This window comes from Diabrotica undecimpunctata, chromosome 8 (assembly GCF_040954645.1).
Source record: "Diabrotica undecimpunctata isolate CICGRU chromosome 8, icDiaUnde3, whole genome shotgun sequence".
In the NCBI taxonomy this organism is placed as follows: domain Eukaryota; kingdom Metazoa; phylum Arthropoda; class Insecta; order Coleoptera; family Chrysomelidae; genus Diabrotica; species Diabrotica undecimpunctata.
The window spans coordinates 1,395,911-1,540,089 of NC_092810.1; the positions used below are offsets into that span (position 1 = coordinate 1,395,911).

General features: G+C 33.5%; 4 protein-coding genes across 7 annotated transcripts in view; all 4 read right to left on the reverse strand.

Annotated features, from left to right (window-relative positions):
- Positions 1 to 4,005: 4,005 nt before the first annotated feature.
- Positions 4,006 to 27,966, reverse strand: LOC140448201 (1-acyl-sn-glycerol-3-phosphate acyltransferase alpha-like). The gene is made up of 6 exons (XM_072541316.1): positions 27,946 to 27,966; positions 10,149 to 10,314; positions 7,893 to 8,026; positions 7,079 to 7,260; positions 5,048 to 5,207; positions 4,006 to 4,495 (listed from the first exon to the last, which is right to left on the reverse strand). Exons 2-6 carry the CDS (start codon positions 10,310 to 10,312, stop codon positions 4,371 to 4,373), a joined length of 765 nt encoding a protein of 254 aa, XP_072397417.1. The 5' UTR covers positions 10,313 to 10,314; positions 27,946 to 27,966; the 3' UTR covers positions 4,006 to 4,370.
- Positions 27,967 to 38,823: 10,857 nt separating this feature from the next.
- On the reverse strand, positions 38,824 to 85,624 carry LOC140448796 (1-acyl-sn-glycerol-3-phosphate acyltransferase alpha-like). 2 transcript variants are annotated; one of them, XM_072541912.1, is made up of 6 exons: positions 85,466 to 85,624; positions 61,605 to 61,782; positions 61,391 to 61,524; positions 61,156 to 61,337; positions 49,464 to 49,623; positions 38,824 to 40,015 (listed from the first exon to the last, which is right to left on the reverse strand). In XM_072541912.1, exons 2-6 carry the CDS (start codon positions 61,778 to 61,780, stop codon positions 39,846 to 39,848), a joined length of 822 nt encoding a protein of 273 aa, XP_072398013.1. In that variant the 5' UTR covers positions 61,781 to 61,782; positions 85,466 to 85,624; the 3' UTR covers positions 38,824 to 39,845. The 2 variants fall into 2 exon arrangements, with proteins under 2 accessions (XP_072398013.1, XP_072398014.1); XM_072541913.1 differs by lacking the exon at positions 85,466 to 85,624 and adding an exon at positions 76,999 to 77,087.
- A 14,437-nt stretch (positions 85,625 to 100,061) lies between these two features.
- Positions 100,062 to 100,862, reverse strand: ND-ASHI (NADH:ubiquinone oxidoreductase subunit ASHI). The gene is made up of 3 exons (XM_072541317.1): positions 100,708 to 100,862; positions 100,429 to 100,649; positions 100,062 to 100,344 (listed from the first exon to the last, which is right to left on the reverse strand). The coding sequence occupies exons 1-3, from the start codon at positions 100,787 to 100,789 to the stop codon at positions 100,126 to 100,128; spliced, it is 522 nt and encodes a 173-aa protein (XP_072397418.1). The 5' UTR covers positions 100,790 to 100,862; the 3' UTR covers positions 100,062 to 100,125.
- Positions 100,863 to 102,727: 1,865 nt separating this feature from the next.
- shi (dynamin-1 shibire) overlaps positions 102,728 to 144,179 on the reverse strand; it is a 45,707-nt gene continuing 4,255 nt past the window's right edge. The window contains exons 6-16 of one of the 3 annotated variants that reach the window (XM_072541916.1): positions 142,678 to 142,887; positions 141,902 to 142,109; positions 141,289 to 141,426; positions 140,945 to 141,102; positions 137,433 to 137,730; positions 135,410 to 135,529; positions 132,978 to 133,205; positions 128,322 to 128,550; positions 128,059 to 128,203; positions 113,362 to 113,484; positions 102,728 to 104,811 (exon numbers count right to left, since the gene is read on the reverse strand). In XM_072541916.1, the coding sequence (XP_072398017.1) occupies positions 104,748 to 104,811; positions 113,362 to 113,484; positions 128,059 to 128,203; positions 128,322 to 128,550; positions 132,978 to 133,205; positions 135,410 to 135,529; positions 137,433 to 137,730; positions 140,945 to 141,102; positions 141,289 to 141,426; positions 141,902 to 142,109; positions 142,678 to 142,887 (1,921 nt within the window). In that variant the 3' untranslated portion in view covers positions 102,728 to 104,747. The other 2 variants (XM_072541917.1, XM_072541918.1) reach the window with 2 other exon arrangements.

Consider the following 144,179-nt stretch of genomic DNA (forward strand, 5'->3'; position numbering starts at 1 on the left):
TGAATCTTTTTTCAGGAAGTTCTGGTTAATAAGGTTTTGCCAGTACTGAAATAATTTCTTCTTTAGTTTGTAGTGCGTATTTTCTGTCATTTGGCATAAAAACTTTCGTAAGGTGTGTCGCAAATGTTTCGGGTTTTTCTAGCGGACTTTTTGTCCGTTTTCCTGTTTATGTTCTTACTGGTGGGATCGTTTAGATCTGACTTCGTAAGGTCCTTGTTGACTCCCATAACGAGGAGTAAGTGGCTTGGGCTATATCTAGTTTTTGTAAGTATTCCTGATCCAATCAATTTGTTTAGTTCTTTTTGTGCTTTATTGAGGTCTGTTTTACTCTGATCTGATCTTGTTAATTGCCATTGTTTTCTGAGCCTTCTTTTCTGAATTATTGTTTCATATATTGTATTAAAACAGTTTTTTTTATATGTGGGTTTGTAGATACTGGTTTTGTTTGTTTTAATTGTGTAATATACAGTTCGTTTCTGTTGTTATATTTTTACTTACGGTTACGATAACCGGTGAATGGTCAGAGGATAAATCAAAACAAGACTTTGTTTTAAAGTATTTTTCGTTTATTTCTTTCACTACAGCAAAATCAAGAAGATTTGGAATTTTCGCAGGATCTGCATGCCAGTATTTATATCTTTTATTTTTAAAACGGTTCAGTAAAATAATAAAAATCTAGAAAATCGCTAAATATGAATTTCCAAACCAGATATATTTGATAAAAGCTAGAATGCCGTATGAAAAAAGCTTCAAAACAATATTATTGCACCGTTACATATTCCACTCTTTAGTCGCATTAACCTTCTGTATTTATAATAATGCCTGACACAATAAACTCTAACAGTGATTCCAATACCCGGCCTAATTTGCTAACGGTCAAAACACAACTCCATAGTCTACGTTTATTTCGCGCCGTTGCGTTGGTTGCCTATCCAATGCCGGGTTCACTCGTTTTTAATTGGGGTCATTTTAATTTTATATTATTATATTATTTAATTGTTTTTATTCCTTGGTGGGTGCGGGTTAAGCAGATGGCTGCGTATGACGTCAGTGATCATTGGTAGCAATATTTTTTCTAATATTGTTTACATGAGAAACCGTTTTGCTAATTCTTCAGGGAGTTAATGATGCAGCGAATGACGAATTTCTGTTTATAGCTATATATGTAATGAACAAGTGTGTATATTAAACTTTGACATAACTGTACTGTATTTTTGGGAATCAAAATAGTAAAATAGATCCTTTATTATATAACAATAAAGCACTGAAAACTTTTATTTTCAACATTTTTACAAAATTTATTATCACTACAGTTGTTTCGGCAGATCACATAGGCAAGTGATCTATTTTTGGTATGCGTTTACACTTTAGAGTCTGTCTTCAACTGAATAAGTTGAGGAAGAGAGAACTGTTTGTTTTAAATTGACCATTCAGACTTATATCTGTATTTTTTAATTTGTTAATTTCCATAGATTCGAATAAAGATAGTTTGAGGCTTTGATGATCTAGAAGGTCAAATGCGTACGTAGAATCTGTTTTTCTATTATTGAAAGCCATTTTGTGTTCTGCTACACGTTTGTTAAAATTTCTACCAGTTTGACCGACGTAAGTTTTTGGGCAGCCGATACAATTAAAGTTTATATACACCACTATGTAAGTGCTTTTTCTTTTGGCTCTTCGTCCATACTTTCGGGTTACATTTATTTTCTCTTTCTTTCTCTTCTTCACCAACTAATGCCTGAAAACAAAATCGATAACAATCTTAAAGGCCTTGGCAAAGACATAATATATTTATTTGCCACTTGCAACAGTTCCTTTCTATCTGTTGCTGACTAACTGTTGTTTTTTTAGGTGGGTATTTTATTGGTGTTGTTTGTAGTTGCTTATACTCAAATCAGACATCTTCTTTTTGGGTTATCTGACGAGTACATTACCAGCATATGATCAGGGAATATTCAGGATGCTGAGCTCTAAAGTTTTGCGCACCAATAAGTCCCTCAAGGATTAGTATATTAGATAGGAGGTGTATTTTCGTAGAATTTTTTTTTAAACTTGGCAACATTTGTGATTAGTCCTGATTGGGTAGAAAGAAAAAATTTTATTTGTACTGAACTCGGTGTTTAGAAATTGGTATGTTTTATATGCGTAGAAAATATCTTACTACGAATACTTCAAGGGTAATTCTCAGATCTGGATCCCAGCATTCTGCTGAACACTGCGCCGAGATTAGGGATTACTACGATCTTCTTATGCATTTGTTCTCCCGTTTAGAGTATCTAAACAGAAGAAATTTGTTACTCTCGATCTCCTGCATTCTTCGACATGGTTCAGTAACCCCTCCAATGTCTCTTAAGTTAAACTGTTTAAGACACTATAAGCCTAACGCATATCGACGCATTTTATTTGATAAATCCCATTACGTGACATCTGACACGTCACGATCGGACCAATAGGAGCGAAATTACGCCTGTGCCCATTGCACATCCTGCCGTATTTGTTTTATTGTAGAGACCAACATACTCCATTTTTACTCTCCTTTTAAATGAGACCTTAAAAATCACAATCCGACAAGCCGTTCACGAGCTGTGAAAATTCCTGATAATTTTGCTATTTTGAACTTTGACTTTCTTATGACGATATATATCGAAAAAAGACGAATTGTGTACCAGATTACCTACCGTAAAGGGGTTGCAGGGCTACGAGCACAAAATCTTCTCTTGCCCATGTAAATCTCCAAAAAAATTTTAAGATTCATTCTGGTTAGTTTTGATTCGTTTCTTGACTCGTCTAATTGAAAGGAGAGGGGGGGGGGGAATTATGTTAAGATACAAGTAGAAAAAACAGACATGGCGACTGTCAAAAGGACATTACACGGTATCTTTGCTATTAATGATAACAGTCATTACGGTTTATGAATTGGACAATCTTTAATTGTTGTTCTAGCTTCTTGAATGAGATTCTCTTTATATAATGATGTAAGATCCTCCCCTCTTCAGACTGATCTGTTTCTTTTTGAGTCTTTCTGCTCTTGAGTTTTTCGGGAGACTGTTTTTGTTTTACGAATATTTAAACTGCTCTTCAAGAGTGAGGCATTTAGTCCAGTTTTTGTTAAACTGCATCATCAGCATACATTAAACACCAAGGAATGTGAAATTAGAAATTTCTTGCGTTAGGTTAGGGTAGACCTAACGTTTTAAAAAGACAAAATGCATGGTTTTAACAGCAAATTTACTAAGATGTAAATTGAAGCTGGAAAGTCAGATAATAGATAAGTGATGGAGTTTAAATATCTAGGCATCACTTTATCTATCTACGGAAAGCTCGAAACTGAGGTGGAGATCAAGTGAATGGAGCAAACAGAGCCGCAGTTTGCAGAATTTACAAAACAGTCATCAGACCAATAATGACATACGCGGCAGGCCAGCAGAACCACGATCTGACACAGAGAGGACAAAAAGGATGTCAGAAACAGCAGAGATGAAAACACTTAGAAAACTTGATGTTAAGACACTATGGAACTAGAAGTACACATATAGGACGTAAATGCAAGGTGGAGAACATGAAGAACTGGGTAAGAAATAGAAGAGTAGAATGGAATGATCATATAAGTCGAATGATAACAAATAGAGTAGTGAAGACGGCAATAGACGATTCCCCAATAGGAAGACGATCAGTAGGAAGACCACGAAAACGATGGAACAACAACTTACTCGAGGCACATTGAAAAACAGTCATGTCTTCATTAAAAGAAGAAGAATGTTAGGTTAGACAGAATGAAGAAATTGATCGTTAAATCGGTTTTATCTTATATTTCTGTCTGTATAAAACGACATAAGGGCCTCGTCAAGAATATGGTGGAAGGATGCTATGGAAGAGGAGGATTGGAGTGGTAAATTGTCGATGTAGAAGACTGTAGTGAATATCAAATCTCCACTCAAACTGTAGTACTACCTCTGATAATTTTTGTTCACTAACATGTTCGTAGGGATAATAAAACGACCTTAATAGTGTTTAACCTTTTATTATTAAAGAGGTAGAACAACTTACCAAAACAATAAATAAAACAAAACATTAATATATGATATACAAAACATTGGTCAATATTATAAAACTTATCTGATGTATTTTATACAAAATATCGTATAAGGGTAGCTCACAACTTAAAAATAAGTCATACGAGAGGGAACCATTTAAATTTTAAGACTTACACTCAAAAGTGAACGTTTATAATTATTAACAAATTGACTTTTTGAATAATGTTTAGATGTTTAAAATGCACAGCACAATTAGCTCCTCACAAGTCTTTCTCACTTACAGACATTCTAAAAAATAATCCACATCCAATTATTTTCCTTATGGTACTATGGTTTTTACTGAGTGATTTCGTCCACAGTTTTTGACATGATCTGGTACGTCTCGTCAATCAATCTTGGAATGTCTTCAGTGGTCAAATTTTTTGTAGAAATCGCAGGAAGAATCCTAATCTTAATTTCTCCTAAAAAAGAAAAAAACAAAAAAGGAATTTGAGAGTGCACAAATATAACACTTTCTACAATAATTTTATTGCTATTTATACAGGGTGTCCCATAATTAATTGGACATTAGGTAAAGGGTGATAGATGCCATTAAAATAAAGCGTTTGAGCTCAAATTGCTTAGGCAAAATGTTGCTAGTTTTCGTTCTACAGGGTAATTCATTAATATTTTTTTATATTATTTTTAAGCATATATTGAAAACTATTCAACCGATTTAAGTGAAATTTGGTATCTTGCTATTATTTAGTATGCTTAATATGAAAATGATATTAGTTTTACCATTAACGCTAGGTGGCGCCTAGCGTTAATGGTATAAATTGTCAACGAGATATGAAGGAATTCTTGAGAACACCAACTTTCGTCCCTTTTAAATGCTACTGAAATCTACCTGTTTCTTTGATTTTAGCAGCTACATAAACCTTTTCTACTATATCAACCAAAATTCCTCTTTATCTACACAAACAATCAGTATCTCATATTTTGCAACGACCAAATACTTTTGTTATATTCACCTGAGGTAAATTTATTCTTTCCTAAGAAGGTAAACCTCGACACAGCCACAGGTTGGATGGGACATTGTGCGGCTATGGCTAAATGGAACGCACCCTTCTTGAAGGGTAGCAGTTTTGGGCCGCCGTTTCTGGTTCCTTCGGGAAATATAAGTACACGTGCCTAAAAACAATAAAAATTTGTATAATAATGAAGGAATATGCTTAAATAATCAACGAGAAACATTTCCATCGATATACAGAAGTCTGATAGCGCCTAATGATCTCTTGAATGGATGGTCCGAATTGTACAAAAACCGGAATAATATGCCTATTCTGCAATATGGATATTTCAAATTTTTTGCTTGCAATGTTGCCAGATTTATCATCAAAATTTTGTAAAATAAATTACAATGTGTATTAATGACTAAAGTTGACAGTTGTTGTTTTATGTATTTTTAAAACCTCTACCATAAAGATGGTTTTTAAGGAAAAAGAGCGAATTGCTGTTTTAATAATGAGGGGGTACGCCAATAGAAAAAGATCTAATAGTGAAATAGCCAACTTAATCAACGATACTTTCCCAAAGCTCCTGACGCAGAGCTGCACAAACTCATGATGTAGCTCATTCTTCAGTCTTGCATATATTAGATAAGATTTCATTTGAACCATAAAAAATCCAGTTGTTGCAAGAATGAAATGAAGATGACTACAACCGTAAATTACAGTTTAGTAAGGTGATCATCAATCAAATTTTAACTGATGAGCACTTCGTTAACAAGCTAAGTTTTTCCGATGAAGCAATATTTACACTGTGTGGGAATGTAAATCGCCAAAATTTAAGGTATTGGGGTGAGGTAAATTCACACTGGACACATGAAAACCATACTCAGAGACCAAAAAAACTAAATGTATGATCGGGTATAGTGGGTACTCAGTTAATTCGGCCGTTTTTTATAGAAGGAAATTTAACAAGCGATAATCACGAAATGTAACTTAGAAATGAAACTGTACCTGCCCTGAAAAACAAGTTTAGAGTCAGTTTTAATTAGATGTGGTTTCAGTAAGATGAAGCTTTGGAAAAAATAATTATTCACTACCTTCAAAAAATTATTAATTGTCTGAGAAAAAGAAGCAAACCCAAAGCTCCTGACGTAGAGCTGCACAAACTCATGATGTAGCTCATTCTTCAGTCTTGCATATATTAGATAAGATTTCATTTAAACCATAAAAAATCCAGTTGTTGCAAGAATGAAATGAAGATGACTATAACCGCAGATTACAGTTTAGTAAGGTAATCATCAATCAAATTTTAACTGATGAACACTTCGTTAACAAGCTACGTTTTTCCGATGAAGCAATATTTACACTATGTGGGAATGTAAATCGCAAAAATTTAAGGTATTGGGGTGAGGTAAATCCACACTGGACACATGAAAACCATACTCAGAGACCAAAAAAACTAAATGTATGATCGGGTATAGTGGGTACTCAGTTAATTCGGCCGTTTTTTATAGAAGGAAATTTAACAAGCGATAATCACGAAATATTACGTAGAAATGAAACTGTACCTGCCTGAAAAACAAGTTTAGAGCCAGTTTTAATTAGATGTGGTTTCAGTAAGATGAAGCTTTGGAAAAAATAATTATTCACTACCGTCAAAAAATTATTAATTGTCTGAGAAAAAGAAGCAAATAAAAGTACTAGGCAGGTATTTGTAGAGGATTATCGCTGTTAACTGCTGTTGAATACAAAAGGAGGATTTATTTATGATAATTCACAGAAAGGGCGAAATATGGCAAATCCGCTTGCATTTATAAAACCACAGTATAGTGAACTCTTAATTAATCTATTTGTATAGTACATTCAACCAATTTAAACCTCTAAACGATTCTGACAACATTATAAACATCAAATTTTCATCCCTGTATAATTTATGTGAGATAATTAGGCGTTTACAGATTGTTGTGGTCCACTCTTTATATACGTTGTAACTATGTATTTGAGAAATTTTGTGATATCTACCATAATTTCATAACAATTTGCACTACCCACCTGTCTTTTGTTTATTTGTCTGGCAGTCTTATTGACAGCTACGTGCGATTCAGACGGTTTTTCTCTATCGATGAAGATGGCGCCACATAACCAAATCGCAAAACCGATTGGTACGACGTAAAGGAGCGACTTTTTGGCTATTGTCGAACATCTTGGAATGGTCGGCCATAGAATGGATAAAACTAAAAAACATAATTAATCAACACGAAGAATATACGTTCTTTTCATGATATGAAATATTTTGTAGCTGTTATTATTTATGTAGTAGCTTGCATTGCATTAGTTTAGAACGTTATTTTACATTGAAATGAAGAAAGGTATTGTTTTCTTCGACTATTTCAGTTTGTGGTATTCTGAACTGATTTTGAGTATATATTCTGATATTAATCTTTCGAAAATTCTATTTGTTACTCTTAACTGAGATTGTGCTATTTTGGAACTGTTATTTTTATGCTATTTTGGAACTTAACACAGGAATAAGTAGGCAACAGAACATACTGGGAATACCAAAAATTACTAAAAAATAGGAAAATAAGTACCAACAACCAAAATCTATAGAAAGTGACAATTAAATCTGAACACGAAGACCAACATGCTTTTCGATTTTATTCGTTCATTTCATCATTTTGTAAGCCAGAATTGGTGAATATATTATGATAGTTTCAAATTTAGGTATTATTCTTGAACCGCATCTAACGTTGTGCTATTTTGGAACAGTTATTTAAGTACATGTTATTATGAAACGGTTATTTTATTAGAGATCGATTTCTATCCCTATATAACTATTTATTATATAAAAAACTTAGTATCTTACCTAAAAGATCTAAAATACTTTGATGATTGATCAGGACCACTCCCCCGCTATCGGGATTTACGTTTTCTTTTCCTTCAACGGTGTATTTCACACCTAAGAGTCTACACACTATTCGAAACCCTCTAGCTGGTAGTCTACAAACAAATAATACGAAACTATAATAGAAGCCACAGTTAGAATGTAGTGCATGTAAGATAGGCAATGTATTTCTTACGCGAGAACGGCCGACAACGTTGCCGGTTTGCCCAGGACGGCGCATCAGGACCGGATTTAAGAATCATATCACTGGAATATACTTCATAAGTTTCAACGTATGCATGATTCAATCATCGATGTACAAATAAGAGAGTTACATTGTCGAACTAAACAATAACATGAGGAAAAATATAAAAAAAAAAGAAATATATATCAAAAACTCATTGTCGATAACTTATCCTTATTATATCTTATCTCTTATTAACTCATAATTATCTCTTATTAACTAATCATTATAGAGTCATTAGAAGAAGCAAATCAGTTTTAATCCCCATTGTCCACGCAAAGCAGACATGTGTCTTTGTCGATTTGGGTACTGGCCATTAGACCAAAAACTTGTTGGCAAAAACTATGAAAGCTCAGTTCTATTTCATTTTCGCAAGCGAATGAAAGTATCTACATCATGGAGCCATTGCCAGTATCTGTAGTACATTTCAACAGGGTATAACCCTTAGTGCGAAAGTAAAACCTGTGGTGGTTTCTTTTCACTTTTTCAAAAAACACATTTTGTAGGCTACTAAATGATAGGGGTTTTGAATATGATGAAAAGAGGATTCGATAATGATGGAAAGAAAGTATATTATATCCTGGAGACACAAGTCATCATCATCATATAACGGGGATTGCCGCTTGCCGCATTTCAGCCTCCATCTTTTCCTATCTCTCCAATCTCCCTCTTCTAAGCCTCTAGATTGCATTGTTTTTGTAATTTCTCTTCTCCAGGAATTTGGTGGTCTTCCCCTTTTCCTTCTTTCTTGCGGAACATACATTAAGGCTTTCTTTGGCCACCGCTCCTCCTCCATTCTCATCACGTGACCATACCATTGTAATTGCCTTCCTTGTATTCTATCTGAAAGAGTATCTCTAATTCCTGTACGGTTTCGTATTTCCTCATTCCTGATTCTTTCCATTCTCGATACTCGACATGACCTTCTAAGATAATCCATTTCCACAACGTCTACTTTATCTCGTTCATTCTTTGTCATCGTCCAAAGGACGTCGGTGCTTCAGTCAAAAAGGAATGGAGGGACACAACGATCAAGAATCTACGAGATGCCTTCATGAAAGGGCTCTCTACTGGACTGAAAGCTCCAACCCAAAGAGGTCCTCGCTTTGTTTTTTTTTCTTCATGCTGGAAGCGAAACTGGTTTTGTGGCATGGGCCGAATTAACTCTCTTGACCAAGAAGGGAACCGCTGATTACCACGACGAATTGGACGGGGATCTATCTGAAGAATGGTTTGAGAAAACGTTAATAACGCGTCATATCACTCCCGAAAATTTGATTTCCCGAAAAAATTGTGGAACAAAAGGCAAATCAAGAATTGGCTAATGGAGAAGAACATCTTCTTCGGGGAAGATTACCTAACAAGTGAATTACTGGATGCTGAGGCCGCATTTAGAGACGAGTATGACAAGCACAAAATTGAAACAATTGAGAAAAATATGGTGTTAAGATTTTGAGACTGCCGCCGGTATCACTACATGCTTTAAAAATTAAATATTTGAGTATATTGTATATTATCAGAGGCTTTTTGGAAATCTACAAAATCTTTTAAGACCTATTTTCTCTGATTTCGACACAACTGAGACCGTATATAAAAATCAAGTAATTTATTTCTTGCGATGAAAAGAATTTTGGGCTTAAACAAGATTATAATAAAGATCTTTTTATTTGTGCGTTAAACAAACTCGATAAGTCTTTCCGTCGCGAACTCTGATAAAATGTCGGATTTCTAGAATTTCGAATTTTCGCTTGGATTCGACCATCGCCTGGTAGCTGTTTCGAGAACATTTAATTCTCATTATATAAGCCAGCCGAAGTGACCTTAAATTAGATTAGTATTGGCGATAAGACGTATCAGTGCTAATTGGGTTTATAAGCGATGATTATTAATGTGATTAGTAATTGTAATATTTGTAATTAAGTACAGAAAACAGCAAACAATGTTCATATATTTTCTGTATCTGAGACTTAAAAAAAAATTTCACTGCTACTTACAATGCATTTGCACTATCTCCAGGCGAAAATATCCACAGTGGAATCAAAAACGGCACTAAATAACAATAAGCTACGTAGAGTCCATATTTGGCCCATTTTTGAAATCTTGACTCGATATTCCACACTAGAAGCACTGCCAATGGTATTAGCAGGTAGTACAACATTCCTGAAACAAAAAGTGCTTTTTAAAAAAGTTTTTGTATAAAACTAATGAATTTAAGAGCGTAGGCGCAAAATTTCGGGCCAATGCTTTTTAAATGCATTCATTTTTTTCGACTCCTGAGAAAACTAATAAGTATTTTAAAAAAATTTAAACGCAGAATGAAAGATTAGATTATTATTGAGGGCCGAAAGTCTCTGAAAATTCTATAATGTTTATTTTAGTAAGTTACAGGGGTAAAAAAGAAGAGACAATTAAGTGTGATTTTTAATTTCAAATATCTCATTCAAAAAAAATCTTTTGTTTATTCTAAGAAACTTTCGGCCCTCGGTAATAATGTAATCTTTCATTCTGCGTTTAAATTTTTCAAATATATTTAATAGTTTTCTAAGGATTCGAAAAAAATGAATGCATTTAAAAAGCATTAGCCCGAAATTTTACGCCTACGCTCTTAAAACAAAAGTTTTGCTTTAATCCATATTCGTGAATGAAGAATAATAATTATGAATAATAAATACAATAAAAATTATACAAATTACAACGCGCTTGTAGCAAATGTTTAAATTTATTTAAATGTATTCTTATTTTAAGAAAATGTCTTGTTTTTCCAAAGTTGGTATTTTGATGTACAACTTTCATTCCACTGTTTGAGAGGTCTGCTAGTCTTCGGTTTCGGTTCCTTTAGTCTTTACAGGTCTATTATCACCGATTATATCAACATATTTAGGCTTGAAACGTGGAATTATAAAAAAATAATTTATAATTGTGGAAAACAAATTATTTGTAATTAATTTCTAAGGATTTATTTGAAAAACTGACCTGAAATATGCACGGCAACAGTCCCAGGAAACGTATTAAAATCACCTTAAAACGTGTCATATCTTATCAGTTTTTTACTCACAATTTCTAATAAAAACCAACACATGCTTCAACTATTTGACCTTTAATTTACAGACAAAAAATGTAATTTACTCAGTTGATATTAGTTATTCAATTTTTAATTAATAGGATTTAAAAAAACCTATTAATGTTGTTAAAAAATTCAAAGTTTGCAGATTACATAGTTGATGCATTGTATAGAATTCTTTTCATTTTACGATGATATACTAAAGGTCATAGTATAATTAGAGGTTTGGAACAAATCTTACTTAAAAATCTTAAATATTTCCTTGTCTATGGTTTCTAAAAAAGTGGAATACACATATTTTTTGAAATCAGAAAAAGAAGGATAAGTACTGTAATCCACTACTGTAATAACTTTGTGAAAATGAAAAAGATTTTATGCAGCAAAGATCTGACATTGGCCCTCAGAATAAGGCTAATTAAATGCTATGTACACAGTGTACTCTACTATGGAGCTGAATCATGGGCATTAAACCGGAATACAATAAATCGACTTAACGCGTTTGAAATGTGGACATTTAGAAGATTGTTAGTGATTCCATGGGTAGATAGAGTCACGAATACAGAACTGTTAAGGAGAATAGGCAGAGAGAGGGAAATGGAAAATACAATAAAAAAAAGGAAATTGCAATATCTCGGGCATGAGATGAGAGGCGAAAGATACAACATCTTGAGACTCATAATTCAAGGAAAAGTAGAGGGTAGAAGAAGCGTAGGAAGAAGACGCGAGAGAGTGGTTTGGCTGCAGCTCAAGGCAATTGTTCAGAGCAGCTGCCTCGAAGGTCAGAATAGCCATGATGATTGCCAACCTTCGTGGAGGAGATGGCACTTAAAGAAGAAGTTTCCTTCTAGTGAAGTTTATAGAAAGATTTATTCCTATTCAGGATTGCTAGCGGGCCTCCGTTTTAGACGTCTGGTCTGCTTGATGAAACCAGCAAGTACCTCAAGCGTGTTCTCTGTGAGGGTTGTTTGGCGATAGTACAACCATTCCTGCTTCGCTGGATAGTCGCCCACAAACTGTTCGGCTGTCTGTCCTCACTCCTCATATCTGAGATACATTACTGATTAACCAAGTCCACAGATGGCAAATTATGCAAAATTACAAAGATTGCGCTGGGCAGGTCACCTTGTAAGAATGGATAATAATAGAACATCTAGTAGAATGCTTAGTGAAACTATAGTGGGACTTCGGCCAGTAGGAACACCAAGGAAGAGGTGGATGGACGAAGTGAGAACCGATGCTAGAGAGATATTGAGTGCGAATAACTGGAGATCAGCCAAGGAAAGGGATGCTGGGGAGGAGAGAGTATACAGATGTTTTGGTGTTTCGTAGGGTTAGCGTGTCCGGTGAGAAGTTGGTTGTCAACTTTTGTACAATTTTAAAAAGATACGGAAATAAGGAAGTAGGGCGATAATTTTGGCAAATTTTGAACAATTACTAATATTATCTAATCCAACTGAATTGGGTTCCTAATAGACTAGGCGGGATCTGTAGAAATTCAGACCATAATGGACATTTTCGATAGGAAGCTATTTTTTTGCTGAAATCCCTTCAGGATGTGCCCAGTATCGATAATTACGATATGCGCCAGTCGCAAACCCTGTGCTAAATTTTTTATTTAACAAAATCTGAAAACAATTGAAAATTTCTCATTTTTTTGCTCCTATTTTCGTTTATAATTTGGAAAATATTGATCCTAGAGAAAAAATTATAAGAAGTTAAAAGTTTCGTTATTAAATTTTACACAATATTTCGTTAGCTAGAAATTGAAAATTTTATGTTTATTGTTGAAAAAATAGCAATAATTGGAAAAAAAAGTACAAAAAATGAAGTTAATCCTTTAAATGTTTTCGACTTTCTAAACTTGACTTACAAGCTTCATATTACGCCTAGAAAAACCTTTTAATATGTTTAAAACGTGTGCTAAATTTTGTTAAGATTGGTCGGATAGGTTTTGCATAATAATTTTGAAATCCAGCCTACTGGAAAAAAATTGTAAATTTTCAAATTTCTAGTAAGCAATAAATAAGGCTCTCAAATAGTTGCAATTTTTTTCACATATAGAGGAAGGCTCAAACTTTCAAACGCTTTTTGTAAAATTCAAATCGGTTCACTAGGAGAGCCTAGAAAATTTTTTAAAATTTTAAACATTTTTTAGGCTTATAAACAAATTGAATAACTTTACGAGCTTTAAACGTATCAATTTCAAAATTTATACACTTAAAGAACATTAAAAAACGCTTCTTTAAAAAAAAACGATACATTTGGCTTACTGGTTGCCGAGATATTGAAGGTCAAGGTCAGACCTGAAGATTCTTGTCCTTCCAAAGAAAGAAAAAGACTTTAAAAAAAATTATTGAAGATTGAGTCAAAATAAAGTTTATTTATGAAAAAAAAATTTTTTTTCGTTCGCCTTTGTTTTAACAATTTAAATTATTTATTAACAATTTATAAATACATATTTGTTTACTAAAAGTAACAATTTACTTCAATGTATAAATTGCAAGCTCAAAAAAAATGCATGAAGAAAAAATGCAATTACTTGTTTAACATACAATTGTTTATTGCAAATTTCCCAATTTTGCAATTAAAAATGGTACTTGAAAATATGATATTTGAAATCCTTGTCGTCTGAGACATCGATTAAAAAAAAAAGAGTAAAATTGGTTAACAAGAAGCCGAAATAATGCAATTTTTAGCGCGCGCTATGATTTTGAACTCACCGATTCACATTTCGAGTGAATGTCCCCCACCACCACCTCTCATGCATTCCGAGTGACATTTTACGCTAAAACGGTTTTTTATTTGTCTTTTTTATGGAAGTTGCCATAAAGCGCATTACGTAAAACTTTTCATATAAAAAGTACTTGACAAGACGAGGGTATTTGTTTAGAAACGAGCCCTCTATCACTTATGGTTACACAGCAAATATATGCCAACTTTGACCTTCAATATCTCGGCAACCAGAAAGCCGAATGTATTTTTTTTTGAAGAAGCCTCTTTTAATGTTCTTTAAGTGTATAAATTTTGAAATTGATATGTTTAAAGCTCGTAAAGTTATTCAATTTGTTTATAAGCTTAATATATATAAAAAATGTTTAAAACTTTAAAAAATTTTCTAGGCTCTCCTAGTGAACCGATTTGAATTTTCCGAAAAACGTTTGAATGTTTGAGCCTTCTTTTATGTGTAAAAAAATTTGCAACTATCTGAGGGCCTCATTTAGGGCTTACTTTAAATTTGAAAATTTGCGATTTTTTTCCAGTAGGCTGGGTTGCAAAATTATTATGCAATACCTATCTGACCGATCTTAACAAAATTTAGCACACGTTTTAAACATATTAAAAAGTTTTTCTAGGCGTAAAATGATGCTTGTAAGTCAAGTTTAGAAAGTCGAAAACATTTAAAGGATTAACTTCATTTTTTGTACTTTTATTTCCAATTATTGCTATTTTTTCAACAATAAACATTAAATTTTTAATTTATAGCAATTGAAATATTGTGTAAAATTGAATAACGAAACTTTTAACTTCTTATAATTTTTTCTCTAGGATCAATATTTTCCGAATTATAAACGAAAATAGGAGCAAAAAAATGAGAAATTTTCAATTGTTTTCAGATTTTGTTATAGTGTATTTTTATGTATGGGAGAGTAATAAAACAATAAATTATGTATGCAAATCCCTAAACTGTTGATACGGGTGACTCAATGAAAAACAGATATTTGTCAACAAGTTTACAGAAGTATATAGGAAAACAATTTTAAATTGAGTATGACCACCAGGTATAAAGGTTGGAGCAGAATAGAATACAATAGTTGTGAGGGTTACTAATCCCTAAATAAGGTTGCCAGTGTCGGAGTGATGGAGGTTAACAGGTACTAATGAATTTGCAAGAAATGTAAGACGTTTATTTTATTGGTTATATATAACCAATAAAAGTTTAATAAGTACCTACCTATTTGCAAAATAAAGTTTAATTCTTTAGATAAAATAAAACGTTTTATTTTATCTGAAATGAGTGCATTCCACGAAGTAAGGGTTTCAACAATCAAACATTTAATTCTTTAATTCCAGGAATCTACGACAGTAATTGACTAGATAATTACCTTCTAAACTTATTCCACAGAAAATGTGATAGTGGGTTTTTCCATTTTGTAGGAAGGTCCAAGTGGCGTATTCAAAATTCTTAACAGTTCACTAAAAGTAGGTACTTCAGTTGCAAGGTGCAGTTTATTGTGTATACTAGTGTTATGGAAAATTTGGAAGTGCCGTGTAAACGCCGAAAAATTGGTCCTCTAACAGTTAATGAAAAAACATTAATATTTAATTGTTTTAAATCATTTACAGACAAACGTTTATGTGAAAGTGTTGATGAGACCGTTAAATTAGTTAGCAGTACACTTGGTGTTGGGAAATCTACGATTTACAGAGTTATTAAAGAAGAGAAATGTGGTAGTTTTCAAATGCCACGTAATGCTCCAGGGAAACCAAAATTTCAAATAGAATATCATTTTAAAGAAGGACTTCGACGGAAAGTGCATGAATTCTTCTTTAGACAAGAATTTCAAACATTGGATAAAGTTCTTGTCTCAGTTCGAGATGATAAGGATTACCCAGAAATGAGTCGAAGTACGTTATGGAAACTTTTAAAAGAAATAGGCTTCCGCTGGAAAAAGAATCCCAGAAAGTCTATTTTATTAGAAAGAAGCGATATTGTCATATGGAGAAGACATTTTCTAAGAACCATAAAGGAAATGAGAAACCAAAAAGAAAAATATTTTATCTTGATGAAACATGGATCAACGAGGGTCATACACCAAATAAATTTTGGCAGGATGAAACTGTTACAAGTCAAAGGCACGCTTTTGTAAATAACTTATCTACTGGTTTAAACCCACCATCAGGAAAGGGACGCAGGCTGATAATAGTACACATTGGCAGTTCAGACGGTTTTGTTGAAGGTGGTTTATTAACTTTTGAATCAACTCGTACCGGTGACTACCATGAAGACATGAACGCTGATGTCTTTCAAGAATGGTTCGAACAAATGATAGATCTTCTTCCTAAGAACTGTGTAATAGTAATGGATAATGCAAGTTATCACTCCAGACTTATAGAAGGACTGCCCACAACCAAGTGGTTAAAAAAAGACTTGCAGAATTGGCTGAGTTCAAAAAATATTACGTACCATCCCGGATCTATAAGAAAGGAACTTTATTCGTTGTGTGCCCTTCATAAAGAAAAATTTAAAAAATACGAAATTGATGAAATTGCCAAAAATCGTGGAATGACAGTACTTAGATCCCCACCATATCATTGTGAATTAAACCCGATTGAACTGGTATGGGCACAGATAAAGAGTGAAGTTTCAAGAAAAAATACCACTTTTAAAATTCATGATGTTAAACAGTTGTTTTTGGAGGCCGTAAATAATGTAAAACCTGAAAACTGGGAAAAGGAAGTAAATCACGCTATTAAAGAAGAGGAAAAAATGTGGAAGCTGGACAATATTACTGATAAAATGATCGAGCCAGTTATTATAAATCTTGGTTCTGAAAGTTCATCTTCTGAATCTGATTTGGATTTGTAACAAGTAGCTGTAAGTTTTATATTAATATTTTTATTCATCTATTTAACATACCTTAGACGGTTTTAAAAACTCTTTTTCTCTTTTGTAATTTTTAAAAATTAAAAAAAATGTGAATTTTTTAAAACCCTTTTTAATGTAGGCCAGTCAGTTCTAATATAGTGTGTGATAAAAGAGGTCACTTTTGTTTACATACACATAACACTTTATAACACTGAAATAATTCATTTATTTTTTACAATTATTCAAAGTAATTTTTCAATTAATCTTGAGCACGCCCATGGAGTGGTCGGAGCTACCAGTTAAAATTATGCTAATTACTCTCTCGTTCATAAAAATAAACTATAAATAAAAAATTTAGCACAGGGTTTGCGACTGGCGCATATCGTGATTATCGATATTGGGCACATCCTGAAGGGATTCCAGCAAGAAAATAGCTTCCTATGGAAAATGTCCAATCCAAAACAGATCCCGCCTAGATTGTAAGGGTTTAGCCAATATGATCAGACGGCAAATTAATACATTGTTAAAATATACAAATAAAAAACCTGAATATTTGTAATTGTTAAAAAACAATCAATTTTACAATTTTTGAAAAAAATTGTCTTGAGATAAATAAATAAATCTTGCACCAAACGCATACATTAAGTGCACCTTGTGCTTCTCAATGAAGTTGTGTTATTTACCTATAAATGCCAAGAGAACACCCTTTATGAATTAATAATACAAGATAAGTTTCTACTTACTATAAAATGAACAGTATTTTTAATAAAAACTCATTAAACCACTACACTAAATGACAAGCACTCCATATACTTTGAATAAAACTTTGTAATATTCCAAATTACAATCACAAACTGTTAACGATTTAGATAATATGTAAATAATTATTATAGGTAAGCGTTGTTTGTGCTTCGCGCAGGTAAAACGATGTCTTGACGATGAATCGAGGTCGAGAAGTTGTTAGAAACCACTAAAATGTAGAGTCATCCAGTTGGTTCAGTTGAATACAATGTGTTAGTTTGGGTTAATTATTCGGTTTTTGGTAACTCGCTGAATGTCGGCATAAATTAGATTTGCATTGAATTTTTCGTATTAAAATTTTAAAGCTAGTTCTAAAACTGTTTTCTTGTGGCTTTCCTAAGTTAATATATATTATGTTTATATGGAATTAAGCCACAATTAAATGTATTGATAACATTTTTAACTAAAAAATTTAGGTTTCAATTTCCACTCCGGAAATCGTTTTCAAAAAGATTATTTACGAATTCTGTGAAAAGAGCTCGACTCTATCTACAGCTCTGTAAAGTTTGTTTAGCAGAAAATGGTTGAATTCAATTATAGTTTATTTTTATGAACGAGAGAGTAATTAGCATAATTTTAACTGGTACCTCCGACCACTCCATGGGCGTGCTCAAGATTAATTGAAAAATTACTTTGAATAATTGTAAAAAATAAATGAATTATTTCAGTGTTATAAAGTATTATGTGTATGTAAACAAAAGTGACCTCTTTTATCACACACTATATTAGAACTGACTGGCCTACATTAAAAAGGGTTTTAAAAAATTCACATTTTTTTTAATTTTTAAAAATTACAAAAGAGAAAAAGAGTTTTTAAAACCGTCTAAGGTATGTTAAATAGATGAATAAAAATATTAATATAAAACTTACAGCTACTTGTTACAAATCCAAATCAGATTCAGAAGATGAACTTTCAGAACCAAGACTTATAATAACTGGCTCGATCATTTTATCAGTAATATTGTCCAGCTTCCACATTTTTTCCTCTTCTTTAATAGTGTGATTTACTGCCTTTTCCCAGTTTTCAGGTTTTACATTATTTACGGCCTCCAAAAACAACTGTTTAACATCATGAATTTTAAAAGTGGTATTTTTTCTTGAAACTTCACTCTTTATCTGTGCCCATACCAGTTCAATCAGGTTTAATTCACAATGATATGGTGGGGATCTAAGTACTGTCATTCCACGATTTTTGGCAATTTCATCAATTTCGTATTTTTTAAATTTTTCTTTTTGAAGGGCACACAACGAATAAAGTTCCTTTCTTATAGATCCGGGATGGTACGTAATATTTTTTGAAATCAGAAAATTCTGCAAGTCTTTTTTTAACCACTTGGTTGTGGGCAGTCCTTCTATAAGTCTGGAGTGATAATTTGCATTATCCATTACTATTACACAGTTCTTTGGAAGAAGATCTATCATTTGTTCGAACCATTCTTGAAAGACATCAGCGTTCATGTCTTCATGGTAGTCACCGGTACGAGTTGATTCAAAAGTTAATAAATCACCTTCAACAAAACCGTCTGAACTGCCAATGTGTACTATTATCAGCCTGCGTCCCTTTCCTGATGGTGGGTTTAAACCAGTAGATAAGTTATTTACAAAAGCGTGCCTTTGACTTGTAACAGTTTCATCCTGCCAAAATTTATTTGGTGTATGACCCTCGTTGATCCATGTTTCATCAAGATAAAATATTTTTCTTTTTTGGTTTCTCATTTCCTTTATGGTTCTTCGAAAATGTCTTCTCCATATGACAATATCGCTTCTTTCTAATAAAATAGACTTTCTGGGATTCTTTTTCCAGCGGAAGCCTATTTCTTTTAAAAGTTTCCATGACGTACTTCGACTCATTTCTGGGTAATCCTTATCATCTCGAACTGAGACAAGAACTTTATCCAATGTTGGAAATTCTTGTCTAAAGAAGAATTCATGCACTTTCCGTCGAAGTCCTTCTTTAAAATGATATTCTATTTGAAATTTTGGTTTCCCTGGAGCATTACGTGGCATTTGAAAACTACCACATTTCTCTTCTTTAATAACTCTGTAAATCGTAGATTTCCCAACACCAAGTGTACTGCTAACTAACTCAACGGTCTCATCAACACTTTCACATAAACGTTTGTCTGTAAATGATTTAAAACAATTAAATATTAATGTTTTTTCATTAACTGTTAGAGGACCAATTTTTCGGCGTTTACACGGCACTTCCAAATTTTCCATAACACTAGTATACACAATAAACTGCACCTTGCAACTGAAGTACATACTTTTAGTGAACTGTTAAGAATTTTGAATACGCCACTTGGACCTTCCTATATACAAAATGGAAAAACCCACTATCACATTTTCTGTGGAATAAGTTTAGAAGGTAATTATCTAGTCAAGTACTGTCGTAGATTCCTGGAATTAAAAAATTAAATGTTTGATTGTTGAAACCCTTACTTCGTGGAATGCACTCATTTCAGATAAAATAAAACGTTTTATTTTATCTAAAGAATTAAACTTTATTTTGCAAATAGGCAAAGAATTAAACTTTATTTTGCAAATAGATAAAATAAAACGTTTTATTTTATCTAAAGAATTAAACTTTATTTTGCAAATAGGTAGGTACTTATTAAACTTTTATTGGTTATATATAACCAATAAAATAAACATCTTACATTTCTTGCAAATTCATTAGTACCTGTTAACCTCCATCACTCCGACACTGGCAACCTTATTTAGGGATTAGTAATCCTCACAACTATTGTATTCTATTCTGCTCCAACTTTATACCTGGTGGTCATACTCAATTTAAAATTGTTTTCCTATATACTTCTGTAAACTTGTTGACAAATATCTGTTTTTCATTGAGTCACCCGTATCAACAGTTTAGGGATTTGCATACATAATTTATTGTTTTATTACTCTCTCATACATAAAAATACACTATAGTGCGGTCTTAAATATTATTAAATTTATCTGTCTTGGCCCATTGTTAAGACCTTGTACCTCAGGTAAACCATTGTTACCTGAAACCGGGCCTTTTATACTATTATCGGTTAACCCAGGATGTTTATAGACGATACAAATTGAAGTCAGCCATTTACTGCTTAACAAACTTTATCAAACATTTATATACCATTTCAATTAAGGATCAAAAACATTTTAAACTCTATTCACGCCACCTCCCTGGTTAATACCTTTGCCTACTTTAAATTTAGAACTATAGTCGGTTCGCGATATTTACGCGGGTTTCGGATTAAAAATTTTATTGTAAGTACCCACTTTTAATTACCTGCTCTTTGGGGAAATATCAACTGGTCAAATGAAATGAAAAATAATCCATAACTTTTTTTAATTAAATAATAATGGAAAATCTTTTATATAATTGACAGTATAATAAGGAGAATTACTTCATTAATGGAGTCTAATGTGGCTAATATAAACCTAATAATAATGTTATATTACACTTCACACAGAAAATATGGTCTATGTATATTTGTTCCATGGAGAGAATTTCTAATGAAAAATAAAAAAATTTAACTTGCCAACAAAAATGAATATCAGTCATTATTATCAAAAATATCATAATCGTCATCATCATCACTGCATCACCATTAATTGTTATTATGATTGGGCTTATTTCGTTTATTTTATTTTCAGTTTATTTTTATTTTTAGTTTCTCGCACTTAAATATACAGTTGCACCACACTTCTGGAGTTACAATTGAAAGTGCCTTTCGCCAAGTTTCCCGAACTGCGTCGTCGCTATAACAGTTGGGCCCAATATGGTTGTCATAATATTGTTTTGCTATTCCCCATATATATTCGATGGGATTAAACTGGCAATGATCCGGTGGCAGACGTAAAACTTGATGACCGTAACTTTCAATAATCTGATCCACAACAAACGTTTTTGGTTTTGCGTGGATATTTGCCAAGCGTAATAATTCTGATTTTAAAATATGTTGTGTAAATGGTATATGTTCCTTTGTCAAACATTCTTTAATTTTATTAACAGTCCAAGAATTCGTTGGACTTTTGTTTAATACTTCAGAATGGTAAGGTGTATTGTCTAAAATAATTACGCTGGGCTCACTTAAACCTGGGAGAAGTTTTTCATGTAACCATTTTACAAACATTCCTGTATTCATATTATCGTGATAGTCACTTGATTTTGATTTAGATGAAAATATTAAATCAGCACCTTCTATAAAACCCGATTTCCCTCCTGCATGTAAAATTATGTGTCGCTTCCCTTCTCCATCAGTATGTTTGATAGACTTTACGTTATCATCTTGCCATATTCTCTTGGTTGCACCCCTAGAAAATATCCATGTTTCGTCTAAATATATAAAATTTGCCCTTTCTTCTTTTAATTTAGAATATTTTCTTAGACATTTAATTCTTTTATGCACAACAGAACTTCTTTCACAAAGGGCTTTTCTGTTTTCCTCCTTTTGAAATTTGAAACTCAAATTATGTATCACTTGCCATAGACTTTTCTGCCAATTTCGTCAAATTTTCTATCTTTTAATTCCGAAGAATTGTATTTAAGGTCACATGTTCCTTGTTGGCTCGCATTCGATAAAAATGGTATCACGAATTTCAAATTTTTTTCCATCTGGAATATCTTTCGTTTTCAATGATAGGCGAGTTTTTCGGTGATCTTCTTTCGGCCGTTCATTATTGCGATTTTGTAATACTCTTAGTTTGGTTTCACTATTCCTAGAGCATCACATACGCGTTGTTGAACAGACATTACCGATTTTAAAGGACCGCCATTTTCTTTTTCATCCGTAAAATACTTATGTACACTACAAATTAGACTATCTACATCTAACACACGTCTAGGCATTTTTAAATATTTACACCAAACATACAATGTCAACACTGGCAAAGAATCAATTCAACTGCAATATTGTAACAAATTTATACCTACCCTAATGTTATTTTAATGTATTTTAACATATGACCATTAATGCAGTTTTTACCGAATTTTCTGGGAAGTCGTTTACTGCAACTGGTTATCAATGAGTTATTAGCATAATTTTGTTAATCCGAAACCCGCGTAAATATAGCGAACCGACTATATCATCATATCATAAATCTGATACTAATTCACAAATAATTATAAGCAATTATAATAGAATACTTTCTTCTTTCCCTGAATATATCCAAGTTTACACAGATGCATCTAAAACAACTTCTGGTGTAGGATCATCATTTGTTATAAGAGACATAATAAAAAGTTTCAAATTGCCCACAGAATCCACTGTGATAACTGGAGAAATGTATGCAATATACAGAGATCTAAATCACATTCAAACAGTCAAGCCAGATAAATTCCTTATTATTACCGACTCAATCAATTCCCTCCATATACTGTCAAAAATGTACACCTGCAACCCGATTGCTAAATTAATTAAAAACAAGATGCAGCAGCTGGAAAACAAAACATTAGTCTTCGTGTGGGTACCATCACATATAGGCATTAAAGGAAACGAACTAGCTGATAACAATGCTCGAGAAATAGCAAATTCCCCAAATATTAGAAGGATAATAAAATCATTAGTAGAAGATTTCAATCCGTACTTTAAACAAAAGCTGATATGTAATTGGACTAAATGTTGGGAAGAAAAATTCTCAAAGTTAAAAGAAATTAAACCAAATTTTGGACGATGGAGTAACAACGTCCCTAGCCGTTTCCTTCAGGTTGTATTAACCAGACTCCGATTAGGACGCAGCAAACTCACACATGAATATCTCATGAAGAAGGAACCTCAACCAAAATGTACGAGTTGTGACGTGCCGTTAACAGTGAAACACAGAGAAAGAGAAAATACAGAGAATTGTATTGCAAAATCGTTGAGTGATTCAAAGAGATTTAGTAAAAGTCCTAGGCATATCATTGGGTAATGTAAGCAATATTTTGACTGAAGTATTGGTTTTCAGAAAGCTGTGTTCATAATGGATGTCATATTCTCTAACAATGGAACAACAACACATTTGAATGCGACTTTCTCAGCAACATTTAGAGCGTTTTCGAAATGATAAAATGGATTTTGTGCGTTGATTCATCATTATGGATCTATCAGCATGATCCTGAATAAAAACAAGAGGCTTAAGAGTGGTGTGAACATGATTCTTCGGCTCCCAAACGAGTTCGTTTCCAGAAATTCCACAGTTTTGTGAGATATGAAGGGAATTTTGTTTGTGGATTACTTGCAAACTGGTAAAACAATAAACTCTGAATATTATTGTAACTTTTTAAACCAGCTGAGGGAAAAAAATTGTGAAAAAAGATTTATATGAGCATTTCGACAATGATTTATGAATTACGAGTTCGAATTGTTGGAGCATCCACCGTATTCACCAGATTTGGCTTCTAGAGACCGACCATCCGTTTCAATACCTGACAAAATTCATACGTGGAAAGCATTTTTCATCAAATGATGACGTCATAATAGCTGTATTTTGCAGCCCTTACAGATTGTTACTTCAGGGAAGGAATTCATAGATTGGAATCTCGTTTAGGGAGACTGTACTAAATAATTAAGTGTATTTCAAAAACTTTTCAAATTGTGTTATCTCTTCGAACCACAAAACTTATTAAACAATCTATTGTGCAGTCATTTAACTCAATTTTAATTCCTTTTCCGCCTCCACTGTTCCAAAATATTTAGCACATGCATAGCAAAATTTCAAAAACATGCCACTGCATTTACAACTGATAAATAATTAATATTTTTACCGTATTTAAATTAATTTTCTTGTAACAATCCATTTAAAAAATACTAATTCACAAATCACAAACACTTTTACCTCAAACTTAGGTTAACTCATCCACAGGCACATTAAGATAGGTGTAGATAACGTGTGCGTTGAAGTGCATTCGAAAGCGAAAGGTCTATTTATATAAATGACTTGAATTGTTTATTTGTCGACTATAAACATGCGTTTAGTCGTAGGCATATAAGCGATAACAAGTTGTTGAAAAAATATAATTGATACGTAGAATTATTGCTGTCTGGTGACGGCATAAATCGTGATAATTTAAATTTAAGAAATAAATGACAGTGTGAGCCCGCTATTCAATTAGGTAAAACAATTTGAAACTGATACCAAAAGTACAAAAATATTGATTTATTAACAGAGTACAAAAAATGTGGAGCTGAAGCAAGAAGCATCATAAAAAAAGCAATGGCAGAAATACATATCTAGCATTAACAGCAACACAAATATATCTTCGGTTTGGAAATAAGTTAAAAAAATAACAGGACAGCATACTTATCAACAAATCGTAAGTTTAGAAAAAGAAGGGACGTTACTATAGTGTATTTTTATGTATGAGAGAGTAATAAAACAATAAATTATGTATGCAAATCCCTAAACTGTTGATACGGGTGACTCAATGAAAAACAGATATTTGTCAACAAGTTTACAGAAGTATATAGGAAAACAATTTTAAATTGAGTATGACCACCAGGTATAAAGGTTGGAGCAGAATAAAATACAATAGTTGTGAGGGTTACTAATCCCTAAATAAGGTTGCCAGTGTCGGAGTGATGGAGGTTAACAGGTACTAATGAATTTGCAAGAAATGTAAGATGTTTATTTTATTGTTTATATATAACCAATAAAAGTTTAATAAGTACCTACCTATTTGCAAAATAAAGTTTAATTCTTTAGATAAAATAAAACGTTTTATTTTATCTATTTGCAAAATAAAGTTTAATTCTTTGCCTATTTGCAAAATAAAGTTTAATTCTTTAGATAAAATAAAACGTTTTATTTTATCTGAAATGAGTGCATTCCACGAAGTAAGGGTTTCAACAATCAAACATTTAATTCTTTAATTCCAGGAATCTACGACAGTAATTGACTAGATAATTACCTTCTAAACTTATTCCACAGAAAATGTGATAGTGGGTTTTTCCATTTTGTAGGAAGGTCCAAGTGGCGTATTCAAAATTCTTAATAGTTCACTAAAAGTAGGTACTTCAGTTGCAAGGTGAAGCATATTGTTTATACTAGTGTTATGGAAAATTTGGAAGTGCCGTGTAAACGCCGAAAAATTGGTCCTCTAACAGTTAATGAAAAAACATTAATATTTAATTGTTTTAAATCATTTACAGACAAACGTTTATGTGAAAGTGTTGATGAGATCGTTGAGTTAGTTAGCAGTACACTTGGTGTTGGGAAATCTACGATTTACAGAGTTATTAAAGAAGAGAAATGTGGTAGTTTTCAAATGCCACGTAATGCTCCAGGGAAACCAAAATTTCAAATAGAATATCATTTTAAAGAAGGACTTCGACGGAAAGTGCATGAATTCTTCTTTAGACAAGAATTTCCAACATTGGATAAAGTTCTTGTCTCAGTTCGAGATGATAAGGATTACCCAGAAATGAGTCGAAGTACGTTATGGAAACTTTTAAAAGAAATAGGCTTCTGCTGGAAAAAGAATCCCAGAAAGTCTATTTTATTAGAAAGAAGCGATATTGTCATATGGAGAAGACATTTTCTAAGAACCATAAAGGAAATGAGAAACCAAAAATGAAAAATATTTTATCTTGATGAAACATGGATCAACGAGGGTCATACACCAAATAAATTTTGGCAGGATGAAACTGTTACAAGTCAAAGGCACGCTTTTCTAAATAACTTATCTACTGGTTGAAACCCACCATCAGGAAAGGGACGCAGGCTGATAATAGTACACATTGGCAGTTCAGACGGTTTTGTTGAAGGTGGTTTATTAACTTTTGAATCAACTCGTACCGGTGACTACCATGAAGACATGAACGCTGATGTCTTTCAAGAATGGTTCGAACAAATGATAGATCTTCTTCCTAAGAACTGTGTAATAGTAATGGATAATGCAAGTTATCACTCCAGACTTATAGAAGGACTGCCCACAACCAAGTGGTTAAAAAAAGACTTGCAGAATTGGCTGAGTTCAAAAAATATTACGTACCATCCCGGATCTATAAGAAAGGAACTTTATTCGTTGTGTGCCCTTCATAAAGAAAAATTTAAAAAATACGAAATTGATGAAATTGCCAAAAATCGTGGAATGACAGTACTTAGATCCCCACCATATCATTGTGAATTAAACCCGATTGAACTGGTATGGGCACAGATAAAGAGTGAAGTTTCAAGAAAAAATACCACTTTTAAAATTCATGATGTTAAACAGTTGTTTTTGGAGGCCGTAAATAATGTAAAACCTGAAAACTGGGAAAAGGCAGTAAATCACACTATTAAAGAAGAGGAAAAAATGTGGAAGCTGGACAATATTACTGATAAAATGATCGAGCCAGTTATTATAAATCTTGGTTCTGAAAGTTCATCTTCTGAATCTGATTTGGATTTGTAACAAGTAGCTGTAAGTTTTATATTAATATTTTTATTCATCTATTTAACATACCTTAGACGGTTTTAAAAACTCTTTTTCTCTTTTGTAATTTTTAAAAATTAAAAAAAATGTGAATTTTTTAAAACCCTTTTTAATGTAGGCAAGTCAGTTCTAATATAGTGTGTGATAAAAGAGGTCACTTTTGTTTACATACACATAACACTTTATAACACTGAAATAATTCATTTATTTTTTACAATTATTCAAAGTAATTTTTCAATTAATCTTGAGCACGCCCATGGAGTGGTCGGAGCTACCAGTTAAAATTATGCTAATTACTCTCTCGTTCATAAAAATAAACTATAACTCATCGCATATGTTATATTGATGATACGTTTTGGACTGGTGGATACATCCTTTGTCTGAATCCACATTGTTATTAGATCATCCGTACTCTCTCCGTGCATTATCTTTATATTGAATTACAATTAAATGTAATGGTAATTATCATTACAATTGATGTAGTTTGATTGATTGTAATTTAAACACAACAACAAAATGAACAAAAAAAAACTGTCTAATATAACTAAAATAATGCTAAAACAAAGAAGGGAAATGAAATCAAAGTAAGTAGTAATATACAAATAATAGAATACATAGAACTTTGTAAGACAATAAGGAAAAGCATTAAGAAAGACATAAAAAAATACAATGAAAGACTGGTAGAAAAGGCTATCAAAAATAAAAAAAAAACTATAAGATAACAAGAAAAGTATTAATCATTGAGATGAAGCAAATTGTTGCTCTAAAAAATCGAAAACAAAGACAGATCGAAAAAGAATAGAATAGAATTATATCGCGCACATCGTGTTTTTTATAATTTTAAATTTTAAATTACCTATCAAATAATTTTTATCCATTAAACAGATCGGTTCTTTTTGTATATCGGATCTTAGGCTATAAGAGTATAACAAAATATTAGTAATATTCTGCACTTACTGTTTTTAAAATATTTTATATAATATAATTTTTAAAACGTTCCAAGCAAGAACTACATTACGTTCGACGTGGGAAGGTATTATCTATACTATTATATGTATAATATAATATATTATATATCGCGAGTGAATCTCTACAAATATAAGTCATCGTGCTGTTTACTTATCTAGGTCAGAAAAGATATCTCTAGTTTGTACAGCTCCTTCATAGGCGTTTCAATGTTCTAAAACGGGATAATACAGTATTTTAGTTGTTCTATGCCTAATTTTATGCGATTCTTTATTGCTTATCGATTCCATTCAGTTTTATTCCAATCTGCAACCATTTCTGTAATCGTCTTTTCTCTGTTTTGTCCAATTTCCTTTATTCTATTTAAGCATTTTTTCCTTAAAAAATTTGTTAAAATACTTTATAAAAGGTATATAATTAAAAAACCCAATCGGGCTATGTAATGAAGACAAAACGTTTTCGGAATCCATATTCCATCATCAGTGTCTAGGTGTACATGTTTTGAGCCACTAAATATCTGGGTAAAAACCCGTTAAAAGTTATAAATTATAATTTAGTTTACACTATTCAAACTTATATATTAGGATGTTAAAGTTACCAATGGATTTTATAACATGGCAACATATAGACAACGTGGACTCCACATGAAGGTCCTGAGACCAGCAACTTCATGTACAAGAACGTCTAGTAGACGTTCTTGATTAATCTTCATTTGTATATCTATACAATTTTCTCCTATACCTCCAATTTGGTTGTTATATACTCTTTATAAGATATTTAGTTTCCATGATTGCTGTTATTTTCGTTTTATGTTGATTTTCTTTCTCTTTGATTTTGATTAATATTGTAGCGTTTTTCCAATAAAACGAGGTGTTTTAATTTATGTAAATTTATTTATGTATAAGTTTACAGTACTATAAGATCTTATCAACCCCGCTGCTAATATATACAAGTTTTCATGTACTCCAACAATCTGGAATATATCCAGATTAAATAGTCCACCTCTATTTTCGCTTTTATTGACGCTTCGATCTCTCACCCAGTCGATACATCAGGAACAATCTCGAACACACGTCATCGTCTCGAGATGCAACCATTACATGGGGTACGTCGAAATAAGCTCGTTCGTTACACTGCTCCCCTCATAGATTTGAGCGTCCCCATCAGTACCTCTATATGTAGGCCCAGGTTGGCGGAATTTACAGGACTCTGCAGCTCTACATGAACTCCTTAAGAAGAAATAACAGTCTACTGACTTTGAAGGACACGATTTCTTCGGATTAATGCAATACACAGTAATTCGTACGCCGGTTTCTCAGAAGATTATTTTAAGCATGCTTCTGACAATCTTCCAATCCAGATTTTCTAGTGCATGGCCTATCTTGGGTAAGGCCAAATTCTTGATGTCATAATTGCACACAATTTTCTTCAAATTAGAGCACGCCATGTAGCCTGTAACGAAATATTTTGCCTACCACATAGGGTATTATTATAGGGGGTTGAAAATTGGGGACAGAAATTATTGGGGGATAGATAGGGCAAGCAAAATAAACGAAACTGTGCGAACGGCTCTCAGGGTTTATTTGGAGTAGCTGGGTCGTGGATAAGTGAATGGCAAAGGGGTTGGATTGGGGCAACTACAAAAATGAAACAAAAAGAGGGTACTTGCATGAGTCTCCTGGACAAACAGAGAAAATACAACAACAAGGCCTTCTAGCTATTTAAAATGAACGCCGCTTCGAAGGATCCCTGTCTTGCTGAATGAAGGAAAAAGGCTCTTCCTTTTGCCGGCTTCTGCAAACTTCATAACACATAACGACGTGCGTCCCCTTTGACCAAAACTTCCAACCTCAAGCTGAATTCATTTCCCCTCGATGTTGTATACCGGCTTACCGGCTCCTACCGTTTCCTTCCCCGAATCCAGTCGAAGGTACTAACAACCGGAATTTTTGTTTTAGACCGCTTCAGACTATCTCGCAAAACGACCTTGAATCAAACAACTTTTCAAATTGTAGAAATAACACGGACAAATCAATAAGACCATATTTTCGTCAGTTATAACTGGAATTAGGAATGTTTTCTTTTACATCCAATGTAAATAGAGAATTGGGGAAATATTCATACTCAGGCCAGGAGCGTCTTAGAAAATTTTATACTAAGAAATTTATTATGCTACAATCCTCGTAGCTTGCCTTGTCTGTATACGACTTCCTGGTCTCCATATACACCAAAGATCGAGGACCATCTTCTAATCTCAGTACTCTTCCAACTTTAAGCTGCTAATTTTTTAACTCGTCCAAACGACCGGACTTCTTATAGAATACGGACGAGATTCCTTTAGTTATTAGTCATCCCAAGGTCTTGAGCAACACAGTGGGCTAGAGAGACGTTATGCGGAACACTAAAAAGATCCTGCTGAACTTCTGTGGTCACGCCGAATCTAGCACTCTTTCTCTCTGCATAATTTGACATAAATTCATTAAAGCTTTGTCGCCGGTCACCATTGATCTTATGTTGAATGGTTCGTGCTTCTTCTGTTTCATTTGAGCCAGCATAAGGTGCAACTCGATTTATATGAACTACTTTTGGTTTACCTTTCGGCAACTTCCTAATTCGGTATATTACGTCATTTATTTTCTTTTTAATTTCATATGGACCTTCCCATTGTCTTTGCAGTTTAGTAGACAAGCCTCGACGACATTGTGGATCATAAAGCCAAACAAGATCACCTACTTCAAAGCTTTCATTCTTGCATCAAGAATCATATTGATATTTCATTCTGTCACTGGCTAACTGGATGTGCTGTCGGACAAGTTCATGAATGTTGTTCATTCTTAACTTTAGACGGTCGACATATTCTTCGCTTGCAACATGTTCTTCGAAAATCCTGCAGCCAAACTTTTGGTCGCAGGGCAAACAAACTTCACGACCTAACATCAGGATGTCCAAATGTCCTTTGTTGTTTATAAATAAGAAATTTTCAAGAATAGACCGAATAGAACAGAACAACTCAGAACGGGATCCTGCAGCATTCACAAGAATTAATACGAGGAAAATAACAATACCACCCAAAAAAAGATTATAGGAAAAACTTAAAACAATAGAAAATAAATTCAACATTTCAATAACATTCAAAACAACAAACACCTTGAGATCTATTTTATCGAAAACTTAACCGAACAATCTTGAGTAAATAGTCTTAAAAAGAATAAGATCTTTAACGCTATTCTGCAATGACAATAATCACAAATTGCATAAACGGTATAAACTATAATCATGTGATTATTATCATCTATTTTTAAAAATATTAAATTTAACAATATATTTTTATTTCTAAGTCTGAGTCTAACGTTAAACAATAAAGCGATTTCATATTGTTTGAGTCTATTCATTAGACAACCAACTATACAGCAATAGAAATTGTAGTTTGCGCACAGAGGTGCCACCTGCTTTAATCTCTAAGAACTAAATAATTTAATAAATCGTTCGACCTTAGACAAATGGAAATGGAAGTCTTTCTGAATAGAGCTCTATTCAACTGCCCTCCTCTTCATACCGAGGAGTACCCGGATATCTGAAGAGGATGTATCTTATGATCTGAAGAGAGGATAGTGTGTTGTTAGCCTAGTTTAAGATATAGGTGCCGGAGTTAGGCAACACGGATGACGGGGGTTAGACATGTCATGTGAAGGTTGCCGAAGCTCGGGCATGGAGGTAGGTTTTAGGGTTGAGAATAAACTGATGTTTATGTGAAGTAACAATTATTATTTGTAACCCTTCTTCGATAGCACGACATGGTGGCAGCGGTGGGATGGAAGGCACTGTACAAATTGCAAAAAGATTAATTCAGAAAAATAAAAAAGAGGACCTAAGTTTGGCATTGTTAGCATACAGATGTACACCCCTAGAATGTGGTGTTTCACCTTCTGAATTATTAATGAATAGAAAATTAAGATCTAACTTGCCCCAGCTTCCAAGCTTATTAAACTTTTCTAAAGAACCAAACACTGAAAATAAAAAGAACGAAATAAAGGATAAACAAGTGAAAAACTACAATAAGTGACACAATGCCAAGGATTTAGATCCTCTTAAGGTTGGTGATTCTGTGTGGGTGATTGATATCAGGAAATATGGGCAAGTTGTTGCGATCTGTCAGGAACCCAGGTCCTATATAATTGAAACTGGGGAATTTAGAAGAAATAGATGGCATTTGATTCATGCAGCCTACTGTTTGCCTGCATTGAGCACCCAACCAGAATCCTCAAATGATTATGTTCCGCCAATTTCTAGTAACACAAAGCTAATGCCTTGCTCTAATCAAAGCAATGGTGACATACAGGGTAAAATTATGGAGGAAAGTAGTAGGGGGAACCCAGTGTATTTCCACAAAATCGAACAAAGTGGAAATCATGTTTTCCAAATGTTAGTTTAGGTATAAGATCATCAATGACACAGGGATCTTTTATATAAAAAAAGGGAGATGTGTTGTTAGCCTAGTTTAAGATATAGGTGCTGGAGTTAGGCAACACGGATGACGGGGGTTAGACATGCCATGTGAAGGTTGCCGAAGCTCGGGCATGGAGGTAGGTTTTAGGGTTGAGAATAAACTGATGTTTATGTGAAGTAACGATTATTATTTGTAACCCCTCTTCGATAACACGACAGATAGTACTTCAGTCTCGACGGCATCAAGTAAATTGGTTTCGAAATCTATTTTGGGGTCCACTCCAAAATCTATATTTTCTCATTCTGATTCATCATTTTTTTCTGAGTACAGACACGCATCTAGATCTGAAGCCTTGCTTTTCGTTTGACACTGATTTGTAAAATGCTCACCTATTGACTGTTGTCTATTCCTTTCCTTTTCTTCATATTTCTGTTGTTCGTACTTCCTTTTTTTCTCTAATTAATTTTCTTGTTTTTCGGCATGAAGTTGCATAGTTTTCTTTACTTTCTGCTATTCCTTGTTGAAGCATAGTATTCCTCTTTATCTGTCTGTCTTGTAGTTTTTCTTGACATTCTCTATCAAACCATTTCCTTGTTCTCTTCCTGCTTTTCCCTATTATTAGTTCTGCTAACTTCGTAATTGATTTTTCCATTTGTTGCCACAGCCTTTCGACATCATTGCTTTGGTCTACTGTATTTAGAAGCTGTTTATTTTCTTGTTTGTAATTTTCTCGGATTGGAGTTCGGTTCTGCATCGATAACTATAATGTTGTACTCAATGTGGGCTCCGAATATTTTTAACATTAACAGAGTTTAATGTAAGTTATAAATTGTGAATTTTAGTGATATATTGGAATAAACTGTAAGTGTATAAAGTCTTTACATAATATCCAGTTAAATTAGCATTAAAATCAGCAAATTTCAATTATTTGTTATTGTTGTCAATAAACAAATCCAGTTTTACCAGCAAATAACCGCTTTTAGTAAAGACCGACATACCTGTTTTAGCAGGTGTACAGAGTCGGACTTACTTTTCATAAACGTTTATTGAAATGAATTCAAACATGGAATCACACAACAGTTCTTCAATACAAGGCCATCAAAATCAAATAAACACATCACAGTTATACTCTTCGGCAGCGTCGAGAGTGCAATTTCCTTTAAAGTCCCAAGCAATTATCTTTAGTGCCTTAGAAAACACCAAACTTCAAGACTACCTTCTCCCACTTGGAAATATAATTCAACCGAAAAATATAATCTTCTCTTCTAGATTATCTAATAATCGCATATGTATGTATTTATCCAATAAACAAATAGTGGACGATTTTATGAATAATCATGGTCAAATAGAAATACAAGGAGAAATTGTCAGAGCAAGAAGGTTAGTTACACCAGCAGAACGACTTGTGCTCTCCGGCGTATGTCCTTCAATACCGCACGATTTGCTAATTAATGAGTTACAAAAAATCGGCACAGTTCCTGTCTCTCCTATGACCTTCCTCAAAATAAGTGCTTCTATGCCTGAATACAATCACATCCTTAGTTTTCGAAGACAAATCTATATCAGTCCTCACAATCTAACACTACCAGAGTCATTTACTCTTGTTTTTGACAACACGACATATAGAATATTCATTTCTCAAGACAGTTTAGTTTGCTTTAGATGCAAGAAGCCAGGACACATCGCTTCACAGTGCTCCGAACCACTAGCTCAACTAAACCCCAACCAAAACAATGAAGCATCGGTATCCAGCGCAACAAATATATCCTTGCAAGCATCCAATGACACAAACCCTTCCCAGTGTGAACAAATGTCTATTTCTAATATCCCGGAGACACCGAACAAAGTAGATGCATCAAATAAGGACAGTCACATAATTAATCAACCAAAAAGAAACTTTGATGAAATTATTTCACCTGAAGCAGATCCATCTTCAAAAGAATGTAACATTTTTTCACCACCTAAAGTCCAAGCAAAATCTAAAAAAGCTAAAATTAGTTCAGCAAGCACTTCTGAATGCTCATTTTCTCTCTTACTTGACCCTGCTAAAAACTTCATAGAAAATCAACCTCTACCTTTCCCTCTAAACGTTGATCAACTTAACATGCTCCTAATGAATATTACGGGGTCAACAGATCCAATAACCACAATTAAACAATATACCACAGATCTACCAGCTTTGTCCCATATGCTCAGTCAAGTTTATCCCCATTTAAAGGAAAGATCCATAAAACGTAAATTCACGTCCATAAGGAAAAAAATCCATAATTATATTAACAGTGAGACATCGGAAGCGGAAAGTGACACATCTCAGTTAAGCCAACATTAAATTCAAGTCTCTACTTCAGTGGAATATTGATGGTTTTTTCCATCGCCTTGCTATGCTCCATCATCTAATTGGTGAACAATCTCCTGATGTAATATGCCTACAGGAAACTAATCTGAATCCCTCAAAAAAATATAACTCCAACCAATATGACTGTTTTCGCAAAGACAGGATAACAAATAATAATTTTTCTTCAGGCGGTGTAGCCACATTAGTAAAAAAATCACTATCGGCGAAAGTATTTCCAGTGGCTACAAATCTGGAAGTTGTAGTCGTGGAAATACAATCATCAAACAGGTATTTTATTTGCAACGTTTACTTACCCTCCAGTCGTCAAGTAACGTACAACGATTTAAAGGAGTTATTCAATCAAATACCATCCTCTCGCATCATCGTGGGAGATTTTAATAGCCATAATATTATTTGGGGCTCCTCTTATTCAGATGCTAGAGGAAAAATTGTCGAAAATATAATTTCAGATTTTCAATTGAATTTTCTTAATGACGGATCTCCAACCAGATTTAACATAAATACCGGAAATTCTTCAGCAATTGATCTAAGTCTTTGTGACCCTGCACTCACACCTCGATTATTTTGGGAAGTTTTACAATACACTTATGGGAGCGACCACCATCCCATAGTAATAAAAAACTCTATGGCTCTGACCCATGACGTTTTCATACCCAGATGGAAAACTGAAACTGCTGATTGGTTGAAATTCGAAAATTATATCGACAACTCAATGCCTAACTGTAAAATGGATGAAAGCATTGATGAATCCTTACACAATTTGAATAGCATTATCATAAGCAGTGCTGAGCAATTCGTTGGAAAATCAAAAAAGACAAAGAATAATCAGATTCCTGTACCTTGGTGGAACTCAGAATGTGGAGCAGCTATTAGAGCAAGTAAAACTGCATTTAATAAATATAAAAGACATAAAACACCTGAAAATAAAACCATGTTCAAATCACTTAAAGCTAAGACACAACTTATTATAAAACAAGCTAAGAAGGCTTCCTGGTCCAAGTATGTTTCAGAAATAAACACCTCAACTCCTGTCAGCGAAGTATGGAAAAAAATAAGAAAAATTTCTGGTTTGAAATACACGCCAATGATTTCTAAATTAAAAGTTGACAATAGGATTTCAACTTCTCCTCAAGAAATAGCTAATACCCTAGCTGAATCTTTTAGAGAAATGTCTTCAAACAGTAACTACAATGATACATTCCTTGAAAGGAAAATAATAATAGAAAATACTGATCTTTTTGCAAATGACAATTTAAATGATCCATTAGATCTACCTTTCACTTTTGAAGAACTGGAAAATGCTTTATCCGAATTAAAAAATACTAGCCCGGGCCCAGACGATATCCCGGCAATATTTCTAAAACATCTTCCTTACTCAGCAAAATTATTTATTCTTCAACTTTTCAACTTAATTTGGCAAAATAATAAATTTCCATCAATTTGGTCTAAAGCTATTATATTACCTTTTTTAAAACCTCAAAAATCAATCCTAGAACCTGACTCATACAGACCAATCAGCTTAACATGTTCTATGAGCAAATTGATGGAAAAAATGGTAAATCTTAGATTAACGTGGACATTAGAATTATCAAATCGTTTAGTTCCGGAACAAAACGGTTTCAGACAAAATCGTTCGGGCATTGACAATATTCTTGATCTAGAATCTGACATTCATGAAGCGCTAGCAACCAAACAACATTGTATTGCAATATTTTTCGACTTAAAAAGGGCATTCAATACTTGTTGGAAATTCAATATTCTGAAAGAACTACATTCATGGAATATTCGAGGAAATTGCCTGAAATTTATTAAAAACTTTTTACAGAACCGGTCTTTTTGCGTAAGAGTACATAATACTTACTCAGAGGAGAAAACTGAAGAAAATGGAACACCCCAAGGATCAGTACTAAGCCCTACTTTATTCTTAGTGGCAATAAATAATATTATTAACAACCTTACTAAACCTCTAAAGGCTCGACTTTTCGCAGATGACCTTGTTGTCTATATCAAAGGAAATAACACCGAATCAATGACAAACGCTTTGCAGTGTTTTCTAAACCAATTAGAACAATGGTCTCTAACGACCGGATTCAAATTTTCAGTAACAAAAACATCAGGTATACTCTTCTCCAAAAAGGTTTCATCAATGCCCCCTACATTAAAATTATACAACACTATGCTACCATTTAAACCAACGGCAAAGTTCTTAGGTATGTGGTTTGATCAAAAACTTACTTGGCAAGAACATATAAAACAAACAGTTTTAACATGTCATAAAAGACTGAATCTAATGAAAACATTGGCAAACCGAAATTGGGGATCAGATCAGGAAACTCTGTTGAGAATATATAAAACACTAATTAGATCTAAATTAGATTATGGATCAATTGCATATGCATCTGCTTCAAAAACACAACTTAAAAAACTTGACAGCATACACAACGCTGGTATTAGAATTGCACTCGGAGCCTTCCGGACAACTCCCTCCGAAAGCATACTGAGCGAAGCCGGCGAGCCACCTCTAAATTACCGAAGAATATACTTAGCTCTAGCGCATGCTACATCTATAGCCTCAAATATAAAAAAACCCCTCTACTTTAATACTTTTAATAACAAATATATTAATTATTACAATAATAAGCCCCGTGCCCCCAAACCTTATTACGAGAGAATCCGATTATATAGCTCCAGACTGAACATTCAATTCCCAAAAGTATTTCAAACAAATACCAATAACTATCTACCTTGGACTATCGAACAGCCCAAAGTCATTACAGCGTTAAGTATATATAATAAACATGAAACTAGTCCTATTATTTTTAAAGTTAAACTAAATTCAATCCTAGATCAACAATACAATGAGTGGATTAAAATTTATACAGATGCATCCAAAGGTGAACTTGGCGTTGGAGTAGCAGTGGTAACACCAAATGAAACTTTTCAATTTAAACTTCCTCTAAATTCCAGCATCTATACTGCAGAACTATTTGGTTTGCTCAAAGCCATCAAGCAAGTAAATCTTAAAAACATCCCTTGTTGTCTAGTCCTTTCTGACTCTCTCAGCGCAGTCAAAGCTATGCAAAATGTATACCCTAAACACCCCATTGAAAAAATTATCAGGGCCGAATTAATGAAAGCTCAAGAAAATTTCAGAAGAGTCCACTTCCTATGGATACCATCTCATATAGGCATAGAAGGGAATGAAGAAGCAGATACTAGTGCGCGTAACGCTATCACCAGTGATGTATCAGAAACAGAGTGTCGGAGTATCGCAGGCGATCTAAAAGTTTATTTCAAAAATAAGGTGTTAAGTGCGTGGAATCGGGAGTGGAATGACTCTAGTTCGAAACTCAGAACCATCAAAAGTGATATTTTTTCATGGAAGTCCACAGCCAAAAGTAGAAGATGCCAAACTATTATTACACGTCTACGACTTGGACACTGTAGGTATACTCATGCCTATCTCTTCTCAAATAGTGAACCTCCAAAATGCGAAACCTGCAATACAGTAGACAGTATAAAACACTTCTTGATAGACTGTCCTAAATATGTAAATCAAAGACAGTCTTACAATTTGCCAAATAACCTGAAAGCACTCCTCAACAAAAGTTTAGTTCCGAACAATTTATTAGGTTACTTAAAATCTATAAATATGTTACACAAAATTTAACTTAATTAATTGTTACAAATGTTCAATTGTTCACAAATTGTAATTAATTGTTACAATGATTGATTGTTACAAATGTTAATTTAATATTATTACAAATGTTACAGGAATGTCGCTAATAACCTTCGGGTGGATGCGACTTTGTTTCTTTAAATAAAAAAAAAAAAAAATTTCTCGGATTTCCTCATTTTGCATTTTCTCGATGTTCCATTGTCCCAATGCTTCGTTGGCCTTAGGTTTCTCTGAAGATATTCTCAACCTGTATATTCTAAACGGTAAACCTAAATATGTAACTGTATATTCTTAACTCGATAATAACTGTTTATTTTTTTTTTCGAATTAGACTTTAATTTTACGTATCAGACCAGAAGCAGTAATACTAAAAAAAAAACAAATCTATTGAGTTTATAATTTATTTATTTCGTAAACGTACAATCAAACAGAACCAAACAAAAATAATAATTTTAAACAACAGTCAACTCACAAGCTAAACCTAAAACTAATCAGTCCTTATATGTCATAGGGCATATACTATCAACAAAGTTTGCCAGTCAATCAATACTTAACTAAATGTTTTTTTTCTATAAGTAAAACAATGACAGACGCACCGAAACAGATTTTGGAAAAAGTACCAAAAGTCCAAGAATTACATTATTCAACATTTTGATCGTGAATATTCGGTGGCAAAGTTTGTAACGTTTCCAAAACCCGAACAAAATTTCATTTATTTTCGTATTTGTATCATCAAAACGCTGGAATATACTATAATTGATAAGGCTTCTAAATATAAAACTTTTCTGCAGTTTTAAAATTCTCATAGCAATGTAAAAATAATTAGGGTAATTTTCTAGCTTTGGCTTTTTCTCTGGCGATAAGGCTTCTAAAAAAATATATGGATATAATAATGGATATATTTTATAAGAAATAACTTTCTGGAAGTTGCCATAACTCCAGATGAAATGTGATGGATAAAATTGGCGGTTTTCTTATTCGGTTTATATAATTGGCTAAATTACTTGTAAAATAGTAAAGTCAGATTATTATTGTGACCTTTTGGATCAGCTGGATATAATAATTCATGAGAAAATACCTGTTTTATAAAAGAAAACTATGTTTTATCAACACACTTCGCGCTGCTCAAAAAACCATCACAGAAATCAATAAAATAAAGTACGAATTGTTGCAACATCCACCTTATTAGCCAGATTTAGCACCCTTTGACTTAGAAAAAAATACTAATAGCAACCGTGGAAGTAGATTTCGACTGGAAACTGGATTATTAAAGAAAATTACTGATATTGCCAATCAGCGAAGTATATTTGAAATTTTCTATTTAATTTTTAGCAACAAAACGTTATATATTTCCGGTGCATATTTCGTAGATGCCTCAAATGTACATGGCTAAGTTTTTATCTTTGTATTCAGTTGCTTTTTATTTTCGTTTCGGTTCCGTTCATCGTATTCGTTGGTGTAGAAATTTCGTCCACGTTTTCCGACAACGTTTTGTACGTTTGGTCTATCAATTTTGGAATGTCTTCAGCGGTGCAACCTTGTGTGGAAATGGTTGGAAGGATCCTTATAGTTACCACACCTGAAACAGAAAGAGATTGTTTTATTGATAAAAACAGAAGAAAAATTGGCCGAAAACTAGAATTGATTTGGTACAAAGTAAAAAAAAAACGTTTTATGATTCGATACTATCAAACATGACAAACTCATAGAACTATTACATCTTACAGGACTTGACACTAAAGACATCCAGATTATAAAAAATCTATATTGGAATCAAACAGCCCACATGAAGAATGGACATATGGTGAGTAAAAACGTAACCATTTCGAGAGGGGTTAGACAGGGCTGTATTCTTTCGCCACTGCTTTTCAACCTGTACACGGAACAAATATTTCTAGAGGCACTGGAAGAGTACAACGAGGGCATCAAGATTAATGGCGTACCAATAAGTAATTTTCGAAATGCAGATGATACTGTTATACTGGCCGATAATATCGAAGATTTACAGATGATGCTAAATAGAGTAAATACAATTGGCAACCAATTTGGACTGAAGATCAATAGAAAGAAAACTAAATTTATGGTGATCAGTAAAAAGAACATTCAACATATCGACCTGAATATTGAAGCCAAACGTATTGAAAGAGTACACCGATTTAAATATCTGGGATATACAGTAAATGATAAGTGGGAACCAGACGTAGAGATTAAGATCCGAATTGAAATAGCAAGATCCAAATTCATCTAAATAAAAAAGCTCTTAAGCAACCGCCATCTAAGCGTTAACCTCCAATGGCGCGCCACGAAATGCTCTCTACGCTACTTTACGGAGTTGAAGGGTGGACGTTAACAGCAGCAACTATAAAGAAGTTAGCGGCTCTAGAAATGTGGCTGTATCGACGCATACTGAGAATAACTTGGACAGACAGAGTGACCAACACAGAGGTATTAAGACGAATGGGTAAAGAGATGGAATTGTTAACAACTGTTAAAAGGAGGAAAGCGTCATACCTGGGCCATGTGTTCCGTAATGATAAGTAGAGTAATAATAATAATAATAATAATCTTTATTAATAGCACATGGCTAGAAAAATATACATACATATAAATACATCAATTTATACCCTTAAAATTAAATCACAATGCTTTGCTTAACATATATCTTACATAAATTTTTAAATTGAGCTAAGTTTCCAGAAGCCTTAATGTTTTCCGGTAATTCATTGTATTGCTTTAATCCCCTATAAAAAAGATTGTTCTGACCAAAATTAGTGTTGACCCTATTCAGATAAAAGTTTGCTACAGCTTATCGTTCTGTCTGCTACAGCTTATTGTGGAAGGCAAGATTGAAGGTAGAAGAGGTTTGGGTAGAAAGAAGAAATCCTGGCTGAGAAATTTGAGAGAATGGTTTCAAATACCAGAAGCCGCGAACATAATACATGCGGCACAAAACAGAGAAACCTATCGTTTGATGGTCGCCAACCTTCGGTAGAAGACGGCACATAAAGAAGAAGTTAGGAGACTTTACCACAACAAAAGGGCTCCTGCAGGGTTGTTCCACATCTCCAACCCTATTCAAAATATACTTAGAGAAAGCCTTGACTACATGGAAAAGAAAACGCGAAGGCATGGGAGTACCGGGGCGAAACGAATATATATATATTGTTACGTAAAAATATGAGTCATAGTTTTAACCTTTAAAACATGTTTTTAATCTAATATGTTGTAGAGTTTACGAGAGGCCTCGATTTACCTGAGCGACCTTCCAGAAGCGATGCGAGGGAAATCCAGTTTGCCTTTACCGTTTCGCCATCGAAGGTTTTAGACTATTCGAGATAACGGCACTGGTATATAATAACGGAACTTTATTTGGAAGGGACAGTTAATAAAGAAGATTCGCGCTCGTGATATTATTGTTACGCTCGCCTACTAATAAATTATTGTATATGTAGTGATAAATAAACTCATATAAATTATCGTGCCTTTTAATAAATTAAAGTAGGAACAAGATAATAAATTAGTAAAGACATTATAAATTAAAGACATAACAATTAATAAATTCACAACAAATGGTGTCAGAGTGAGATCGAACATAAATTAGACTTATAATAATAATACAAGTGAATATAAAATAAATTGTGAAAATGGCTACGATTTATGAGCTGACAGTGACTAATTTAAGAAGACATCTCGAAGACAGAGAATTAGCTTCTACCGGAAAAAAGGCTGAGTTAGTCCAACGACTAAAGAACGCTTTGCTAGAAGAAGGACTAGATCCAGAGACTTATATATTTGAAGATGCTGTCCTCTCGTCGATTTCGAAAGTTTCTTCTGATGTAGCCAAAGTTTCTGGTGACATCGCATCATTAGAGAACAAAGTTTCTGACGATATTTCGAAAGTTTCTTCTGATGTAGCCAAGGTTTCTGGTGATGTAGCCAAAGTTTCCGGCGACATCGCTTCGTTGGAAGACAAAGTTTCTAACGAGATTTCTTCGCTGGAAAGCAAAGTCTCTGCTAACATCTCTTCGGAAATCTCTAAAGTCACTTCTGAGATGTCTGCCCTGGACGATAGAATATCTTCATTAAAAAACCAAGTTGCTGCCGATATGTTAGCCTTCGAAGAAAAGATATGGAAAGAGATGGAAAAGAAGATGGAGGAAACAGGGACAGCAGAGAGAGGTAACAATCCGATTACAGTGGAGATAAAAGAAGACGAGACGAAATGTAAGTTGGAGACACGGCCGAAATTTGAAGGAAGTGGAGGTTCTATTCATGTTAAAGTCCCAACTTTCGACGGAAAATCATCATGGAACAACTACATGAAACAGTTCGAATCAGCCGCAAGAGCGAATGGATGGTCTGAAAAAGAAAAGGCTGTAAACCTGACTATCGCTCTTCGAGGAGATGCCTTAGATGTGCTTCAGACCATAGCCGTAGAGGAGACCGATGATTTCGAACAACTGAAGAAGAGGTTAAATATGCGATATGGCCACGAACATTTGGAGCATGTATATCAGTCACAGCTTAAAAATCGTAGACAGAAGAAAGATGAGGCTCTTCAAGAATATGAGGTAGATGTTGCCAGATTAGTACGATATGCTTATCCAACAGCTCCCGAAGACATGATGGAAAAATTGGCCGTTCAAACGTTTATTGATGGTCTTCGTGATCATGAAATGCAGAGAACACTGCGATTAGCTCGTCACAAGACGCTGGTTGATGTCCTATCCGCCGCCCTCGAATACGAGTCAGCTACGCAGGCCTCTGGCGGGTACAGTAAAGTTAGGACTGTAAAAGAGGAAGGAGATGAAGATAAACTTGACCAGCTCGTTAATATGATGAAAAGCATGACATACAAGAAAACGAAGACCATCAGATGCTGGAATTGTGGCGAAATAGGACACGTACGAAGCTCCTGTAAGCACCCTAGATACGACGCAAATCAAGAAACTCACCATCAGGAAAACTAGAACGGGTCAGCCTTAGGGGGGCAGCTTCGACCCAGAACTTTTCCAAAGACCCTCTCATACTAATAGCTTCTTTGAAATGTCGTGAAGATAGTGTATATGTAGATGGAGACATAAATGGTAAAAAGCATACGTTGTTGGTGGATACCGGAGCGACCAGAACCATTATACGCCCAACAGTCATAAACAGCCGTAAGAAACTATTACCAACGAGGTTGCGACTTCGGACCGCTACAGGTGAAAATGCCAACATTCATGGAGAAATCCAGGTACAATTGGGAATTGGAGCAGAAAAGTTTGTCCATACTGTTATAGTTGCTGACATCGAAGAGGATGTTATATTAGGAATGGACGTAATGAATATGCATGGATTCCAATTGGATTTTAAGAATAAGGTAATCAAAGTTGGCAACGAGGAGGTATTTCTCCATCCACATAATGACAACACTGTGCAAGCAGCCATTACAGAAGATACAGTCGTGCCTGCGAGAAGCGAAACGATCATAGTAGCGCGGCTACAGGGATTTGTGGACGAAGGGAGACCTGTTATGATGGAGCCTTGGAACCACGACGATGAGGTTGGCCGTGGAATCATAATTGGAAAGGAATTGGTGACTTCGGCTAAGGAAATTCCTGTGAGACTTATCAATGTCAACGACTACCCAGTGACCATAAAGAAAGAGACAAAAGTAGGAACTTGTGTACCTGTGACATCCATAATCCGTCAGGCGACAACATCTGATAATTCCAACGACAAATTCGACCAAATGGTTGCAGTTGCAGGACAGTCTCTAAATCAGATGGAGAAAAGGAAATTAAGGGAATTTCTTCGGCAGTATCGTGATATTTTCGTACCGAAAGGAGGAAAGACGGGAAGAACTACCGTTGTTAAGCATAAAATTGATACTGGTAATGCTAAGCCAATTCGTCAAACAGCTCGACGATTACCACAGGCGAAGAGAGAGGAAGCTGAAACGATTGTTCAGGAAATGAAGAAATACGGGGTGATAGAACCTTCTACGAGCCCATGGGTCTCTCCGGTGGTCCTGGTTAAGAAGAAAGACGGAACGACGAGGTTCTGTGTGGATTACCGTTTGCTGAACAACGTTACCAAGAAAGATAGTTATCCTCTGCCTCGGATCGATGACACATTGGACACATTGGCTGGAAGTAAATTGTTTTCTACTTTAGATTTGAAGTCTGGATACTGGCAGGTAGAAATGGACCCAGTCGATAAAGAAAAGACAGCCTTCACCACAGGATCTGGATTGTGGCAATTCAACGTTATGCCATTTGGACTTTGTAATGCTCCTGCGACATTTGAGAGGCTTATGGAAAATGTGTTGAGAGGGTTATCTTGGAAAACATGCCTGGTTTATTTAGATGACATAATCGTCTTGGGGGAGACATTCGAAGATCATTTGAGGAATTTAGAAAACGTTTTTAATCGACTTAAAGCTGCCCAATTGATGCTAAACCCCAAGAAGTGCCAGCTATTTCAAGGTAAAGTCAATTATCTGGGTCATATAGTCAGTAAAGAAGGAGTGGCCGTGGATAAGGGAAAAATCGATTCCATTAAGGAATGGCCAAAACCAACTGACAAACATCAAGTGAGAAGTTTTCTTGGACTATGTACTTACTACCGGAGGTTTATTAAGGAGTTTGCAGATATCGCTAAGCCATTAACGCGACTTACGGAGGAAGCAAGAGATTACCGCTGGGATACAGACTGCCAAAATGCCTTTGAGACCTTGAAAAAGCATTTAATAACAGCACCAATTTTAGGGTATCCACTGCCAGAAGGAGAGTTCATCTTAGATACAGATGCAAGTAATGTGGGAATTGGAGGAGTGCTGTCTCAGATTCAAGGAGGACAGGAACGAGTCCTCGGATATTTTAGTAAAGTTCTTTCAAAACCTGAGCGGAATTATTGCGTCACGAGAAGAGAACTTCTAGCAGTAGTTAAATCAGTAGAGCACTTCTATCAATACCTCTATGGCAGAAAGTTTCTAATCCGAACCGACCATGCCGCCCTTAAGTGGTTGATGCAGTTTAAGAATCCAGAGGGTCAGATAGCCAGGTGGATCGAACGACTCCAAGAATACGATTTTAAGATTGAGCACCGAGCCGGAGTTAGCCACAGAAACGCTGATTCTCTTTCCAGACGGCCATGCCCAGCAGAGTGTCCCCACTGCAACAAAACGGAATCCAAGGAAGCAGCAGTGCTAAGAACGACGATTGTCAACGACGACTGGACGCCTACTAAGATAAGGGAAGAACAAGAGAGAGATCCAGTTATACAGAAAATCCGAAAATGGAAAGAGGAAAACCGTCGACCACCTTGGCAGGAAATATCAAACCTATGCTCAGTAGTTAAGACGTATTGGGCCCAGTGGGACTCATTTATCATCGAAGATGGCTTGCTTAAACGAGTCCTGGAAAATGATGACGGTTCAGAGAAGAGAAGACAGTTGGTGATCCCAAAGAGCAGAATAGCCGAAGTACTTCGTCAGTTACACGACAGTCCATCGGGAGGGCATTTTGGTGTAAGGAAAACCCTTCAGCGAATTCGGGAACGGTTTTATTGGATGAACAGTTCCGACGACGTAAAAGACTGGTGTAAGAAATGTACTATTTGTGCTACGAGTAACGGGCCTCACCGGAAAAGGAGAGCTCCTATGAGACAATATAATGTTGGAAGCCCGTTTGAAAGAATAGCTTTGGACATTGCAGGGCCATTTCCAGAAAGTGAAAATGGGGGCAAGTACATGTTGGTAGTAATGGATTACTTCACTAAGTGGGTCGAGATTTACGCACTTCCAGACCAGAAGGCCGCCACCGTTGCAGATAAGTTGATCCAAGAATATATCAGCCGATTTGGAGTGCCTTTGGAGATCCATAGTGACCAAGGCAGGAACTTCGAAAGTGATCTATTCCAAGGAATATGTGATAGACTAGGCATGAAGAAAACAAGAACTACCGCGTATCATCCGCAATCGGATGGTATGGTAGAACGAATGAATAGGACAGTTGGCAAGTATTTGACAAAGATGGTGTCCGATCATCAGCGAGACTGGGACCAATACCTTCCGTTCTTTACAATGGCCTACAGATCTGCTGTTAACGAATCAACGGGCCAGACACCAGCCAGAGTCCTATTCGGACGCGAAATGCGACTACCTTGTGATCTAGAATTTGGGTGTCGACCTGGAGAAGATGTAGCAGGTGAAGATTATGTGATCGAATTACGAAGAAGAATGGACGATGTACATGAGTTGGTCCGTTCCCACCTTCAGATCGCTAGCGACCGAATGAAGAAACGGTACGATACACAAGCCGAAAAGGGTTGCTTTAAGAAGAACGACAAAGTATGGCTGTATAATCCCAAGAAGCGAAAAGGTTGTTCTCCCAAATTGCAGCAGTTTTGGGAAGGTCCATACCTCATCATGGAGAAGATCAACGATGTCATCTACCGAATAAGCAAGATTCCGAGGGGAAAGCCGATGATAGTACACCATAACCGGTTGGCATCTTTCGAAGGTGACCACGACGTAGATGAAGAAGTGGAAGTAAACCAAGTCCAAGATGTGTTTGACCTCACGTTTGAGGAATTCATGGGTGCCTATGGAGGTACCGGTAAAGCGAGACATGGTGTTACCACTGAAGAAAAGCAAGATCTACTCGAGCTCCCCGATGACTACTCGCTGGCCCTTACCATCCCGGCCAGTATCAAAGACGCACCAGGGTTGGCATCCGTCTTTCGAAGGAAGTTTGGTCGAGTTGCAGAACTTCAATGCCAAGTGCCAGCTCCCGGTAAAACCTTGAAACTCCAAGATGCATCACGTTACCTTTTCTACCTGGTAACAAAAGACACTGCCCGTGACCAACCTACCTACCGAGATGTATGGGAAGCCTTACTTCAATTGAGAGGGCACGTACTAGAGTCCGACGTGCAAAAGTTAGCCATGCCAAAGTTGGAGTGCCGCCAATTAGATTGGAGGGTTATCCGAAATATGGTGGAGGAGATCTTTAAAGACACCGAAGTCCAGGTGTTAGTCTGTTGCAATCCGCATAGTTACTGGTGCGGAGAGAAAACCGTCCCTTGTCATTTTTATACAACTGGAAGTTGTAAAAGAGGGTCCAGTTGCCGATACCAGCATACCGTTCCAGTTCTAGTCCCAACAAGGTTCCAGGAGGAACCATCTTTTGAGAGGGGGGCAATGTTACGTAAAAATATGAGTCATAGTTTTAACCTTTAAAACATGTTTTTAATCTAATATGTTGTAGAGTTTACGAGAGGCCTCGATTTACCTGAGCGACCTTCCAGAAGCGATGCGAGGGAAATCCAGTTTGCCTTTACCGTTTCGCCATCGAAGGTTTTAGACTATTCGAGATAACGGCACTGGTATATAATAACGGAACTTTATTTGGAAGGGACAGTTAATAAAGAAGATTCGCGCTCGTGATATTATTGTTACGCTCGCCTACTAATAAATTATTGTATATGTAGTGATAAATAAACTCATATAAATTATCGTGCCTTTTAATAAATTAAAGTAGGAACAAGATAATAAATTAGTAAAGACATTATAAATTAAAGACATAACAATTAATAAATTCACAACAATATATATATATATATATATATATATATATATATATATATATATATATATACGTAAGCTTTGCAGACGATCAAGTAGTGATTGCACAAGACCAAGAAGACCTACATGATGAAGAAACTGCAAGAAGAATATACCAAGGCTGGCCTAGATATTAACCTCGCGAAAACAGAGTACCTATCTCCAAGTGAAGAGAACATAGAAGATCTACAGATTTGGTCATACTTCTAATCTTATCTTACTTCTATCATTAGGTCAAAATTGAGAATATACCGAATCGTCTTTGCGCATTAAATTTTTTTCAAAATTGAAGCTTGGGCGATTCTGGGTCATATTTTTGTTGTTCTTGCCGATTATTAAATAGTTGTCTGTCTGATAATTATCCTGAAATAATATGGAAATAAAACCCCTCAGAACTCACGAGCTACGTCCATGGAATCAGTAGCTTGTGGTATTGTGGTCGCTAATGCAAATTGCAAGTGGTAAGTAATAAACACATACTTATTTTCTATTTTGCGCATAATATGGCTTTTAGTATATTTGACATAACATGGTTTTCGTTATCTTAATTACTTCTTTTAATTGGTTTACCTAAGTAATTCATTCAAATTAGTCACTTTACGCAACACGTGTTATTATGTGATAACGATGGTCTTGTACAAGTATTTATAAAAGTTGAACAAACATAGCAGTTTAATGATTTTGACATAATTTTGTAATTTAAACATTGACAACAGGATTTTATCTACGAATTTAATATATAAATATATATATAGAAATATTGTTTCTTTCGACCTTAGTGATTTGATGGGTTAAATCAAATAGGTTAACCAATAATTTCATAGTTAAGATATTAGATAAACTTAATTTTAAAAATTACAATAAACAATTCGGTTTTGATCCGATTTGAACGAATAATTAAGACAAATCAAACACTCAGGTGACTTACATAGGGCAGATGACACAGAAGAATTGGGAAACACATCTGTGAGATTTTCATGCTTATTCTACTGCCCATGTTCAATGGTGTAAATAGTCAAGGATACGTCTAGCAAAGAGGAAAAAGTGTAGAGATAATCAAATGTCGAAAAAACGTGAAAAAAAGCGCCTAAGAGTGTACAAAAGTGGTGAAAATGAAATAAAAGAGCATCAAAAACTGTTGAAGCTTTTTGTGTCTTTTTCAACAGCTTTCGACATATTTCACCGATTTTGGCACTTCAAGTATCACTTTCCTAAGCCTAAAAATCACAGGAATGACAGCCTGTTATATTCGACAGATTTTTCCAATATTATATTACATACAAATATCAAAATATTATTAATCCCCCCTCCATTAATAAATTTCTCTGCTAATCACATGAATTATTCTTTTTACACAGTTGTAAATCTATTTTAAAACATCGACTTTTCGCTAAACTTTGTAATAATTAAAACGTACCTGAATCAAAACGTGCTTTGCCCATGAACGAGTATCTGGATACTGCCACGGGCTGGATAGGAACTTGGGAAGCAATTGCCAAATGAAAGGCACCTTTTTTGAACGGCAGCAACTTCTTTCCCAGGTTTCTGGTGCCTTCTGGGAACATCAGTACTCGCGCCTAAAAAAAGGATCCTTTTAAAATTCTAATAAAAATTAATTTATTTTTGTAATATTATTTGTCGCTGATGGAGATCGTTAATAGATTTCATAAGAGTGAATGAAACATGGCAGATTCTTATAATATTCAATATATAAAAAATTTAATTTATTCTTGCAGGAGTTTCTCAATCTTGTCATGCTTTGGTCATGAACCAAAACAAAAACAGTTGCTACAAATGTAGTAGTAGGCGTTCCGGTGAGTCATATACTCATTAACTGCAATCATGTCGAATCACGTTATTACTTTAATGAGATTTTTTTAAAGATTCATAATTTTTAATATTATCGGCAATTTAATAACCAATTTAGTAATAATAATATTGAATTATAGATTAGGGATATTAAGATGTTGGGAAATCGACGCATTTGAACGTTTGAAGTCGCGATGTTGCAGCATCTTTTATCGAATGAGAATTTATCATGAGTTCGAGTATCAAAATCAATTTTGAGTTTGCTTTTCTTCTTTGCCTTTATAACAAAATATTTGATATAACTGACATATTGTACAAATTTTTAAAACTAAAATGTTTAGATATAAATTTGTGCCAAAAAGAAATAGATATAGCTGTGAAAAGAATAAGACAACTTCGTAACAATCAGACTTTTAACAGGTTCTATGCGTACGTAATCTAATAGGATCATGCCATTTGCTAGGAACTTTGTTTCAACAAACAGTGATAAGAGTTTTTTTGTTGGTATTTTATATGATGTTTTAGATATTTTAGGAAAAGGACGCGGATCCGCGCCGTTATCACCACACTTTAAATTTCCACACCAAATGCTAACGGACGCGGATCCGCATCTTATTTTTGAAATAAAAGGCTACAAAAAAATTATATTTTATTTGAAAAGTAACAAATCATACACTAAAAATAATATAATAAGAGCATATATATAATGTCGGTTTACAACGTTCATCGACGTCTTCCGATTTCCAATCTCCATCTCATTCTATCGTTCCATAGATCGTCCTCCAGTTCTCTTTCTCTGATTTCTTTATCAACTCCTTCTCTCCAACTTCTTCTAGGCCTTCCTGGTCTTCGCCTACCTCTTGGTTGCCATTCAAGAATTTGTCTTGGTATTCTATTCTCCGGCATTCTCCTTACGTGTCCGTACCATCTGAGTTGTGTCATTTTGATGTCATCAACAATATTATGTGTAACCCCCATGATTTCTTGGACTCTCTCGTTTGTTATTCTTATATAATAAGAGCAACGAACGTTATAGGTAACAAATAGTACAAAAAATACACCAACTAGAGTAATTTTCGGTCTTTATGGTATGTTACGAAGCATGCGCCTATATAGGCAAAGACCAGGTTTGTCAGTGCAAATAAGACATTCATAAATCGTATATTTTCTTTTTTTATTCACTGTACACACCCTGCACTTTTTACGTTTCGTTTCTCCTTTTGTATTTTTCTCAGCTATTTTGCTCAAAATATGCCGTTCAGACAAGTTATTCAATGTTTTAGGAACATTTTTCTGAGGCGAGCGTAGTAAATTTCTTATAATTTCTAGTCGAAAGTCATAAAGAGACAGTTTTGTTCCAGAATATTTGTTAAATAAAAAATAAGAGTTTACTACAATCACTTTTAGTATATGTATATCCAATTTTTTGTACCAGCGAAGGGTTTTTCTTTCGCAAGGATAGTAGTTATGATAACGTTTGATCTTTGCGATCAACACCACTCATATTTTTATTATATTCGGCGATTGGAAGAGGTTTTAGTTTTTTTGGTTTCGTTTGTTCTCACATTCTACCATAACATTGCTGAACTCAGTGGATATATACATTACTTCCCGTTTATCGACCCATTTGCCAACAACAACGCCGTTTTTATATTTTGGTACTGACTCGCCTTTTTTTAACTTGACTTAAGTCACTTCTACTGGATTTCCTTGTCTTCTTCCCAGAACAGTTCCTGTACAATATGTTTTGTTCTTCATAAGTGTTTCGGCAAAGTCCATACTCATGTAAAAATTGTTCATAAACAACGAGTGACCTGCATTTAGATGTTTGTGCATCAATTCCATGACATCTTTTTTTGAATGGTCTGTTCCGGCGGTAGCATCAAATTTACCAGCATAAACTTTCATATTTTGAACTAATCTTTTAGGTTCAGCAAGTACATACATTTTTATACCAAATTTATGGCGCTTATTTTTAATATACATTCTAAAACAGAGACGACCCCGCCATAAAACTATTGTTTCATCAAGGGAGAGATTTTTGTCAGGCTGATATGTGTCATTCATTTTTTTATTAAAATAATTTAACAATGGACGAATTTTGTACAGCTTGTCCTCTATAACTTCGCCTACCTCTGGATTTTTGGCAAAGTGCAGATACCGAAGAATTAGCAAAAAACGGTCTCTACTCATATTTTCATTGAGTTCTTCCCCATAATTTGCATTTGGATTTAAATTTTCATTCGGTTCCTCCTCGTTTTGCATGCCTTGCACAATACCCGAAATATCGTCGTCACCTACAGAAATATAAATTTAACACTTTTTTAAACTTACTTGTTTCCAACTTATCCAACTCATCCCCATCCTCATCGTCTGTAAATGGAATATATTCGTCTTCCGATGAAATATATTCATATTCACTATCTGATTGTGTTAAAAAGTATTTAAGTTCTTCTTCTGTAAACTTTTGGCTGAGAACAACCGGGGTCTGCGTTCTCCATCATTGCACTAGTCAAACACGTGTCAGAATAAAAGGAAACAACAAAAGTGACAACTGTGACGTAACTTCCGTTACCTGATGCTACTCTTAGATGCTGATGTAGCAAATAAACGCACAACTCTCGTGCTAATAAAATATCATAAAATAGAAGTCATGTTTACAGCGCGGATCCGCGCCGTTAGCACCGAGGAATGAACGGCCTGGATGCGGATCCGCGCCTTATGCAATGAACCTGTTAATAAATTATTTTCTGTGGCCGAAACAAGGGTATCAGAATTTAACTTAAACCCACCCAAAAGAATGAAAGAGTCGTCCGATATGGAACGGACTACAAAATATAGAGCTTTATAGAAATATTTCAAAAAGTTTTCCATACAATTTGATAAAATTTATTGATACGGTGTTATTTACTATTTAATAGTAAATAACACAATATTCTGGATTATTTGATAAACAAAAATTAATTATTGAACTAAGTGTCATTTACGACGATGAACAATAATTGTTATTAAAATTTTCGGACGTCTTTCACATTTAGTCCCAGTGAAGTTAGCTATAATTGAGCTGTCAATTAAATTCACAGAACAAATTTTTGACGTTTGGTTGTGTTGTCATGTCTTTATAATGTATATGTTGTAGGCTTCAATTACAAATAGAGACGCTTTCAAAAAAATACATTTTTATTATATTATTATATGAATTATGCAATTTTTTAATTTTTTTATATACAACACGAACGAATAAATACTCGTTTCTTCTCATATTAATTGCAGTTAATTATTACAAAATTTTTTTGGCATTTGCCTTTGATAATAAGCTGATAGATTTGGCAATCCTCAAACCACCAGTTGCCAGATTGTTACAGATGGTCACCAGATGTCTGTGGAAAGTACCTGAATACTATTCATATTATTTTTTGAAAGAATTTCTTTTTTACTGTTAATTTGTTAACGTTCTATTGGATTTTTATTAATTATATATCACATGCTCTTTCCCGATTTATTAAAGAGACATGGCAACACAGCCAAACGCCAACATTTCGTTCTATGAACTTTAATTGACAGCTCAATTATAGCTAACTTCACTGGGACTAAATCTAAAAGACGTCCAAATTTTGCAATATTTTAAGGAGAACGAATTAATTTAAATATTATTTAAAGCATACAAATTATTTGTTTTAATTGCTACTATACCAGCAACCAGTTTCCGCTGAACGTAATTTTTCTTGTTTAAAAAGAATTAAAAAATATTGACGCTATGTCACAAAATCGACTGAGAGCTTTGTCTTTACTTTCAATTGAGAAGGATTTTCTTTCCGTTTTGTCTAACAATGAACAATTTTACGACACAATCATAAATAAATAAGTTCACTTCCGCCAAAGATAGGTGCATTAATTTAATTTATCGGAAGAAATAAAATCTCTTTAACTATTTTTTACTATTAACTATTTTTTACTATTAACTATTTTTTACTAAGGCACTTTGGTTTGCAATTATTAAACATAAAAATACAAAAAAAAAAAAATATATATATATATATATATATATATATATATATATATATATATATATATATATATATATATTATATATATATAAATGGTACTTCGGTACCCTAAAAAAATGTTTTTTTCAGCTTTTTCACTTTTCAGATCAGCCAGCATCCTAAGCTTTTCAAACATACAGTGTGTAAAAGCCAAATGGAATAAATTCATTATTTAGGTTACTGTACATATTTATAAAAAATCCCGAAACACGTCAAATTTAAATTATAACTTGACATTCTTTAACGTGAAAATGCAACCCCTACCTTTAACCCCCTTAGAATGACAGGTGCAACCCCCAATTTTTAAAATAGAAAGTATAGGCTTGTGATATATCGTTTGAAAGGTCTTTTCATTCTCCATTCAAAAATGTTGTCGCTTTCAAGTTTATTAAGATTAATTAAGATAAAATAAATTAAAATCATGTGGTTACCGAAATTCGCTAAAATATACTCAAAACTTATTTCCCGTTTAGGTGTTGATAATGAGAAAGTGAACAAAAACCATAGCAATGTGGTTTTTAGATGGTAACCATTAAAAAACTTTAAAGAATTTCCGTGGCAACGTTATTTTAACACGCATTAGTAAATTGTTTTATTTAAGTTGTCAGTATTTTAATTTAAGTAAAAAGTTGGTTCAATTCAATTCTGAAAAATGGTTAGATTAACGGAAATGCATAAAATATCAGTTTTACAAATGATTGGTTACGGAGATAACACCCGAACACAACAGGAACTAACTCGCCTATTTCATGAGAAATTTCCTAATTTACCGCCTATATCCCAAGGAACAATAAGTAAAATAGAGAAGCAGTTTCGCGAGTTTGGTCAAGTAAGGCAGATAAAAAAAGCAGCTGCCAATGCACTGAGTAATGAACTCAAATTAGATGTGTTGCTTGAGTTTCAGGAAAATCCACATACATCGAGTATACAGGCATCCACTACATTCAATGCTAGCCATACATCGATAGTAAACATATTAAAAGAAAATAAATTGCATCCCTATAAGATGATACTTACTCAGAAGCTCATGGAAGACGATTTTGATAGGAGAACTTTTTTTGTGAGCAAATGATGGACATGTTGGATAACAATATTATCCAATTAGAAGACGTTATGTTTTCTGATGAGTGTACTTTTTCACTTAATGGTCATGCTAATCGGCAAAATTGCCGCTACTGGGCCACGGAAAATCCTCATAGGATGAGAGAAGAACACACCCAATACCCTCAAAAGGTTAATGTTTGGGCAGGGATTGTAGGAAACAATATCATTGGTCCCTTTTTCATTGAGGGCAACTTGAATGGCAACAATTATTTGGGACTACTTTAAAATGATGTCATTCCAACGTTGGCAAATTTATATCCTGATCCAGGAAACCCTCAAGTTCCAGCGAATACGATATGGTTTCAGCAAGATGGAGCACCACCACATTACCAACTTAATGTCCGGCAGTACCTCGATACAATATTTCCCAATCGGTGGATAGGGAGGCGAGGATCGATTGAATGGCCAGCGCTATCACCTGATCTTACATTATTAGATTTCTGAGATTAGGATGTTGCCAAGACGTTCGCGGTGAACATTTTGAACATCTACTTTATTAACATTCATAGTTCCTTTTTCGTGTTCTACATTTTATTACGTTTTGCATTACATTTTAGTTTTTGATTGTATTGTAGCGAATTTCGGTAACCACATGATTTTAATTTATTTTATCTTAATTAATCTTAATAAACTTGAAAGCGACAACATTTTTGAATGGAGAATGAAAAGACCTTTCAATACTTCCTATTTTAAAAATTGGGGGTTGTACCTGTCATTCTAAGGGGGTTGAAGGTAGGGATTGCATTTTCACGTTAAAGAATGTCAAATTATAATTTAAATTTGACGTGTTTCGGGATTTTTTATAAATATGTACAGTAACCTAAATAATGAATTTATTCTATTTGGCTTTTACACACTGTATATTGACATCTGGCTGATGGTTTATCTTACTGGATACTGCGGTCAGGATACACCTCAGCGAATTCGAATTTTAGTGACAGACGATAGAGGGGCTTCTTAAACGCCCTATTCTTCTAAGTAGTGCGAATTAAATAGTTTCCTTCTCCAAATGCAAGCATGGGATAAGGAAACTTGACGTCTGGGAGCCGCGAGATCGAGAGGACCCTTAAGCTAGCGGGGACACATGAGCGGAATCCAATTTAACCTACGTAATATTTTTTCACCCATTTTTCACTAATTTATTACCACCCTAATAATTTTTCACCACCAAACCCCCCTTAATGGGAGCGATTCTGCTGGCTTAAGGTTCAAGCTAGCAGAATTCAAAAAAAAACTTTTTGTTGATGACATATTTTTTCACCCATTTTTCACTAATTTATTACCACCCTAATAATTTTTCACCACCAAACCACCCTTAATGGGAGCGGTTCTTCTGGCTTAAGGTTCAAGATGGCAGAATTCAAAAAAAAACTTTTTGTTGATGGCCTATTTTTTCACCCATTTTTCACTAATTTATTACCACCCTAATATTGTTTCACCATTAAACCACCTTTAAGGGGAGCGATTCTGCTGGCTTGCGGTTCAAGCTACCAGAATTAAAAAACATATTTATAATATACCACAGTGTTTTGCTAGGTTTTTACGAATTTATTGCCATCCTTGTAATTTTTCACCCCTTAACTACCCCTTGTAAAAAGTCAATAATTGTGTTAGATTAAAATTTAAGAAGAAATTTTTTTTCAAATCTACTATCCACTACTTATAACTGAAATAAAAAAGTGTTTTGTTAAGTTTATACTAAACTTTGACCATCCTGATAATTTTGCTCCCATAAACCTATTCGAAAACTTTCCTACTAGCTGAATATTTGAACCAGCAAAATAAGAAAAAAACGTATTTTTGAAATACCTCAGTATTCTGCTAAGTTTTTACTAATTTATTACCACCCTAATAATTTTTCACCAACAAACCCCCCTTAATGGGAGCGATTCTGCTGGCTTAAGGTTCAAGCTAGCAGAATTCAAAAAAAAAACATTTTGTTGGTGGCATATTTTTTCACCAATTTTTCACTAATTTATTACCACCCTAATAATTTTTCACGACCAAACCCTCCTTAATGGGAGCGATTCTGCTGGCTTAAGGTTCAAGCTAGCAGAATTCAAAAAAAAACATTTTGTTGGTGGCATATTTTTTCACCAATTTTTCACTAATTTATTACCACCCTAATAATTTTTCACGACCAAACCCTCCTTAATGGGAGCGATTCTGCTGGCTTAAGGTTCAAGCTAGCAGAATTAAAAAAAAAAAAACATTTTGTTGATGACATATTTTTTCATCCATTTTTCACAAATTTATTACCACCCTAATAATTTTTCACCACCAAACCACCCTTAATGGGAGCGGTTCTTCTGGCTTAAGGTTCAAGATGGCAGAATTAAAAAAAAAAACTTTTTGTTGGTGGCATATTTTTTCACCCATTTTTCACTAATTTATTACCAGCCTAATATTGTTTCACCATTAAACCACCCTTAAGGGGAGCCATTCTGCCGGCTTGCGGTTCAAGCTAGCAGATTTAAAAAAACATATTTATAATATACCACAGTGTTTTGCTAGGTTTTTACTAATTTATTACCACCCTAGTAATTTTTCACACCTAAACTACCCCTTGTGATAAGTCAATAATTCTGTTAGGTTATAATTTAACGTGAACATAATCTTTTTTTACAATTTCACTATCCTCTACTTATAACTGACATAAAAAAGTATTTTTACCCTGATAAGTTTCCATCTCTAAACCAATCTTATTTGGAAACGTTCCTGCTAGCTTAATATTCGAGCCAGCGTAATTTAAAAAAATTATTTATGATATACCACAGTGTTTTGCTAAGTTTTTACAAATTTATTACCAACTTAGTCATTTTTTATCCCTCGACTAACCCTTAGTGAAAGTCAATAGTTCTGCTACGTTTAAATTAAATGTGAAAAAGTTTTGTTTTATAATTTTACTAAATACTATTTATAAATAAAATAAGAAACTCTCTGGTTAGTTTTTACTAAATGTTAACCAACTTCACCATCTACACATTTACGCTGGTTGAATGTAAAGCAAATCTTTTCGGAAATATGAGATACTACAGTATCATGCTAGATTTGTAATAATACATTACCATCCTAGTAATTTTTCACCCATTAAACTACCCTCTATGAGGTGTCAATAATTCTACAACGTTAAAATTTAAGGTGATAAAAAATCTATTTTTATAATTTTACTGTATTCTACTTGTAACTGAAAATATAAATTGCTTGCCTGGTTTTTACTAAATTTGATCCACCCTTATAATTTTTGACCCCCTAAGCCTCAGTTAATGGGAAACATTCAACAAGATACACATTGACGCTAGGTGAATAAAAAATCTTTTTGAAAACACAAGAGTGCTCTGCTAGAATTTTAATATATTTTTACCAGCCTAGTCATGTTTTTCTCAACTACCCTAATTGAAAAACATTTTCAAATGTTCTTCTATACTAACTAATATTTATTTTTTCAATGTTTAAATATTAAAAATATGAAAACACTTTATTCCAAAAACTATAAATTTTACCTGTTTTAAAAAATTGACTCTGATTCGAGTCGTATTACATGGCTAAGCGAAATCGAATCGTTAGTCCCTTTTATGAATATAAAATAACTGAAATCCAGTTGACTTTTAGTAAATACAATGGAATTTTTATATTTCACAGAATAAATTACCAGGTAAGAAATATTCAAATTGAAATAATGTTATTACGTCTATTACATTGTTTATCTGATTGTAAAGGAGGGTAGTCGGGACCGTGCGCACCTATTGTTAAAAGATTTGTATTCATTAGGTAGATGAAAATTTGAAAAATAATTTAGGTATTTAATATTTTAATATTATTTACATAAGAAGAGTATTAACGATTGGTCAAAACATAATTTTAAAATTAGGTGTATAACATAAAGAATTTATATTGGAAAACATTTTAGGATATAAATATTTTAAGTAGGTATATTGAAATGAGACCGAAATTATCGGTTGGTCAGAACAGCTGATATAGATTATTTGCGTAGTAAAATAAATTTATATTAGCAGCATTTTAAAAATTTAAAGATATTTGTATTTTAATTCTTTGTCGATTTTTCATTCATTGTCAGTTGAATATAGGTAAAAATTAAAGGTTATTACAAAAAAATATTAACTTATTTATTTTGTTTATGGAAATGTTTGAAAGAATCGCCCACGGAGAGATCTGGTTTCTCGGCACAATCCACACACTCATAAATTGGGTTTTTTCTTATTTTTAGGATAGGACATACTCTGCATCTTTTCGCAGAGCAGTCATTATTAAAAAGTCTATAACTGTTCTTATTCTATAAAACCGATCTTCAGGAATAACATTCGGTCCCATTGGATTATGAATGAAGATTAGGCACCTTAAAATTATAAGAAAAAGATCTCTTCCGATGTTCTGCAAAAAAGATTTTAAGTTGAATAGTGGATCTGTTTTCCAATAACCCTCCAATCTTAAAATCCGTATGTGTCAGTGTGGACGATAATTCCCATAAATACTAGAAATTCAAATAAGGAAAGTAGTTTACATCTTTAAATGCTAGAATTTACACAAACACCAACTTCACCAACTTTTTTATATGCTAACCATTGCAATATTGTTGTTTTGTACATTGCCTATTTTTTTAAAAAATTTTACAACTTAAAAAGGGATCATTCCCGTGAGTTGGCTGTATATCATATAGTTAAAAAACTCGAACATTGAAGTAAAACACTGTTGTGATTGGTATATTTAATTAAAAATTTAAAAATCCTAAGGGATTAAGTTCAAAACGTGTTCGGACTTATCAGTCCATCTTCAGTGAAATTTGTAGTACTTTTAGAAAGTAATTAATAACTAATAGGTAAGTAGAAATTTTTAATTAAATATACCAATTATTACAACAGAAGTGTTTTTCACGCACACACACTCGCACACACACACCGTGTAAATGTATTGAAGTATTTTTAAAAAAACAAATTCATTTAATTTTTGTTAAAGGGGTAGTAAGGGGTGAAAAATTACTAAAGTTGTAATAAATTCGTAAAAACCTAGCAGAACACTGTGGTATATCATAAATATTTTTTTTAATTCTGCTAGCTTGAACCGTAAGCCAGCAGAATCGCTCCCCTTAAGGGTGGTTTGATGGTGAAAAAATATTAGGGTGTTAATAAATTAGTGAAAAATGGGTGAAAAAATACGCCATCAACCAAAAGTTTTTTTTTTAATTCTGCTAACTTAAACCTTAAGCCAGCAGAATCGCTCCCATTAAGGGTGGTTTGGTGGTGAAAAATTATTAGGGTGGTAATAAATTAGTGAAAAATTAGTAAAGAAATATGCCATCAACAAAAAGTTTTTTTTCTGAATTCTGCTAGCTTGAACCTTAAGCCAGCAGAATCGTTCCCATTAAGGATGGTTTGGTGGTGAAAAAATATTAGGGTGGTAATAAATTAGTGAAAAATGGGTGAAAAAATATGGCATCAACAAAAAGTTTTTTTTTTAATTCTGCTAGCTTAAACCTTAAGCCAGCAGAATCGCTCCCCTTAAGGGTGGTTTGGTGGTGAAAAATTATTAGGGTGGTAATAAATTAGTGAAAAATTGATGAAAAAATATGCCATCAACAAAAAGTTTTTTTTTTTGAATTCTGCTAGCTTGAACCTTAAGCCAGCAGAATCGCTCCCCTTAAGGTTGGTTTGGTGGTGAAAAATTATTAGGGTGGTAATAAATTAGTGAAAAATTGGTGAAAAAATATGCCATCAACAAAAAGTTTTTTTTTTGAATTCTGCTAGCTTGAACCTTAAGCCAGCAGAATCGCTCCCCTTAAGGTTGGTTTGGTGGTGAAAAATTATTAGGGTGGTAATAAATTAGTGAAAAATTGGTGAAAAAATATTACGTAGGTTAAATTGGATTCCGCTCATGTGTCCCCGCTAGCTTAAGGGACCTGAGATCGAGTGACGACCTGGCGGAAGAGCCGGGGGCTGGCAAGCAATGGTTATTTCCGAATCTACTAGTGGCACTCTAGTTTTCGGATGAATATTGTCGGGGGGCGACGGGGATTGTGCTAAGGATATGTGTGTTACCACGAGAACTGTTTAGTAGTTCTTTATGCGAGATAATCTAGTCGAACTGCCACTTTTTAAATAATGAATTTGTTTAAATAATGAAGTTCCTACTCACCTTCCGCTTTTTGATAATCTGACCAGTTTTGTTCACCGCCGATTGGGCATCTTTGGCTTTAACTCTATCAATAAAAATGGTTCCCCACAACCAAGCGGCCAATCCGAAGGGCTGAATGTAGAAGATCTCCTTCTTCGATATCACAGTTGAGTTTGGCATTAAAGGCCATAGATAGGCTAAAACTAAAAATCGAAAATGATTGGGGAACTGATAAAATTCAACTGAACAAACTTACTGATTAAATCTATAGCACTTTGATGGTTTATAAGAACTACAGAACCGTTATCTTTATCGATATTCTCTAGGCCTTCGACTTTATACTCCAGCCCATAACACTTTCTGCTCCATCTCAGAAGAGCTGAGGGAATTCTGTAAAAAAAATGATGAAAAATAAGCAAGTGAAGTTACTTTTTGTGCAGATTGTATATAAAATTGTATTATGTACTTACAAAGCGTTTTTGCTATCTCTTGGATTCAACAACATCAAGGGTATTGGCGCACATGCAAATATCATGCTCAACACTCCAAAACAGACAAATTTCAAGACATATCTGGCTACAGAGCTGACCGTCCATAATATAGCGAGCAACGTTAGCGATCCCAAGGTGTAAAGTATCAGTCCCATATCTGAAAAGCATAAACAATGTTAAAAACGGAGGTAAAGAGAACGGTGATGGTTCATTTATAAAATAACTATTTGATACCAAAATATAATCAAATATGTAGAGTATTCAACAGTATTTATCTAAATATTCAAGGAGATTAGATTAGATTAGGTCACAATGTAGTATTTATGCATCAAAGACCGCTATACAGCGTCCTAGAGAAACTGATTGTGCTGTTCTGTACTTTAAAAGCTTTAGAATGCAGCAAAATACACACACCAACAAACAAGTTGTCTTAACAATTTTATTTTATCTTTAAGCACGTTGGATACGAACAACCTTTTTTATCATTCGATTCATCTAGTTTCTAATCATCAATTTATTCATATTTTCACTTATTTTCATTTATTCAGATTTTCTTGCGGATCAAAATTTATATGACGTCATATGTTTTTCGGGGCGCTGACAAAGTGAAGAAAATTTAAAATCTATTAGCATCTCCGGGTTTTTATTAGCTAATTTCTTTTGTAGGGTAAAAAAGAAACAAGGCGGAGTTGTAATTTATATAAAAGACAATCTATGTATTCTTCTTTTAATATCATCATCATCAGTGGCGTTACAGCTCTTTATGAGCCAAAGCCTTCTTCAGAACAATCCTCCATTCGCCCCTGTCTCTGGCAACTCTTCTCCATGCTCTAATTCCGATAGACTTCAAATCATTTTCTAGGTTGTCTTGGTACCTAAGTCTCGGTCTTCCTCTTCTTCGTTGTCCGATCGGCCCTCTTCGGTCAAAAACTTTGCTGACTATGGCATCTTCCTCTCGTCTGATTACATGACCTATCCATCTGAGGCGTGCTACTTTAATGAATTTTACAACGTCAGGTTCTCCAAATCTTCTATACAACTTAAAATTGTAACACCTGCGCCATAAACCTTGTTCTTTTATGCCTCCATATATTCGTCTTAGTATTTTTCGCTCAAAACGTTTGAGCAATTCTTGGTCATTCTGTGTTAGTGTCCAAGTTTCTGAACCATATGTTAGCACTGGTCTTATTAGTGTTTTGTATACAGTCAGTTTAATTTTTCTAGGCATTTTTGAGGCCATCTGTCTTCTTAAGCCATAGTAACACTTATTGGCGAGCACTATTCTTCTTTTTATTTCTTCACTGACGTTGTTATCTTTGGTTAGCAGCGACCCTAAGTATATGAAGGTGTCAACACCTTCCAGTTCTAGGTCATCAATTATTATTCGTGTAGGTGTCGGGTTGCTTGACCTAGTGCAACACATATATTTGGTCTTTTGAACATTTATATTTAGTCCCATTCTATGTGCAGATGCTCTTAACGACCGAAATGCTTCAATCAGAGATTCTGTGGACCTACCTATGATATCTATGTCATCTGCGTATCCGACAATTTGTACTGATTTGTTAAAGATAGTACCATTCGTAGTAATCTGCAACTCTCGAATTATTTTTTCTAATGCCTTCTCTTAATATAAATGAATATAATGTAGAGCAAAGTTCAGAGTTTTTTGCAATTTATGTACCTTCAATAAAAACCAATATTTTACCTGTACACAGATCGGATAAGAGTGACTTTGACTTGTTTTTTGTGAATTTTCAGAATGTCATAACGTCCTTGCTTAGTAAAGCAAACAAACTGATCATACTTGGTGATTTTAATATAAATTTTAAAATTGAATCTGACCCTTCTTTTGATATTCAAAATATATTAACATCTCTTAGTCTAAAAGTAACATTACTATAAACGATTATACTAGAATTACATCCCAGTCCAGTAGTTGCATCGACAACATTATCACAAATTTTTCTGAAAATATCTACAGAGTGGGCGTATTTGAACCTTGTTTTTCTGATCATCGAGCTCAATTTTTATTTATTGACTCTGAGCATAAAGTTGTTGACACTAATCAAACATTTCAAAGGCTTATTACTTCTTCTGGTTTACAGAAGCTTAAACGTGCTCTAGCTAGTACAAAGATGGACTTTTTCTATGATATTAATAATAATACTGATTTTTTACAATCTTTCTTACCAAAACTTATAACTCAATATTAAAGCCATTTTCCACTAAACTAAGTAGGACAAACTGCTGAAAAAAGACCCGTGCAATGGTTTAATAATAATGAAAAAGCCGCGTTTACACGATGACAATTGGCAAGACAATTGTCAGAAGACAACTGATTGGCATGAAATTATTGTCTTCGTCTAAACACTTCAGGCCAATTGTCTTGCCAACTGCCCTCACAATTGGCCCAAAATTCCGTTGTCTCCGGGAGTAGACTGAGGACAATGAACTGCGCCCAGTGAGCCCCCCCACCACTCGAAATCTCAATTGGCGCCGTGCGAACGGTGTAGGCCAGTAGTGCTGTCTTGTTTTTTGCCAGTTTCCTCACCGGACACAACAGATGACGAGCAGTTGGCCATGTTTTAGCTGTCTACTGCCATTGCAATAGTTTTAACACCTTTCACTCATCTTATTAATTTAATTCTATCGACTGGAGTATTTCCAAAAGTACCCAAATACTCAAAAGTACTACCAATCTACAAAAAAGGTGATTCCTGAAAAACTGACAATTAGAGACCCATAAGCATTGTTTCTACTTTTGTCTTATGACATTGTTAAGAGCAAGATTAAATATTGTTTGAGTTGAGTCAGATCGCCTTGTTTTGACCCTCGGACTATTTCAAAGCTTTCAATAAGTTGTTGAATCCATCGTTGCCCTATTAGCTGGAGTTGTTTGTGTTGAAGTTTTCCAAGATGTTAAATAACTGTCTCTCACTAATTGAGTTTGTTACCCTATGACGCTTATAGTCCATGTTGTGAAACCGCTCCCGTCAGAAAAATGTTTATGATTGGTTTTTTGCGGATTCTTGTTCAAAAATGTCCCCTTTAAACAAATCTGAAGGGTGTCGGGCGAAATTTTTGAGCAGAAATTATTTAAACAATTGTTTTAATTAAATTCCAAAAATTACGTTTCTTTGCGCCGGAAAAGTGATTTAAAATCTGAATAATGCGACAATACAAATTTTCGAGGCTTGACTCATATTTAAATAATTATTTTTAAAGTTGTGTCTAAGTTGAAGCTTAAACATTCAATTTCAAGATTTTAAAGAGCAAACAGAGCTTGCTTCAATTTAGACTGTTGTTTTTTAATTGTTAATTATGCACGTCCACTCGACTATTAGAAATAAAGCTCTAAATACACAACTAATGTGATACTTACCGGTACATTTTTCTTTTGTAGTAAAATAATTATATGTACGTGGGTACTAATTTATATATCATTAACTTTTACTGTAGTTAGAACAGTGTTAAATTACGTGTTAAATTCGTATTTGATGTATCTCATTTGAATACAATAATTATATGAACAGCAATTTATTTGTTTTTAGCACCTTTGCACAATAATAAAAGAAAATTTATTACGTTTAAATCCATTAATTTGAAAACAATTTTACTTTTTGTATTACATTTGCGCAATAATGACAAGAACAAGGTTTTAACAATAGACATTGCTACATGGTTTAAGACTGTGATTACCAATTCAACCGTAACGTCATTAAATAAGGTGGTAAGGTGGTATGAGGTTCCATTCTTCTATAGGGAACGAACTGGGATACGCCCAAAAAATAATAACTATGTTTGGTACAAAAAATAATAAAAATAAAGTTATTTGTGCGAACAAATATTTTCAATAATGAAACTAAGAAGAAATTGTATTCGGACAAAAACAAAGACAGTTCCACATGTCAGATATCCCTACAAAATCTAGTTCTGCTCTACCCAGGGTCGATCCTAGCAGACGTGGACTCCGTGTAGCACACGCAAAGGACGGCAGTAGGCCGCATCTATTTTTATCAATAAATCAATAAAAAAATCAAATTTGTCACGTATTTCTCAAAACAAAAACTTTCACGTCCCTTTTGTGTTCCTTATTTAATAGCAAAATGCCAGAGGCAGAGGCCGCAACAGTTAGGTTTTTTACTTAAAAGCGATACTAGCGTTAGCTTATTCCAGTGGCGGCTTTTGGGGGTAGGCAGGATAGGCCGGGCCTACCCAATAATTTTAAGAGTTTTAAAATTGAAAAACATATATTTAAAAATTATGTTAATGCATGTAAATAACTTTTAAATGTACTAAATCACTCAATACATTACCGTCCGTTAAAACAACTAAGTTATTATATTACCACAGTAAGCATCGAATCGTATTCAGGCATTTTAAATATCATTAATAGGCCCTATCGGAACTGGCCGACCCAGCTCACATAAGATCCCCGTTCAAAAAGCGTTTGAAGTTAAGCAGCTTGCCGGACAACGAATTATATTGTGTTTACGCTTGCTGTTTAGGCACCAGACGATCGGGCCTACGATGACCATCGTTGTCACTTGTAACGTAATTATCGAATTGTAATATAAATTTTCTTTTAAATTATGATAAAAAAATATGGAACATAATCTTTAATTGTAACATATTTTTAAACAAACAACACAATTACAAACAAGTGCACGGTTGTCCAAATAAATTTTAAAAAATTCGTAAAATTCGAAGAAAAAAAATCACATTTGCGTGATTTCTATATCGCCTGATTGTATGCAACTTATATATATATATATATATATATATATATATATATATATATATATATATATATATATATATATATATATATATATATTGTGACGATTGGGGTTTATAGAAAATAATTTATAAGTTATATACTACATAATATTAGATATAAAAAAGTATTTGATTATTTTAAGAAGTTATATACTAGAGAATTTAATAAAAATATATTTATGTGAGGGCATTTTTAATAAATTAGCATATAATAATTGAAAAAAGTTGTATTTTAATGTAAATATATTTAAGTGAGCCATGTGCATAGGCAACCAACTATACAGTGAGTGATAGACAGATATACTTACTCTCCAAGTGACATTTTAGGAAATAATTGGGAATATAAAGTGGGGTTATAATAATATATTGTTTGAATTGTGTATTTTATTAAATTAGAGTGTTAGTTACTAATTTGAATGTTTATTCTGATCTGAAAAGCCTAAATGTCAACAAAATTATCAATGGAACATTAACGAATTCTCCAGAGTGCAGAGTGTGACCATTGTTTACGGTCGAACATTCTGGAATAATGATTATGTCGGTGGATGGAACAGATATTTTTTCGAGAACATCCATATCGAAGAAATAGAACGAAATCGAACATGATTTCTTACCAGATGATTCTAGAATATCCAAAAACATATAAATACCCGTGATTTGGATTCAAGATGGCAGTTTTTAGTCAGAAGTCAGGCCAGTTTATTATGAAAGTTAGTAGACACATTTAGTTAGTGAAGTAAATTGTTCAGAATTTTCAAGAAGTCAGTCAGAAAAGTTTAGTAAGAAATATGAAAGTTAGTTGGAGTCAGTGAATCAGTTACAAATAGTCAAATTGTTTAATATAGTGAGTTAAATGAAGATTAAAAATTATGCATATATTTAATGCACATTTATAATTATACACAAATAATTATTGAAGATTATAAAAGTATATTAGAAGAATATTGGATGGACATTGGAAGAAATTAAAATTATATTATGATTGGAGATTAGTATAAATCAACTTATAATAATTGGATATTGGTATATTGAAAAGAAGAATAAATATAAATGGTGTTTGCTGGTTTGCTTGGTGGTGTATAAATGCTGGTGAAGAAAACTATATCTTAAATTGGTAGAAGCTGATAATTGGAAAAAGTAATTTTACAAAAACAAGGATAACCGAAGTACGAAGACATTCAGTGATGATTAGAATCTATATAGTGGAAAACAGTTCATTTAGGTATTCAGTGAAAGAAAGGTACACAATTTTGTTAATATAATTTAGTTAGTGTCATAACAATTTCAATTTTGAAGATAGTTTGTTTAAATTTAACATTGTCTATAGAATTTAATTAGTTTTATAAGAACATCAATTTAAAGATAGTTTATTTTAAATTTACATTGGCTAGGTTAGATATATATGTGTGTTTCATAATAGTTATAATAAAGATAATTTAAAAAAGTACTTACAAGCTAATTCTTTGAGAACCGCGATAAAAACCCTATATATTATATTATTAAAAATACTCATTGCTCATCATTCAAACAAAAAACACATCATAACAATATATATATATATATATATATATATATATATATATATATATATATATATATATATATATATATATATATATACATATATATATATATATATATATATATATATATATATATATATATATATATATATATATGTGAGATAGTTTTATAACTGATACATAAAAATGAGTTTTTATGACGCTTTACCAGGTTGCAGTAATAGTAATGTTGATAGTGAGTGTTTGGACATTGTTGTTTCACTATTGGAATCGTCATTATCTAGAAGAACTGAAATTGATAGAAAAAAAAATTATTATGAATGAAAGGCCTACTCCAACATTGCGAATTGACTAAAAAGATGGGAAAAAGGTGCGTACTTTTAATTGCTCTTGGTATGATATCTACAAATGGTTGTCTGGAAGTATTACGAAAAACAGACTATATTGTTGGCCGTGTTTGTTATTTTCTAATAAGAAATATGTATAGAATTGTGAAGGATACTTTAATTTAAAAAATATGTCTACCTCCTTAAAAAAACATTCCAGTTGCAAGGAACATTTCAGTAATTTGCTGTCCGTTAAGGATGTACAGAAGAGGGCGTTTTCTGTTCGCGATTTGCTAGATGAAAAATCAAAAATCGCAAAAATTAGATACAACGCAGAAGTTAAAATGAAAATTAGTTGGGGGGGGTCATGACCCCGTGACCATAGCTATGTAATTTGGAGGCTTGGCCTACCCAAAATTTTACCACACCAGCCGCCACTGGCTTATTCATATCCCGCATATATTATTTCGGCAAAGTTAAAGGGCATTTTTTCTGTGGTCAGTATATAAAAGATAAAATGAGAAAAACAATATTATTCATTTGAATATATTCATTTAGTTTCAAACTATAAACCCTATCTAATATAGGGCTTCAAAAACAAACTCTTTATATAAATTCTAGAGCATCTAGAGCATTATAATTGATCTATGAGACTCATACATTAAAATTATTAAAATTAAAAATTACTTAAGAATTAATATGGCACAAGAAAGGCTTACAGATTTTACCATGATCTCTATTAAGTCCCGAATTCTCTGAAAAAATTGATATCACCGAAATTATTGATAAATTTGCTTTGCAGAAGGCCAGAAATGTTAGTTTATAAATATTTATTAGGACTATTTATTAGATAGTCTTTGTAGAAGGACTGATTTATTAAATTGTATTTTCTGAATGAATAATGTTGTTTTGTATTTCTAACTATATAATGTCTATTTCTATGAAAAAGATTTTATTTTTGGGTAAAGAGTCTAAAATAAGGTTTTGCGTTTCAAATTTTATTGGCATATTTATTAGTGTTTTACTTTTTATTCTTAGTCGAACAGAATTAATACAGTAGACTCCCTCTATAACGAGAACTGAAATGACAGACTAATTACCTCGTTATAAGCCGATCTCGTTATATCAGACAATCATAATACTGTGCATACATATGAATCTGTAGTTTTCTAAACCATTAACTTCCTATAGTGAAGCCATTCGGAGCAATATAAGATGCTAATAAATATTGTTTGAATGGCGTTTTAGAAAAAAAGTTATTTACTTTTATTGTCAATGAAATGTATTAAAACATAAAAGAGTTGTTTACTTTTATTATCAATAATATACGTTAAAACAAAAAAGCTATACTTATATTTTTTTCCAACTACATAATGTATAAATCGTATTTTTCGTAAAAACGTAAAAAACACGTTTTTGGATCTTATTTTCTCTCGTTATAACCAAATTTGCCTTGCTATAGACGGTTATAGTTCAATAGAAATTTCACGGGACATCTAATTTATCTCGTTATAAGCGAAACCTCGTAATAACCGTGTTCGTTATAGAGGGAGTATACTGTACAAATATTAAACATTCTCTAGAAGGGGGCGGCACAGTAGGTCTTCGCACGCGGGCCGTCAACTCGCTAGGATCGGCTCTGGCCCTACCTTCACTTCACAGCTAAATAAAATGAATAGAATTTTAATTTATTTACCTATGATTGCTTTGGTGTTTCAATAGTTGTAATATTGCACAATAAAAGTGTTTCCGAAAAATCAATATTTTTATTTTAGCAAGCAACATAACCAAAAATACAACAGCTTGGCCGCTATATATTTCTTTTAATTTCTTTAAAAAAGTGTCCCCATCTCTGTTCTAATAATATTTTCTTTTTGCTTCTATCTTTGTCAGTTATTTAATACGAAAAAATATACTTGGGAAAAAAACTGACAAAACAATTTTAACAACGCTACAAAAACAATCAACATTGATTTTTGAAACAATGCAATGATATTATTATATCAAAAAGAGTTCGATAAAAACACTTTACTGTAGGGCTTCATCGTGAATTATTATGACATCTTTTTTATCTGCATAGATAACCCGTTTCTTAATATTCGGTGATACAAAAACAATGAAAACACTTGTAATTCTAGAAGCAAGGTTAGCGCTTGATCGTACGAAGGTCGACTATTAAGTGCATAGGATAAATTATGTTTCTAGGTTTAATATTATCATTACTATAATGATTATATGACATACCTAAATCTCTGAAGATCTTGTAAAGTATTCTAATTTATGGACTCATTGTAATATCTGTATGATGATTATTTTAAATCTATTTTTGTAGCTTTAATTATCTCTTTCTTAGAGATTGCATAAACATTTCATACATATGAAAATCTCGAAAAGTTTACTTACTCAAAAAGTCCTTTTTGCCACCTCAAATCGTACCAATTCATAAATTTATTTGTCCTTTCTACAACTAACAGCCGTTGTGCTTAGAACAAACATCTTGTATGCTAACTACTTAGGGGCGTATGAAATTTCGACACTAAGCAGGTAGCGACTAAAATTTAATGGCAATTTTCGACACCAGCCCCAATTCCCGTTTTTATCTTACAGGTATATTCGACACCAAATAAATATAGCTGCGACATAAATAAAATACCATAATTTATTTATTTATTTATTTTAATAAAAGTAATGTGCATTTTATTTCTTTATAACTGTAATAATATCTAAATATAATACAACTAGTACCTAATTTTTGTACATTTTACCGTTAATATACTTGTATAAGTATGTACAATGATTTATTTGCTATTATAGGAATGATAAGATACAGATTTTATAAAATCTAACCTACGTATTTGTTGGGATCGTAGTTTATCCATCATTTTCTCCAAAAATGCCAATTTAGCCTTAACAGTAGTATCTTTGATTTTTGCTGGTATATGTAAACTATTTATTTTGACATAAGTGTCTACTTGAAATTCTTTTAACTTTTCAATAAAAATAAAAATAGAAGGATGTGTTGAATAAAAAGAAGAATTAAATCTCGAATGAAAGGATTCACAGGCATTTGTGGTCCTCGCAATAGACGGATTCTGATTAGACTATATGTGTGGTGGAAATAGAGCGCTATCGAAAATGTAATTTTCCAGTAAATAATCTGCATATATATCAAGTGTTGCGTTTATAGGTTTATATGACATTAAATCATAAAGAAAGCATTCTTCAACTTCTGCTGGATTTAAATAAGTTAAACCAAACGTATGCCTTAACCATTTTCCAATTTCTGAATTTGTATCCTTATACATATTCTTGTACCAAACCCAAAGATTGAATTTTTTTAAACCAGTTTTGGTGTAAGTGAAAACGGCATCCACTAATTTTTGCATTGGGCCACATATACAATAAAGCACAGTGAATTGCTTTTTCAAAGTCCACAAATATTTCAGTTGGCTCTAATGATAATTGAAATGTTTCAAAAATCTTAGACCTTAATAAAGAAAATAAATTTTTGTATGTCATTGACAATTTGTCCTTTAACAAACAGTATGCTAAAGGAACATAATGTCCATTTTCCAAGTTATGTATAGTAAATAATTGTAGAAAATATTTGGTACTGTATGAAAATGTACCATCCATATACAAAGTTTTTAATTTACCCAACAAACGAATATTTGTCTCGCATGAAAATACAATTACATTTAATTCAGGATGATTTAAAAACAAAAAACTTTCATTGCGACAGGTTTTAGGAGAATAATTACTAACCGCGTTATGGACTTCTGATATGCTTCTTGGTAACGGACCTGGTAACAGTTTACGACGACAGTTGTAAATGTTCTTTCTTATACTAGCTATGTCAGGAACCGTCAGCAAATTGGCATCACACTCAGCAACAGCAGTTCTTGTAATTTTGGCAGGCTTTTCCGATATGTCCTCTTGGGCTTTTCTTTTACATGCATTGGTTACCATCTTTACTTCAAGCTTTTTTGGATCGGCTTCATGATTATGTACCAAATCACTTCTTGTGATGGTGAGGTCCTCACAGCCTATTGTAAACACTTTTGCGGAACACTTAGTGTTTCTTTGGATGCAGCGCCAAAATATCTCGCCGCTTTTTAACACTTTCTGTTTCGAGAACGAATGATGCTCCACCACTAATAAATCTCGACCACGGGAACTTTTTATCAAACTCATTTTTTAAATATCCGTATACGTGCACAAGTCAACGTCAAACAAGAAATAAATTACAACTGAAATAATTTAGTCACAAGTACACAAGTGCCACGCCCCCCGCCGTGACAATAAATATTGGGAAAACCCGCTTGTCCTGCTTGGGTGCAAATGTCCATCGCCGCTAATTACCTACCTACGTGCTTTACGCCGCGGTGTCGAAATTTCCTATAATAAAATTTGACCCTACGATTACCCCAGGTACAAAGACAATTTGGTGTCGAAAGTTCGCCCGCCGCTACTTAGTTAAAGCATTCTTTCTGCATCAAATTGTAAAGATTGGGCTTTTTGGCTTGTATTAAGTCGTGGTTAACCTAGTGCTTATAGCACTAGGTAAGGGAAGTCGGCAAATTGGATCCGTAACTTTCTCAATAAGGAGTGGCTCTGAGGATCGGGGCGTGTCGGGCTTGGCGAGGAAGCGGGTCAGGGCTGACGTGCCTGGCCTGGGCTAGGCGAAGTAAAAAGTGAGCCGTGAGCCTAATTCTTACGAGTTGGGTTTTATGGATACGAGTTCGGTCTCGTGCCTTGGCCTCCCGCTGAACCGTCTTGGTGTTCCGAGTTACTTTCGGGTGCTTGGATGTCCTCTTCGGCCGCCATTCAACGGTCAGCTCAGAACTGGCACGGACCAGGGCAATCCCGTTCGTATAATACGAAATATATGATTAGAAGAATTACTGTAAGCCAAGTGAATACCCGAACACTTCTCATATAAATATTGAATGGCACAGAGACGAATGGAACGGTCTATGCTGGTCTAAGTGGAACTGGGCAGGCCATGTAGCGAGAATACATGACTCACGATGGACGAGCAAAATTACAAATTGGAGGCCAAGAGCAGACAAACGTAGTACAGGGGTATCACCCCTGGAAACAAAGAACACAAAATCGTAAAGAATTTAGGGGGAGTTTAAAAAGAGGCGTTTAAGGGAGGCGTATGTCCAGCAGTGGACGTGATAAATGAAAGCTGGATGATGATGATGATGACCCCTGTTAAAATAGGCCCAACCTCCTCACTCCCAGAATGTTTTCATTTTTTTTTGTCGCTTACATGATTAAAAAATTAGTCTCAGCACAATTTTAACCCGCCTTCCTTTTCTCACTAATCCCAAAGCGCCATTTTTTCGTTTTTATTTTTTGTTAGATGAGTTGTAATCAATTTAAAAATTTCAAAAAACTAACACGCATAATTGAGGGTTTTAAAAAATCTGTCTATTTTTTATAGACCCGTCCCATAGTTTGAGTCTACGTAACCTAAAAATGCATTTTTTTGTCTAAAAAAGCGTATAACTTTTTTTTAAGATAGCTACAGGTCACATTTGTTTTTATTTTGTATATTTTATCACAAAACATATTTCTGATTTTTTTTAACACCTGAAAACTGTTTTTGGGGATTTTATCCATTTTATAGAATTCAAAATAGATCAAATTAGGGTCTTTTACAGGTTATTGAGGTTATATATAATTTGAAGTAACTGAGTTCTTTAGGACATTCAAAAATTGAGCGAAAAACCTTTAAACTCCCAAAAAACTATGTTTTTGCCCTTATAAGAGTTTTGCGAGTTTTTAGGGGATTTATCATATTTGTTGAGATCGATACAACTTGAATCTCCAATTCATATTCAAAAAATATATAAAAAATAATATTTTTAGGTCTCAAGAAGCAAATACAACCATCGTTTATGCGAAAAAACAGGTTTTCAAGTGATATTGGGGAGTTATTACTGGTTATTTTAAATCATAACAAACATAACATAATATTGTATAAAAATAATTCAATTTCCTCTTTTATCGCATCAAAAAGTTGATGCTTTAGCGACTAAAAAATATTTTTGTTATTGCTTCGAAGATTAGCAAGGTCAAAGCCACGAGCCGTCCATGTGCTTCGCAATAAATATTAGGTAATACCTTAGATTCATCAAAATTCTTCAGATGTTTTAATTATGTATATGTAGTCGTACAATATTTATCAGGTCGCGCAATATAGCGAAATAGAATATTGAAAGGGAGTGACTGGACTGGAACCTGGAACTCTTGTATTTCCAATCTCCCCACATTATTAGATTTTATGTATACATATAATTCACCGAATAATGGAGGGGATACGGAAAACATCGCTTAGATAGCAATAGCAATATAATAATCCAAATAATTCCATTCCTATTTAATTCATTCCACGTTGTTTTGATCCGCGATACTATTCAGACTCATTCAGTTAATATGCATTTCAAAATTCCTTTGCCATTTCGGTCTAATGCATCCTACTTGAAACGGAAAGCGAAAATATTATGATCTGATTTATTTTTCTAACTTTTTTGCGTCGTTGCTGTTATTGTCTTCATTGCAAGTGTCTCAGGCTATAGTCGGTTCGCTATATTTACGCGGGTTTCGGATTAACAAAATTATGCTAATGACTCATTGATAACCAGTTGCAGTAAACGACTTCCCAGAAAATTAGGCAAAAACTGCATTAATGGTCATATTTTAAAATACATTAAAATAACATTAAGGTAGGTATAAATTTGTTACAATATTGCAGTTGAATTGATTCTTTGCCAGTGTTGACATTGTATGTTTGGTGGAAATATTTAAAAATGCCTAGACGTGTGTTAGATGTAGATAGTCTAATTTGTAGTGTACATAAGTATTTTACGGATGAAAAAGAAAATGGCGGTCCTTTAAAATCGGTAATGTCTGTTCAACAACGCGTATGTGATGCTCTAGGAATTAGTGAAACCAAACTAAGAGGAGTATTACAAAATCGCAATAATGATCGGCCGAAAGAAGATCACCGAAAAACTCGCCTATCATTGAAAACGAAAGATATTCCAGATGGAAAAAAATTTGAAATTCGTGATACCATTTATCGAATGCGAGCCAACAAGGAACATGTGACCTTAAATACAATTCTCTCGGAATTAAAAGATAGAAAATTTGACGAAATTGGTAGAACAAGTCTATGGCAAGTGATACATAATTTGGGTTTCAAATTTCAAAAGGAGGATAACGGAAAAGCCCTTTGTGAAAGAAGTTCTGTTGTGCATAAAGGAATTAACTTTCTAAGAAAATATTCTAAATTAAAAGAAGAAAGGGCAAATTTTATATATTTAGACGAAACATGGATATTTTCTAGGGATGCAACCAAGAGAATATGGCAAGATGATAACGTAAAGTCTATCAAACATACTGATGGAGAAGGGAAGCGACACATAATTTTACATGCAGGAGGGAAATCGGGTTTTATAGAAGGTGCTGATTTAATATTTTCATCTAAATCAAAATCAAGTGACTATCACGATAATATGAACACAGAAATGTTTGTAAAATGGTTACATGAAAAACTTCTCCCAGGTTTAAGTAAGCCCAGCGTAATTATTTTAGACAATGCACCTTACCATTCTGAAGTATTAAACAAAAGTCCAACGAATTCTTGGACTGTTAATAAAATTAAAGAATGGTTGACAAATGAACATATACCATTTACACAACATATTTTAAAATCAGAATTATTACGCTTGGCAAATATCCACGCAAAACAAATGTTTGTTGTGGATCAGATTATTGAAAGTTACGATCATCAAGTTTTACGTCTGCCACCGTATCATTGCCAGTTTAATCCCATCGAATATATATGGGGAATAGCAAAACAATATTATGACATATTGGGCCTAACGGTTATAGCGACGACGCAGTTCGGGAAACTTGGCGAAAGGCACTTTCAATTGTAACTCCAGAAGTGTGGTGCAACTGTATATTCAAGTGCGAGAAACTAATAGAAGATTGGTGGACTCGTGAAAATAAAATAAACGAAATAAGTCCAATCATAATAACAATTAATGGTGATGACAGTGATGATGATGACGATTATGATATTTTTGATGATAATGACTGATTTTCATTTTTGTTGGCAAGTTGAATTTTTTTATTTTTCATTAGAAATTCTCTCCATGGAACAAATATACATAGACCATATTTTCTGTGTGAAGTGTAATATAAAATTATTATTAGGTTTATATTAGCCACATTAGACTCCATTAATGAAGTAATTCTCCTTATTATACTGTCAATTATATAAAAGATTTTCCATTATTATTTAATTAAAAAAAGTTATGGATTATTTTTCATTTCATTTGACCAATTGATATTTCCCCATAGAGCAGGTAATTCAAACTGGGTACTTACAATAAAATTTTTAATCCGAAACCCGCGTAAATATAGCGAACCGACTATATAGATACACGCAATGTACATTATACACGTTATGTTTAAAAGTTTAAATAGACAGATAATAAATTTTACCCTAAAATAATTGATAATTACCAATTTTATGTCAATTGGAAATTGTAATCGTTTCTAAGAAACTTGGTAATGATAAAATTTTATACCTGAACAAATTATGTAGGTCACAGCCCACAACAACGAAAGATAATGCAGTAAAAATATGAACAATTCACAACAATTTAAAACATCAATGATTTTTCCGGTATTTTTATAGAATCTGTTACAAAAACTCACCTCTAGCACTTATTGTTAAAGCAAACACTCAGTTACATCGACCAAAATAGACTATGACTTACCTAAAACTTGAAACTACAATTTTAATCGTATAACCACAAATGCATACTTCAGATTTTTTTGTTTTATCGTACTTTTTTAAATTCTTTGTTAATAATGAAGAGTAAACATCCTTATCTACGTACACTACTTATACGATGTTACAAACAAACAAATTTTTATGGTAAAATACTAGGCTAGACAATAAAGTCATAATTGGACTTAAGAAATTCATATTCATAAGGAAAATGCTTAAAATAAATGTCTGAAACTCTCACAAATTAGTCAATAAATTTATTTATTCAAAAGTTATTTTTACCCGTATAATTTCTACTTGAATTTTAGGAAAGTACGCTCATCCTTCTTTTGTAAATAACTTAGTACAGTACGGTAGAGGACGCCCACCAACTAGATGGACTGATGACCTGAAGGATGTTAGCAATAACTAGATGCAAGCCGCACAAGACAGAGACGTATGTCTAGCAGTGGACGCAGGCAGGTTGATGATGATGATGAGTACGGTACGATAGCGGAGAAATACACGGGTATTTCCGATATATGTGACGTCAATTCCCAGCTTTCTTTTTCTACCCCAAGTCACGTAAAAACAATACATTTGTAGACAGCCGTAAGCTAGTCAAGAATTCGGAGTATCTTCTCTCTCGAGAAAGATAATTAAAAGATAGTCGCAAGAATTTGGAAAGAAAAATATTATTGAACAAAAAGAAGTACTAACATAAGTGACATACTAACATATTATATAGAACAAAAAAGATTAAAGTGGTATGGACATGTAAGAAGAACTAGCGACAGCAGATGGATAAAGAGAATAACCGAATGGAGCCCCATAGGAAGGAGGAAAAGAGGACGACCCCGAAAATCCTGGAGGAACGAAGTAGACGACGCCATGAGTAAGAGAGGCCTAAACGATGGAGAATGGAACAACAGAGAGAGATGGAAACGGTTGAGCGAGGGAAGGCAGTGAATACTGTAGAATCCCTAAATATATATATATATATATATATATATATATATATATATATATATATATATATATATATATATATATGATATTTTGGATTGACTTCGCATGCTTTGTTCTTTGTTGACAGATCAATCACTGTGGGGTAAATGGTGATCTTAACCACCTTTTCCTTTCATTGTTTGGTTTTTTAACGACAAGCTGTCAACCAAATTTATCACATTTTTTTAATATACCGCCTTATCATATAGAGGTTGGTAGGTTGCCTTGCTGTTTATGTCATTTTGACCTCAAGGCCACTTCTCTTCACGTTGTTTCAAGAATTTGCCTCTTCTTATCATTGGCAAAATAGTTACCTACTATTAATGCCGGCTAAAAGTTTAGCCAAAAATGAAATTAATGCACTTTTCATCGACTTGTGTTTTGTTTGCAACCTTTTGCAGTTCTTTACTTTCGTTGTTTCGCATGTTTTTAAATGGTTGCGTCTTCGTTAACTTCGATGTTTACGATTCAAGTCGTGAATGACTATTTAAAAATTATAAATTCTTGATCATAGTAAAGTTTATGAGTTTCAGCACCGAACAACTATCCTCTATATAACATGAATTGTTGACGTGACAACGTCTTAAATTAGGTTGTGGCTCGGAGTCACTCATGAAAAAGTGTAACGCCCGCTCACGTCTGTTACGATGAGTCACCGAACGAGAGAGAGGCCCGCCGGACCGGCGAATGCCTTGCGTCTCTCTCCCACTCAAACATGATCGGTCCGCTGCGCGCGCAGCACTAGAGAATTAGGCGCGTTGAATCGGTGCGTGCTTGTGTCTCTATCTTTCTCGAGCGTTCTTGGCGTTGGAAAACCGAGAAAGCGTCATAATACAAGTTCACACGTGTGGTTAAAGTATCGTCAGCTGTGTCTGTAGTGAAAATGTGGAGTGCTTAGATTCGTCATTTACAACAACTACAACAATAAAGGTAAATAATTGTACACCAATATTTCATTATCGTAAACTATGATTGATTGATTAATTGTTAGATTGACACAAAAGTTGAGAAACTGAGTTTATAGGTTATGTCATACTATTGACAAATGTTGATAGTGTTAAGTAAATTATTAGTTTAAATCACTCTGCAATCAATCGTAATTCAGTCGATTGAGAAGAAACAGCGCGTATTGCTAGTCAAACATTTAAAATAACAAATTATAACCTCTAACCTGTCAAAACAAAATCACTCAAATAGAAATTAGTTAAGTTTAAGTTTACATGTACAATGTTTTAGTAAACAAAATATATTTCTATAGTTAAAATTTGTGCAATTCTTATTTTCATTCAATTCCTTGTTCCTATTGTGCAATTTAATAATATTCATATCAATAAATATTCTACCGAGAAAAATACGTTGTCACGTAAAATCTTCGCCCGTAAAAGCGACTTTACAGGCAACCGATTTTTTTTTGACTTTTTAACTACACGCTGTATGTTACAAGAAGTAACAGACGGAAAGATGATACGTCATAGTGTATTTTTGTCGAAAGTATAGTCGAAAAGAAGACGTGATAGCTACCCGACGAGAAGTCGAATTGACATTTGACAAACGAAAAAGAAATGACAGTTGGCATCACAGTTAAAAGCCGCCATCTTGTGACGTCAGTGGTTCGTACCCAATGGGGGGTGGGGAGCGGTAAACATTAGAGGATGCCGCCGATAAGAAAGTTCCCAGGCTCACCTGTCACACCTGCCACGTGCCACAAACTGCACACCTGGCATCAAATGATGCCGCTTTTGAAAAATTTTCCCACGCCCAAGTGCCCCATCCTCTGCCACAGAAGAATAAACAATCAGAATGCCCACTCGGCTTGAAAAAATAAGTACGCGCATCTCGTTCGCGCAGACGGAATCAGCCATGTTTTAAACGGAACCAGTGCTGTTCAGTAACATTTTATCTGGTGTGCATAGAAAAATTAACCCGGTTTAATTTATTTACGGCAACTATAGACATAATATGCATTATTTTATGCGTACTTTTAGTAGAAGAATAGATTAAATTGTTTCAAATGTACTAAATTATTAATCTATAAAAATTTAAATTACAGTTCTGTCGTAGATTGTCACAAATTTCTCAATTCGAGTCTAAGTTTCCGTTTAAAATATATTTAAAAAACTTCAAAGGCGGCATTTGAGAGTGGGCATTCTGATTGTTATTTATTCTGTGTCTCTGTGTTGTTTGGTGGTTTCAGTGCGTTGTCATGTGAGTCTGCGTGTAGGCTTTCTTTACCGATGGTGGGAAAAAAGATATTCTCTCCTCGGACTTTGGCATTAAGTCTCCCGCTAATAATTTAACATAATTTTTCGTTGATAATACTTATCGTATTATCAAGTTGGCCTGAATCAAATTGGTATCAACAACGCTGCAATATATCATAATAAATAACATAATCTACTACAAAACTTTTATCTGAACGTAAACTAATAGCACCTTCTAAAAAATCGAACTTTATTTCCGTGCCATGTATCATTCACGAGCATTCAATCTCACTTGATAACTTGGGACTTTGATTTATACGAATAAATTATATTTTATTACCAATTTGCTATTTCTTTCATACTAATTGATTCTTATTATATAATAGAACATTATTCAATCCTGTAGTTTTCTCTACCGGCGGACTGTCCTGGTACAAAGTTCACACAAGTAACTCATACGAATCTTTTTAGCGAAATAATCTCCAGCCTACGTACTTTAGACCGGGATTTTAATAGTGGGTAATTTACATTTTTCATCAAAATCTCTACGTTTAAACAATACCAGCGCCTCAGCCGTTAGTAAAAACAGTTTCCACTATTTTCAGAGTTTTAATATCAAAAATTTGTTTAAAATAATTGATTATCTAGTATAATCTTAATCTGATATGTTTAAATAATTTTAGTTTATTAAGTAAAAATAAGTCCAGTTCTCTGTGATATATAATGATAGGGGACTGTTGGCCAGGGAAATGTTATTTTTACATAAATACTTAATAAAATAAAATTATTTAAACATATCAGATTAAGGAAACAGTTATAGCTACATACTAAGATAATCAATTATTTTGAACAAATTACCATTATTAAAACTATTAAAATAGTAAAAAAAAATAGCTTACCAGAGGACTGTTTTTACTAACGGCTGAGACGCGGGGTTTAAAGTGTACCAGCACTTTAAACAAAATAACGAAGTTCCACAACAGAACAAAATTCACACCGATTGCCGTTCTGTTTCACCATCTAAATGTCCCGCGCCAAAATAAAATTTGACTGAGCGCGGTTTTCAAATTTTAACAGGAACTGTTTGAAGACAGTATCTGCACATAGATATTTTGATTAAAATTTTATTTTCAAAATATAATCGTGATGTCTAAAGATGCGTACCAGTTTTTTTATATATTTGAATATTTTTTATTCAGTAATTAATGAAAAAAATAAATACAGTGAGGGCTCTTTTTATACGGATTATTTTTATACGATTTTAAAGTTGTGTGGTTGTATTTCATAAAAAAATTTCTATTATTAGCTATTATAATTGAATATTCACATCCAGATGTCAGTAAAGTGAGCCTTTGTAATTCGGGATTCCATTGTTACATGATTTAGTTTTAGAAAGTTTTATTTTCCATTAGAAGAGGTTTTGGCCATCTCAATACCGTAAGCCTAACTTTTCTTATTTCTTTTTTGAGATTATATTTGGTCCAATGGATAAAAAAAAACATTAAAGACAATCAATTTCGTTGGAAACGAAAATTACAACTGTAGATCGCTTAGGAGAAGGATTTGCGCCAATTGGAAAATATTTTAATTTAGACGAATCAACTGTAAGAGCAATTAAGAAGAATGAAGTTGCTATTAGAAAATCTATAATTTCTGGTACAAAATTAAACAAAAGAAGTTAACAAATGTGTACTCAGTTTTATAGGAATATCAAATATAGTTGCAGTACTAAAAATTAATGCTAAAACATTAAACGTGTATATTATTCAAGCATATGCTCCAACTTCGGAAAGCTCAGAGCAGGAAATAGAAATATTCTATGAACAATTGAAAGAATTCCTAAAACATACCAAAAAAAAACAAGAAGTGAATATCCTGCTAAGAGATTTTAAAGTCAAAGTAGGCAACGGAGGTGTTGGCAATACTGTGGGACACTTTGGACTAGGAACGCGAAATGATAGAGGATTATATTCAAAATTTTTGTTGTTTATATACTTTAAACAAATCGGGATCCTTAGTGGCATCTGCAATGTGTTTAATAAGAGAAAGATTAGATCTGTAGATCTGTAAGACCTTAATTCATTATTAAACCATTGCACGGGTGTTTTTCCAGCAGTTTGTCGTACTTTTTTTTGGGGAAAATGATTTAATATTAAGTTGTTATAAATTTCGGTAAGAAAGACTGTCAAAGAATCAGGATCATTATTAATATCATAGAAAAAGTCGATCTTTGTACTATAAGTGTATTTTTATGTATGAGAGAGTAATAAAACAATAAATTATGTATGCAAATCCCTAAACTGTTGATACGGGTGACTCAATGAAAAACAGATATTTGTCAACAAGTTTACAGAAGTATATAGGAAAACAATTTTAAACTGAGTATGACCACCAGGTATAAAGGTTGGAGCAGAATAGAATACAATAGTTGTGAGGGTTAGTAATCCCTAAATAAGGTTGCCAGTGTCGGAGTGATGGAGGTTAACAGGTACTAATGAATTTGCAAGAAAAGTAAGATGTTTATTTTATTGGTTATATATAACCAATAAAAGTTTAATAAGTACCTACCTATTTGCAAAATAAAGTTTAATTCTTTAGATAAAATAAAACGTTTTATTTTATCTATTTGCAAAATAAAGTTTAATTCTTTTTTTATTTGCAAAATAAAGTTTAATTCTTTAGATTAAATAAAACGTTTTATTTTATCTGAAATGAGTGCATTCCACGAAGTAAGGGTTTCAACAATCAAACATTTAATTCTTTAATTCCAGGAATCTACGACAGTAATTGACTAGATAATTACCTTCTAAACTTATTCCACAGAAAATGTGATAGTGGGTTTTTCCATTTTGTATATAGGAAGGTCCAAGTGGCGTATTCAAAATTCTTAACAGTTCACTAAAAGTAGGTACTTCAGTTGCAAGGTGCAGTTTATTGTGTATACTAGTGTTATGGAAAATTTGGAAGTGCCGTGTAAACGACGAAAAATTGGTCCTCTAACAGTTAATGAAAAAACATTAAGTTTAATTGTTTTAAATCATTTACAGACAAACGTTTATGTGAAAGTGTTGATGAGACCGTTGAGTTAGTTAGCAGTACACTTGGTGTTGGGAAATCTACGATTTACAGAGTTATTAAAGAAGAGAAATGTGGTAGTTTTCAAATGCCACGTAATGCTCCAGGGAAACCAAAATTTCAAATAGAATATCATTTTAAAGAAGGACTTCGACGGAAAGTGCATGAATTCTTCTTTAGACAAGAATTTCCAACATTGGATAAAGTTCTTGTCTCAGTTCGAGATGATAAGGATTACCCAGAAATGAGTCGAAGTACGTTATGGAAACTTTTAAAAGAAATAGGCTTCCGCTGGAGAAAGAATCCCAGAAAGTCTATTTTATTAGAAAGAAGCGATATTGTCATATGGAGAAGACATTTTCTAAGAACCATAAAGGAAATGAGAAACCAAAAAAGAAAAATATTTTATCTTGATGAAACATGGATCAACGAGGGTCATACACCAAATAAATTTTGGCAGGATGAGACTGTTACAAGTCAAAGGCACGCTTTTGTAAATAACTTATCTACTGGTTTAAACCCACCATCAGGAAAGGGACTCAGGCTGATAATAGTACACATTGGCAGTTCAGACAGTTTTGTTGAAGGTGGTTTATTAACTTTTGAATCAACTCGTACCGGTGACTACCATGAAGACATGAACGCTGATGTCTTTCAAGAATGGTTCGAACAAATGATAGATCTTCTTCCTAAGAACTGTGTAATAGTAATGGATAATGCAAGTTATCACTCCAGACTTATAGAAGGACTGCCCACAACCAAGTGGTTAAAAAAAGACTTGCAGAATTGGCTGAGTTCAAAAAATATTACGTACCATCCCGGATCTATAAGAAAGGAACTTTATTCGTTGTGTGCCCTTCATACAGAAAAATTTAAAAAATACGAAATTGATGAAATTGCCAAAAATCGTGGAATGACAGTACTTAGATCCCCACCATATCATTGTGAATTAAACCCGATTGAACTGGTATGGGCACAGATAAAGAGTGAAGTTTCAAGAAAAAATACCACTTTTAAAATTCATGATGTTAAACAATTGTTTTTGGAGGCCGTAAATAATGTAAAACCTGAAAACTGGGAAAAAGCAGTAAATCACACTATTAAAGAAGAGGAAAAAATGTGGAAGCTGGACAATATTACTGATAAAATGATCGAGCCAGTTATTATAAATCTTGGTTCTGAAAGTTCATCTTCTGAATCTGATTTGGATTTGTAACAAGTAGCTGTAAGTTTTATATTAATATTTTTATTCATCTATTTAACATACCTTAGATGGTTTTAAAAACTCTTTTTCTATTTTGTAATTTTTTAAAATTAAAAGAAATGTGAATTTTTTAAAACCCTTTTTAATGTAGGCCAGTCAGTTCTAATATAGTGTGTGATAAAAGAGGTCACTTTTGTTTACATACACATAACACTTTATAACACTGAAATAATTCATTTATTTTTTACAATTATTCAAAGTAATTTTTCAATTAATCTTGAGCACGCCCATGGAGTGGTCGGAGCTACCAGTTAAAATTATGCTAATTACTCTCTCGTTCATAAAAATAAACTATAGCTAGAGCACGTTTAAGCTTCTGTAAACCAGAAGAAGTAATAAACCATTGAAATGTTTGATTAGTGTCAACAACTTTATGCTCAGAGTCAATAAATAAAAATTGAGCTCGATGGTCAGAAAAACAAGGTTCAAATACGCTCACTTTGTAGATATTCTCAGAAAAATTTGTCATAATGTTGTCGATGCAACTACTGGATTGGGAGTGATTCTAGTATAATCCTTTATCTAGTATAATCGGTAATCCTAGCTGAGCGCTTTTTTCTTAAAAAGCCATCTTCGGAGCTATGATCAAAAATTTAAACACCACTACAAAAGAGGGATCCCGTTGATCAAAAACACAAATTTTTCTTCAAAAGTTAAAAAACTTCGAAAGTTTTCTTCGAAGAAACTTCGATACTTTTCTTTTCAACGCATTAATTTGTCCTAAGCGTGTACAAAATATATCAGTATTTTACATTAATTTTTAAATATCAAAATTGTGTTTAAAATGTAGTGATATCTTTACACCCAAAAATTCAGAATTATTTACAAATGTTTCATAAGATTAATCATGAATTCTAATCTTACCTATAATTTTTATTTGAACCAAAACCTACACTTTTTTAACACTTATAAATAAACAAATATTGTTCTTGGACAACAATTAAAAAGAAATATCAAAACATTATGTTCTTCGGTGGATTTAATTCAATGCGTACACCGGCACAGCATCGACCTGCGTACTGAGATCACCGTACTCTACTGATTAACTTATTTGAATTGAACCAGAGAACAACCGAACACACGATTATTCTATGATTGAACCAAGACCCAAGACGTTTTGAGGAGTCAATGTCAGCGATCAACGATGCGGCAACCACAAATTCTTTTATCGCTCACACGATCATTCAATAATCATATTAAAAATTAAAATAAACTAATTTCACATGTTTGCCTTCACTTCGTGATTGTTTACGACGCGAAATTTGTTGGATCTTGGATTCTAAAGTTATTTTTTTACGCCATTGGCCAGTTTTCCATCCTAGACTAAGGAACATAGTCCTTTTTTTCAAAAATTCGCCGGGGCTTTTTTTATAAACAGTAAGTAATTTAAAAAGAACCATTTAAAAGACTAATGGTTTAAGTTTAGTAAACAACTAAAAACGATTCTGTTAAAAATGAGCCGTCCATGATCAGTGCCGGTTTAACACAGTCTGCCGCCCATTGCTGATACAGATTTGTGCAAACATATTTTTGAATACTAATAAACTTTCATAAATGAAAGTTTATTGAAATAAGGAAAGCAATTAAAACTTTTTTTGGTTTCAAACATTAATGAATACTAACAAAATACAAGAAAAAAATTAAGGGCGATCTTCAAAAAGTAAAATATAAATGTACCTATGCTATAATTTCACTATTTGGGAGAGTGATTCATCGTTTAAAGGCGCAGAAATGCGGAAAGACGTATGAAAATCCAGTGACGTACACTCACTTTTATTTTAAGGTTTATTATATTTTATTTTTCAAATATTAATGTTCGAAATAGGCCACAATATATTTATTTACAAGTTTTTACTGACGTTGCGATCTATATATCCAAAGACCGCTTTCAAAGATATAAATGATAGTTATATTTATTTTATATGTTTATTATTATATATTTTTATAATCTTATATTATTTATTTTCTTTTTTTTTCTATCTTCTAAAACGGAATAGAGATCGAAACGTCAGTGTATTAAACATGTAAATAGATATATTGTGGCTTATTTCCAACCTTCTCCCTAAAAATACAGAATGCCACAAACAAAAAGCTATAGAAAAAAAAATCGGTTGCCTGTAAAGTCGGTTTTACGGGCGAAGATTTTACGTGACAACGTCTTTTTCTCGGTAGAATATTTATTGATATGAATATTATTAAATTGCACAATAGGAACAAGGAATTGAATGAAAATAAGAATTGCACAAATTTTAACTATAGAAATATATTTTGTTTACTAAAACATTGTACATGTAAACTCAGTTTCTCAACTTTTGTGTCAATCTAACAATTAATCAATCAATCATAGTTTACGATAATGAAATATTAGTGTACAATTATTTACCTTTATTGTTGTAGTTGTTGTAAATGACGAATCTAAGCACTCCACATTTTCACTACAGACACAGCTGACGATACTTTAACCACACGTGTGAACTTGTATTATGACGCTTTCTCGGTTTTCCAACGCCAAGAACGCTCGAGAAAGAGAGAGACACAAGCACGCACCGATTCAACGCGCCTAACTCTCTAGTGCTGCGCGCGCAGCGGACCGATCATGTTTGAGTGGGAGAGAGACGCAAGGCATTCGCCGGTTCGGCGGGCCTCTCTATCGTTCGGTGACTCATCGTAACAGACGTGAGCGGGCGTTACACTTTTTCATGAGTGACTCCGAGCCATAACCTAATTTAAGACGTTGTCACGTCAAAATAAAAATATCTGTCATTTGTATGTTTGAAAACGGTCTCTTTATAGAGATCGAAACGTCCGTAAATTAAACCTTTGAACAAATATATTGTGGCTTATTCCCAACATTATTTCTAAAAATACAGAACGACAAGCAAAAAGCCACAGAAAATAAATATTACTATCATTTGTATAATTGAAAACTGTCTCTGGATATAGAGATCGAAACGTCCGTAAATTAAACATTTGAACAAATATATTGTGGCTTATTCCCAACATTATTTCTAAAAATACAGAACGACGAGCAAAAAGCCACAGAAAATAAATATTACTATCATTTGTATAATTGAAAACGGTCTCTGGATATAGAGATCGAAACGTCAGTAAATAAACATATGAATAAATATTTTGTGGCTCATTCCCTACATTCCCCTAAAAATACAGAATGTCAAAACAAAAAACTATAAAAAAGAAGTAATTTTGCAGAAAGGTTACTGATACCACCCGGCTGTCGCGGAAGTTACGCTAATGCTTATGAGAAAACGCAAATTGCAATTGAGAAAACGGGTAGTTTTCGGGGGCCGCTGTGTACATTTAAATTTGAGGATACAATCGCTTAACCAATAAATTAAAAACACAACTAAAAATTGCAAGAGAAGAGTCAGTCAAAAAATATGTAACACAACTTAATAGATACGACCATTCAATATGGAAACCAATCAAATCATACTTAAAACCTCAAGCAATATCCCCACCAGTAAGAAAAACCACAGACACACAGAACCAATGGGCAAGAAGCGATAAAGAAAAATCAGAATTATTTGCTGAACATTTAGCAACAGTATTCCAACCACACAACAATGAAGAAGATCAAGAAATTATTAATTAATTAAACTCAGAACAACCATCAGTAAATCCAATAAAATTAACCCAAAGAACTTAAAGAAGAAATCTTACGACTAAATATCAAAACGTCACCAGGAATTGACCTAATAACACCAAAAATGCTAAAAGAATTACCAAAAAAGGGTATAGTAATCCTTACATATATATTTAACGCAATATTAAGATGTAATTATTGGCCTAACGATCTAAAAATTGCAGAAATACTATTATTCCCAAAACCAGGAAAGGATCCAAGTGAAGTCTCATCCTATCGACATATCAGTCTGTTATCAACAATCTCCAAATTACAGAAAAACTTTTAATAAAAAGAATAGATCCAGACTTTACAGGCGCAGATTGGATACCAAATTATCAGTTTGGATTTCGACGAGAACACTCAACTATCCAGCAATGCCACCGAATAACCCATAAAATCAATTCCGCATTAGAAGAAAAGGAATATTGCCCAATGGTATCACTAGATGTACGTCAAGCTTTTGATAAGGTTTGGCCTAAAGGACTTCTTTATAAAATTAAACAAATATTACCACCATTCTTTCAAATATACAAACAAATATTCTTACATTATACTTGGAAAACCGACAGTTTAGAACAAAAGTAAATGGAGAAATATCCAAAACGCATCCCATTAAGGCGGGAATTCCACAGGGAAGCGTCCTGGGACCTTTATTATATATATTATATACGTCTGATCTACCAACATCACATAACGTAACAATTGGCACATTTGCAGATGGCACAGTAGCACTTACAAGTCACAAACACATTAACATAGCTACACAACAACTCCAAGACTATTTGTATGAGCTTGAAAACTGGCTAAAACAATGGAAAATAAAAATAAATGAAAACAGTCAACCCACGTAACTTTTACTTTACGACGAGAAACACTACCACCAATATATATCAACAATGAGGAAATACCCAGGACTAAAACAACCAAATACCTAGGGCTACACCTGGACCAAACCCTGTGTTGGAAAGAACACATCACCAAAAAAAGAAAACAAATACAACTAAGACAAAAAGAAATCAATTGGTTAATTGGAAAAAACTCCAAGCTGTCAATAAATAATAAAATTCTAATTTATAAAACAGTTATCAAACCAATATGGACATATGGCATAGAGCTATGGGGCTGTAGTAGTAAATCTAATATTGCTATTATGGAAAGATGCCAATCAAAAATTTTAAGAGCAATTGTTGATGCACCCTGGTACGTAACCAACCAAAGAATCTATGAGGATCTCAATGAAAGAAGTATACCAGCAAAAGAAATTACAATACATTCAAAAAGTGAACACACACTTCAATCCATTAATTTCCGCAATACCTCAACATCGAGTTATCAGAAGACTAAAGCGACGTTGGCCAACAGACCAGTAACATGGACCCGTGATTCTCTCACTGGAGGGGACCACATCACGCCAGAACCAAGGGACAGGACCTAAACTCATCACATTAACTTATAGAATACATTGTTTTATTCTGATTGTTAATTTATTAGTTATAATAAAAAAAATATATAAAAAAAAAATTTGAGGATATTCAGCGTTTAAACGATGAATCACTCTCCCAAATAGTGAAATTATAGCATAACCTAATAGAATTCAAACAGGTAACATGAGGTAGGTAATCAAATACCTGTAATACTGAAACGCTTGTTTTCTTGCTTTTACTGAAGCGAAGTTTTTGATATCATTTAAATTTAATTCATTTAGTAGGTCCTCGTTAATGGATAAAACTGCTAAAGTAGGTCTTTACCTTTTTTAGTGTCGAAAGAGAGCGTTCGCCACTTGCATTTGCGACCATTATGGAGAAAAACATACGCAGGCAAATATTAACGTTTGGAAATTAATTAAGATAATAATTTATTTTCGTATAAAACCTGTACCAATTCTAAAGGAGTGTCAATTTTTAATTAGGGAAGAGACGTTTACAAATGCTTTAAATGAACACGTTCTTGGGGAAAATCTCATTCAAATCCTCCTTGTATTCTTGTTGTAATTCGGTTGCCGATCTGAAAATATCTTCATCTTCCGTAGTTTTTAGTTTAAACAAAAATTCAAATGCTCTTGAACAAGATTTATAACTATCAGATCGGCGAATAATCTCAGGCTTAAGATTGTCTATTATAAAAATATATCATTGTGTTCGCCAATGATAAAATTATTCCATTTTCCAACAATCAAGTTTTTCCGATAGAGAAGTTGCTTAAACTCTTACTACATTTTTCTCATTTATATCCGTTGACATTTGAATCAAACATGTTTTAATCAAACCGTAATTGCTTTTTATCTTTCTTATGACGTCACAACGAGAAGACCAACGGGTTATATTCACTCTTTTAGGTAACAGTGTCTGCCCCGACTCAGGCGAATCCTTTATTGCACGAGACAATACGGAGAAAAAATTGTAGATAGTTTGTACCAACATAAAAAAAAGATGTTGCTTTCAAACAACAATCTGCTGCATTTTGGAAAACCAAATTTAAAGAGTGAGCAGCACACGGCACAAAGAGAGCTAAATCATTGTAAACTTTAACTTGCAAACCAGAATACTTGCCACTCATATTACTGGCATTGTCGTAATACTGCCCTCTACAGTTCTTAATATCTAATTTCAAAGACTCTAACACCCCAATAACTGTTTCCTCTAGTTCTTGTGAGCTATGCCCAGTGTTATAAAATCCCACGAATATTTAAACATGATTTGTTGTGGTGTTGAATCTACACTTATAGAATAGTATTTGTTTGCCTTAATTTGCCTAACAATTTCATCAATTTACCATAAGCATATTCGGAACAGCACGCCCTGAAAAGATCCCTGGTTAAACCGGCGCTGTCCATGATACGCCAGATAAAGGGTTTAATCTTTCAGTAGACGCTGTTTAATTTTGTGTACCAGTAGTCGCATATGGTCTACTACAACGGTCATAAAAATAGTCCTCTGGATGCATTTTGTTTAAATTTCAATAAAATAATCTAATGTTTATAGTGTTTTTTAACATTATTTATTATTTTAACATTAACATTGTTTGTAATAGTTTGATTTATTCTCTTTTTAACTATCTTAAACAAAAATAAAACATTATTTCACTAAGACTTATCATAAAAAAAGATAAGAGATGGCAAAAAACATAATAAAATTAAGCCGGAATATTGTTACAGTCATTGCAAATTGGATTTACATGTTCCAAACAAATCTACTTTTTACAAATCGAACAAAAATATTTCGTTTTTCGATTTTTTTTTTCCATCCACAGTCACCACACCTCTCAATTACTCCCGGAGCTCTTTAAACTGGCAGGACGTCTTCATTCAAATGACAGATCAAACTTAAGGTCAATAATCATTGTTTCTTCAGCTTTCCCATTGTTTGTTATAAACTACTATACACTACTCTCTGTAAGTGTTTTTTTTTTTTTCGACAGACATTTTATTTTTATTTTTTAGTTCCACTATTCTTTTTGTTTCGTAAATATTTACTAATAGCTCTTTTGAACCGTTTAGTTTGGTATGAGATAGTTTTATTATTTCTTAAAGCTATACTGAAATTTATTAATAAATTTTAGGAAATAAATTGAAAGAAAAACAAAATATAAGATAGATTAAGGAGTATTCAGCTCGATAGTATAAAGCAAAACACTATTACAACTAGTTGTAACGTTGGTTGCCTAGTTTGAGGTACTTTCTCACGAGTTTCTTTTCATTTCTCGTGCTTCTGTGTACAAGTACAATAATGAATATTTGAATATGAATAGGATAATATCAGACTTTGACTCAGTCCAGCATAGCTCCATGTTAAGAGCTCTTACAGAGTGCAGTATTGATCATAGGTACACAACTCTTCTTCGGAATATATATAATAGCACAACAGCTGCAGTTAGAATGTATCATGGTATAATTCATTCACAATTTTAAAAACTGATTTATGCAGAATTTAAAAGTATCCCGCTGATAAAGTCGCAGCCATAAAGGGATTTGCCTCTTCAGGTAAATAGTAAAAAGGGCCGGCTTAACGAATTTTATATTTTATTTGTCATTTACATTACATATTTAATTTAAATAAATATCTAGATAATTAAGGGAAAAAATACATAAACTGATGGAGTATTAGAATTAATTAATTATTATATTTTCTGTCTCGATTCTTTATTAAATATATCCAAATTTTGAAAGTCATAAACAATTTTTGTTTTGTTAAAAAAATTGCAAGTGAAATAATAAAATGGTGAAGTGAAAATTAAAATGAATTATTGTAGATATATACATATAGCTAAATATGATTATATTTTATACTTCATGTAAGGAAAGAAGTGTTTTAATTGTTAGTAAGGTATAAAGTATGTCTGAAAAAGTTGGCAACAAATGGGAAATTTCTTTATTATTAATTTCATGAAAAAAACTATTCTTCATAAACATTTCTGCATTTCATAGAAATCAATAATCAATAATCAAATTTATAAAAGTTTGAGTGGTATACACCGAAAATCAAAAATATTGATTTATGCTTAAAAGTGAAGTGCTTTTAAATTTAGGTGCAGCATAAAATGTTATTTTAATTTGGTTATTTGGACTTAAAAATTATTTTTAAATTTAGATTCATGGCCTTTTAATGATGTATCAGTAGGTGCATTAATTTTTAATTTTATTTCTAATTTACCTTATTCAATATACAAAATCAACAAATGCAAAAGTATTTTTTTATTTACTTTTTACTTTAAATGTATTATTTAATTATTAGAAGGCCATGAATCTAAACTTGGACATAATTGTTAATAGCTACAAACATTTTAAAATTACATTTTCTTACATATCTAAATTTAAAATCACTTTCCTCTTCAGTATTAATTAATAATTTTGATTTTTCCTATCTACCACTTAATATTTTATAAGATTATCTGTTAAAGATTTCTATGTGATGCATAACCTTTAATGAAGAATAATTTTTTTTCATAAAATTATTAATAAAGAATATTTCCCATTTTTTGCCAACTTTTTCAGACATGAAACGGAAAACTTAAACATAACAAGTACACATGAATAAATATGAACCTTTTAAAACGAGTAAATCGGTACTCACCGAAGGGACCTCAGACGTTAAGATACAATTAGCGTCTCTTTGTAAAGACAATGAAGTCGACTTTGCTAAAGTAACAAGACATTTACTTAACACAGACACTACACAGTACTCCCCTGAGTTGGTGATAAGTTATAGTCTAAAAAAATCATTATGAAATTGACTGACCAGTGTGAAAACTAGTGCCAATAAAACACAAAACTCAAACAAAACATTTTCTTCGTTGAGAATAATGATTAATAACAATAATTATGGGAAATTTGTATGTTTATAAAAAGAGTATTTTGACATTATGCTTGAATGATTATATTTGATCTGATTATATATACCTATATACAGTTGTGCTATGCTTGGCTATTATGCCGGCCCTGGCAGCTTTGGTAGCTGTGATAATTATACAACAATAGAGTATTTACAAGGGATTATTCAGTTTTACAGCTGTTATTAAAATAACTTTTATAATGAGACACTAAATTTCTGGATACAGTATAACACAAATACATTAGGCAAGGAGATACCATCTCTCCTAAGCTATTCACCGCTTTGTTGCAGAATGCTATGAGAAACAATAATTGGGAGAATATTGGAGTCAACATAAATGGAGAATTTCTGAACAACTTGAGATTTGCAGACGGCATAGTCCTTATTGCAGACCGGGTAGATCATACCTGCCAGCTTCTTCAAGACCTTCAGAGCTCGTGTACACGAGTTGGACTTAAAATTAATTTCTCCAAAACGCAATATATGACCAACCTAGTACTGGCGAAAAACATCTCAACTAACGGCACGCAAATTGAACAGGTGTATAAATATCTGGGCCACGAGATTAAATTAGGAAGAGATAATCAAACAACGGAGCTAAACAGGAGAATAGGACTGGCATGGGCGGCTTACGGAAAACTGAGAGAAGTCTTTAGATCAGCTATTTCCATGTGCTTGAAAAGAAATGTCTTTGATCAATGTGTACTCTCAGTTCTAACGTATGGAGCAGAAACATTGACCCTTACCAGAAACGTAATCAATAAAATACAAATGGCACAGAGAGCGATGGAGAAGTGAATGCTGAATATATCCCTCAGAGACAGAGTATCAAATACAATAATTAGGAGAAAAACTGGTGTTACTGACGCAGTTCAAAGGATTACTACATTGAAATGGAACTGGGCTGGGCATGTCACCAGATTAAAAGATGGAAGGTGGACGAAGAAAATTCTGGAATGGAGACCTAGACAAGCAAGGCAAGCATCAAAAGCGGCAAGAGTAAGTGGTTGCCTCCGAGAAACCATATGGAGAAACAAATATCTGACCACGGAAAGCAAAATGAAAGTAAACAAGACAACAGTAAGACCAATCCTAACATATGCAGCGGAGACAAGGACTGATACAAGAAAGACGAAACAACAGATCAACAATATCGAAATGAAAGTATTAAGATCAATAGCGGACATATCATTAAGAGACAGATAAACCAACAGAAGTATACACGAACAATGCAAAATTCAAAATATTAACAGGTGGATAAAAACAAGAAAAAAAAAACTGGAACAAACATGTAAACCGAATGGGACCAGATAGATCTGTAAAAACAACAAGCCATATAGCAGAAGACCCGTTGGAAGGCCGCCAAAAAGGTGGAAAGATAATGTACAGTCAACAACGACTGAAACAGAATAAGGACAAACAGGAGTAATCCTAGTCGCACGAAGAAGAAGACCTAGACACAATGCTTATCGTAATCGAAGATGTCTTCCAACAAGGTGGTCAGATGACATCAAGCACATTCAGCACAACAGGATTCAGGGTGCTCAAGATAGAATGCATTGGAATTACTTACGGGAGGCCTATGTCCAGCAGTGGACTCAAAACGGCCGATGATGATGAATATCAGACCAGACTATTATAGTAATTAGCAATAAAAAGTACAGCAGAAGGAGACGAATGAAGGATGTTGAAAAAACTGAAAGCTCTTAACAGAGACATTAATGAGAATATGGGCGTTCAAAGAAGTGAAGAAAAAGAGTAAAGCACTGATATTAAGGGACAGATGTGAAGATAGATGCATCGTCATAAGGATTTTCTAGATAACCGAGGTGGAAATTTTTCATAGGAGAAAATAGAGAGCACAAGACACATCAACACAAGGAAATTGAAACACAAAACACAGTCACACGAGCAAAGAATATAAGTATCATCCACCAGAACCTCCAATCCATAGGAAATTGTATTGATGAAATAGAAGAACTTCTAACAAACAACAGTGACTGTAAAATATTGTGCACAACAGAACATTGGAAAACTAAAGAAGAATTAAGTGAATATGGAATTAACAATTTTGTGCTGACAGCTAGTCATTGTAGAAATAATGTGAACGAACATGGAGAAACAGCTATATATCTTAGTAAAGACATCATTGGTCAGGAAAGAAAGGATATACAAGAGTTATCAGTAGATAGGGTAATAGAGTGTGCTGTATGCGAAGCTAATGTAGGTAATAACAAACTCATTATAGCATCAGTTTACAGACCATCGGGTAGCGATCTGGCAGTTTTTTTAAACAAATTTGATATTATACTGGGAAGAATTATGATAGAAAACACAATTATAATTATAGGGGGAGATTTCAATATCGATCTTAAGAATAACACATTAGATAAAGTAAAATTTTGTATGTTAATTAACTCATATAATATTTGTCATGTAATTGAAGACTACACTAGAGTAACTGCCACATCTAAAACTTGTATAGATAACATACTAACAAATATGCAATCATATGTGTCAGTAGAAGTCTTGCACGCTGGAATCTCTGATCATTCTGCCCAAAAATTAACTTTTCAGGTAGAGGAAGCAGAAACGAATACTCTTGAAATGAAAAGACATTTTAGTACAAATAATATTGAAACCTTTATAAGTAAATTACATAATCATGACTGGCTTAATTTAAGTTACAAATGTGTAAATGATCAATGGAATACTTTCTTAAATCAGTTTCTGTATATATTCAATCAGTGCTTTCCTTTTAAGAAGTTAGATTCTAGGCAACGTAAAAAAAGGCCTTAATAAAAGAGATGATCCAGAGATAATAGAATGTAAGACTCGTTTAGACATCTTGTTGACAATGAGCAGAGTTAACCATAAATTCTATGATTCCTATAGACAGGTAAAAAAAGAATATAATAAGAAACTAATAACAAAACGATCAAAGCTATATGAAAACAGGATGTCTGAAGCTGCCAACAAAAATAAATGCATGTGGCAAATTGTTAGCGAAATTAATGGTCAATTAAAAAGTGTAAATTCAATAAAAGTAGAGGGTAGTCCTCAAGAGATTGCTGATAAATACATGATCCACTTAAATACTGCTTTAAATAACACTTTATCTCAATTACAATACACTGAATATAAAGACAACATTGCAACTAACATAAATTTAGTGTTTGTCGCACCTGTGACAGAAACTGAAATTATGGATATAACTAAAAATTTAAAAAACAAAATGAGTTGTGGAATTGATGAAATACCCACTAAAATCCTTAAACTGTGTATAAAGGAGATAGTGAATCCTCTCACTACAATCATAAATAATTCACTAAAATCTGGTGCATTTCCTGAATGACTGAAAACTGCCATAGTAACACCTGTTTACAAAAAGGGTGATCCTAAATTAATTAATAACTATAGACCAATTAGCCTTCTATGTTCCTTTTCAAAAATCTTAGAAATGACTATGTATAGGCGGATAACAGAATTTTTAACAAAATGTCATATTATTAGTGCAAATCAGCATGGTTATCAACAGGGAAAATCAACTCAGACTGCGATTTTTCAATTTGTCTGGGATATTTTGAAATGTACTGAGATTGGTCATATGGCTTTGGGTCTCTTTTTGGATCTATCAAAGGCATATGACTGTTTAGTGCATGACCTATTATTTGATAAATTGGAGAAATATGGTATACGTGGACCAGCATTGAACTGGTTTAAGTCCTACTTGGCAAATAGGAGACATTTAGTAAAAATACATAAAAACACTGAAATAGGCATCTCATCTGAAAGCACTATCAATATTGGAGTACCACAAGGAAGTGTGATTGGTCCTTTACTGTTTGTGATCTATATCAATGATCTTCATGGTCTAGTGGCTAATACTACTTCCAGCATAACAAATTATGCAGATGATACAAACATTTTAGTCAGTGGTAAAGACATGTCTGTTCTAAGCGTTAATGCTAGTTTAGAGTTCCAGAAAGCTAAAGACTGGTTTTCTATGAATAGGTTGGTTTTAAATCAAAATAAAACAGATCTTCTTTTGTTTAAGACAAATTATGCACATTCAGATATGCCAAACAGTATTATTGTAAATAATGACACTTTAAATATTAGCAGCAGTACCAAATTTTTAGGATTATATATTGACAGTTTTTTATGTTGGGATAAACATGTTGACCAGTTATGTATGTCTTTGAGTAAAGTGATTTACAGCTTTAGAGTTCTAAAAAAATACATGAATAGTAACTCATTAAAAACAGTGTATCATGCTAATTTTGAAGCAAAATTTAGATATGGTCTAATAAATTTTGGCCACAGTAGGGACATAAATAATGTATTTCTGGTTCAGAAAAAAATAATCAGAGTTATGTTTGACTTAAAAAGTAGGGAATCATGTAGAGGGCATTTTAGGAGTAATAATATTTTAACAGTTTACGCTGTATTTATTCAAGAATGCTTACTGTTTCTATATAAGAATAAAATACTCTTTAGGAACTTTGAGCCCAATAGTATAGTAAATACCAGGTTATATAATTATAAAATTCCAATACACAGGTTAAGTATAACAGAAAAAAACGCTCTTTATTGCTGCATCAAATTGTTTAATAAACTGCCTTGAACCTATTAAAAGGGAGGAAAGATTAAGTTTGTATAAACATCAAATATTTAAATTACTGGTAGCTCTTGAGCCATATTCTGTGGAGGACTATTTGTATATGTAACGGTTAGGAATAAGTAAATAATATTTTCGTTTGTGACACTGTTTTTTTTTAAATAATTTTATGTTCACGGAATGTATATTATTTTCTAAAAATAAAGATTATGTTATGTTATGATATGATGCAAAAAATTAAGGGTATATTGAAAAATCCTGAGATGGAAACATGAGGGAAACTTTACCAATGAGCCAACACAAATTATTGTTGTTATTGCACAATGAAGTGCAAAAGAAACAGGGAACAATAATTAAATGAAAACGTGGATGAGCAACTAAAAGGGACAATAAGGTTGTAACAGAAAATAGAAGAAAGTTGAATACAAAATGTTAATGGGAAGGTGGAAAGTTGGAAAATCCCTTTCAGTGTACATCCTAGAACGTTTTAGTCCATCATCAGTTTGACTTAGTCACTAAATAACTGTAAAATGTAAGACATATTGAATTTTGTACCATCTAAAGGGTTTTTACCTAGGTATTTAGTGACTTAACTCATGTGCACTGAGTAAGAATGAGTAACCACATTGCTTTTTCAATCTCAGTCAAGAATTTACCTTTACATTTGCTTTAAATTAAGTGGAAATACTTATTCTAGGTAACAAAACACTGATGAGGGGCTTTTTAGTCCAAGAACGTTCTATAATGTAATCCAAAACAGATTTTAAATAGACTTTTAGAAAAATTTAATTATTTGAGCACACATTTTGAAAGAAAAAATATATTTTTCTTGTTTTGAAAATATTTGTTTATCTTGTGGTAGATGTTATTAAGTGCTTGGTTGTACTTACCATCCTTACATTTAAATGTTTTATACTTTGGTTCACACAACAAAAAGTGTGTTGAACTAACATTAGAGCAATATTTCAACAAAAATGAATTTCCCATTTAAACTATTTATCTGATGTTCTTTTTAGTAAATTATTCAATCCTGGCAAATTCATGGCAAATGGAAATAAACTTAGAGAAAACCGAATACCTAACAACAGAAAACAAGGATATGAGAAACCTAGAGATAGACGAGGGAAGACAAATAAATGGAACAGATAAATTCAAGTATTTAGGAACCATAATATCGAACCAGGGAACAACAGAAGAAGATATAAACAACAGACTGAGACAAACAAGAAACTGTATAAGACAACTAAACTCAGTGTTGTGGGATAAGAACATTACGATAAAGACAAAAAAGAGAATATATAACACCCTGACAAGAAGTATCCTGACATATGGGTCCGAAAACTGGACAATAAACAAGAGAAATAGAGGTAGAATAAGAGCAGTAGAAATGGAGTTCCTGAGGAGAAGCTGTAGACTTACAAAAAGAGACAGAATTGAAAACGCAGAGATTAAGCGGAGAATGGGAGTGCAATCAGACATAATCGACTATATAGAGGAGAAGAGACTATCCTGGTACGGCCACGTCAGAAGAGCGGACAGAGGACGCTGGATAAACAAAATCACAGAATGGAGCCCGATTGGAAGAAGAAAGAGAGGAAGACCCCGAAGGTCATTCAGAGATGAAATCGACGAGGCTATGGAGAAAAGAACCCTGCGAGATGGAGACTGGAATGACAGGGAAAATTGGAGAAAACGGTTGAGTGAAGGAAGACAGTGAAAACTGTGGAAATCCTTAGTAGTAGTAGCAAATTCATTTCAATGCTTAAATATGTCACAAAAATAGCAAAAGCAAGCTCTAAAGAAAGAGATCTTTGCCATTTACCTTTGTTGTCAAAAATTGTCCAATATAATATGCTAAAATAACAGTTCTGTTAATTTTATATTTTATTCATATTTACAAATATCTATTAAAACAAATTAAATATATTATCTACTCAGCTGGCTCGAAGGTATAATGCACCTTTCCATCTTTGGGATACTGCCTGGGTACAGCAGCATGGAACATTCTTACATTTTCCAAAAGATAGTAAATTCCAAATGTGCCAAACATGACGCCTAAAAATTGAGCCCACTGGTACGACAATGGCTTTCTTAGTTTGGCACTAACATCGTACCTGTCTTCTCTCAGTAAATCATAATCTGCATGGAACTAAAAATAATACCAATCAATATAGATGTGCAACGAAAGTTTCATTTAAGAGAAAATTGCTCGATAATCGGTAAAAGAACTTACTGTTTCGCCGAAATTCCTTTTCAATTCGGGATTATCCCATGGGTAAAATGGATCTCTAGACTCTACAGATTGCATAGGCAATTTGGGATAATCGCCGTTGCCTGTACCATCATCTGGATACGGTTCGTATTCTGTAGGATGTAAACCGTATTTTTCGGCTGCAGCTCTTCTCTCTTCTTCGGTTTTAGGGTATGGACCAGGTTTATAATCCTTATTCCAGTCTAAAATTACATAACATAACCTTTATAACGTGAATATCTCAATGTAACTCGAACTTACGATTTCTGACGGCTGCAAATAAGATTGGGTTGGTTTTTAACCATGAATTAGGTGGTTTTAATGTTTTTATTAAGCTACTCATTTTTTCTTACAAAAATTAGTTTAAGGAAAGACAACAGTGATTGTCAATGTCAGACCTGTCAAAAAATTTAGGAAGCCAATATTGCAAATCTAAAATACCTACAAATAATCGATTGTGGGCAATCGATTTTAGCCGAACTGTGCGATTTTAATTCGTTTTCGATATTTCCACATCGTTTGTACTAAAAAATTTTAACAACTTTATTTAATACACTTAAATTTGATTAAAACTGCTTTATATGTATATATTATCAACAAAAATAACATTCTATTGTGTTTACAGATATGATACAGCGTCGAAGAACACAAATTGAAGATATTCTTTTTGAAACGATGTTAGGAGGAGGAATGGGCCATATTAATTCGATGAAAGATCTTTTTACATTTTTTAACAATAATTAATAAATACTATTTTATATAAAATAACAGTATATTATTTCTTCCCATTTCCCCTTCAATCCCGACTTATAAAATTCCAAAAATTAACTATTTTCCAGTAATCCAGTAATTTTCCAGAAACCAGTCAGGGACTATCTCCGCGAACAAAACTAATATTTCAAGACGAGATTGGCGATTGTAATTTTTAAAAGATTCTGTAAGATCAGAGTAAACTCTAGGATGTTGGCACGTCATTGCTCAAATTCCATAACAATAAATACTGTTGGTTTTAGAGTTTGGTCAGTTCGAGTTCATTTTTTATTAGAATTTGAAAATTTTCAATGACAAAAAGATATTGGCACCTTTTTGATAGAAATCTATAAAACAAATGATTGCATTCGATAGAGATTAAAACGCAGACAAATGTTTTCATATATTGAACATTTGGTCAGTTTGTTTTTGTAGTGAAAATAATTAATAAAGTTGCAGTAACCATAGCACGCATGTGCAGACCATTAAACATTCTAAAAAAACCAGGATTGCAGTTATTGTCGCAATAAAATTTTTAAAAATAACAGTAGGTTCCCGCGTTTTCTAAATCAGTATGTTACAGTTAGTATTTCTGAAATATAATTACTATACCACCTGATGAAAAGTCAAAAATCAATTGTCAGTCATTTCCAGAAATTGGTCAGCCCTAGGTAATTTTTAGCTAAGTAATGAAACATATTCAAGGTCAGTGTGATGTCCTGTTCACAAAATCAAGAATCTATAAAGCAGCAATTAGACCTATATTAACATACACGGCGGAGACAAGACCTGGTACATCTAGAACGAGACGACTACTAGAAACAACAGAGATGAAAATACTGAGACGAATATCAGACAAAAGTCTGTTGGCTAGGGAGAGCATGTAATATAGAAGACATAAATGGATGGGTGACAAAACGGAAACAGAAGTGGAACGAACACATTAGTACAATAGCAGAGGACAGAATAGTACGAATAGCACGAGATAAGTCAGCAAATAGATGAAGAAGTATTGGCAGACCAAGAAAAAGATGGTGCGATAATTTAAACAATTTATTAGGCTAATATTGAAGAAGAAACAGGCTTTAAAGCCTACATATAAGAGGGAAGAAGAAGAAGTTAATAGTCGCTAAAGATCCTCGAAATTCTCAAGTGTTCTACTACATACTGTGTTCTCACTCAAGTGTTCTGCAACTGTTTTCTACTTGGGTTTTATCCAAGCTACAAGTATAAGATTGTTAATAACCCACAATTTTACTTTAAAATACGTTTGTATTGTTTCGATTTTCACTTCGAAATTAATTCTCAAAATAAGAGTTTTCAATGATTCTATAATATCAGGGTATTCTCAACTAACCCTTTGTGATTTCTGCTCTCTTGATACAAATTTTTTCAAATCATTTATTCTTGAACGATTCTGTAAATTCAGAGTAATCTGCTGAATAATCTTTTGCGGTTTCTGATCTCCTATTATTTCTTGAGATTCTGTGTTAAGTCAGAGGATTTTTTGGTGCGTTAAATAAAAGATAACTTATTAAAAATAAATTTATTACAAATAGACATATATACATAAATACAAATCAGCGACAATAATAATCAACAGCTGCAGTGGACAGATTGACCTAAACGTTAATAATACTATTGTATAAGACTAGTTGAATCTGTTCCTGTCAAAAACCAAAAAATATAAACACTAAATGTCTCTATACCGATTGGTAATGCTAGCGTATGATTCGAAATCTATAATTTAATAAACAAAATATTTAAGTCACCCCTATCAACTTTAAACAGTGACTTAGGGGTATCATTAGGTATAAGCAAAAAGAAAAAAACTAGGGAAAGAACATGTTAAATGCATTTTCTAGACTGTAATATACGATAAGAAGGCAAACGTAACATAAAAAGCTCAAAAATGATGAAAAAGTGCCATTTATTTAATAGCAATCAGTAACAGGAAGTTTGCAGGCGACAAACTTTCAAGAAAGAAAGTCATGAAACAATTAGATAAACATATCGTTGAAAACTGCATTTTTCTGCACGCTAAACTAAGTGAGGGTAGCCACATGGCAAAAATTTCACCGAGCGATTGCCGGTATAAGCAATCCCATACTTACTGACCAACGACTTCGGGCAGATGAGTTGGTAAGTGGAAGGGCACTCTTATGTCCTGAAGCTTAGAAATTGGCACCAAAGGCGAATGAATCAAGTTCGACGGCATAAGGATGCAGAAGGCAAGGAGAAACCACTGCATTAAAGATCCAATTGGATATCTCTAGTACAATCATCACGGCAATGAGTACTAAAAGAAAAAAAGAATCCAAAAACCCAAAATAATGATTACAACAATTAACTGACAGTTAACGGTAAAACTTTAGAACAAGTTGAAAACTAAAATTATCTTGGCACAATAATTCATCACACAAACGATTACTCCAAAGAAATCAAAGTTCGAATAGAGAAAGCACGAACAAACTTCAATAAAATGAAAAAGGTACTTTGTGCAAGAGAACTGAAATTAGACTTGAGAGTTAGGCTGGCAAGGTGTTACTATTTTCTCGGCTTTGCTTTACGGGATAGAAGCATGGACACTTAATGCGTCGACTACTAAAAAGTTGGAAGTATTTGAACTGTGGGTGTCTAGAAGATTCATGAAGATATCATGGACCGAGCATTTAACAAACAACTAAGTCATGAGAAGAGTCAACAAAAGAATGGAAATATTGGAAACACATCAATTGAACTATTCAGAGCAGCAGCATCTAAGATCAGAATAGCCATGATGATTGCCAACCTCCGTCGCGGAGATGGCATGTAAAGAAGAAGATCTTTGAAAAGATCATTTGAAATACTAAAACTCCTCTTTGTAAATAAAAGAAACTGCAAAAAGAATTTAAAAAATTATCTTTAGAAAAACAAATACATCTCTCATACTTCTACAAATTATTTACAAAACTCAGCAGAATATATATATACAAAACTTACATAAACACGTCTGATTTAGAATTATACGCTATTCAAAGTATAAGTAACGAACAGTAGTGCAACCTGAGGCCATAATAAACTGAGGCATAATAACCGACACAGAAACGTAATTTTATACTTAAATCGGTAGAGTTGTTTTAGAAACAAATATGAGTAATGAAATAATTCAGTCCGAACAGGGATTCAATATCAAAAAATCGAATCGTTGAATCGAACGGTTTAATTATAACTCACCTCTAACGTTTCCTCACCGCTGTAACTGGAGTTCGTTCAATTACTGTGTTAAACATTAAAAATAACTGTAAATCATAACGAATTAGTTTTTGCTTTCATGTAACACTACTATTTGCCATTAACGTTATCCGCATACCTCAGTACGAGTAAATAAAATACGTAGATCACAGTAGGTTGATTCTCACTGGAGAACAACATAGATGATACGTACGGTCCGACTGACCTCTCCTCGTATCTTCGCCCTCTTTTCTGGTCCCCTAGCTAGCAAGTGTTGTTATGTTTGTGTATGTGCGTGAGTGGCTTAAGGTTAATTTGACTAGAGCTCCGTTTTCTAACTAATTCGGTCTTCCGGGATGAGGTCGGTCCGGAATTCTGGGCGGAACGTTAGGTACTGGTCGACTGAAAAGCATACCAAAGCCATAGTAGTGTCTGTTTTTGTTTTATAATGTTACAGTTTCAAGCTCAATTCCATGCGGAACAATTTCATCTTCTTTAAACGTTTGAGAACTTTGTTCTTAACATAATAATAATAATAATGAGTGTTATACATTGCGTCCATAAAGTATAGTCGGTTCGCTATATTTACGCGGGTTTCGGATTAACAAAATTATGCTAATGACTCATTGATAACCAGTTGCAGTAAACGACTTCCCAGAAAATTAGGTAAAAACTGCATTAATGGTCATATTTTAATATACATTAAAATAACATTAGGGTAGGTATAAATTTGTTACAATATTGCAGTTGAATTGATTCTTTGCCAGTGTTGACATTGTATGTTTGGTGGAAATATTTAAAAATGCCTAGACGTGTGTTAGATGTAGATAGTCTAAATTGTAGTGTACATAAGTATTTTACGGATGAAAAAGAAAATGGCGATCCTTTAAAATCGGTAATGTCTGTTCAACAACGCGTATGTGATGCTCTAGGAATTAGTGAAACCAAACTAAGAGGAGTATTACAAAATCGCAATAATGAACGGTCGAAAGAAGATCACCGAAAAACTCGCCTATCATTGAAAACGAAAGATATTCCAGATGGAAAAAATTTGAAATTCGTGATACCATTTATCGAATGCGAGCCAACAAGGAACATATGACCTTAAATACAATTCTCTCGGAATTAAAAGATAGAAAATTTGACGAAATTGGCAGAACAAGTCTATGGCAAGTGATACATAATTTGGGTTTCAAAAAATTTCAAAAGGAGGATAACAGAAAAGCCCTTTGTGAAAGAAGTTTTGTTGTGCATAAAAGAATTAACTTTCTAAGAAAATATTCTAAATTAAAAGAAGAAAGGGCAAATTTTATATATTTAGACGAAACATGGATATTTTCTAGGGGTGCAACCAAGAGAATATGGCAAGATGATAACGTAAAGTCTATCAAACATACTGATGGAGAAGGGAAGCGACACATAATTTTACATGCAGGAGGGAAATCGGGTTTTATAGAAGGTGCTGATTTAATATTTTCATCTAAATCAAAATCAAGTGACTATCACGATAATATGAACACAGAAATGTTTGTAAAATGGTTACATGGTTCCATTAAAAAAAAAAATAGTGATGACGTTATCATACGAAAGTATGACGAAAAAATTGTGAATTCAAATCAAAAATTGCCCTGTTTCGGGAATTTCTAATAATGTTTATTTAGCTAATAATAAATTTATGTTATTTTATGGACGCACTATATATCATTTTTATCGGTTTAAATGTCAGAAATTTTATTGTTCAAATTTGGTACTAGCTTGAAACTTTAACAAATGAATTTATACATTTTTGACTTAATTATTGCCTTTGTAATCGGTAGAATGATCATGCAAGTCAGACAAAATAATAAAAAAAATATGGCAACTGTGGAAAAACTGGAAAACCCAATAAAAACAGAAGAAAAAGATAAAGAGGGGAAACTTACCCAAATGTTGGAAAAGGAACAGAAAAAAACAAGGAAAAAATGATCGAAATATGTCAATTTTACTCCGAATTGTAGAAAAGGGAATGGCAAAGGCAAAACATGAGAAAAACGACATAAAAGGCAATTTTATTTCAAACAGTACACAAAAAAGAAAAAAGAACGGTAAAAACAGGAAAAGGAGTAAAATGTAACGAAAAAAAGATAGAACGTTAAAAAAAAGGGAAAGAGGAATGAAGAAGACGAAAAATCATGAGAAAAACAATAGAAAAATACAAGTTTATTTAGGACAAGATAGAAATATGAAGAGAGAAAACAAACAAGTATAATAGTTAATCCGTACGGTAAAATATAAATAAAAGTTTAACTGGAATTACGTGAAGGAGTAAACAATACATTAATCATTCAATGAAAATCAAAACATGAGTTCTTGTCACTAAATCAAGAATTAACGTTTCAGCAGATAAAGTGTTTGATGTGTCCCAAAGCAAGTTTTCAAAATAGCTAAATGATACTTACTTTTTTCGCAAAACCAAGCATTTACAAACCCCAAACCATGTTAGCTGCATTTGCCGAGCAATTCCATCACCACTATACTTCATACACAAATCAAAGAAACCTTGTTAAAGTACCCATGCAATTTTTATACATCTCCAAGTCTATTTTTTGATATATTTTGTCTCGTAAACCAGTTTTTTTGAAAGTTGAAAAATCTTGACTGTTATATTCAACTGATTCTTAACTTAAATATATTTAACTGCATTTTATATTGTAGTTTTTTGTATAAAATACTTTAACAAGGATTCCGTAAAATGTTGTTAGTTAAAAAATATTCAAACCATCCACCAAAATGTAGTTATATGTTTGGAAAGTCGTCAAGGTAGTAGGGTGCAAATGCAAAGCGTTTTGCAGCATTAAGGAAGATACAAGGATTTATCAAAGAGCAAACTAGCCAGTAATTTGGGCTCTAGTACTATCTGAAACAATATCTCTGATAAATCCTTTTACGCAGTGGTGATTCTAGATACCGATCATCATCAAATGCTCCAGCTTGACCTTTTTTATTGCATTGTTTTCTTTTTATTTTTATTTATTTTATATTTATATATATTTATATATTTATATATATTTATATAATATATATATATATATTATATATATATATATATTTATTTTATTTTAATTATGTTATCAAAAAATGTACGTTACTGGCGAAATAAAACATGTTGAACTGAATATATTCATCTAAATATATACTTATAAAAAAAGTAGGTCAAAAGAAAGAAGAAAGTCTTGTAGCAGCACACTGTGCTGCATTTCCCACCAAAGAAAGAAGACAAAGAAAGTGGACAGAATCACAGTACAAGAAATGCAGAAAACGCTAAATAGAAGAATAAAAAATCATCTTATCACCGTATTTTAATAAATGTTTTGTCGTATACAAATCGTTTTACAAATCGTCAATAGCAAAAAATCGAATCATTGAAAGGAACGATCTGGTTATAGCTCACCTCTACCTTCTCCTTATCGCTGTAACTGGAGTTGGAGTTTGTTCAATTACTGTGTTAAACGTTAAAAAATAACTGTACATCATAAAGTACTGAAATGATCCATTTAGAACAGGGAATTAATAGCAAGTAATCGAATCAAAATGCATGGGCCACAGTAGGTTGATTCTCACAGGAGAACAACATATGATACGTACTTTATGAAGCACAGCAAAGAACAGCTGAGCAAAATGTTTTCTCGTGTGGCTTTTATAAATCGGCATTTGTTCGGGCGCCACTGAATTAATGCCGAGCTTCAGATTGGTTCGCCCGTGGAACGAATCCAGTAACTCAGGGCGTTAATACGTAATTTCGCGCTGTAAACGACGTTAAAACTAGATAAAAAAGGTCAAACCAAAACGATCTGAGATGCTTTAGTATACCAGAACCACCACCTACCGCGCCATGTCAAAATGTTAGTAGGAAAATAAAACACCAGTAATGTTAACCCTATATTTACACATTCAAAGAGAACTACAATTAACGGCATGTGCTCTAAGTGAACACTGACCCATCGTTCGGTTTATTTTATTTATCCTTTTGTTATTATATATCAGCTGGCAAAAAAATATATAACTTCTTATTTACAACAATCACATTCAACGGAAAAGAAACCAAAAGCTTCTTTTTTTGTATCGTCAGCATATACAGGGTCGAGCAAAAATTACTTTCAGTTATGCGGCCGGTGTTCTGTGGAGTATCTTTAAATATTAATAAAATATGATTTTGCTCTATAAATATGAGCGGTTCCAAGCCAAAACGAGCAAAAAGAAAAATTGACCTTGCATACCTAAAAAATTAAAGTCAAGTAGCTGCCGAGGATTCTTCAAATTATTTAGGAATCTAGAGATGCAATTTCCTGAACCGAAGACAGCCTCAAAATATAACGGTAATTATTAAAAGTATTTTTAGCATGACCGATATTTAACAAAATGCTTTTTATAACTTACTAAAGTACAAAACTTACAGACAAAAAGTACTTTTCCCAACTGACGACTCTTTAAAAACACTCCACAGACGAAACAGCTCGCAGACTTTTTCTAGACCCCGGATACATAGGTAACAGTTAACATTTAATATAACTTTTTCTTAAATCCAGTCAAAAATAACATCAACTGATCCTGTTCAACAAAGATGTTCGGAACAACCGTTTATTAAAAACATTTGGGCATCGTCGTCGATTACAGTTGATCAAATACGATAAAACAACGATTTGTACAAGAAAAAACAATCAAAGTACATATCTTTATGTAACCGCGGCATTCTTTGCATCCGTAATGATTTTTTCTTTTTACATTTATTTTAATTTGGCAGTTGTCGTGTTAAGCATTAATTACTTAAAAATAAAACAACTTGGCAACACTGCGAACTAAAATCCAGTGACGGAGAACTTCTGCAATAAATATTATTTTGTGTAAGCAGTGACGTTACAAAAAATGTTTATGCAAATCGATATTACATATTAAAGATCTATTTTAACGGTTTTTTTTTGGCATATTGCATGGAATTTTGTTTAAGATTTGTTTATAGATACGCACAAACTTTGTTGTGTACCGATTTAACTTACAAAAACGTTTGGAAGTACAAGTGGACTGGAAGTATGAATTTTACAGAATTATAAAAATTTGTAAGCCAAGTTTAACGTAATTTTTACTTATAAACAATATATAAACAATGTAGATTCATTTTTTTTATCTGCACTTGGATTTGGGCCTGTTACTTCATAATACTTGTGTTTGAGGGTAAATGTGTTGCAAAATTGATCGATACATGCAATGATCGTTTTTTCTTGACCTAATTTTCCAGCTAATACAAAAATACTTTAAGAAAAATTACTAAAAATCGTTATCGCAAGCTTATTTTCATATTTTGTTAAAACCAAAAGTAGCAAACCTTTGAAATCTGTACACATACCTCTCGGAAACTTTTTTATCGTTAATTTGTACTAAATAAATTGCCAAAGACTTTACTTGCAACCAGATATCGATTCCAGTGCGAAAATCTCGTGAGTTATTTGACTGTACAGTGAAACGTTATGTGAAAAATTACCTTAACAAAATTTGTCTACGTAAAAAACGGTGTTTTGGAATATCCTTGTCTATTTTCTTACAATATAAGAGTTTCATAAAAAATAAATCGCGCATTGAGGCACTCGTATCAAATTTAACTTTTATTCCAGTCACGTCCCACAGTTTGAACGTATTTTCAATAGATCCACCATCGAAACAATTGTAGCTGTTTAAGTTTTGGTAAAAAACTCAAACGTAAGGATGAATAATTAATAAATTAGAAACATCGATTCGAAAACTTGCTTCTAGTTCTTTCACAAGAGTGTTGGTCATTGAATAGCCACCTCCATCACCAGATCTGACTAATATTAAATTTTAAATTTTACATTTTAGAGATATAAACCCATTTGTAAATTTATTTTAAATAGACAAAAAGAAATATTTCCAAAAATCCGTCTATAGGTACCACAAATATCCTGAATGAATCAGGACAGACAAAGATTTGTTTAAAATTTTTTTGGGCCTTCGAGGATTGTAATCAATGCTAATATAATAGATCTATTTTAAATACGTACAAATTAGCAACGAGGGAATAGTTTTGATACGAAACGCCTCATTAACAAATATTTAACTTGTTTCACTGAATGTATACTTTATATTACATTACATCTAGCACTTCCTCTAAAATTATTTAACAATAATGGTACAACTCGTTAATATATCATACTGAAAGCGCCAATACATTTCATATCGAAATGAAAAACGAAAAAGATAATCTTTTACGAACTATTGTTACTTATCTCATCTCGTATATCGTCGGTAGTACTTTGGTGTTTCTTTTCAACTTCTATACAAAGAAATGCGCCAAAAATATTATCGAATATGTACGCGAGAAGTACACTAGATTTTCTAATGTCAAAAACGTCAATAATTGACTCTAAGCGAGGCCTTTAGACGTACTCGTGTTTTGCTGACAAACCAAGAAATCTGACAACGTCGATTTTCCGTTATGGAGGAATTTCTTCGATAGAAAATGATAAAAAATACATAGAAAGAAGATTAATATCTTCTATATTGCTTAGTAGAGGTCTTGTAGAGTTCAGAAAGATATTTCGAAAGGATTATCAATGTTATTTTTTTGGTGATGTTATAGAGAACGACGAAAGGAAAGAGATGGCCCTCGGATATGTAGATAATCTGTTGGTTCGGCATCCTATATAAACCTAAATAGATGTGGGAAGACACCTGCAGATATGGCGAGAAGATTTCCAAAGTATTGCTAAAAAAATTGATTGAGACATAACAAATACTCGAGACTGTGCAAAACCGACTGCACCTAAAGGCATTTATTACTATTTTCTACGGCTTACACGTAGCAAATGTTTCAAAAAACCTCCTCAACACGGTTTTTTAAAATTATTTTCGGTTAAATTCTCCTCCGATCGCTAATATCGTTTCACAAATTTGATATGATGAGTAAAACTGTTAGTGCAAAATATATTCTACCAAATGCGACTTACAGCATCGAATAACATCAAGATTTTAAGATATAGATAGTAAGTAGTGAGTTTTTTCTACGAAGTGTTTTTTGCTAAGTGGTTTTTGTAGATATAGGGATTTTTGGACGTAACGGCAACGTCGCGTTCTACTCGACAAGCCATCACTGACGCAGTAAACTCCCGCCAGAGTTTAAAACCAACGGCGGGTGCAATGCCAGTGCTCGCGCTAAAATTTCCAATTCTCACGACGTTGAATATGGCCGGATCTTCAGGATCTCTGAATTCTTTATCTCTGTTAAGGTTTCCTATATAGGTGGTTTCATTTTTTTCTTGTGTATCCTCTTTACTCCTCTTCTCTTCGTCTGGTAAGCATGTTTCTGTAGGTGTACAATTGACTAAAACTGCGCAACGGGAACGGCTCGAGCAATATTTCGAGCAACTAGCAAGTTTGGCGCGAGAACTGACACTCCACGCGTCGCTGGATCCCGGCTTAGCACAGAACTGACAAAATTCGGAATGCAGCGTTGCCGGACCGCACAAATTGCTCCTAAATGTATAAAAATCCAACGGTATGCCTTACGATAAGGTCGTGACTAGTTCGGCTACTAGGAAAACTATTATTACACGTAATTAAAAACAAAATCAGGATTCTTAAGTTGGTAAGAGCCGCGAAAACGACTTTAACGATAATAAAAGCAAATAACTTCAGTATTTAAAAGATCAAAAGGAGAAAACTTGTTTTGGAACAGGTGGAACACAAAAAGGTGCATCAAAACATGTTGGATCACGATGCGCAGATGATTTCGGGTCGTCTACTGCTAGCCACGACATTCTTATATAAATATATAGATAATAGACATTGAGGTTAGGCAACTTTTGCACGGAAGAACATCATTATATAATATATACGGTATGTGCGTTATGTGCTGCACAGTTGTTTCTTTTGTGTAATGTAATGATCTCTGTATACCGGTGATCTCATAACCCGTACTCTTATCTAATATATAATTTCTATTAGTATAGCGTGTAACGCGTACGGGGAAATTCTATACAAACTCGATTCTTAAGGATTTCCAAGTCGTGAGACCGCCTATAGATTCACATCTGAACTTATAACCTACCACTTTTAGTTTTTTTAAATCTAAATCTGGAATGTGTCGTATGGTTTGTTCTCTAAGGCATTTTTTTGTTTTGTTTTTCTTTGTGTATATGTACATTCAATTAATTTAGATACAAGCACTACAATGCGTGTTGTTTTTGTCTTTTTACTAGTACACGGTAGTTTACGCCTAAGCCTGTACATACTCGCCTTGTTTTTGTTCGAATTTTTACGGTAAAAATAAACTTTTGTTAGACTAAAAAAAAAACGAGTAATTTTTGTCACAAATTGTGTTACATTTGAGGCGCATAACTGTCATTCATACTATGACGTAATTGTCATAGAGTCAATCGTATCACAGAATTGACAGATGACAGCTACACCACAGACGACGATATTGCAAAAATTAGGTCAAATGCCACGTGAAATACGGTCCAACGAATGTTGGATAGTGAAAAATATGTCTGAAAAATGACTTAAGTTAAGTCACTGGATAGTTTTCGACCAATAAAAAGTCCAACAAAAACGGAGCAACATAATCCTACCGCATACACCTACATTACGTGTATATATTTAGTTTGTTAGTAAATTACGCTTGTTTTTATCACTACAATTCCCCTGGTACTGATCTGTGATAACATTACTTCTTTATTAGTAATAATAACAATCTTAACAACAAAAAGAACAGTTAGTATACTGGCATTGAAAGGTTAGTGTTAGTAAGATCTTCTTATGCCCCAATAGAAAGCCGATATTCAGTCTGAACTCATTTACCAGCTTGAAATATATTATAAAAATCTGGTTTTCTACTAGATGCTCTAAGAAGAACGCAAGAAAATATTTTAAATTCAAACAAAAAATAAATAAATAAAGATTTACTTATGGAATTTGAAGGCGTTGGATAGTTCGTTGATGGCGGCATTGGTGACTGCCCTTCCCACGGCCATCTGCACTTGCTGGGGCACTTGAATACCCCCCTGACCCTGCTGCCCAGCAACTCGACTGTACAGATGAGACAGAGACATCACTTTCACCCTCTTGAGGTTTTTTTGTCGTTTTTTGTGTTTTATTTTGGTTCAATAGGTACTACCACTGAAATCGGCACTTTGTATGTTCGAAAACGAGTAAATTAAACAATGAGCATTTTAAAAAGTACCAAAATACATTAAAAATTATTTTCATCGTTTGTTTGTGTCAAACAATGTATCGAATTCAGTGGTACTACGGAAGATGTGTAGCTGTTAGGTCGAGAGAAGGACAAAATTTAAATATTTTTGGTAACACTTCAATTTATTACTTCTGTATTTATTTTTTGCCAACATATATTGATAGATATATTTTAAAATGGCCCTGCTCTCATCTTTTTTACTGTTATAATTATTGTAGAAAAGTTTTAAAATGGAAATAATATGAGATCAATTATGAATAAGACATGTTCTCACAAACATTTGCATACACAGCAATTATTGGTCGACGAAATAAAGAAACGTTTTAAAAATGTTTGTATAATTTGTTCATGATCTGCATTAATTTGTTAAAAAAAACCACAAATAAGGACTCAAACTAGAACTAGAAAGGTACTAGAACAAGATCATCGAGAAAGTTGTCTTTGAACATTAAATTTGGATCTAAAACGAAAAATTAAACATTAAATGCCATAAAAATGTTGTATAAATAGCAGAGCAAGAAAAACATTTAACAATGAATGTTGAAGGATATTGAAAACTTTTGCAAACACAGCAAAAAAGGAAGTAGTACATAGGGACTTTTGGATAGCACGGCAACGTCGCGTTCTACTAGACAAGCCACCACTGCCGGTTGTAAACATCGTCAAGCTCAAGCAGTAAACGTCCGCCAGTGCTTGACCGTACATCTATAGCGTATTTCAGACATGCGATGCAGTGTAGGAAGGATACGACCATGTAAATTCAAAAAATGAGAATTTTCTTGACAAAGTTGCCGCTCTTCACGGCAGTAACAGTACGTCACAAAATTAGATTTTTAGTATATATTGGAAGAATTATATGGATAGTAAGTAAACAATGTCTTTTAATGACTGCCATAATGAATTTTTTTTAGCCCTTTTTCTATCCAAATTGTCGAATAAAGGCCTCTCCCATTGTGTGCTAGGCGTTTCCACATTGGTCCTGCGACTCTTTTGATATCGTCGCTCCAGCGCATTTGAGGTCTTCCTCTTGGTCTCTTCGCATCGTACGGTCGCCAGTTTCCGACTTCTTTGTTCCATCTACCATCTTCGAGACGTTCGTTGTGTCCAGCCCATTTCCATTTTAATTTAGCTGCTTTTTTCGCGGCGTCCTTTATTTTTGTTTTGTTCCGGATTGCTTCGTTCGTTTGCCGATCTATTAGTGAGATACCAAGCATCTGTCGTTCCATGGCTCGCTGAGTTTTTCGAATCTTGTCCATGTTCTTTTTTGTGAATGTCCAGGTTTGAGCTCCGTAAGTGAGAACGGGAAGGATACAAGAATCGAACACTTTGGTTCGAAGGTTTTGGGGTATCTTTTTGTCTTTCAGTATGTATGAGAGTTTTCCAAATGCGGCCCATCCCATTCTTACTCGTCTGCTTATTTCGGTAGTTTGGTTTTCTTTGTTTACCTTGATATTCTGACCCAGATATATGTATTCTTCTACATGTTCCACTTTTGTTCCTTAGATGGTTATCGTCGGTTGATCATCTTTATTCGACATTAGCTTAGTTTTACTCAGATTCATTTTCAGTCCTTTTTTTATGGATTCCGTATGAAGCTCATCGATCATCGTCTTCAGTTCTTTCCAGCTGTCGGCTATTAGTACTACGTCATCTGCATATCTTAGATGGTTTAAATACTTTCCGTTTATCGACAGTCCCTTCGTTTCCCAATTTAGTGATTTAAAGATGTCTTCAAGTGCGGCAGTAAATAGTTTTTGAGATATGGTGTCTCCCTGTCTTACTCCTCGGTTGATTTTTATTGGCCTCGTTTTCATTCCGTTATCCATCGTGACTACCATTTCAGCGTGTTGGTATAATAGCCATAATGAATAATGGGATTTTAATAGGTTCATAATTACTTATTAGGAATAGAAAACATTTAATAATCTTCTTTTTCCTCTTTATAAGCAATTCTGCTTGTTCAGTGGCGGATCAATATCTCTATGGGAGGTTGTCACTCAATCTTTTGCGCGGTCGTCCGATATTTCTGTCGATTGGTGATTTATCTCTTGCTATTTTGACGACACGGCTGTCCTCCATTCTGCTTATATGGTTATTCCATTCTTTTTTTCTATTTTGTGACCATTTACCACTGTAAATTACATTTTCTTCTAATATCTTCACTTCTCTTTCGATCTCTCAGTGTATTTTCCTGTAATTCTTCTCAGTACTCCCATCTCTACCGTTTCCGGTAACCTTTGCGTTCTAGCTTTGTCGGGTCTTGTTTAATGTCAGTGTTAATGTGTCTGTTTCGCCATATAGTGTTATTAGGGAATCCTGCCAGTCTATTTGCTTTTTGTACCTGATCTCTCACTTCTTTGTCCAGGTCTCCATAGCTAGACAGTGTAATTCCTAACACTACTTTCAATAAAGAAGAAATAAAAACATGGCTTTTATCAAAAGATACATTTTTTGAAGAAAATTATTCAAAAACAGAACTTGGAAGTTGTCGTCAGTCTGAAACTTCCAACACTATAAATGTTTTGATATTTTTTGTTGACCGTTCACGAGTGAATTGAAAGAAAGAAAAAATAATTATTCAGTACCTTCAGAAAATTATTAATTGTTTGATGACCGCTGAGAAAAAGAAGCAAATGAAAATATCTAAAAACCAATCCATAAAGGACGTGTAAAAATTGTATTGTAGGATAGTACGAAAAGTATAATCCGAAGAATAGTTCATGGATTTTATTTTAGGAACGAACTGCCCACGTTAAAAGCTATTCAACGAGAAGTTAATGCAGACGCAGATGATACTTTAAATAAAACATCCATGAGAGTATTACAAAGAACTTTACATGAAATGGACTTTCGGTATGTGAAGAAAAATCGGGAAAAGTTTGTTGATCGAGAGAGACGAATTAGTGATATGGCGGAGAAAATCTTTGCAAAAAATTCGTGATTTTAGACGACTTGGTAAAAAGATTTATTATACGGATGAAACGTGGTTGAATGAGGGTCATACGAAATCCAAAGTATGGCAAGACTTGAATATTAAAAGTTCGCGACAGGCTTTCATTGAGGGACTTTCAACCGGCTTAAAAGCACCTTCGAGCAAAGGAAGACGTCTCATTAAAACGCACATTGAAAGTGATTCAGGTTTTTTACAAGGCGGTTTAAATGTGTTTACCTCAATCAAAACGGGCGATTATCATGAGGATATGAATTCGGATGTGTTTGAAAAGTGGTTTCCGTCTCTACTGACTCTTGTAGATCCTGGTTCGGTAATTATAATGGACAATGCACCTTATCACAGCCGTCGTATGGTATTATAGAGAATTTCGAATGCAGCGTTGCTCCATGCTTCTAATTGCTCCAAAATGTATACTAATCTAACAGTATGTTGATCGAGGTTTAACAATGTTGCCAATGTATAAAGAAAAAAAAGAGAAAAGGGAAGGAAGTACTACTTAGAACTATTTGACTAAAACACCAAAGATTAGAGCTTGAAATTAAATTAATTAAATATATAAGACATTTTTCCTCAGTTCTAAATGAAGATTTAAGGGCCACAAAATATATTTTCGGTACTTTACGCGTATACCGTACATTTGAAACTAAATTTCTCTATCAAAACGTTTCTTTACTTCCTTGGACCACATATAGTGAACAATATACAACAAACGGCGTATTTTACATGTTTTTAACAGTGTACTTTTTATTTCTTACACACAGACACGTTTCTAATTGAAGCAGATTATTTTATAACATAGCACCCTAGATTTTATAATTTTTCAACAATCAGTAATCAGCAGAAGTTGCATAATTGATTTTTTTTTTCGTTAAGTTTTCAAGTCTTATAAATCTTTTTTTATATAAATAATTAATACTGATCATCGGAGATGGTTTTGACAGAACTTGTCCAAACTAAGCAATAAAAATCAAATAATCCGAGCTACGTGGTAAAAACACTGGTAATTTCGTATGAAATTACTTGTGTTTACGTGTTACTGCGATGTTGTATGTTGTCAAATGCAATGGTTTTAATGTATAATTATAAAAATTAAGCCAGAACTGCTCCAAATTTCTGGCTGACAACGAAGTAGAAGTGTTCGATTGATCTGGTAATGCCCCAGATTTTCAATAATTTTCATGGATTTCAAAAATCTCCCAAAACAGTTTTTATTTTCCGCAATTTCTTTCCCGATTTTTCGACAGCATGGCAACACCGCGTTACACTACATAAGTCACAATAATTGTCGAGCTTACCGTTGATCAGTAAACGCCCGACTTTCGCCTTCGAGAATTCCGAATGCAGTGTTGTCGATCTATTCATTTATCCGTCGTTTCAGAGTCGTCATTTTTAGTGACAATTACAATTAAAAAAGACGTTAATCTTGACAAATTTTCACTATTCTGATAATGTTTCATTTTTTCACGTCAATATTGATTAAAATGACGTGTCGTGAATTATGTAAAGGGTACTATAAAATCTTTTTCATCGCCAACGACGAACATTTTTACAAAATAATTACAAAAACCATTTTTTTCAGTCAAGATATCTAATACGTTGTTGCATTTCTTCAAATAAACTTTATAAATGATTAATTTTTAGGTTTTTTCCTATGGTTTTACCACTACAAATTCGAAAAACTGTTCTTTCGTGTTTTATTCATTATCTCTACCACGAGGATGTTGTGTAACCATCTATCTCGGCTTCCAGAGTCTTAAACGACTTTAAACCACAGTGAATTAAAGCAACAAAGTAGGATCTTACATATTTCTACTTCGATCGTCAGTGCAATCTCAAAATACTACACAATTTGCAAGATTTATTGAGGTAAAATATGTTTTTATCATTCTAATAGATGTTGTGATGTATAAATGTCTTAAAAAACAATCTAAAAATATTAGTTTTTAGGTATACTACGCTAATACTTAAAAAATACTGGAATGACTATTATAATTATCGATATTCATAAGAGTATTTACGTTTTTAACTAAAAAATATCGTCTTCGGAGAAAATCTATTATGCAACTGTTTGTTTGGATAATTCTTTAAATTTATATATATTTATATATGTATAATGGGAAATTATGGTGGCTATTCATATTAAATGCTGTTTTAGAAGGTTCTTTAGCGCCTCCTGAAAAGAAAACCACAAGCTCAAACACGTGACACCTGTGGCTAGGCTGTTTGTAGCAAAAGAAGACGCTCGACGAAAAATTGCCATATTAACAAAACTGCAATCAAACAGGAGAAGTATATACAGATTGAACGAATTTAAAACGGAACATACGAAATCAATGTATTTCGGCTCAACTCCGCTCTAGGTGGTTGGCCAACAAAAGGTTGTCAAATAATTATATTATAAAAATCCAATACTTCAGCGGGCTGCTGGATTCTGAATTCATTCAAGAATAAGTCAAAACTCCACCCAAATAGGTTGCCTAGAATCACTGAAAAAACTAGACTACACAAGCAGTTATTATGCTGTCAAACCACTTATCGCTTCCTTATAGTCCAAGAGATAGGGCCGAAATTTTGAACTGATCAGTAATATGACATTTCTCTATTGGAATATATTCATTGTAACTGGGTTAAGACTTTGCCTTACAGGCGGACGCCCCTCGAGGTACAGGGGGTGGCTATACAGGGATGAAGTTGTCATTTTTTTCGGAAAAATTAACGATCGATAATATGGCTGAAAATTTGCCCATCTTGGTATAACTAGACGAAATTCCAAAGGGCGGACGCGAGAGTGGATACATAAGGGGTGGCGGACAGGAGTAAAATTGCAATTTTTTGGGGAAAAATTAACGATAAGTAATATGTCCGCCATTTTCATGGCTCATTATTTAGCCCCTAAAAACTCTAAATCCAAAAGGGCGGACAGCTGGGTTGGTACATAGAGCCATAAAACGGGGTCAAATGTACCACTTGCCTGCGCATTTTAGGTCTCGGTAACAATTTTCAAACTGATTTTATTATGATATTTTTATACCGATTGATTTGAAAATTTGTATGCTCACTTCTGTTACTATTCTGAGAAGCGTCAAGTAGAGTTTTCCTCAAAATTTTCCTAAAAAATTTCCGTAAATGAAAATTTTCGTAATTTTTAAAGGTAAAATCTAATTTGTAGAATCCTTTCGATTTTCTGTATGTTTTTTTTTTTAAACTAAAGTCATATTTACTTTAAAAATATTTTATTAAATTAAAGTAATTTTATAATGTTAACTATTAAATATTTTTAGTATAACAAATAGTAATTTTACTTATTTTTTATTACAATAAAAAGGTTTTTAAATTTATATTGCATAAATAATGGTTGTTCAGATATAAGAAAAATTTGATTTATTATTACATTAATAATCAAATACAAAATATATTATTTCTATTTATCAATAGGTAAAATTCAATTTGTAGAATTCCTTTAACATTTTACAAATAATTATTAATAAAAATCAATTTAATAGTGGAATTATCAATTTTTTAAGTTTTGAAATTTACTTTGTAGATATTTTCAATATTTTTTTTAACTTTTAAATTGATTGAATTTTTTTTTCATTAGTTAATTATAATTTTACAAATTCTGTTTGGACATTAATTTTGCATCATTATTATTTTAAAATATTAAAATAATAATGATGCGCGTTCCATTTAGATCAGTAATTCTAGACGCATGCGCTAAATGTAATAAGTATCAAGATGCTTTTATCCAACTTGGTGAAACTGACTTCGTTTGTAATGAAGTTTTTGAAACCTTAGAAACTTTCATATGTCACTTATATGGAACAGGACTGACGAGAACAATTCCAAAAAGAAAAGTAAACGATGTCAGATTTTCACTATTTAACCGACAGTATAAGTTGCATGATGTAAACGAGCCTTTAAAAAAAAAACTAAAAAATTTCGATGCTTCAAGCTTACCACCATGTCAAGATGAATTACACCAACATCTACTGCGAGCCCATTATATTTCAAATATTTGGACAAATGCTCATAAAAAAGTACCAACAGAATTGATTGTTGAACATGGTTGGGAGTTTGAAGATGAAACATATAAATTCAAATGGTTTAGTGGACCTCAGATGCCAGAATCAGTTCGAGAAGTAGTGATTGAAAATGAAGCAGATAATGAATGTGATATTATTGAAAGTGAAAGTGACGAAGATGATGAATGTGATGACATCAATGAGAGTGAGAAAAATGACGAAATTTTTAAAGTTTTTCTAATTTTTTTTTCTTATCGGAAAAATCGTTTGAAAATTTTTGGAAAAAATCATGGTATAACTGACAGAAAATCGAAAGGATTCTACAAATTAGGTTTTACCTCAAAAAATTACGAAAATTTTCATTTACGGAAATTTTTTTGGAAAATTTTGAGGAAAACTCTACTTGACGCTTTTCAGAATAGTAACAGAAGTGAGCATACAAATTTTCAAATCAATCGGTATAAAAATATCATAATAAAATCAGTTTGAAAATTGTTACCGAGACCTAAAATGCGCAGGCAAGTGGTACATTTGACCCCGTTTTATGGCTCTCTGTACCAACCCAGCTGTCCGCTCTTTTGGATTTAGAGTTTTTAGGGGCTAAATAATGAGCCATGAAAATGGCGGACATATTACTTATCGTTAATTTTTCCCCAAAAAATTGCAATTTCATCCCTGTCCGCCACCCCTTATGTATCCACTCTCGCGTCCGCCCTTTGGAATTTCGTCTAGTTATACCAAGATCTTACTCTGGGCAAATTTTCAGCCATATTATCGATCGTTAATTTTTCCGAAAAAAATTACAACTTCATCCCTGTATAGCCACCCCCTGTACCACGAGGGGCGTCCGCCTGTAAGGCAAAGTCTTAACCCAGTTACAATGAATATATTCCAATAGAGAAATGTCATATTACTGATCATTCCAAAATTTCGGCTCTATCTCTCCGACTATTAGGCAAGCTCCTCTTTCCTTTAAAGGAGACAGATAGTTGAACGATATTTTATACAATGTCTATCACTGGGTATGGATTTATTTTTGTCCAAGTTTTATATTGGTCCACTATTTCAAATGCAGTTCAAACAGACATATATTAAATTGTATGTTCCGTTTTAAATTCGTTCAATCTGTATGTGGATATTTCATGATACAAGAAAAAATTTAAACGACTGCGGTGGTTTTGGCGTTTGTAAGGACTTTTCCGCTTGCTGGAAACAATGAACAATTCACTAGTTAACTTCCGTAGACTGTGAGTTCGTTTGTACAATGCAACGATATGTATAGCCTCGGTCCCGTCAGCGTTCCGTACACGCGCACTCCCACCACAAGTTCCTCTCCCATCGATGCGCCCTACAGGGAATGGAAGGCCGACGACATGAGAGAGTTTTTCCTCGCTCGATAAGGCTGTTTTAATGGGTCACTCAATTCAGTGACACCTGCACAAACATTCTAGAGCTGCGCATCTACAGAATCACCAACAATGACGTTACGTTCTTCAATGACAGTGGAATGTCCATAGTCGATCACATCCTCTGTAGTGACAGAATACTGGATAGTTGCGGTGAATGTTTCATTGGCGATTCAATAAACTCTGATCATTTGCCACTAGTCCTCAAAAATGACTTGAACTCAATCACAAACCTCTACTGTTACCTATAGGCAACATTATCGTAAAGCTAATTGGAAACTATCCAAAGAACGTATCAATCATAACCTCCTAGAGTTAGGTAAAAACACATCTCCTGGCCCTTACAAACATAATCAATGCATGGCTTTTGTTGAACTACTTTCCTATTTCTTGGAAGGTAGCCAACACAGTAATGATTCCCAAACCAGGGAAACCCGCAACCAGCACTGAATCCTACAGACCTATCTCACTACTCAGCACCCTAGGTAAAGTCTACGAAAGGAGAGACTCGTTGAGTTCCTATGCATTGATAACAATCACTCTATGAAACAAATAGACACGTCCTAGGCATCTTCCTCGATATCCAGAAGGACTTCGATCAGGTTTGGCACACAGGCCTGATCGAAAAGCTACACCTTACTGGACTGCCTATTCCCCTCGTAAAATAATCCATTTCTATCTCACCAATCGGACAATCCGTGTCGCAATTCGCTAACACGCTATCAACACCATTCACTCCACAAGCTTGACTCCCCCAGGGCTTAATTCTAGCACCAATACTACGAACCCCTTTCCATATCAGTTGGCCCACCTATGGAATTTGCAGTTTAAGTCGATTACCATAACATAAACAAATTATACTCGGCATGTTTTTACTTTTAGGTAAACAAAGAAAACCAAACTACCGAAATAAGCAGACGAGTAAGAATGGGATGGGCCGCATTTGGAAAACTCTCATACATATTGAAAGACAAAAAGATACCCCAAAACCTTCGAACAAAAGTGTTCGATTCTTGTATCCTTCCCGTTCTCACTTACGGAGCTCAAACCTGGACATTCACAAAAAAGAACATGGACAAGATTCGAAAAACTCAGCGAGCCATGGAACGACAGATGCTTGGTATCTCACTAATAGATCGGCAAACGAACGAAGCAATCCGGAACAAAACAAAAATAAAGGACGCCGCGAAACAAGCAGCTAAATTAAAATGGAAATGGGCTGGACACAACGAACGTCTCGAAGATGGTAGATGGAACAAAGAAGTCGGAAACTGGCGACCGTACGATGCGAAGAGACCAAGAGGAAGACCTCAAATGCGCTGGAGCGACGATATCAAAAGAGTCGCAGGACCAATGTGGAAACGCCTAGCACACAACAGGGATGAATGGCGAGAAATGGGAGAGGCCTTTATTCGACAATTCGGATAGAAAAAGGGCTATAAAAAAAATGTTTTTATAAGTTCCCATTTTAATTAATATAGCATTTTTAATATTTTTATTAAAAACATTATCCTTACGTTGATTTTTTCATAATTACGTTAAATCAAGAGGAATGAAAACGCTATGGAAAAACGTTATTGGAAGATCTATGGTTTCTAGATCAACAGGTCACCGAGAGGCCCACAAATTAGGATTTGGTACTCACAAAGTAAGTTTTATAGTTGAAAAAATTAGTACGATTTGTTTTTAATAAATTTCATTTGATTTTAGGCTAAGAAAAAGCCACTTTTAACATTGCAACAAAAGAAAAATAGACTAAGATGGTCAAAAGAGCATAAAGATTGGATTCAGTCGCAATGGGATTCAACACAATGGAATGATGAGTCCAGATTTGAAGTGTGTGTTGGAGACAGTAGTAGTCGCGTGATTCGCAGGAAAAATGAAGCTTTCCATCCCGACTGTCTGAAGAGAAAAGTCAAATTTCCTGCATCTGTCATGATCTGGGGCAGCATGTCGTCTAAAGGTGTGGGTAAAATTTACGCTGCGCTTTTATTTTTGTTCTCTAAAATTTAATTTTCTTATCAATCTAACGTTGGGCCAACTGATATGGGAAGGGGCTCGCATACAGTCTACAACAGTGTCATCCCCCACCCGTTTTCTAGATCAGAGTCAATATTATTATTTGCTGACGATACGAAGAGAGGACTGGGAAGAAGACGCATTTCCTGGCTTCAAAATTTACGAAAGTGGTATAACACGACTACCACTGAACTGTTCCGCGCTGCAATAAACAAAGTAAAGATAGCCGTGATGATCGCCAACATCCGGAACGGATGGGCACTTTAAGAAGAAGAAGACGATACTGCCTTCCTCTCTACAGGAACATACAATGGGACGCTGAGATGTTCGATGAAGCACAGGACCACTTTAACAGAATTGTCAGGTGGTGCAACAAATGAAGAGCCACACTCAATGCCTCCAAAACTCAATTCATTTTATTCAAATCCCCTCACAGCCGAAATACTGGAAGGAACCAGTTGCCAGGTTTCACATTCATAAAATACAACTGTTTCCTATTTCCAAACTTAAAAAAGGATTTGGATGGAGCAACGAGTGATGCCGAAACTTTATGACATTTGCAGGAGCTTGAGTTCAATTACTTTTTGAAAGTTTAAGATATGTCTTACAAGTGTTTTACACAAATATGCGACTTTGTTAAAAAATACGTACAATAATTACTGCTTGTTTTTTCTGCTTTCAATAATAGTTCAGGAAATGAAGCTCGAAAAAAGTTAAAACCTCGCAATTTTTTCGTCCTGCATGGATTGAGTAGAAATTTTAACAGAAGGTAGGTGATAGCCCAAGGATCAAAATCTATATCGAACCGAAGTGCGCTGAAGGGTTTTGGGGGTGAAAACTACCCCTAATTGTCAAAAATTATAAAATAACATATTAAACCTGAATATGGGTAAGATTAGGTTTGAATTAGTTAAATAATGATTATTTTATACTTTTGAATAGAGTTCCATCATATTTCAACCCTTAAAAAGCAACCCTTGTTAGAGATTAATGTAAAAAAATTACTAATTCTAAAAAAATGATTTCGCCTTGGATCGATTTGGACAAAAATTTGGATTTAAACTCAACTCACCCTCTGCTTTATAGTTTATGTAAAAAAAAATTGTAAAATAACATTACAAATCTTAAGATGAGTGAAATTTGGTTTGGATTAGTTAAATAGTGATTTTTTTATATTTTAAAATACAATTTAATAAATTTTCAACCCTTAAAAATCAATTGTTAGGAATGCTATAGGTGAAAACAATTTTTTGCCAAAATTTTGCAACTTTTCAACTTTTGAAAATCACCCTTTACAACATTGCAGTTTTTATAAACTAATTTAATAAATTGAAAAAAGTAGAATTAAATACAAAAAAAATTATCAACATAAAAAGCACCATATATTCTTATACATTTACATAAATCGTTGAAAATATTTACATTTATAGGTAAAACAATTATAATATTAATTTTATTCGTCATCAATTACATCTTCATCGTGATCTATGTCATCCTCATCTTCTTCAATTATTGGTGGACTATTTTATTGCACCCTTCACCTGAGCACCCAGAACAAGTAGAGTTACAGTATAAACCAACTTTTCTGCACCCACATGAAACGCCGCATCCTTTTTTGCATTGGAAAAAAATAATTTTCAAAAGTTCATCGGGTGCATTCATCGGGTTGTTTGTTCATGCGTACGGGTAATAACAAACTATCTTTGGAATACCATCCCCAATCTGTTGCTCTGATATTTTCATTGCCAAGCCACTGTTGAATTTGGTAAAAGCATCTTTTCGAATGCTCATCTAAGGCATCAACAGTGGGCAGAAGGGATGATAGCTTAACCGCACAGTTTTTCGTTGTAGCTTTGATGAACTGTTCGTACCGCATCTGCTCGAGAAAAGCTTCCAAATCTTTTATTTTTTATTAACTTGGTAAGCTGCGTGTCTTTAACAGTTCCGTACAACATTATTGCACAGTATTTGCCAGCATCTAAAATATCTTCAAGCTTAGCAGTACTACTGTAAAAAATTTCGGCATATTCCCTCATGTCCGGTCTTTTTTGAAGAATATCAAAAAAAATTTTTTTTACCTTTATTGTGAAAAGCAGATACAGTATCACAGCCAGTAAAAGCATGGGAAAAAGCTATTAATTTTGAACTATCTGGGTACCCTATTTCAAAACTTTTAGATGAATATAATGTAGAAGAAGAATTTTGTTTCCCAAGTTTGAGAAAATAAATATCTTTCTCTATTTTTTCTAAATTAGCTCTGGCTGTTAAGATAACAAGGATGTAGATATCTTCTGCTACAATGATTTTTTGTAAATCTGACCTATCCTGAATAGCCAATTCAACGACTAGCCCGTCAGCTTCACCTTCACTTTGATGGCATTGAATAGATTGATTCTTGAATTCCGCTATAAGTAGTTGTATAAATTTATTTTTATTTTCATAATTTGAAAAAAATATATCTTGGGTCACAAAAACAGGCATGTTTGGTGTGATCTGATAAACTTTACAACATTTTTTTGAGCGACGGTTTCTTTCTATTATTTTCGTACTGTTTTCATTGTAGCTGTCGAAGATGACGGTAATGTTGTCACCAAAATTTCTTCGTAGGTATGATATGTACTCTTGGAAAACTCGTTGAAAGTTGCAGTCTAAAGGCCATTTAACTCGATACAATAGCATACCACCAATACATATCCATGAAATAATGAGATTTCGTTTTATCTATATTTGCATCGGCTGGTTGAAACAATGTGTATAACGAAGCTTTTGCTGTTTTTCTCAGTCAGTTTTTTTAACGTATTTCCTTCATCTTTAACGATAGAGTGTTTCTTCAAAAACTATTTTGTAGAGGTTTTTAAGAGCTACAAGGATCTGTAAATTTAATCTTTTTGGAACTCTTGATTTTTAAATGGGGTGAGTTTAAAGGGCTCGAAAAAGATGGTGCTTGATCGTAAATCGATGCTTTAAACGGCTATATCTTGCCAAATATTCATTGTACAACAAATCAAAATAAAGGAAAATTTTAGTCATTAAAAAAAGCTACAATTTAGTACATTTTATTTTTTTCATATATTCAGTATTTTCGGGGATATTTAGAAAAAAGAAGGTAAAAAATATGAAATTGTAAATCGTTTCTCGCTTTAAGCTGTACTTTTTCTAAAACTAAGCATTTTAAATGGGTCAAACTTCTTAGACGTATTAACAATACATGTACAGAGAGAATTGCAGAAGGGTGAAAATCGATTTTAATTATGGGGGTGGTCAGGGGTTTGTTTTCATCGATTTTTTCGTAAAAAAATGAGGTATTGACCTTATTTTCATCATAACTCACTCAATTTTTGAGCTAGAGTCTTTTTTTTATGATAGGTCTATTTATGCTCTTTAAAAAAGGTTCTATGAGTTTTCTTCCAAAAATGCATCATTTTCCCGATATTTTACTTTGAATCTTTCAAATTTGGCATTTGAAGAAAACCGCTGAACATTGATAGGCCTTATTTCGGTTCCTATTATATCGCAAAAACATTTTAAAAAATGAATTGTATTTGTCTTTTTAAAAGCTACAAATTTGTTCTCTACAATTTTTTTGATAAAATGCACCATTTTCGAGTTATTCGCGAAAAATCTATTAAAAACGTCGATTTTTTCGTCTAAAAGTTGTTACTTTCAACGTTAAAACGTAAAAAAAATTTTTCACCCCCCGAGATGGGGTGGCAACCACCCCCAAGGCTTTGGCGCACTTTGGTTCGATATAGATTTTGATCCTTAGGCTATTACCTACCTTCTGTTAAAATTTCAAGTCAATCCACGCAGGACGAAAAAATTGCGAGGTGAAATGCTTCATTTCCTGGACTATAATTAAAATAATTTATCGCATTTGAAATTTATATTTAAAAATATTTATCTACAGTTGGGCGTTTCGTCAAGCGTCTCTTAAAACACATAATATGTATAATAAGTATATTATACTGATGAAAATGATTAGTATCAAAACACATAAACAATACTCACGTTGGAATGAGAGGTGCGGGAAGAGCCTGTCCTTGTGGTCTGCCCGGAGGCATCGGAGGGGCTCCACCTCCTGGTCTATTGGGAATCGCCGGTGCGGGTCTGCCGCTGCTAGGTGGCGGAGGGGGGGCTCGGGAACCCAACGAACCTTTAACGACGATTCAAATAGGACAATCGACAAATAAAATAACTCGTTTCGTTGTATAAAACATTCATTTCAATATCTTAAAATAATTTTATAATTTTAATCATAAAAATTTGCTTACCGCTGGATCCTACTGCACTCATCTGCGGTGTAGTCTTCCGAGGTCCTCCGGGACTGGGTGGAGACAGGCGGGGATTCTCCAGCCCACTGGCCAGCCAGTCGTTTTTGACAGGTGGAGGAACCGGTGTGGAAACGGTAGCCATCGAGACATCGCCGATGATATTCAACGCTTCTTTGCAGGCGTGGTACATCCGTAACATCTCTTCACGTTTCTGAGCCTCCTCGGGGGCCTATTTTGATAAAAAAAACATTTGTTATAGATCAGAATTGTCTTCTTCTTCTTCTTAAAGTGCCTATCCGTTCCGGATGTTGGCGATCATCACGGCTATCTTTACTTTATTTATTGCAGCTGGAGAAGGCCGTAACGTTCTTGATTTCTCATTACGTGTCCTAGATATTCCAACTTTTTAGTTTTGACGGTCATGAGAATTTCACATTCTTTCCCCATTCTACGCAGGACCTCCACATTAGTAACTCTGTCAGCCCAGGATATACGTAAGATGCGCCTATAACACCACATTTCGAAAACTTCGAGCCGATTCATAGATGCAACGTTCAGTGTCCATGCTTCCATTCCGTAGAGCAGAACTGTGAATATGTAGCAGTTCAATAGACGGCATTTTGTTTTTAATGATATGTCTCGACTGTTGAAAATGGTTCTCATTCTAACGAATGCTGCTTTTGCTTTTATTATTCGCTGTTTAATTTCTGTTGAGTGGTCCCATTGGCTATTTAAATTGGTGCCTAGATATGTATATTGCTCGACTCTTTCGATATTATGTTGGTTGATTGTAAGTTGAGCGTTTAGTATTGGTTTTTTACTAATTGTCATAAATGTGGTTTTCTTTATGTTAAGAGCTAGTCCGTATCTGTTGCTGACTTCTGTTATGCGATTTGTTAATATCTGTAAGTCATTCAGATTATCTGCAAAAACTAGTGTCATCTGCATATCTAATGTTATTCAACCATTCACCGTTTATTAGTATTCCTTTCGCACAACCGTCTAAAGCTTCCTTAAATACCCATTCAGAATAAATGTTGAACAACAATGGACACAAAATACAGCCCTGTCGTACTCCACGTTCTATTGCAATTTTATCAGTTAACTGGTCTTCTATTTTGATTTTGGCCGTTTGATTGTAGTAAATGTTTCTGATAAATCTAAGATCTTTATTGTCAATTCCAATTTCTTGCATTAGAGTCATTAATTTGTCATGTTTTACTCTGTCAAATGCCTTCTGGTAATCTATAAAGCATACGTATATGTCACAATTCACATCCCTGCATCTCTGAAATAGCACCTGTACAGCAAAAAAGGGCCTCCCGTGTTCCCAGAGCATCACGAAATCCGAATTGTGTTCTTGTTAGTTGTTCCTCACATTTTGTATATATTCTTTTGAGATGTTTTAAGTAAATGGCTCATAAGGCTTATAATTCTATAGTCTTCGCACTTTCTCGCACTGGGTTTTTTTGGAAGATTTATAAAAGTTGACACTAACCACTCTTGGGGAACCACGCCCGTATCATATATACTGTTAAATATATTTGTCAACCATTTTATGCCATCATAGCCCATAAGTTTTAAGAATTCTGAGTGAAAATTATCAGGGCCTACTGCTTTACCATCTTTGGTGCTTTTGATGGCATATTTTACTTCTTCGACTGTAAATGGTGGTCCAGATTCGCAATTGGTGTTTGTCGTAATATCAGTGTTACTTCGTATATCTTCAAAAGTTTTTTCTGCGTATTTAATCCAAATATCTCTTTTATGCTCTATTTCCAGTACTATGTTTCCCTGATTATCTGTCAGGAATCCAGTGTTCTTGTGTTTATATCAGAATTGTCGAAAAAGTAAAAATTAATTATGAAAATGGTAGATAACTGCTCTGCCGTCCTAACATGAAAAGTCCTATCTGCAAAATTTGGTAAAATGACTTTATTGGCTCACGGCATTCGTAAACATATTATCTATGTATGTACAAAATGAAATTGTCCTATAAGCGTCTTAAGTGCCTTATTATATACCTAAATGGTTTGTCCTAACTGACTAAAAAGCCATGTTTACTAATATAAATTGTCCTATCTCACATATACTAAGAAAAATTGTCCGTTTTGACTTTAAAAATGCAGTTAGGACTATTTAAGCTAGTATTTTATACTGAGCGGCATCATTTAGGACAATTTTTGCCTAGTATGATATAAGCATGTGTGTAACATAACTTCAAATAATTAATTAAAAAGGGGATTTTAAAGAAAGGGGAAACAAAAATTTTTTATTGTCAGACATTGGGAATACTCTCATGCTTTTTGGTATTTTAAGTAAATATATTGTGAGAAATGGATGAAGGGTAAGTTTAATAATGTTACCTTAGGTATAAGCAATAACTGATCGTAATTATTGTTTGTAGTAGTAGCAAAAGATATAGACGCACATGCGTCTATATTTTCTGGTTGTAGCAATGCAGCATGTAGTAGCCAGAACAGCGATAGGTGTAAACGTATGGTATTTAGCCAAAAGCGAGAATGATCCAGATTATGCACCTGGGACGTCCAATAAATTCGACAATAATATAAATAGAAATGAGTAGGATTCTAGTTTCGAATCTAACTATTATCATTTATGTTACATATATTAGGATGTAAATTGTGTACTAAGTTTTAAAACTTCTTCTTTTTATATAGACATGACTCTGTCTGTTTTTCAATGTACCTCCAGTAAGTTGCCGTTTCATTGTTTTCGTGGTCTTCCTACTGATCTCATCGATTTCGTGGTCTTCCAACTGATTGTCTTATTATTGGGGAACCGTCTCTTGCCGTATTTACTACTCTATTTGTTGTCATTCGGCTTGTATGATCGTTCCATTCTACTCTTCTATTTCTTACACAGTTCTTACTTTGTCTGATGTACCTCACCTTGCATATACATTGTATCTCTGTACTCTATATCTTATCTTAGCTCTATCACATAGTGTTTTGCCATTAATGTTTCTAAGTGTTTTCATCTCTTCTGTTTCTAACATCCTCTTTGTCCTCTCTGTGTCATGTCTTGTTTCTGCTGCGTATGCCATTATTGGTCTGATGACTGTTTTGTAAATTTTGTCGTTCATTTCTTTTCCGATATTTTTATTTCTTCATATTGTTTCATTCAGGCAGAATGCGACACTGTTTGCTCTATTCACTTGAACTTCCTTTTCAGTTTCGAGCTTTCCGTAGCTAGATAATGTGATGCCTAGATATTTAAACTCCATCACTTCTCCTATTATCTTACCTTCCAGCTCCAATTTACATCTTAGTAAATTTGCTGTTGTAAGCATGCATTTTGTCTTTTTTTGGGTAAATTAACATTTTTCTGGCGATTATATTAAATTGGTGCAGCTTAAGTTGTAAATCATCTTCACTTTGAGAGATCAGTATTGCGTCGTCTACATAGTAGATTATTTTAAGTTGTTTTTCTACCATTTGGTATCCTTTTTTAGTTATTTCATCCATAATCAGGTTAAATAATAAAGGACTCATAGAATATCCCTGCCTTATCCCATTGCCAGTTACAATAGGGTCGGTTAGTTCTTCTACTTTTATTGTGTTTTTTTGGTAGATATTTTTGATCGTTTTGATTATTCCTGGAGGTATCTCTCTTGCGTACAGTAAGTGAATAACGTCTTTTAGTTTAACCCAGTCAAATGCCTTCTTAAGGTTCACGAAACATAGATATGCCGGTTTGTTGTATTCTAATGATTTCTCTTGCATTTGCCTCATTATAAATATAGCGTCGATGCATAATCTTCCCGACCTAAATCCTTGTGGTTCTTCTGGCTGTGTTATAATTTCATTCAGTTTATTTGTTATCACTTTGGTTGTTAATTTTAGTGTTGTGTTTCATAAATTAATTCCCATTCCCTTGATCTCCATTCTTGAGGAATACTATTTTTTGTTCTATTATTTTATAAAACTTAGTATAATAAAATTAAAAGTGTTCAGTTAATTTGAATTTTAGTTTTATTTAGGACAATTTTAGTAAGTAATACAAAAAAACGTACTTCAGATACACTAAGCTAAATTGTCCTAAGTGGCAATTTAATCAAAAATCGACTAATCTGGAAAGAATAAAACAAAATTCTGACTAGCAATTAAATTCTATTCTCTGACATAATATATAAAATAAAACATAAAGACTTCTTTAAATTACCAAGCGTTATACAATGAAAAGAAACAAAAACTTGATTTTCTCAAAACCTAAATTTTGCAGATAGGACCTTTCATGTTAGGACGGCAGTGCTGGAACAGTATAAAATTTTGAATAATGACAACATATGAATAGAAAATGCTTTCGGCTAATTATTTTCTTTTCCTTTATGCTTTAAAAAATAAATAATCACTTGTAGCAAAGTCTGGATTGTACAGTGGATGTTCCAATTCTAGAAAACTGAAAACTAAGACATTTCCTTCACCAGTCGTGTTCTTTGGTTGTCTATTAAACACTTGTTTGAGTTTTAACACAATTTATAAATGTACAATCTTACCATACCGAATAACAATGACTTAGGCCTTATAGATTGGATATTAGACTAAACAAAGTCTGCAGAGAATGGTAAAGATATCTAACTGGGACAATAATTTTAAAAAATGAGAATATTTAGAAAAAAACTCAACTACTTACTTCTTCCATCATTTGTGACTGATCCCCGCTGGCGTAGATGTGGGCCAACAGTTCTCCGTTGATGAAATCTTTGGTATGGTTGATGATCATGTACATGATGGTCTTGGGCACCAAGTCTCTGGTGGTTTTTGTGACGATCCGCATATAACTGTCTACTAAGTTCCTGATAGTCTCCACTTGTCGTTCCAGTTGGGGATCCATCGAGCTGGTTACGCTTTCGCCGGAAGACTAGAGAGAAATTCGTTCGAAAGGTAACTGATGTGTTAAAAGTTATAGAAAAGTTCGAAATTTGTTAGAAATTGACTAAAGTTTTGTTCGTCAAATCGATTGATAATGAATATTAGAAAAATTGAAGAAAGGCGTATTTGAGCCAAAATATTAACAAAATCTGGAATTAGATATCTAATAACTTTTGCACCGAATATATTTTACAAATATTACACAAGAATTTGATCCAGAAACAAATTAATCAGAAAATCTTTTTTTAATAACTAGAATAGTAGATATACAACGCGAGTTCTGACGCAATCCCTAAATCGCAACCTTACGTTCGAAGTTTGTCAGCGACAAGTTAACGTCATATCAGCATTATGTAAGTGCCATTTAGGGGTTGCACCAGAACCCGCCTTGTATATCTACTTAGAAAGATAAAATCTTTGATTTGACTACATTTTTGATGCTCAAAATGTGGAACAAAGTCTGTTTAGAGAAATTGACCTTTTACACCCTTTAGGATACCATCTTTCAATGAATAACGACAAAATATGCGCCAAAAAATGAAGAGTTGCTCAGAAATATCAAGTCTGACGTCAGACGATATTTGTTATACTGTTATATGTCAAATGAGAGCTCTCAAATAGGAGATCAATAAAAAAACAAACTGCTGAAACTAGACACTGATAAGTGTTAAATATAGAGATGGGAATGGGAACGACATAATACATTTCCGAAACTACAGAGCGCCTTAAGGTTAACAAAAATTGCGATTACAATAACAGAATACTATATATAGACAAGACAATCGAGACAAATAAGATGCTAATGGAGACATCAATGATCGTCAATTCATTTTCAAAGATAACTGTGCATACAGACACCGATAATTACCCGCTAAAGTATTAAATATAGAGGTGGAAACGAATTATTTTAACTGAAATGTGAGTAAAACCCAAATGTACATTATGAAGAAATAAATTCAAAAATGTCATCTCATTTTTAATAAAAACTGCATTGTATACTAAAATATATATACTAGAGCGTTGAGAAAATATTTTCAAACGTTTAATTCAATTTTATCTGTTGCTGATCGCATTGTTTCTCCAAGTAAGTTGTTGGAAGCTCGAATTAGCAATATTACGATACTTCTACTGCTCTAACTACAGCGTTGTTATATTTCAAGGTTTCTTGTGAATCTCGCAGCCAAAAATAAGTATATTATACGCTGTGGCGCAAAGTTCTTTTCGTAGGTAATCGTATGAACGTAACAAAACGTACAGATTTGGAATTTTCTAACAAAAATTCTACTCAGTTGATAGATCTACAGTGTCACGACATTTTATTGATTTCTAGTTATATTGGTTATCAAAAAAGAAACTAAATTATTTGTGTAAATATGGTTTGGTAGTAATGATTATTTATTTAACATTATATTTTACACTTTTTGCAATATTCACACAATATTCCACGATTAGAATCTTACGCCAATTACTCTGTATAAAAGTGAAGAAGAAGAAAAACGTGCATATGTGTAAAATGTACTACACTACTTGGAAAACTGTGAGATACAATTGGTGTTGGTGATACTTATCACATTGTTACGAACCTGATCACCACCCTGCAGCACCAGAAGCGAAAAACACAAACACACAGTCATTAGGGACAAAAAGGTTGTCAAAAAAAAGGTAAAAAATCTGGTAGTATCGTGTACGTCTGATCCTAGTGCTAGAAAGTATCGATTTATGTGACATATGTAAGCAGTGATTTCATCATTGGGACGTTTTTGGCTAAAAATAAGAACGAACGAGGATATACTGCAAAAAAGTTGATCTTGCACTTTCTTTTTCAGTTTTACGTGATAAATCAGTTGTCTAGTGTAAGTTTTATGTGAAAATAGTTAAGTTTTTTTTAATATTTACGAAAAAAGGTCAATAAGTCGTTTCTAAGTCGAAGGAAACACAGTAGAGTGAAATAACTGCTTACATTGTACAGTGCTGACCTAAACCATAATAAACTGAAGCAAATTCTACCTAAATGGTACATAAAAACAAAACATAAAACAAAAAACACTTACGTCAGAAGAATTCTAAAAACAGAAACAAAAAATATAAATAAAAAAAACTTAAGCGTTCAAATCGAGTGTGGTTTGTGTTCAAATACGTAAAAAATCGTGTACGTTTATACAAGTGTTGTGCGAACAAAAATTTTGTACTTACATCTTCACCGTTCAATGATTCCGTCTGCTTTTCGGGATAGACGCCGGCCCTAAGGAACGACGCTTTCCACGAATCGACCTCGTCCAATGTTTCACAGCTCAATTCCAGTTGTTTGTAGTCCTGTAAAGGAAATCCAGTTGACAAATCGATTTTGCAAAACATGAATGTCTATCAATTTGAAATTTCTCCTAGCTTTTTTTTCCCACTATGGTGGTTAGTAGTAGAACAAGCTTGGTTTTGGACCAGTTTGGTAACCACGCCATCAGGATCTTCGAAGCCGATGACCAAAAGTGTCTCTTTTCCTTCATCATTAATCCCTTTCGAAAAGAAGAATAGATCTAGCGACAAAATATCACTTTTTACAATCTCCTGGTCACTGTAGATCACTTCTTGTACTTCTTGGAAATGTTAAGGTCAAAGGTGGTACTTCTGATCAATCGCAGCGGATATCCTGATGATTGGTTACCAAAATGGTCCAGAAGCAAAGTAGAATAAGCTTGATCTTGGACCACATGGTAACCATGCCCTTCAAGATCTCCGATGCCGATGACCAGAAATGCCTTCTTTAAGCTTGAGATTTCCAAGAAGGACATGAAGTGATCGACAATGACCAGAGGGCTGTAAGAAGTGGTCTCGTATCGCCAGATCTCTTCTTGAGCTTCTTCAACTGTCCTTTCGTCATTTAGATCAATCCCTTTCGAAAACAAGAATAGATCTGATTATACGGTACCATGTTTTACAATCTTCTTGTCATTGTAGATCACTTCTTGTACTTTTTTGAAATATCAATGTCAAAGGAGATACTTCTGATCATCGGCAGCGAATATTCTGATGATTGGTTACCAAAATTGTCCAGAATCAAAGTAGAACAAGCTTGGTTTTGGATCACATGGTAACCATGCCATCAAGATCTCGATGCCGATGACCAGAAGTTGCTCCTTTGACTTTGAGATTTCCGAAAAGGGCAGGAAGTGATCGACAATGACCAAAAAGCTGTAAGAAGTGGTCTCGTATCGCTAGATCTGTTCTTGAATTTCTTAAGTGAATCTTTCGTCATTGATATCAACCCCTTTCGAAAAGAAAAATAGATCTGGCTATAAGATACCACGTTTTATAATTTCTTGATCATTGTGGATCACTTCTTGTGCTTTTTGGAAATCTCAATGTCAAAGGAGGTACTTCTGATAATCAACAGCGGAGATCCTGATGATTGGTTAGCAAATGGTCCAGAACCAAAGTAGAACAAACTTGAGTTTGGACTACTTTGACAACCATACCATCAGGATCTCCGATGTCGATGACCAGAAGTTAATCCTTTGACTTTATTTACAAGGACAGGAAGCGATCAACGACCAGAGAGCTATAAGAAGTGGTCTCGTATCGCTAGATCTGTTCTTGAACTTCTTAAGCGACTCTTTCGTCATTGAAATCAATCCCTTTCGAAAAGAATAATACATCTAGCGATAAGATACCACTTTTTACAATCCCCTAGTCATCGTAGATCACTTCTTGTACGTCTTGGAAATCTCAAAGTCAAAGGAGATACTTCTGATCATAGGCATCGGAGACTCTGATGGTACAGTTACCAAAGTGGTCCAGAACCAAGTTTGCTGTATACTACTGGTTATTCCTTGGTTTACAACAACTGATCTTGTTGTGAACTAAAGTATTTTACTTGTATTCTGTTCTTTCACCTTTCGGCACAATATTTTTGGCCCTCGTGCACTATTTTTATCATTTACTACATTTATAAAAAATCCTATTTTTTTTTCAAAGATTCCTAGTGTAAATAAACTGGTTATTATTGTGCATTTTTACATAAAATATATATATAATCCACCACGAATCATTTATTAATATTTTTGTACACGTAAACAAATGAAATAGCTTTCTACTTTCGTCGAATTAAAAATTTCCGGTACCCATATACAAATTCGACTATTAGACAACGTTGTACAGTCGCTCAAACGTAAGATTGAATGATTCATGATGAAAAACGTGTTGTATAAGAGAAAACACTTACCTTATATACATTTCTTCCATCCGGATTGAAAATAGCGAACATATGCCTTCTGGACATAAAACTCTGTTCGATATCCCTCAGTTTCAGACCGTCCAAAGGCAACATGTACTTCTTCTCTCTCTCCTCTTCGTCCTTGTACCAGGAGATACTCTCCGATGTGAGAACGAACCAGTAATCTCGCGAACCGCCTTTCATTATACCCAAATTGTGGATACACATGTAGCCCTTTCGGATCACTTGGTTGCCGAGAGTACCTCGGGTGCCTTTGGCTGTCGCGCTTTCAGACTGACTTTGTGCACTAACGAAAAATGAATTATGTGTAGAAAAAAACCTTGTTAATAAAAAATAATACGATATAAGCCACGAAATCGTTTAAAAAAGATATTCTAGGTGTCAAAGGTAAATAATCTGGCAACGCCGCCTATTTTTGTAGTTATGATGGTAATGATATGATATGATATGGTATGGTAATGATTAGATTTCGGCAAATATGCATATTGCATATTTTGCATATTGTGCATATTTTATGCAAATATTTCATATTTTGGCATATTTGTATAAAAGTTTGCATAAAGTGCATAAAAGTTCAGATTTTTATACTGTATTTGAAAATTTTTAAACATACCAATTTATTTCAATTCTTGTATAAAATTTTGTAGTCATTTTAATCAAGAAATGATCTAAGTACGTAATCTCTACAGGTACAAAACATTTACAATTTCAAAGAAGATCAATTTAAGTAGCCCTCAACATTCTTAGAAAGTCTCGGTCACTGAGGCATTCAGTTATTGGATAATCGCTAAGGGTTCGCTCATTTGCATTTTATGATCTAATCCCCAAATCTATCTACAATTTATTGTATCTTAACAGCAGGTAAACGGCTAATAGTTTTGTTCCTAATTTAGGGATTTTCCAAAATCTCCCAGTTTATTGAATTAGGTACCTAAACATTTCTAATTTGATGCTCAGATTTGTAAATCATTTTTGTTTTGATATTCAAAGCGTAAACACTCGTTGTGCGTAACAAAAAGAAAGATTGTGATTTTATAATGCCTAAAACAACCAGTGCTTCAACTTGGATTAAACCTTAAAAAGAGCTGTCTATGGATATGGGAAAAATCTACTGTTCAGTCTGTGGCAAAATTGTAAGTATCTAATATTTTCTATTAAATATCTAATATTTCATACATACAGGGTGTTTCCAAATGACACTTACAACGTTTGACTGTAGATACTTCTCGAAAAATTGAACAAAACGATATAGTTAATGAGGGGTCAAACTTATTTACTTTTCGAGATACAGGGTGTTAAAATTAAAAAAAATTAAATTCTTTTAGTTAATAACAACAATAACTTTAAAACCAATAAACGTATTTACTTGAAATTTAGTACTCGTAGGTTGTTTTTAAATGAAAAATAGCTTCCTTTAGTGAGAAAAAATTGTCCATGGTACAATACAATGGTGTGTATTTAGAAAAATTTTTCACCTTTACTTTTTTTATGAAGTCAGCTATTCTAAAACACAATTATTTTTATTGTAATTGAATTAACAAAAAAAAAAACTTTTGTTGAATTTTAAAGTAAGTTATATGATGTACTAATGGTTAGTAACAAAAACTAATTTGTGGATTAATACTGCATTTAAAACACTTAGCGAGTGTTTTTTTTTCCAAACCAGTTATTTGATTAACCAAAAACACCTTGTATATTTTTATATTTTAAAGGTTGGGTTAAAATAAAGGTTTTTATTTTTATTTATAGATAGCATGTGAGAAGAAATTTCAGATAGACCAACATGTGAGAACTGCTTCACACATTGCAAAAAAAGGAAAAATAGGAGGAAAACATCAAACTTCAATGGCTAAATGTTTCCAATCTACTTCAAAAAAATTAGATGAGCAAGAAACTTTTAATGAAGACTTGTGTCGCGCATTAGTGTCTGCAAACATACCGCTTTCAAAATTAGCAAATGTAAATTTTAGTTCGTTTCTAAAAAAATATTGCAAACTTAATGTTCCAAGTGATCGGTCTCTAAGAAGAAATAATGTGAACGGGCTATACTCGTCGGTGTTAATTAATATTAAGGAAGAAATTGCAGATAATTATTTTTACATATCTGTAGACGAAACCACTGATTCCTCAGGAAAGTATATTGCTCATTTATTGATTGGTGTTCTTAAAGAAGATACCTTACCAAAATCTCATCTTATTTCATGCCAGCAACTTGAGAAAACAAATGCTTTAACAATTTCGCGTTTTATACAAGAAACATTAGCAACTTTTTTCTTCCGACAACTATTCCTTCTAATAAATTACTGCTTATTTTATCGGATGCTGCTCCTTATATGGTGAAAGCAGGACAAAATTTAAAAATATTTTTCCCAGATTTAATACATGTTACTTGTGTAGCGCATGGATTAAACAGAGTTGCAGAGGAAATACGAAAAAAGTTTCCTCTTGTAAATACCATGATATCCAGTGTCAAAAAAGTATTTCTTAAATCTCCTATAAGAATTCAACTTTATAAAGAAATGCTACCTAACATTCCTCTTCCACCACAACCTATTTTAACGCGATGGGGAACATGGTTAGAAGCAGCTAATTTTTATGCAGATCATTTTGTTAAAATAAAGAACATAATTGATACGTTAACAGATGAAAGTTCCCAATCTCTTTTGGATTCTAAACAAACTTTTCAGAGTAACTTGCTTCAACAAGAACTTTCATTTATAAAATCAAATTTTAGTTTTGTTCAAAAAACAATTACTCAGTTAGAATCACCAAAACTGTCATTGTTCGAAAGTACAGCGTTAATAAAAGAATTTGCGTCATGTTGTCGGAACGTTAGAGGTAATATTGGAAAAGATATTTTAAAAAAATTTGAAGCTACTATGGAAAAAAATAAAGGTTACCATATTCTTTCTGAAGTAGTCAGTGTTCTAGCTGGAAATATTTCGGAAACAATTAATTTAGAACCAAATGTTTTGGTTAGTTTGAAAAATGCTCCCGTTACATCAGTTGATGTTGAACGAAGTTTTTCCATATATAAATATATGTACTCAGACAGAAGTTTTTGTTAGAAAATTTTGAACACCACTTGGTCATTTATTGTTACCATAATTCTAAATAAGTTTATTCATACTTAAAAATGATGTAGTTACTTAAAATAAATGTAAATCTTAATGAATAGTAGGAAATATTTAGTTATGTACACTTTTTTTTTTAAATAAAATTGTTACTATTTTACGATTTTTTTATTTATTTGTATGCATATTTTGTAAAATATTTGCATATTTTCGGGTAAACACGTGCATATTTATGCGCATATTTTCTACATTTTTATTTGCATATTTGCCGAAGTCTAGTAATGATAAATAAGGTATAAAGCAAGTGTTTGATTAATTCGACTTTAATAGTGTATTTAACTGATTTAAAAGTTTGTTATGGAACTGATAACTGATAAAAAATCACTAAGCGATATATTTTTGAAAAAAAAAAAAAATGTGACTTACTTTGCAAATCCAATAAAGTCTTCGTGGTTGGTATTCATATATGCTAATTCACAGTCAATAAGTAGGCACAACTGCTCTTTGCAGTTTTGCTCCCTGCTTCTAATATGCGTAGTAACAATTCTTTCTACTTCTTCTCTTAATCGTGGGTAACGGGCCATCTAGCGACAAAATTGGAGATTTAAATAATGTACTACGAAGATTAAATGCAAAATCAGCGACGAACGAAAGCCTATACAGAACAGTAGTTGTACCGAAAAAGAACTGATGATATAAAGAAGACAAATTTCTAAATATTTATGAAGTTAAATGGTTTTAAATATTTGTAACTTAAGTCTACTACTTACCCTATCGCTGCACATCCTAACGACATTTGACAGCTCCTGCACGACCAAATCGACGCACTTTAAAGAAGGTTCCTTCAGCCGAGATATTTGCTTTTTTACTATAGCCTCAAAAGCCATATCTGGAGTAAACAAACCCACCTACAACGAAAAGGAAAACATTTTAGCATCCCTTAATGTGACTCTGAATTAGATTTCTTTTCCGTTATTGCGTTAATGTCTCTTTTTCTTAGAAATATTCATCCTATGACGTTCCTGTGTGTGTCGTTTTAAATATGTGCCTTATCTTCTCAGAATTTGCATTTCCACTCATTTTAATGTTGTCTTTTTAAAGAAAACCGTCAAATTTAGGACAATGGCCCTTCTAGTGTCACGGTCCTCCGCAAACCGAGGGTGCTTCACCGAATACGTGCACTATTTACAGCAGTCGTGCACGTGGTCCCTGTATGTCCACCGAAATAGTCCGGGAGCTCACGAAAACTTTCAATTAGACAAAAAAATAGTCCGGGAGCTCACGAAAACTTTCAATTAGACAAAAAAATAGTCCGGGAGCTCACGAAAACTTTCAATTAGACAAAAAAATACTCCCTAATACAGAAAACAAGTACAAACTTACCCTAATACCGTGAATGTTTCTAATAGCGAAGGCGATCTCCCTGCGAAGCTCCTTCTCATCGAATTCCATCTTGACGATTTCGAAGGGGAACCGTTCGTGGAATAACCTATTGATTTTAGCACCGCCCGACAGTTCGTTCGTGTTGATTTGTGCCGAGCCGGAACCTTCGATGATTCTGTCGAAATCCACTTGCAACTGCTGGATCATCCTTAAAAAAACCTCGAGATATAGAAGAAGAATCTTGGATAATTGAACGAGATGAATTAAAATCACTGTGATATGATTAGTTTTCTTAACGGACGAATCGTTAAAACCGCTGATATAGTTCGTGAAATCGGTGAAGTTTAAGAATAATACAAAAATGAGTCAGATTTGTTAAAAATGTATTAAGAGTGATGGAACGGAACATAAATGAGTCAAACTTGGTTAAAAATCTATTAAGAAATGAGTCTAATTTATTAAAAATATAAAACCGAGAACAATAGAAGTGATGGAACGGTAAATAAGTGAAAAAAAAAATGTTAAAAATGTATTAAGAATGATGGAACGGTACAGAAATGAGTCAAATTTGCTAAAAAGTAAAACTGAGAGCATTTAAAGTGATGGAACGGTAAATAAGTGAGTCAAATTTGTTAAAAACGTATTAGGAGCGATGAAATGGTACATAAATGAGTCAAATTTGCTAGAAATGTAAAACCGAAAACGTTGACAAGGATACATAATATAAAAAAACAACTCTTTACTATTAAAACGTAAATTATTCCTTCGGTACTTACTGTAACATCGCCTTAGTCTTGATAGATGGATCGTCCGGTCTAAAGTGTTTGAACTGGTCCACATCTTTCTCCAATTGTAACAGTTGCTTTTGTAGTTTATCTCTTAAACTGGGTAGGGTGTCTCTGATGTGGTTGGTGAGTTGTTGGTTGAGAACTCGTTGTAGGTAAGGCGTACCTAAGCGTTCTGCTATGTGACGATACGATGGATGGCTGAGAAAAAAAGTTAACTTAATGTTATGTTGAAATTGTACAATAATTAGAAACATTAGTGTTTTTATGTAATGACTTCGTCAAATAAGAAGGTTGTCGGCTGTGATGTGGTTCGTTTTCTTGCTGTATAAGCTGTTAAAACGACTTATCCCGAATGTTACATCAGTTAGTGCAAATCAGCATGGTTATCAACAGGGAAAATCAACTCAGACTGCGATTTTTCAATTTGTCTGGGATATTTTGAAATGAACTGAGATTGATCATATGGCTTTGGGTCTCTTTTTGGACCTATCAAAGGCATATGACTGTTTAGTGCATGACCTATTATTTGATAAATTGGAGAAATATGGTATACGTGGACCAGCATTGAACTGGTTTAAGTCCTACTTGGCAAATAGGAGACATTTAGTAAAAATACATAAAAACACTGAAATAGGCATCTCATCTGAAAGCACTATCAATATTGGAGTACCACAAGGAAGTGTGATTGGTCCTTTACTGTTTGTGATCTATATCAATGATCTTCATGGTCTAGTGGCTAATACTACTTCCAGCATAACAAATTATGCAGATGATACAAACATTTTAGTCAGTGGTAAAGACATGTCTGTTCTAAGCGTTAATGCTAGTTTAGAGTTCCAGAAAGCTAAAGACTGGTTTTCTATGAATAGGTTGGTTTTAAATCAAAATAAAACAGATCTTCTTTTGTTTAAGACAAATTATGCACATTCAGATATGCCAAACAGTATTATTGTAAATAATGACACTTTAAATATTAGCAGCAGTACCAAATTTTTAGGATTATATATTGACAGTTTTTTATGTTGGGATAAACATGTTGACCAGTTATGTATGTCTTTGAGTAAAGTGATTTACAGCTTTAGAGTTCTAAAAAAATACATGAATAGTAACTCACTAAAAACAGTGTATCATGCTAATTTTGAAGCAAAATTTAGATATGGTCTAATAAATTTTGGCCACAGTAGGGACATAAATAATGTATTTCTGGTTCAGATAAAAATAAAATAATAAAGAGTTATGTTTGACTTAAAAAGTAGGGAATCATGTAGAGGGCATTTTAGGAGTAATAATATTTTAAAAGTTTACGCTGTATTTACTCAAGAATGCTTACTGTTTCTATATAAGAATAAAATACTCTTTAGGAACTTTGAGCCCAATAGTATAGTAAATACCAGGTTATATAATTATAAAATTCCAATACACAGGTTAAGTATAACAGAAAAAACGCTCTTTATTGCTGCATCAAATTGTTTAATAAACTGCCTGAACCT

What these genes read in the sequence shown, in the direction of transcription:
- ND-ASHI (XM_072541317.1), bottom strand. Translation starts at nt 100,789, where the DNA reads ATGAGTAGCTTAATAAAAACATTAAAACCACCTAATTCATGGTTAAAA. An exon ending in ATTTGCAGCCGTCAGAAATC is followed by an intron (nt 100,650 to 100,707) that starts GTAAGTTCGAGT and finishes ATGTAATTTTAG; the next exon opens with ACTGGAATAAGGATTATAAA. An exon ending in AAAGGAATTTCGGCGAAACA is followed by an intron (nt 100,345 to 100,428) that starts GTAAGTTCTTTT and finishes TATTATTTTTAG; the next exon opens with TTCCATGCAGATTATGATTT.
- LOC140448796 (XM_072541912.1), bottom strand. Translation starts at nt 61,780, where the DNA reads ATGGGACTGATACTTTACACCTTGGGATCGCTAACGTTGCTCGCTATA. An exon ending in AGAGATAGCAAAAACGCTTT is followed by an intron (nt 61,525 to 61,604) that starts GTAAGTACATAA and finishes TTTTTTTTACAG; the next exon opens with AATTCCCTCAGCTCTTCTGA. An exon ending in AGATTATCAAAAAGCGGAAG is followed by an intron (nt 49,624 to 61,155) that starts GTGAGTAGGAAC and finishes TCCTTTTTTTAG; the next exon opens with GCGCGAGTACTGATGTTCCC.
- LOC140448201 (XM_072541316.1), bottom strand. Translation starts at nt 10,312, where the DNA reads ATGTTGTACTACCTGCTAATACCATTGGCAGTGCTTCTAGTGTGGAAT. An exon ending in AAGTATTTTAGATCTTTTAG is followed by an intron (nt 7,261 to 7,892) that starts GTAAGATACTAA and finishes TATGTTTTTTAG; the next exon opens with TTTTATCCATTCTATGGCCG. An exon ending in AAAGAATAAATTTACCTCAG is followed by an intron (nt 4,496 to 5,047) that starts GTGAATATAACA and finishes TTTCTTTTTTAG; the next exon opens with GAGAAATTAAGATTAGGATT.